The sequence below is a fragment of the Toxotes jaculatrix genome, chromosome 12, assembly GCF_017976425.1.
Source record: "Toxotes jaculatrix isolate fToxJac2 chromosome 12, fToxJac2.pri, whole genome shotgun sequence".
NCBI lineage: Eukaryota > Metazoa > Chordata > Actinopteri > Toxotidae > Toxotes > Toxotes jaculatrix.
Window position 1 is genome coordinate 9,799,017 of NC_054405.1, and position 111,311 is coordinate 9,910,327.

General features: G+C 40.0%; 1 protein-coding gene across 1 annotated transcript; it reads right to left on the minus strand.

Annotated features, from left to right (window-relative positions):
• Positions 1-28,890: 28,890 nt before the first annotated feature.
• On the minus strand, positions 28,891-111,020 carry sez6a (seizure related 6 homolog a). Its single transcript, XM_041051630.1, has 16 exons — positions 110,936-111,020; positions 65,909-66,682; positions 65,336-65,457; positions 54,224-54,416; positions 44,946-45,131; positions 43,873-44,041; positions 43,187-43,353; positions 42,893-43,087; positions 41,922-42,060; positions 32,685-32,881; positions 31,720-31,914; positions 30,454-30,645; positions 29,558-29,752; positions 29,337-29,375; positions 29,139-29,247; positions 28,891-29,050 (listed from the first exon to the last, which is right to left on the minus strand). The coding sequence occupies exons 1-16, from the start codon at positions 111,018-111,020 to the stop codon at positions 28,891-28,893; spliced, it is 3,117 nt and encodes a 1,038-aa protein (XP_040907564.1).
• Positions 111,021-111,311: the final 291 nt, after the last annotated feature.

Consider the following 111,311-nt stretch of genomic DNA (forward strand, 5'->3'; position numbering starts at 1 on the left):
ACAGTTTAGACTCAATTTCTGGCAGAGGATCACACCACCTGCACCTTCTCTGCTCTCTGCCAACTGACCTCAAAGCCTTCATATTTTCGAGAGCAGAGAAATGGAGCAGCTTAGTGTGACATTTGCGGCTCTCAGCATACAACACACAGTTACTGTCTTTGGACAGCCCATGCCTGACCGAATTAGCATAATGCAGGTAACAGAGAAAAACTGCAATGTAAAAACAGAGGGATTGGGTTTAAAGAAAACATTTCTTCCAGTCACATCTAATTACTGGCTTTTATCCACATGACAACAGCAAACAAAAGGTGAATATGATGCAGTTTAAAGGGTAAGAGAATGTACACTCTGCTAGACAGGTGGCTCCTCCTCATACAAAACACACAATACTACAACAGGAAAACCCATCAATGCAGGCTGACAGCCACAGAGAGAAGAGTAATCCATAGTGACCACCTCTTCACTGACCTGCCAGGTCATATCAGGGATTTTGTCTCATGCAAACACGCAGCTTCATCAGTCTAACACCTATGAATTGATATTACCGATGGTTTGAACTGGCCCTGTCATTTTTACAGCGGTGGTGACACAGAGGGAGTGGGGATAATTCTCCCAAATCATATCCCAAAGCCTCCCAGTGAGAGTAGTCTATATTAAGTTAATGTAAAAACTCTCATGTGTATAATCAATCCGATATTGTGAATAGAGAGAAACCAGCTCTGCTGATCATCGGTCTTTTCTGTTAGAACACTATCAAAAAAATGATCTTCGATTAGTCAGAGATGTAAGATGGTCATTTCATGCACAATGCTTGATGATCAAGAGCTGGTAAAATGATAGCAGCGAATGGTGGGGTTCAAGCAGTGTCACATTGTCCGCATGAGTGAGCGCGGCTGTGAGGAAGAGGAGACGCACAGAGAGGGAAACCTACCCCGTGCGAGGGGAGAGAGAGTGATCTGCCTGAGGGGCCGTTCAGTGAGAGGGCCCAAGGGACAGAGTGCCCACGGTCCTAGTGACGATGGTGATTGATGCAGGCACAATTCAGACACCCCAGACGCTACAGCAAATTAAAAGCCTATTTTGTAAAGTTGTAAAGGAGCTGAATGGCAGAGGGGAGTGATGAGCCACCCACCCCTCCCCATCCCCTCTGCTCTGTCACACCATCAACTTCTGTTTAGTTTCCTTGGTGTCATCAGTCCCTCAGGGAAGAGGGCTATTACAAGTCTTTCACGCTCACTCATACTGGATACACTGCTGATCCTGCCTGTGCACACAGTGGGAGTGTGTGCGAGTGTGTGGAAGGCGGGGTAAATATGGATCCATGCACAAAGGAGAGACTGTAAAGCTATCCATGAGTCAGTAGATGAAAGACAACAAGCAAATACTGATCTCGGTTTGAATATTTTTTAAGCTCTCCACTGACGAGTAAAAAGAGCAGTGCTGCCTCCCTCTTCTGTGCATTACTTCTTTTTTGTGCACATGATTTACAAATTGTTTATCCTTAAGTTTGACCTGGCTGACCTGAGGATGCACCCGTTGCTGAGCGTTTGTGTGTCCTGCCTGAGAGCAATGTGTGTGGGGACAGAAGATAGAGAGACAGTCTGTGTCCGGCTACAGGCAGAGCAGCCTTTGGGGAGGACGACTCACATGCCAGAGGTCAAACCAGTGTCAAGTGGGGAGTGAGCCCAGCTGAGCTGCCTTGGCCCACGCATTGTGCTCATCAAAGCAGCTGCTGTCAGTTATCAGGAGTGGCCAGGGGTGGGGGGCGCAGGCTGCGTTGATAGAAAGGAGCGTGCTTCTGTGTATGTTTTGGGTGGGGGGGGCTCAAGGGATGGGGGATTGTTGGAGCTATGGGGCATATGGTCCTCCTGCCTGAGGAAAAGGGGCTCTTTTCCACGCAACACATGCTAAGTCTCTCACAAGCAGGTCACCTGCCTCATATCTCAAGGCTGCTGAGCAGAAACATTTGAAATTGTTCTAAATTGTGTTCAGGTTTTATTTTTTTGCAACATTGTGAAATTACCAGTTTCTAGTAATAAAAATACCAAAAGAAAATAAAATTAAAATTAGATTATAGAAGAGATTCCTTTTAATCATTTATTTTAAAATTGGACTGATAGCAACAACTAATTTCTTACTCTATATATATATATATATATATATATATATATATATATATATATATATATATATATAGGGGGAGACAAATGAAAACAAAACAAAACAAAACAAATACAAAAAATATATTTTTGGTCCTACTGTTTGCTGTCTGATTTTTATCATCTCCTATGTGGCTGCTATAATCTCAGTCAGGGGTGATATGTTTCAGGCTGGAGTGTAGAGGCTTGAGGCGCTCAGACCTAGCAATCCTGGGTGAGGTTTAATCAGCACTACTGCAGTAGGGTCACGACTCTTGCTGGAATGGTTTGACGGACCTATAGCAGCTTATCACCTGCTCCCACTCTGCTCAGCCCATCCACTGAATACTGACAACAAGGACGGGGAGCCAACTGTATGAATCGATCTGCGCTTACACAGACATGTCCCGCTAAGAGGTCACCATGGCTGGTTAATATGTACACTGGCGAGTCAATACAAAAATATTAGCCAAACAGCTTAACAGAGCGGGAGAGAGGGGAACAGAGGCTGCATGCATGAAAGGATGGATGCATACATGTGTCAGACATCCCAGTCTGCTTCCCCCGGTGCATCTGTCAGTCTCTGATCTCTGAGTCGTATGCAAGCAGGGAGAAGCATAGATGCTGCATTAGAATAAGAGTGGACTGCAGGAGTGCCGTAGACAGACTGTGTCCTGATGCTGCCGCCCACTCTTGTCTTTTCAGCTGGGCCTTCTCATACTCACCCTTTTCATTCCAGCAGCTCTTTGGGACTCAGCTCGTCCCAATGCACTAAACAGATGGGCGTCTCACAAAGGGCCCGGCTTCTTGGCAAGCTGGTGTCCTACATGGCTGATTACACCTAAATACCAAACCCAGAACTGATACAGTGGCTCATGGTCACATTGCGCAATGGGGTTGCAGGGTAGACAGAAAAAAACAAAAACAAAAAAACAAAAACAAAGAAAGACAATGCAAAACCTGTTTGTATTTTTTTTTTTTTTTTTTTTTTTTGCAAAGATTCATAAATACTGTTACTGTTGCTCAAGAGATATGAGGGGTTTGGGAGTTGCTGGAAGACAAACAATATATCACACATGATTTACAAAGCAGAAGATACAACACACACAGAAATCAAATCATGTTTTATTTGCTTACAGAGCATTTTATTCTAACGGTGTAATCTTTACTTGAAATACTTTAGAGATATTGTGGATCACAGTTCTTTTCTGTGTTGAGGATACAGGAGTTTCACATCTTCCAGCCCTCACACCACAGTGCTGGTAACATGTATTGGATAAATACAGGTAAAATTACATTTTAGGTGCTTTTAGGAAGAAAAACATAGACATACAGAGTGACAGAGAACTCATAACAAAAGGAGACAAGCGTAAAGGACACTATTTCTTCCTGAGGTAGGGTAAATCCATTTAAACATTAGTATCAGGGCTGTTTCCTTGAGTTCAGAGAGCCCATGATCAAATCATCAGTCACTCAGTCAAAGCATCACGTAGTCACAAGTGAAATCATCTCTCCCGTCTTTGCACTAAAGTCATTCCACAGTTCTGCCGTCCTTATACCTGCCACATTATTTCATGGATTTAAAAAAGAATCCACACATTGTTAACTGATGTGAAAAAAGTTTATTTTGAATGCACCTGTTGGTTTAAGTTATTTATTTATTGGATACATTTCATATAAAAAACCATGGTGCATTGGCACAAACATACACACAAGTGCGTCTTCCACAACAGGGTGTGAACAGTGTCTCTTTCTCAAATCCACCGTCTCCCTGTCCTGATTTTATCCCCAGTATCTCTGATACAAGGGTTGTCAGTGTGTCTGTATGAGAGTGTGTGTGTGTGCACAAGCACGCTGGCGTGTCCAGGCTGCAACAAGTCCACCGAACCTGAACGACCACAGAGGTTTTTGCAGGAGGACAGTTTTCAGGCTGTGTATGTGCATGTAAGATAGACAGGAACAGAGGGAGGGGAGTGAGTACATGCCTGTAGCCAGACTATCCACATTTTTCATCAACATAAAAAGAAAAAAAAAACAAAAACAAACTGGGCTCCTTATCAGCAGCTGTGTCCTTTCCTTCTTCTCAGACTGCCCTCCCATCCCTGTCTGGCCTCCCAGATATGCTAATCGCTATGTAAGAATATCCTGTTGGATAATTACCATACATTACCCTGTGCTCATCTCCGGATTAATTCTTCATGTGCATAATCGCATTTAGGCTTCTTTTCTAGCCCGGTGTTAAAGGTGAGATGTGGGTAAATACAATTTATACCAGTGGAACATTATGGTATGGAATGTGTTACCTCCGGGATATTGTCTGCAGACGGAGATGGCTGAATGAAGAGGATTATCTCCTTAGTCATAAACTGCCCAGACAGCTGGATCTTAGAGAGTTGTACTACCACCACCAAAGGCGATATTCAGTGGCGGATATCTTGGCATTATCCTTTGTTATTTGATGGTTTTATATTTATTTGTATGTTCATGTGTTTGTCTTGATCTCTTACACTGTAGCTGTCAACACAAAATACCTAATTACAGCCTGAATTAAGCCTTTTTGTTTATTTTGCGTCTATTTCAGCAGGACATGTTTACAAATTGATTTGAATATTAAAATAGAAAATATTTGGCTTTTTTTTTTTCATTTTATTGTCACATGTGATTTAAGGATAGATCTATCAAACAACCAAAAACATGCAGGTCTAATAATCTTCCATTCTGAATTCTTCCATTTAGTAAACAAGGCAAGACCAGTACATGTTTCAGTATTATACCATTTAGCAATCTGAGATCTGACTCAGGTATCCAAATACGTGAGTCAAAATTTACCAAACCATATTTTACAAATCATTTCTAAAAAAATTAAATGTTTTCAAAAGTGGAACTTAAATTGTGTCTGTCTGGCAGACTGATCAATGCATTCTCGTCACATGATGCTCCAACTGGAACCATCCCTGTACTGATGGCCCCTCCCCTATTTTTATGTCTTATTTGAATATATTGAGTGGGCCATCTGTAAGCCATTTATCTACATCAAAAAACCGTTAGATCTGCCGTCTCCTCCCCTCTGGCTCTGCCTCCAGCCCAGTAGGCACATACAAATCAAAACAAACGTGCTTATGTTGCTGCAAGAAAGTAAATACACACATATACACACACAGAAAAACGACATGCCCAGGAAGCCTTGATGTGTTTCTTTTCATCACATTTTCCCATCCGTTCTTTCTCTAAGGAAAGAACAATCTTTTTTTTCTTTAACATTTTTACCACTCAGCTATTTCAGTTCTGCAGTAGGTTCTGTCTGACATTCGCCATTATCCTCATTCATGGACACAGGAAGCTGTTTTGATCCTCCTGACAACTGATGTCTACGTCTCTGTCTGCAGACCTTTCACCAGAGACCTGCTGTGGCAGTTGCACACATGACCCTTGCGAACAAACCATAAAAGCACTATTACAAGAGTAATGACCAAATTTAACAGTTTGCCTCAGCACACCTGGGTTCCCGACAAGGACCGTATATTTCCTTTGACAGTCCCAACATCTCTGCGGAGCTCAGCCAACCAGAACTTAACTGGCAGGGTCAATATCCCTGGAGAGAAAGAGGAGTACTTTAAAGACATAGTGTATTTGTGGGTTCTCATTTGTGGCTGCATAAAGGCCCAGAGGGCAGAGATGGGGACACCTAACAGAGCTCCCTGTTAATTCTTACAACTCTGGAATCAAAGGGTTGACAGTAGTATTAAACCGTGTCCAAGGGTAGATTTATTAGAAAAACTGGCCAGGTAAAGTGGATGGTTTCCTCACGCTTACATTTTCAGTGCTTTGGGAAATTAGAGCTGTGTAAGTCAGACCTTTGTGGATATTGCATTAGATGTGTAACATGTAAAAAAAAATAAGGAAAAAAAAGCCAGAATGGGGCAGTTTCATATAAAACCTTTCTTTTTTTTCAGGCAAAAGGAGCTGGATAATTGTCTGCTGACATCAGTGAGCAGCAGTTGCTTTAATAGTCAGCTGGGCCCAAGGCAGAGCCAGAGGTCTTCATTCAGCTCCTACAATGCTAATGTGCTAATCTGTTTTCTTCCAGCATGCCCTAAGGCTTTACACAGCATTATGGCCACAAAATAGTCTTTTCCTCAAATTAGTTAATTGGTCACACAACAGGGAGGGGCAGGGATGCTAAAATAATACAACATTCCATTCACTATAATATTAAAAAGATTCCTTTAAACTGTGTTTAAGCTTTAAACCAGAAAATGCCAACTACCATTATTTGAGGAAATGGGTACACCTTGTAAATATGATATACATCATAATATATAATTCATATCACATTTGGTCACCCTTGGAGCTGCCAGAGAGCCAAAGACAGCGGGACAGTGGGTGGTGAGAGTCAGGGGAGGGCACACAGAGAAATGTGCTAATGGACTGACACAGTAGAGCAGCTGATCACAGCTCTGAGCGTCTGCCAAGCTCAGTGCTTCCTGACTCTTGACTAAGACATATGCTCACAACAAAACATTTGTCAAACACAGCTCAGGCACTCTTATCGCTACAGTCTCCAGGCTCACACCCAGACACCCCCTGCACACCTCGCCCTGCCAACACCATGCCTATAGCTGGGGAATGGGAGAGGACAGCACCAGGATCTAATGCTGCTTTACTGATTTTGTAAAATATATTCTCTTCACTTTCAGAGTACTTTAATTTTCAACTACAATGGTCACTATTTACAGAAGTAAATAATTATATACTGTATATTCTAATCAAATAGTAGCTGCTGGTGATTGCAAAGAATGAAGCCCACTTTAACCTCACATAGAGTAACCAGTGAAATTTGACTTGGTAAGATTCACATATGATAAACAGTGAGGTGAGAATTATTCTGGATAATTCACAAAGTACATGGGGTCGCTGTGCTTTGAAAACCACATATCTCCAAAACATCAACTTTTATAATAATGTTTTCATCCTTGTGACAAAATCATTTATCAGATTATCCAATTTATTTTTTGATATCTTAAGAAGACGGAAAATCTTTTCAAGGAAAACTTAACCCTTAATGTTTATCTGAATCAAAAATTTAAATCAAAATCTTGATTTAAAGATTTGATGTACATGAATTTTTTTAGACAGTGATTCAGGAATAAACATGATCTCATTGTCTCATGTCAAGTATTTGCCCAAACAGCCTCTTCAATGCAGACGTTACATTTGTCATGTCAATAAAGCTATTTGCAGGCAATTGATCAGCTGCAACCTCGACACCCAGCAAAGCGGTGTGTGAGAAAGAGAGGGACCGGTAAAAGGAGTGAGAATCCCTGATTCTTCACATCTGACCTTAGATAATATCACAGGACCTGTGATCAGCTCTTCACACTGGCCTTGCTGCAGCACACCTATTGGTTCCTCTCCCTCTAGAGATAGTGAGAGATCAAAGAAGTCATGACACTGTACTTCCTCATCAGGAGTTGTCAGAGATCAGAATCAAAACCCTGGGGAGAAAGAAGGGTTTCTGTAGATAAACCAGTGTCTGAATATTGCAGGGCTAATAGCAGGGTAGATCCACTCTGGCATTTTCCCCAAGAACAGTAGTTCTGGGGACAATGCCCCTTTTTTTCTGCTCCTGCTCAAGCATGAGGCAGGTAATCAAACACATCACTGCTTCCTGCTTACCCAGAATGCTTCTGGGTGTCCCAACCACGGGAGTAAAAGGAAGACGTATCTGTCAGTTGAACAAAGCTTTCCTGTTTTTTGAAAAGAGGAGGGAAAATCAATGGCTATCTCCAGTTTGTGGAGGCACAATCAATTCTGTGTGGGCCTTATCCTCTCAATGGAGATGAGAGAACAATAAGAGACTATGGTCATTTCAGGGTCACAGCAGACTTTGGGAGATGATCTTTGGTTGAGGTGTTTGTGTTGGATCCCAAGTGTTGTGTTCTGTATTGATTTCTTCTTTATTCTCTGCGTCTAAAAGAATCTGGGCTCCTTCACGCAGAGAGGAGGCAAATCACCACTTCATGGCTTCTCAACTTTTGTATTATAGTGGTGTAGTGCATTAATAGTAGGGGCAGGTTTATAACAGGTAAGTTTACCCTACAGTATTCTCTCTTTTTAAGAGTAAACCAGAGTATATTTGGAGTATATGGAAGAGCATTCTAAAGTTTTAGAATAAATATATATATATATATAAATCAAAAATACTTGCAGCTGCTGCTACTACCACCATGACTACTACTACTACTACTACTACAAATAATAATGATGATAATAATAATAATATCAGGACAGGATCAGGCAGTACAGACAGTTTGATGTTGGCAAAGAAAATATTAATGGATAAATGAGGCATGGAAAAGGATTAATATTCAACAATGTATGTCATGATCATCACAAAGTACAAATCTCTCCTCCTATTCACCTAGGTGGAGTTTGTATGATATGAGATTTCCATTTTAATTTCTATCAATCCCCTAAAATTATTCCTAATTCTATTTCTCACCCAGAGGATTAAGCTGCTTTATTTCACTACATCTGTTGTTTACCTCTTGCGATTTGTTACACCTCTGCCTGCCTGTAACCAAAAACTGAAAAGACTGTTATTCATTCAATATCTCTTTTTGAACCCCAGATAATCCATGATTGGCATAGTATGATCCTCTAAAGCATTAGCGCTGTGTGAACAGAGCTTCAAAAATTATTAGTCTTATTCTTCATGTAAATCCATCTTTGTTGCAAAGCATTAAATAATACAATTGATGTGATTCTATTGATGTAAGTCAAACTTTCCTGGGTGGTGCAAGTACATTGACTGGTAATGCATCATATCACACAGGCATTTGCATCAGGCAGGTGGCTGTCAGGGCCCTGAATTCACCTCAGAGACCAGGAGCTGCTCTGAGATATGTAGCTACTACTGGTCCAATATCAGATATGACTAATGCGAGTACCACAGTTGAAAATTGTTTTTTATATCTGCGGCAGACGCATTATCTCGTTAACAGTGGCCAAGGCAAGTGTTGACAGATGTTAGCCTCTTATCACTTTTGTGTACTCCAACGGAAAGACATGTTTTCCATAAGGATGACAATGTAGCCCACTTTGGTCAAACCAAACAGCCCACCATCTTACACTAAAGATGATTACATCACAGGTGATGGTGCTCATTTTATGAATGGTCCCACACTTTCGAATGCAGGTTGTTTTCTTAAGTGGTGGTAAGCTCTGAAACCGAGTGGAGAATAAATCAACTTGTAGAAAGCATAGAGGGACGCAGTATAGTAAGATGAAAAATGAGAAGTGGGACCTTCTGTCAGTATTGGTGATGAATGGAAATGGACCTCTCTTGGATGACATTTCTCTGATCAGTCATGTTTTGTACAGTTGTGGCAAATTACTCCATCAGACGTTGCTAGCACCTGTCTGTCAGAACAAAGGGAAAGTCTGATGTCTCACAGACAGGTGAGTGACAAGGACGAGCTTGGGGACAAAACCAACCGGAGTCTGAGGTGCTAAAGGAAAGAGGAGAGAAAAAAAAAAGAGCGAAGGATGAGAAAAGCCAAGAACTCCTCTGTACATGCATTCCCCTGGGTGAAGCAGTATCAGTCAATCTGGGGCTAATTCATGTCAGAGTGTGTGTGCTATCTCCTTCAGAGGGCAGCAGAAGGTTGATAAAATTCAAGTGGAAATGAAGTTGGTTGCACAAGTGAACAGATGTAACGCCAGTGAGGAGAACAGAGCAGAGATGCTGATGCTACGACTATACATGTTATTCCTCTGATCTTGGACTAGATTCTGACCAGGTTTCTAACTTCCTGTGTATGTGGAAGGGTCCGATAAGTGTATATATATATATATATGCAATTGTTTGCAGATTCCAAACATAATCTCCCAGACTGACCTCCTTTTCAAAATACTTGCATCTATCTTTCATCACAAACACCCTATATTCCATTGTCTTCAATAACAGAATAAAAACTTTTTTTTTTTTTTAAAAGTTTGCATTTTTGAGGTGCAGAAAGGTTGAAGGAAATATGAAAAAATGTTATAAATGTGGTATACAATGAGAGTTAAACTGTTATGTTGTGTCAAAATGTTCTTAAAACCTTTGCTCTAGTTGATGTTGTACTCAAATAAGATAATTTTATGAAAAACTAAAAGTAGTCATCTGCATAAAAACAGAAATATTTGGTTTGTTAATAATCAAAAAGCCCTGTTTGAAATTCTAAAATTGTACTTAGACCAATGCAGAACTTGTTGAGATGATACATGAATGGAACAAAGTGTGATATTTATTATTGTCATATTGTATTTCAAATTTCTTTTAACAGACAAAACAAACAAAATAAATAAATGAACAATTCACTATATATTATATTTGTTGTATTAAATTCATTGTAGAAAGTAGCAAAATTCAGTAGCAATGCTCATGTGAAATGTCAGCGATTAAAGTAAGTTTTTTTTAAACATATAGTCTAAAATGTCTGTAATATATATTTTCATTTTTTTTTCTGACACTGAAAACACCCCCCCCAAAAATAAAGAGGCTAATTAGAAATTGTGAGAAAAGAGAGAGAGAGTGGAGGTGCATTGGGGTGGCAGTTAGAGGCAGGTGAGAAAATAAAGCAGATGGTGAGGTTGGGGCTCTGTGTCGAGTGCATAATGTGCCCTTGGGCCTGGGGAAGCAATGTCTAAATTAATATGATTTGTCCACCTTTGATATTTAAGAGGATTATACCTTATGTTCAAACACAAGGTTGTGAATAACCTAGGATGAAAAGTGACACACAGCAGAATAGAATTAGCGGCTCCTGAAAGACTTCTTCATTCATTGTTAACTTCTTGCCTAATCCTTATTAGGATGTACAGGTCTGAGGAAGCTGGTCCTGGCTGTGGGGACATGTGCCCCTATTGTGTGTCTGATGGTTAATCATGCTGTCATGGCAGGAGGAGGGGAAAGCAAATGGGAAGAGAATGAGGGATCACGAAAGTGCATAAAGGCCCCCTGCTCTTTATGGGTGTTACCCAGTCTGGCTGAGCTCTGATCCTCCTCTATGGCCTTTAAATATGAAGTGCAGAGACCAGGCACTGGCTCCCAGCATGTGCACATGAGGTATATCACATATGTCTTCACACACACAAACCTGTAAATTGCATGCAGGCCTGTTCAGGAAAAACAGCCAGTGCTTTAGGAACATCAGTAAAATTGGAAAAAAAAAAAAAAAAAGCTCCCCACTGCTTCATGTAGTGGATGTGGGAATCAGCTCCTTTTAATTTGGTTTAGACTGGCAGCTTATTTCAACTACATAGCTGGTAATTTGCAACATTTCAAAGACGAATAAACAGATTTGTTTTGGGTTTTTGTGTGATTAATGCAAAGGTTCTCACTCTCTCTGCATCATTGTGATTTTAGAATTTTGTAAATCTTAGTGTTAGTCCGTTCTTATACAAAAGTGTGAAAAGCGTTTCCTTCCCCCACTGATTTCTGTGACCTCTTTCTTGGCCTCTCAGCAGGGATCAACACCATGGAAACACAGTGAGGCAGTCCACCTCCTTTAAATGTTCAGAGTACAAGTGACTTATATCCACATTTCAATCATTTTCTTTTCTTTTTTTTTAATGATATTTTTGGTATTGTTTCTTTTCAGATTTTCCTGCTCAAGACAATTAATCCTCAGAGGGAAGTGTGACAAACTTTGACTCACTGCTTGGGTTTTGTGTAATTTATGTTGGATGTCATTACAAATCTTTCACCTGGCCAAGTTTTTTCATCATCATAACTGTGATTGTAGTTGAAAGAGGGAATAAACATTTCACCGAAAAAATGTAAACTGTCCTCAAGGAATACATGATTTTAAAGAAGGGAATTTATTGAGCATCAAATGTTTTTGCCTTTGTTGTGTTTGAAAGTCCGCTGATCGAGTCAGACATTCGTGTTTCTTTTTCTGTTGCTGTGACAGTGCATGTGGTCAATGCAAGACTGGAAATATCACATGGTTTCCCTTCCCAAGGTCCAATGACACTGATCCACCTGGAGTTTTTATCTGTGCATTGTATTGAAAAGACACAACTAACACTGAGAGCCCAGAGACTATTTAAACAATTTACCCTTGTAAACCAGAACCACTACTTCAATCTGAACTGAGTAAAAGGACTGCTGTAAATATTTTGATATTTTAAGTTTCTAGGATCATTTTCATCATTCTTGCTATGGTAATCTTTCCAGACTCTGAATAACATTTTTTGTTTTTTTGAGTGGGAAAAAAGACTGAGTGGGTGGATCCATGGGCCGATGGTCGTATTCCCTGATACATGACAGGTGTGTACAACTGTATGAACAGTGTCCATGTAAACAGTCTATGAATATGTGTGTCAGAGTCTCATGCATGCAGAGTACTTCAGGACATTTATTAACGTGCTGTATAATTTCAGAATCAACAGAAATTCATTTTCATCAAACATCTGCAATGTAATCCAGTGTGCCAAGCAATTACCTATACAGTCACATTAATGACTATGCAAAAGTAATTAGAGATATTTGTATAGTTTCCTGCTATCGCACATGTGTCAGTGCGATACACTAAAAACTAGAGCCCTGTCTTTGAACAGAACTGTGCATCATGTGTTCTCTTCTCAGATAAGAACCGAGTAACAGGAATGTTATGTGTTATTTGTATTCCTCAAGGTGTTCACCTTCCCCTCAACCCCCACTCTCCCAACCACCAACGTACTTCCATCAGATGCTACATTGCACCGGCCTGACCCCCACCAAGCACACTCACACAGACACTGTGGCAATACCATCATGCAAATGAAGTCATTGCCTTTGGGAGCCCACTGGTTTATCAGAAACATGCCTGCCAGAGCAGCTCAGTATTGTCCATTCACACCAGTGCACAGAGAGCGAGTGGGAGTCATATTCACAACCCAAAGGTCAACATCAATACTGATGCAAACAGAGCTGCATGCATAAAAAAAAAAAACTATTCAGGCTGTTGCTACCTGTTGTTGTTGTTGTTGTTGTGTTTTGTGGGTTCACTTTATAATTCTTAATAATGACGAGGGGACGTGATTTACATATCGAATCCTGCATGTGTTTGTTCTGTTTTAAAGAACAATTTAGGAATTCCCTTGCCACTTCCTGTTGTTCACAACTGACATTTCTCCATCACCAAACCAAAAATAAAAATGCCACTGGTGTTGGACGATAATACATAAGGGTAATATTACAATGAAAACCAAATATACTGGGAAAAAAAAAAAAAAAAATCAACGCATGATTATTTGTGAAATCGAATCCACTTCACTATCTGAACTATCCTAATATACCAAACAATACATGACAGTGACAGCAATGTACCCTCTTGCTTATTCTTATGTCTGCAGAGCTCACCATCAAAATGTAATTAAATTATGAACTGATAAACATCGGGCTCATCACGCTTGTTTGTTTATCTGTTATTAGAGGCAGAGAGCATTCACCCTGTCAATAAAAATCAGGGCTGACCCATGCGCCACACTCCTGTATTGTTATATCTGAGGCACATAAGGGTAGAAGATGAATTTATATTGTTGTTTTATAAATTGTTGAGGGTAGAAATGAACACATGACCAATAAAATGCGTGGTTTGCACGGAGAAAGCTGTAACAAATCGTCAACATAAACAGAACTGAACTGATTTGTAAAGGAATCTTACCAAAAAAAAAAAAAAAAAAAAATCAAGTCTTTTCCATTTATATGAACCAGCAGCTTCTATGCTGGACTTAAATTTCATGATAGTTAAAGTTCTCACTGATATTTCCTCAAGTTAAAATGCATAAAAGACAAATACAAATAAATAACAAACTCTTTCCCTTTTCCAGAAGGGTGAATGAGAGTTTAACCCTTAAGTCATTTTAAAAATAATCTTTTTCAATACTGTTGACATTGCTTTTGCAACAGTCCATTTTCCGGTTGCTGTGGCTTTTGTTCACTTGCTTGTGTGCTGCTTCTATCCGGAGTGATTTGCCCTGCTTTATGTTTACACACACAAAATTGGAGACGCATTATTCTTTGAGGGTGAAATTTGGTGCCAAGTCGAGCGACAATTCAGCCACATCTTTTCTTCCACAACCAGTACAAGTTATAATGACAGATACTGTTGTTCCCATTTAATATACTGTATTTCTAAAAATAAAAAAAAAAAAATGCCATAATTGTAGTAGTTAGAGCAAATTATGACACTTGTGGGTAAACGTTCTGTTAACTGCCATTAGAGGTGAGGAGGCTTTCTGCGAACTATAAAACAGCACAGAGAGCAGGTGGAGAGGCAACAGGCTTTAGCCTCCACAATCTGCCGTAATAACCCTTCCATTTACTAACAGCTCCCATTCTTCTGTGTGATTGAAGTACTTTGACAGTTTCAGCAGTTAGATGGTCCACTTATCTTCTTATGTGTATCAGAAACATCATTCATGCTTAAAGTTTGTTGTATGGTATTATAAATGCTTATAAAAGTGTTTTTTAAGGTCTGTTTTTATTCTCAAACAATCAGAAGTCATCACATTTGGTTGGTAAACTCCACGTTTCTCACTCTCCCAAAAAAAAACAAACCCGTATTTAATGTTTTCTGTTAGTAAGGCACAATTATTCTTCTTTTGAAATTGCCAAAAAAGAAGGACCAAAATAGTTTTTGAAATTTAACAAACAACCAATTCAGGTGAACACACACTCCGTGCACATGCGCTGTACAAAATCATAGAGGTGGATTTCTCCTTAATTAACAGTAAGAGCTCTTCATTTGAAGAGTCTCATATTTTTGTGGTCACTCCTCTCAGGTATGGCACAATTAGAACAATTACACCAGCAAAGTGGCACTCTGTCCTCAGAGGGAAAAAGAGTGTATCGTGATCCTGTGGCTGATTAATGAGTCCTCTACACACTACAGCCATAATGACAGTGGAGTGCGTGCCTCGCTGGGGTTATGAACTCTAGCCGGACCTCTGGTTCAGTGGTATTCATTAATCTGTTGATGTTCTCCGATGTGATAATGATCCACTTGCGTCTGCCACTGAAACCCCTCTTTTTAATCATCGTAAGAAATGAATGAAAATGTAGCTATGGAGAAAATATTCAAATGTACAAAGACTTGGTGACAGGGGAGTGGGTTTTTTTTTCCCTTACAAAATATTTCTCTGAAATGTTATATGAGATGTTGTGAGAGGAACAAGAAAAGATCACAACTGTGTGCGTCTTTTCTTGTTCATTACACATCTCGCCTGACTTGTTATGTATATGGGGTTTGGACTATTCCTTTTGTGTGCTTGTGCTTTGGTGTTTTTTTTCCCTCTGCCTCCTGTGGGAGGTTCCTTCTTTTTAGAGTGGAGAGGCGTGGTTTCCTGCTGGCTGGAGGTTGACACACCTGCACCTCATTTCCCATCACTCTTTTTAAGCCTGAGCAGGGCTTCACTTCAACGCTGGATTGTCTACCTTCAGTGGGAACCCTCTCGCTGCTGTGCAAACACTCTTCTTGTGTATTAATCTCGTGTTCGGCCCTAGTGACTCTCATTCTCTGTTCCCTGCTTCAGATACTCACCTGGGTACAGGATCACTCCTCCAGCCAGAATCCTGCCAGCCACGCCACTCAGCCTCCACTTTTCAAAACTAACCAGATTGCTTTTGGACTTACCTGGTGTTGATTGTTCTAATTAAATTTTACCTTGAGCTGCCATCAGCCTGTGTTCTGCTACTGGGTCCTCTTTACACTCAAACAAAACCTAACATGACTTCCCTTAGCGGCTATCAAAGTTTTCATTGTATCTGATTTGGATGTGAGACAAAAGGCAGCTGACAAAATTTCATGCACACATGCAACGTGCCTTGGCAGAGTTTGGCAGCTTATTGGAGGTGTGTGACAACTGGGAATGTGTTATGTGCTTAAAACAAATTACACTTGCATTGCACCACCCACCTTGTTGCAGCAAAAGACTTGATAATGGTGTATGAGGCTTTGATAATCTTTACAGGGTTGTGCTAGTTGAAAAAAGACAACTGTGCTTGTACTTGACCAAATTTCCAGTGATTGCCTTGATATGTAAAACACTGAATAAATGTCTTTTTCATTTTGACTTCTTCACTGATTGACTCATGACAGATTCCTATGTATTACTGTGCTGTGTTTTAAGGCTGGTCATTAGAGGGTGTGCTGCTGTTATTGGAGAAGCAAACATCTCCAGGTCTCAGAAACAGGATACAGTTCCTTTACTTGCCATGTTTCTGCTGCAGCTGTGATAATGCTCCCTGCTACAATGGAACAGTGGCAGAACCAGGATCTGGTATGCCCAAAGGCTCCGTTCTCCTCTTGTGGCAGTGTTCACAGCAAGATATCTAATAACTCTGCTAATTTCCAAACAAAAAAATAGCTTTTTTTTTATTCCAATTAGGTTCACTTGGAAAGTGCTGGTGACAGACCCTGTCTTATACAGTCTATGGTGACAGCTAGAGGAGTGTGGAGATCTGGGCTGTAAAACCAAAGGCCAAAAAGGCAGTTTGAGTGAGGGATCTTGGCAGATGCTCATGTTTTATCATTAGGGAAGTACAACCCTTTATCAAGAGCCTAGGCCACTGCAATTATCCCTCCAATCATTTATGTAGGCTCTATCTGTATGGGCCTCATACTTAATTCCCATATATATAGTTAAACTTGGCATCATTAGCAAGGCATGTCAGGAAGCTGGTCTGGCTCATCCTCTAGTCCACTGTTCTGCCCAGCTATGGTTTATGACCCCAAGTTAAATTAATTATCTCTGATTCAGTGTGAGCAACTAACAATCCATCCATCTATCCATCATCAATACCCATAACCAGCCACTGCAGGGTCACAGAGATCCCAGCTCACAGAAATATTTATGTACTTTAATGAAACATTTTTTTTAATAAAGAATCACATCCTTTCAATGGAAGTTTCCATCAGCTTTTTCCTTATACATCTTCAGCCTCAAATGAAACATAAAATGACTAATTATAGTATAATTTGAAAACGCATTTGCTGCTAAGTGATTAATCAAGAGACTTGTAAAATATAGTCCTGTACTGTAGTGCCTCCTGGTTAACATATTAAAGAACATGTTAAATTTTAATGTTTAATTATAAGAGGATCTCAAATGAAATATTCATGACTTTTAATGATTCAGGTGCTGGTTTTGATTCTTGTTTGTAGTGTATCTGTTGCTTCGCCAGCTGCCTTTGAAAAGCAACATTCTTAAATGACAATTACAGCTTTTAAGCCTAAATATTTGGAGCAACTGTAACTCATTATATAATATAATAATTCAAATCTGTCCTACAAATGTGTTTTTTCTTTCTTTCTTTTTTTTTTACTGTTAGATGATCTGCACCTCAAATAAGCCTCGGGACAGGTGCACACAGTGTGCAGTGTATGCTAATGGTTTAAATGTAGAGCACTTGACAAATTGATCTTGAACTTCAAACCAACAGTGGAGTTATTAATGTTTAAATACCTGCTCAGCTCGGTTAGAGTTAAAGTGATCTGTCCTCTTCTTTGTCCATTTCTGCTCCTCATCACCTGCTGTAACTCTCCTTTTTCCTGGTACACTGTATATCGACTTTGAGGTTTATGAGAGGGTTTTATCGACCTTCAAGATGTGTTACTGGATGAGAAAATGTACATTTCCTATCTTATTTTTTTATATACTGCCACTTTACTTGGGATTCTTGGTGTTTGCACCTGTAGCATTGTGTGAAACATAACCATTTCTTATATTAAAAACTGAATAAAAAAGTTCTTGTTCAGATTTTCTCCTATAAATTTCCTGATGGTCATGATTTTGTACAATAGCTTCAGCATAAATTATCTAGAAAATGGGATTGCTCAAGCTCTGCAGGCTCAGTGTTGTTTACTCATCTTACTATCTCATGCATCCATAAAGCAGAGTAGAGACAAATTTTACCAGCGTCCCACAAATTCCAAATCAGTATTGGTTGATAATGATTATGCATCACTGTGCTGCACTGAAATGCGTGAGAAGACACACTGAAATCAATAAGACCTGCGGATTCTTCCCCTCCATGGCAGAAAGGGGATCTATTATGGAGAAATCATGATTTATGTCAACTGTAGGAGGGATGTCAGGTTGAGCAAGGGATGGAGGTACGAGCCAATAATGATAAATGTCCTGTCCTCGTGCCCACCCAGCCCCCCTGTACACTCCTCTGTGACCAGAGGTGAAGCTCTTCAGCACTACTCTCCATCCGTCCACCATGTGATTCTCCTCAGCATTTGCACTACCACACATCTATTCAGGCTTATGGTTCCACTCTCTTTTTTCTTTTTTTTTTTGTCCTCATCAGATATAGTCCCCTGTTCTTCGCTCTTGTGCTGCCCATCTGTTGTTGTCTATTCCATGTGATCTGTCTATGTGGAGAGAAGTGCTCCTGCCCATGATGGATTCCAATGATCCGGCGCTTTAGGGAACAAGGAGCAAGGCAGTCACCTTTAAGCTGTGGCTGAGCAATCTGTCTCTGTCAGACATCCCCCATACATGCAACATGGGCCAGACAGTGAACAAGAGGAAGAGGAGGGAATGAGATGAGGAAGAGATATGGCCAAGATGGTGTATGGGAGAAGATCAAATGTAGTAGATGGAAATAAAAAAGTGAGTCGAGGACAAGAAGCAAAAACCCATTAATCTGGTTCCACGTCATTCAAATGACAACATTTGATTTATTCAGCTGATTATCAGTGACCAGTCTAAATATTTTGTGCAGCAGCAGTGACAGTGAGTGGAAAGAAAAATCTGAATTTATTTAAATCCGTGGGTTTGGCATTTCTGTCACTGTTAATGATTTAATTTTGTTTTAATTACTATTGAGTTGTGCATCAATAATATCTGCTACAAATGACAGGTTCATTCATAGCAGAAGCACACTGAAGTGGTCTTCAGTGAGAATTAGCATCAACATAAACGTGATGTTATCATTCATTAGCACACATTATCAATAGCAACGGGATTGATTTTCTTATGTGCCATTTAATATGTATTGATAATAATAATAATAATGCTCAGTGATCACCAGAACCACCCTGACCTGTGTTTGCGTGTTCTTTTCATTTGTGTTTCCTCCCACAGCCCAAAGCAGGTCAGGTAAGCCAGTAACTGACTGTAAGTGTGAATGAGTGATTGTCTATCTGTATTAGCCCTGTGATCGACCACCCAGCGTCTACTGTGATAGACCCCTCACCACCACCCCCTTATCCCTACAGATAGGAATAAGCAGGTAAAGTCGAAGAATGAATGAATGAACGGAAGTAATTTTGCATCTTAAAGCCAACACTGCTTGTGCTTCACCGAAGTGACTGGTCTGCACACATTCATCAGGTGTCTCTTGTGGATGTGCAGTAGGATCTCTTTTCACTGCATGGTAGCAGAAGGGCATGACGCACATAGTGTGTAACTGACACAGACAGATAGCAGTCAGATGTGATTAGTTCTTGCTCAGTAAGCAGTCCATCAGTGGCTTGGCCGACAGAAGGAAGCAGGGGAAAGATCGTAGGGGTTTGGCAACAGGGCAAACACAGACAGTCAACCTACATTATGTAACATTCACTGAAAAGTAGTTACGCTGATTTAGAAATTCAGGAAATAAATATAAAATTTCACCTTTCATTGTCCTGACATTTATACAGTTCAGTAATTCAGACATAATGAAATATTGCTACGGGGCCATGGCCAAACACAGCTGACATCTACTGTGCTTTATTTACATTTGGTCATTTACATGAGCACATTTTAACTTTTCAGAACCGTGTATTTACATTCAAAAATGCCCCCACCTGATTGTCTCCGTAACATGCTGAGATGCGTGAGTAAATAAGACAGCTCCTCTCACCCTGACTCAATGTTTGCTGTGTGGCACACAGATACCTCCCTGCTCTTAAGCTCCTGGCAAACAGGATTGTCTGATGCTAATTTATATATAGGATGGATAAACAATGACATCCCTGGAGCCCAGTGCACCTGCGTACTGTGTTGGTAATGTTGGTCCATAGGTGAATTAGCTGTTGCTAATGATGGGAAGTATGATAACAATTTTTTTTTTTGTTTTTTAATAAAAATAAAAAATAAATTAACTTTACTCAATTTGTCCATCTATACAATACAATTTTCAAAACTGAGAGACTTAATAAATATTTAACCATTAAAACAACTTTATGCTAACTGAACAATGAACCTTTATAGATTGCAGTTAGTAATTAGAGTTAATATCCTGTAAAGATTAGAGTTGTAAGGATTCACGTTTACTGGTGTGGACTGAACAATAGCAGAGGTACCGGTGCACAAACAGCTGACAAAATGTCTTTTCTGCGCAGGAACATGATCTAAATACTAATCAAACATCATTTACAGCTGGCTTTATTTGAGGCTCCTGAGAGACTGTCCCATCCTGCTTTTTCACCATGGTAACCAGGGATTCATTTCAGAGGTGTCATGCTGCATTACCATCTCACCGGCTCATCCACTCCCCTCCGCCCTCTGGCTCACTTGCTTTTGTCCCCCCTCTGTTCAGACCCCTCAGTCTCAAACCTGCCCAGCATCCTGCAAGGAAAACAACTCGTATCTTGCTCTAGCTCAGATAATATACCAGTGTGATCTCTCTGCCTTACACATACAAACGCAGACACACAGACACTTGCATGCGCACATGCAATGCATGCTGCATAGCGAGCGTAGACACACTTTTAGGCTATTTTCACACACTTGCTTAAGTGGTTATACATATCTAACAGTCACAGGACCTATTGAAATAGACCAACACGTGATCTTGATATATGAAGTGAATACTGCAGGGGTCATATCCCAAGTACCTGTAAAAGTCTGTCAGTGCATCACCTCTGCTCAAAGAATTGTATTATTTTCCTCTCATTCACCCATTCACACACCGATGGAAGCGAATTTCCATGCAGTGTGGTAAAGACTGACTGAGTGTCTTGCTCAAGGACACTTTGACATGTGAACAGGATGAGCTGGGGATTGAAGTACCGGTGATTTGAGGACAACCTACCCTATTTCCTGAGCCGCCCCTGTCAAGCTCACTAATACCTGGTTAAATCATCTGATGCTATTTGTCTTAGCTTATCAACCATCCTCCTTTCCGCCTCCATCATCATTCAGGCCTTTACCCAAATTTCTATGCATCCATTCATCCTCGCATTCATCCTCTCATTCCTTCCTACACTCAGTTTTGTGTACACCTCTCCCATCTCTCCTAAATGCTTCTGGTCTGTTTTCTGGGGCTAGGAAAGAGTTGACGCCTGAGAGACAGATTCACAACACTGAGTTATGTTCCTCATGAGCAGCCCAAGTCCAGCAACCTCCAGCTTTATTCATCCTCACAATCATTTATCTTATATCCATTCATCCTCATGACCTAAATGCTACTTTTACGTCATTAAACCTTAATCATCAAGTAGCAGATGTCTTTGTCAATAAACAAATCACTTCCACTTTACATGTAAAAGAGCAAGACGTGTTCCCTTTGCTGTTTCCCATTGGTCAAAGGTCATGTCTTGTCTTTGACTGAATGTGCTGTAGAGGAACAGGTAAATACGAACTATATTAGGAGCCATATCAAGCCAATTCTACTTTGAAACAGGGGAGCTCTGGTTTCAGTGCCGAAGTGGAGCTGTATGTAGATATTTCATAAGCTCAATAATCTGTGGAGGAACATTCAGGTCTCAAACAGTAATCTTCAACACCCTTTACCCATCCACACAAAAGTTTGTGAAAGACAGTGACAATCGTCTTGCCCTATGGCATAAAAAATACACTGCACAATTTCATTCTTCCATTTAGACAAACTCTGAAAGTGTTTTTAAGACAACTTGTCACTTTTCACAATATTTGTCTAGTGGGTCCTTCTCTCATAGGAGAATTTTTTTTTTCAAGAAGATAAAAAAGTAATTCAGTGTACAAGAGGTAAAAATGTATTTCCCTCTCTGTTGGAGATCAGCTGTGCCAGTAGTCGGTCTAGGGGTTGGAGACGGCAGCAAATTCAAGCAGCTCTTTGTTTAGATGAGTCCCAGTGATCAGAGTGCATTAAGGAATCCCTTATCCCCTATGTATGCTGGAGAGTGAGATTTGGCATCTTGCCACATCAAGCAACACCAGAGGCTTGCAGACGGTTCACCCTTTGTTTTGTGCAAAATGGTTTCCTGGGGCTGCGGTTAGTAATAACAAAGACAGTGAGCCCTGTCTGCATGTGTGATTATGACATGGCAGCCACTGCTTCATGGGTACTGTAACACATATAGCACAGTACAGTAGAAAATTGGAGAATTTTATGATTTGAAAACTGGCAGTGAAGGGATAAAGAAGAAGAAAATATCACTTTCAATCTTGTCTTTCAACCTTGAACGAATCTTACAATTAATTGCAATGTTGAAGCAGTAAAACTGCTCTCTTAAAAATACCTGTAACATAAATTCTCCCTCTCTGCATGTTTTCAGTAAAATTCAGATTACACCATGTAGTAAGTCTATGTGTCCACATTGGTCCCCAGTCAGTGTCTCAGTGTAACATGACTTCTTAATTAAAATTGCAAACATCCTTGTATGTGAATCTGATGAACATGTTTCTTGTAAACCTGGTGTATTTAGCATAAAAATAAAATAACACATTACACAAGGTTACACAAGCTTTGTAGGTTTAAAAACAAAGACAACAGTTGTCTGAAACATCTAGCACAAGTGCAGTATTTCTTATGGAGGTTATGGTGCACAGACAAGCCTTCTATAAAAAATGAAGAGCGGTGGCCCATATACTGCAGGTCTGTGTGAACAAAGGTCAGGCATGTGAGGGTCACAACCTCAATGGAGCAACCAACCCTGGCGGCAACCTTCATTTCTCCAGCACCAGGTGCTACCTTAAAGGTGAAACAGCTTTAAATTGTCCAGGTTCCATTACTGAGTTGATGTTTCTCCTGCTATACTGTCTTAATAATGGCATGTTAATCAGATTAATAGATTTTAGAGCTGTCTGTCAATTTCAGCTAAAAACACAGAAGTAAAAAGTGAAAAAAAAAGCCTCAGGGTGATCCGTCAAAGCCTTGGTTAATCTGATTAAACTACAAATGTAAGAGGAAATATTTCAATTTTTTTTTTGTAAGAAAGTGATAAAAGAAAACCACCTTACCTAATCTGTTATCTGGTTGGACGAGTGTAAAGAAATAGCATGTAAATCAAACACTTCATGTCTTTACTTGTTCGTCTAATACATATAATTTATTTAACTTTTAAATGATTAATTTAAGAAACTCATCTCTAATATTAAATGACAAACTACTGTATCCTCTTTCTCTAAATATGTTCACCCACATGTTTTACTGAGCATACAGTGATGCTAAATATTCCCAACTACTACGGCTAAATCCATACTGTACACAAGGCTCTTTGAATGGGTCATTACTTTAAACTATGCCTCGTAATAAGTATCCCGCAGCCCCATGGTAAACGTTCTGTATGCTCTGGGGCTGCCGACACAGACAGGGAGCTCTAATGGTCTGCTGTATTAGTGGGTTAATTGCCATGTCCTGGTCTCCATTGGATTGTGAGCCGGGACGTTTTAGCTTAATTGTGAGCCATCCGCAGCCCTGCCACCAGTGCATCGTGGGAGTATTAAGTGTTGGTGATGGTCTTCATGATGCACTTGAAGCACAGCTGACCCCTCATTGGCAAACTGACTTGGTAGTAGACTGCCACCTCCTGGCACCATAATATAGCAAACACCTCTTAGATGACAATGGAGCTGACACAGAGGACAGTCATGTTGAATGAATTTGTACAGAACTACCGTTTTGCCAACAGCTTTAATTTAGGTTCATCTCTTGCTGCCATGTTCAGTATATTCACTTGTACTCTTTGTACTCAGGCCAGTCAAACAAATGTATACACTCAACTTGTTTGCATTTGTGAGCTATAAGAAATATATGAAATAGAACTTTAATTAAACAATTTCAACAACATCCAAACTGTATAACACAATAAATGTGATTTTATATATTTGTCAGTTCTTTATATTGAAAAACAGAAATGTAATTTTCCACAATGACACCTGACAAACCTGTTATTATAGTAACCTCTCTGTTACCTCTCTGATGTTTTTTTCTAGACTTTATCAGAAACCATTTGTTTTAATTTGATGTTATTTATGTTACCAGATGTTTTTAATAATTATCAGTTGGTCCTAGTAGTAGCCAACTGAAAATAGAGTGATAAGATATTTGTATTTTGATTGGTTTCTGCATAAATTTGATGTCAGTTTGTTTTCATTTAATGCAGTTGGATTACATGCAGCCTTTCAGTTCATTAAACAGCTTTAAAAGTTTAATACTTTGTGAATCTCAGAAAATGGGTTTAAACCACAACAATTACAAGTCAGCCTTGAGACTGGGTAATAACACATAAGAAAACAACAATGGGAGCCATTAAGTGTTCTTAAATGACTTTCTCGTACAACTTTTTTTTTCCATTTGTGCTTTCTTGTGTTTTCTAATATTACAGTTGTGTAATTTGGTAATTTTTAATACCACTCCACTTAATGTGTGAAATGCAGAGAGAAAACTGAGACAGGAGTAGATCCCCAGGTGTTGTCCTCTTCCTAGACTGCACAGGAAATTTACATTTTAATGGCTCAAGCTGCTTGTCCCGCCCTCCCCCCCAACCCCCACCTCCCACCTCCCACACCAGAGTGAAAGCTCAGCTGAAATCGTGGGTGACTGCCCTCAAACGGCCAACTGAAACACACCAGCTCCCACATAAAAACAGACAGAAAAACAAAAGAAAAAAAAACTTGACATTGTCATAAAATCTTTTGGCTGGATGCACTTCATTTGCAATTGATCATTTTATTAGATATAATTTACGATAATGCAAAATATTTGCAAATTGTTCCTCCTTCCTTTTGATGGGCAAAGGAAATTTCAGTGTGAAATTTTTCTGTGTTGTGTGTGGAAGACTGAGCGTTGTGGAAATTAGCAGAAATTAGCAGGATAAAATATATAACATAATATACAAATATGAACTGAGTGAGAATTAACTCAGAACTTAAAACTTAACAATAGGAACTTTACTGCTCTTGGGTCTTGTAGTGAATTGCTAAAAATTGTTGTCATGCTGCCATCTAGTGGTACAACACTATATGTCAAATATTTTTGGTGCCCCAATCCTTGTTCATCAAAAATTTTCTTTATCTTTCATTGAAATATTAATGTGTTTTCTACACAGTGGTGCTTTGCTTTGCTTATCAAACACTGATTAAATACAAATGGTCCCAATGATATTGCCACTACTTCTAGTGCTTGAACAAGCCAAAAACTATCCTCCCAAGTATTTTAAAGGCTGCTGCAGTTAAACCTGGGATAGAAATCTCTGGTGTGAAATTACAAGAGATAGTTAATAAGCCTTTTCACAGCAAACATTTTGACTTTTCATAGTAGGAAAAGGACATGATGGATAATAATAATGACGGTTTTGCTCTGTTAAAGTTTCCCATCCATGACAGTGTAACAGTGAGCCAATACCAGAAATCTGAAAGTGAAGCAGCTGTGCCACTGTGTCCAATGTGTGCACGTAAAAATGTCATCTGTGAAAGAGGCCTATTTAAAGTATAGCAAATCCACAAGATCTCAAGTGAATGACAATATGAGGCTGATTATTAATCAAACAAATAACAATACTTCAAAACAACCATTTATTTTTATTATTAATCAGAAGGTTATAGATATTTGAAGGTGATTTGGTTTCCTGGTTGTGGCTGCACCAGCTGTGATGCTGAAAGAAAGATGTGTTAGAGTCTAAAGGCTATGCACAAAGAACATGAGATCTATCTACAAATTTAACACAAGCAGATGCACCACAACAGTGTGACATGAAATAAAAACCCATCTGTTACAGAAAGATTTATTTTATCATTTGTTGATTTGCCACACAGCAATCAATCTGATGTTTGACTCAGCAGTCTGCATCAGTAAGTTAAATCATGTAGTTTTGTTTTTAATTTTAATTTTTTATTTTGCTCTCACAGGATTTCTCTGGGTTTTATCTCGGGGTCTGCTCATGTTGAGGTGCAACCACATTTTGGAACATACACAAATGAGCTAGCTGCTACTTATTCTTTGAGGCAGACTTGACAGTGCGACATAAGAACAAAGTTATGCATAGCTGATGGGTCCCATACGAGAACATGAATCCTCTGAGGCTATATGCAGTTGGAACTGCTCATCAGCTAGTAGGAAAATATTCGGCATCATTTGGTATTGTTTCTTGAAGATAATCAGTATAATGGAAAAGACTGAGCACAGCTGGAGTGCTAAGAATAACAGGCCTACAAATATAAAGTAATAGTTAAAAATAACAGTTGAGTTGAAGATTTACAAACATTTTTCACATGTGATTTCTCAGGTTATAGTCAGTCGTGAGGCACTCATATTGGACAGGCAGTTTATTTACACACACACACACACACGAAAAAAGAAAGCAATAATGGCAAATTTTCCAAAGAATGTTGGGTAATGGGAAATTTGTATCCAACAGATCTCAACAATCAAAGCACAATTTCCCTTGATCTCTAACTGCTACTGGCTCAGGGCATCAAAACGTACTCAAAAACGTACAATCACCAACGGTCATCAGCAGTTTACTTTATAAAAATATCACCATGGTGTCCCACAGATTCACAGATCTGACCGTGGAAAGAAGGACATATTTACAGTGATCCACATGAACAGAAAAAAAATGGAAAGAAAACCATTTGGGAACTAAAAAGCTGGAGGAAAAAGATGAGCAGTGCAGAGAGGGTCCCAAAAGGCAAAGCTTGAGCAATTCTTGCTTTAAGGTCTCTAAACGGACACCTCTTAAATCTTTTTCATTTGTCCTGCAAAGACCAGATAAACAAATCAGTTAAAAAAAAAAAATGATGGTACAATTAATGAAGTGTATAAACATTTTAAATGCAGAGATTCTTATTTTCAATAACATTTGTGTGCATAGTACAACAAATACAATATAACTGAAAAAAGCAACTATTCGGTATGAACATGACAAAAACAGAAACAGTTCCATCATGAGAACAGATACAGTTGATGTTGGTACTTTATCATCTCTAAAATGTGGACAAATGATTAACAAACCTCCCATTACTCCTGCGCCACTATTATCTGTGCCTTTTGTGTGGTAATTTACAAAAAATGCTGTATGTACATTAACTGTAGTTTCAAAATATAGTCTTTTCCCCCAACAATTCTTTATCCCAATTATTCCTTATCTTTTCTACATTTATCTGTCGGTAGCTTCATTCACTGGATCAAACTCCAAAATCATATATAGCCTAAAGTAAGGTGCTGCAAAAGACACTACTAACAAAAATATGACCAGCAGGCATGTGTTACACTGATGTTACAAATACACACAAAATTGAAAGTACACCATCATTAGCTTTACTGAAATGTTTGTATGACAGATGATGGAGAGGAAAGTTGTGGCTTCAAAAAATAGTAAGTAGCTTCTTTTCATTTATTATTTGTCTGTTTTTTTTTTTTTGTTTGTTTTTTTTAAACCAAACATAATTTATATTTCTCTGCAGGTCACATGATTGCACCAACACTGTGTTTCAAAATCCTCACCAACCAGTGGTTCTGGTTGTCTGTAAATACAGAAATTTAAATTTAGATATCAAGTCTCAAGAAGAAAAAGCAGAACTGAATGACTGAATCTTCTGCAGAAAAATATGCCTACTAAGTGCTGATTGAAGCTCTGCAGTGAAACCAGATCAGAGTGGGTGGCAGGTTTAGGAGAGGTAGTCGAAAATATGTGGCTGAGAGGTCAGGGGACAGTGAGTGAGATGTGCTCTCAGCATCAGAAGGAGATCTCACCTCTTGGTTGTTCTGCAGTACAGCCAAAGTGGACAGACTGACTGGGTTTAGTATCTAGAATGAGTCTGCCAGTGCTGAAGGAGCATGGGGGGAAAAAAACAGATGAGAGGACGTGCCAGTACAATAGAAGACTTAGATCCATGTAGTCACTAGTCACACAGCAGCCTATGTCTATATTTTAATTGGGTCTACTTTTATGTTGTTTTAACATTTTAATGTTGTGGCTGATCGGTGTGTATTTCTGTGATCTATCAGTCATTTAGCACTTTAAGCAGTGGAAGATACAGCAAAAGCTTAAAACTACCGAATAGCTTTTTCAAAGTAAAAGCTTTTTCTGTGACTGGGTCATTCTATCTGACAAATTGGAGCCTGCTTTGATCAAATCACACCTTTGCTGGAGCTATTCATTTCAAATGAGTTACATCATGAATCAATAATACTGTTTACTTTTTAAATAAAACCACAGATTCATTTGTTCAGAGCAGTTTAGACTAGAAAATGTGCATTTACCCACCTGGTGTGAATGCAGCATGCAACATGATGCATGCGTATGACATGGGAAAGACACAGCATATCACAATGTGAATGTCATACTGTAAGGATAATGGGCTACTGGATGAAGTATGGAAATCCAGGATGCAAATGACCTCTGACCTCAGAGTAGGCTGAGGGAAAACCGTTCTTTCCATATATTTTTATGAGCAACATCATCAGCTAATGCCACCAGCTCTTACTGATGATTGACATGGTGAGGTAAGATGATGTGGAGGGTGCCCTCTGCTGGTGAAACATGAGATGATGACAGGGTGACAGCTGGATGGGAGAGGATCAGGACAGCACACTGGTGTTCTGTGAATCCACGTCTTGCATGCTCATGACATCTGTACTTACTCCACTCTCATATATAGGGTTGTCGAAAGCTGACTCTTCTGTCATGTTGTCGTACGGTGGCGAGGATGTTGGCATTCTGATAGACTTCCCCTGCAGCCTGAGAAAAGAGCAGAGAAATGCTGAACGTTCTGTAAATGCTCATCTGATCGCAAATGAAATAAATGACATTTTAAGTTACTGCTTACTTTGCAAAGTAGACATATATCCCAAGGACAACCACCAAGATGATTGCAGTTGGAATAAAAACTGCAAGGGCGATATTGGTTCCCTCCATGCCATAATCCCTATTAACAACTAGGAGGAAAAAAACCCCACAATGACAAGTATTACACCTGTGAAATATACACAAAAAAGGAATACACTGATACTACAGTGTGACTCACCATCTAGCCTGCGTTCGTTCACATACTGGGTTGAGGATGCTACAAAGACACAATTGCAGTTCAGTCAGTATTTGATAAATCTTTATAAATGTTTGCATTAACAAACAACAACCAAATCAACAGCACATTATATAGTCTGGGTTGCACTGCATTTCCAAATGTTGTGACAGTTGTTAAAAAAAAACCCATAAAGTTCACCACAGTGTGTGGCTGTAGTTTACCTCTGCAGGCAGGGGGAGTGCTATTCCACTGTGACGGGTGTCCAGGGATACAGTAGATGGTGGCCTCACCCTGCAGCTCGTAGCCTGAGTGGCAGGAGAAGGTCAGCATCTCTCCTGCTTGGTAAAAGGCCTTTTCAGAGCTCTGCACACTGGTGGAGGCAGCACCAGGGTTCCTGCACGGCTCGTACTTTTCAGCTGAGAAGAAAAACAATATCTTGTTTCACTAAAATATTCTTATGCATCTTTCTCAACAGTAGAAAAACTTGCACTCATGTGAACAAATATGAAGGCAACAAACACATTAACTGAGATATGAAAGGCGAGTTACACACTTGAAGTATGTTTTTGAACCACAGGGGCGTGATGTGGCCAAGGTTTATAATCAATAACATAATAAAAATGATAATAAAACCCTTTGAAATATGCATTAAATTAGATACGTCAAAACTGATCCATCACACAAAAAGGATTTAGAAGGATCTGACAAAACTAGACATAATGGAAAAAAAAAACTAAACTAAAAGACAGACATGCTTTCTAGGTTTGTTGTTGCAGGTTGTTGTTGTTGCATTGAAATACCAATGCATATATTCTTGCATATGCCTGGTAGCTTAAAGATGTTTGATTTAAGATCTTTGATTCAATAGTTTGATCATTTATCATTACTATGACCATATAACCTTTCTTACCCCCCCATTTCAAAAGTGTAATGGTATCATTTACACAGAATACATTTAACTGACTTACTTTGTGTTTTTGTCTGATTTTTACACAAGTAATTTTATTTCTACTTCAGTACAATTTCTTTCACATACCGGTACTTTTACTTTAAATCACATATGTTTAGCCCTCACACAGCATGGATGCTTGCATGCGCGTACATGAGTGTAACTTACGGACACACTTAGGCAGCCTCTCGCTCCACTTGGGACTGGCTGAATCTCGGTTGTAGCAGGTGAGGAGGCCGCTGCCAGACAGGATGTAGCCTTTATTACAGATAAACTGCACTGTTGACCCAACGGCGAAGCGGCTGCCTGTGATCACCTTACGACTGTGCTCCACGTTTCCAGGGTCCTGACATGTCATAACTGGTGAATCACAAAAACAAATGATGGGTATTTCTTGTTATTGCCATTCGTGGTGGAGTGAAGTGGAGTGATAAAAACATCTTTTCGAGAAAGGAAAATACGTTTTTTTTTTTCTATAGGTATTTATGCAGTATTGTTATACAATTACTTTAAGTAAATTCTTAATAGGTACTTCAAGGACCTGTATTAATACCACACTATTCACAGTATGGAATATGTAGCTAGTGTAGCCTCCAGTCTCATGGAGCAGCCTACAGAGATTTGGTAAATTCACTCTTTTCTATGTCACACATTTTCAACCCTGTAGTCTTCAGCTTCTATGACCCCCACTGACTCAAGTGACCACTTGAGGCCAATGATCAGACCTTGCTCCAGCTCCCTCTGGAGCCACAGCAGGCTTTATACAACTTCTCACATATGCAGTAGGTCTCTCCAAGGCAGACTTTGATGTATGGAGTTCCCCTTTAAGTTCAGCTAAGGAGGGTTATAGACCAAATCCAAGTTGCTTTAGCAAAACGAGTCACAATCTGACAGACACCACAAGCTTATTCAGCTGAAATGGCTTCTAATTGGCATCCAGCTGAAATATGACCTAACCTTGAGTCGGTGTTTACTATTGTGAATGGAATTTGGCCACATTAAATACATTTTCCTTTATCATCAATCTGTCTTTGCTGTCTTTTTATAAATTATGTGAATACTGTTTGTTTTCTATTCAAGTCACTGATCAGGCATTTCATTTTGTTCATTTCATTTCATCTGCAAATAGAAAAAAAATCTAATTTGTGGTCTGTCTTTGAAGAGTTTTCAAAATTTGCCTTCTGCTTTGACTCAGTTGATGCATGCACTGATGAGTGTTGATGACTACACAGGCTAAACATTTTATTATTCTGAAAAAACAGTGGCCATCAAACTCTGGAAATCGGCACATGTGCAGACACAGATCACTAACAGAATGATTATTTTATCACATACTCTAATCTGCTCAATACGAAGCCAAAGGAGTCAGTATATGACTGGTGAGGTCTTCCTCTCATTTGCTCTCCCCCTGTTGCTCTGTGGGCTTCCTCTCACCTTCCTCACATCTCGGCACATCACCGCTCCAAGTTAGATCCCACTGGCACATGAGGATCTCAGATCCTACAAGCTCATATCCAGGGTAGCACTGGTAGGTGATGACGGTGCCGTGGATTAGATCAGGGTGGGATGTGCTCTTCCAGCCATTGGCGATCTCCGGTAGCTCAGAGCACGTGTCGTTCCTCGGCACCTCTGTTAGTGTTTGACGTGGAGCCATTTGTGTTGGTAAAAGAGAGGAGAAATAGAATTGGAAATATTATAATTCTATTATATTAGAATTCCAAAAATTGTGAGTACAATGAGAAAAGACATTGGTACTAAGAGTACAGAAATAATTGAATGTTAATTTTCTTGTATAACAAATATTAAATTTTCATTCTTTCATACACATTCTTTATACAATCATGAGTTCCATTTGTAAAGGGACACACGATTAGGTTCCACGAGGAAATCCCAGCATTAATATGCAACAACTTCCTCTGCAGGGAATGAATACGACTGCAACACTGTCTGCTCTGAGAGCACTAAACAAAAGCAGTTTGGGAGACATGTAAACACAGGCTTGTGATGTTTGCTGGGAGGAACACAGCATGTGGTGTGGCACCAGTCAATCTGTGCCTCCCTAAATGCAGTATACATGGCCAAGAACACAAAGCATTGGGAAAAAAACAGCTGATGTTGAAGTGTGCCCCATTATTGTGTTTCTCTGTTTGGTATTATCTAATCCTATGCACCTGGGATAAGCCAGAAAACAGAGACAGAGGCACAGCGAGAGAAAAGAACAAATAAGACAGTTTTTTTCTAATTGGTAACCTGCTGAGTTCTAGGTATGAGAAACATTTATATTCCATGTTTATTGCCAGCATTTGGTTTCTTATCTGTCCTGCAAAGGGGAATTCAATCTAAACCAGAATCATAAATGTAATTCATGTAATTCTGAGAAAAAAAAAAAAAAGAATCACCAAAGAAGTGGACCACAAATCCATTGTTGTAGCCGTAGATGTTGGTGGCAGGGTCTGACTGAAACTGAATGGTGACATCAGCCGTGGACGTGTAGAGCTTGAAGTGTGGCCGCGTGCCACTGTATTGGCCGAGGATGTTGGCTGTGAGGTCATCGCCATCATAGAAGGTCAGCAGGTCATTCTTACCCACATGGAGACTTGGAATAAACAGAAAAAAAAACAAGTTGTTTTAATTTCTTCCTAATGATATGAATGAAGGTTTTCATGGAGAGTGCACATGTCCCACATGTCCCACATGTCCCACGTCTGTTATTATGTGGTGTATTTGCTGTGTATTTTGCTCAGAGCCATAAACAGTTAAGTGACTGGTCCACTCTTTGGCTGATGAAAGCAAAAGCTGATGACATAAGGCGATGTCAGCAGTACTTGGAAAATATTAATTCTGTTTATACTGGATTCATCTGACGTGAAGTAAACACTAAATAATTCATGATGTATGACTCTGCCCCCACATTGCTCTCGTGAATATGTATTAAAGACTATATGTGCAAATATAAGATCATAATATAATAATATCCCTTAGGTTGCAAGACCTACAAGCACACAAAAAAGAAAAAAACATGCATTATAATGTTTACATAAAATTTAATGTAAAGCAGCTAAGTGAGATGGCAGAATCTCTGCTGAAAATGATTAACTTAAGAATGAATTAACCTTTTCCATTTGGTGATTCATATGTCCTTGCCCTCTTTATAGAGCATCCGTAAAGTTTGACATTTATTCGCACACAGGGGATGGTGAATGGTGTAAAAAGTAATAAACCTCCGAACTTGTATTTCCCTGCTGATATAATAAGCAGGGGAAACTAGTTGCTCTTTATGTGCCTTAAGGCAGGCGTCAAAGTAGCTCTGCAGATTGGCTGTATGATTGTTTATATTCACAAGCCGTGCTGAAAAGAACTTAACGGTAATAATTAGCGCGGTGCTATTCTTCACACACGTCAAAGAGTAATGCTTTGCGGCTATGAATCACCTGTCCCTTGCATAAGCTCTCCACCTCTATTTTCATTTGCATGATGAAGCAACCGATTAAGTGCACAAACGATTTGAAAAAGCAGTATTTTGTCAGACGGTTAACAAATAATATTCTTTGTTTTTCTCTAAACGGCAAGTTGTGATGCCTGAAAAAAATCCCATTTCCAGCTTAGCTGTAGTTGTGATCACACCTTGTCCTAAAATTCTATGTTCTTGTCTTTTCCCCTGTATTCATTTCTCTTTATCAGTGATTTACTCAGTATCCATGCAAAAATATCCATGTTGTCCTGTTATCTAGTGCTGAGTTGTGATCTTTTTTTAAGACAGATGTTTGCAGATTTGCCTAATTAGTTCAGTGAAACTCAAGAAGTCAAAATATTAACTAAAAATAAGTGTGGGATCAGAGACAATGTACAATTCTCAGATTAAACTACTGCATGGAAATGAAACCCAGCAGGGTTTCATGTAGACTTCAGAAGGGAGGAAGAGAGAGCTGCACGCTCATAACGCTGATGCAATCTTTGTATTTCTAGATCTGTGAATCAAATCAAATTGTCTTTTCAGCAAACATGGGGTGGGGGAGGTGGGGGGGTGGGGGAGGTGGGGGGGTGGGGGAGGTGGGGAGGGGAGTTGCACAGCACCTGAGAGAAAATGTGGCACACAGGTGATTCAAATCGATGATGTCACAGGGCAATCAACACGAACGTAGAAACAGACTTCATAGATATGTCACACTTTCCCCCATGAAAGCCTTCAAACACCCATATGTCATCACTTTAGAGACAACAAACTCAAAATAGACAATCAAAGAGTAAAACCAGTAAGTAAAAATATGTGTGAAGGTCATAATTAAAAAGTCAGCAATAAGTCTGGAGAAGAATACAGAAATGCATCTCAGTACAATCTAATATTCGAAGTTAAATAAACAACAAAGACTTGTCATAAATAGCTTTTATGTTGGTCTGGTATGAAAATAAAAATGCACAGATCACAACAAAAAATTGCAAAGTAACAACATTTGGGTGCATGTACACACACACACACACCACACACATGTATAAATAAAGATGCTAAGTCTACAACACAGCACAGTAATGCATCCCCATTACAGTGCATCCAAGTAGCAAAAATAAATCTAATTTGCATAATGTTTAAAAGATGAGAAAAAAAAGTCAAGGATGTTTGCTACCATGGTCCCCTGAGTACAGAGGTTGTGATCCCACAAAGAAACAACAACATTATCTTCTGATGTCAAATTCTACTCTCCAGACATTTTACTTTGTGATTTTTACTCTCTGATTTTTCTATTTTGTGTTTGTCACTTCTTAAAATACCAACATATGGATGTTGGAGCGATGGCTTGCTTGATGAATAACCGCTCTAACAGCTTTATTTCTATGTTCACACTGATTGCTCTGTGAGCTCACTGATTTGTCTCACCTGTTTGACACACTATATAAGTCAGTGAGAGGGGCTTCTTCTCTTTTCTAGCTTTCTTCACTTCAAGAGAGCACTGTGTGCAGCAACATTAATGCACAGACTTAAACATGAAAAGCTTGCATAGGTGTTGAGTTTGAGACGCTCTCCTATTTATTTATTTATTTTCTTTTTTTCTGGCATTTTCACACTGACCATCCAAGTCCATGAGGCTAGAATGCCAAACATGAGATATGAATATGCACAGACTATCTACAGTTTTGGAGCTTTGTTGAAACAGAGTTGTAGCAGTCTGTGACGGGGCCTGCTTTATCTGTGACTGACAAGAGTTTTATGATGATGAAAGGGAACAAATGACCCGAGTCTGTTTACCTCTCTGCAATCTCTTCTTCGCAACCTCCCCCACAGAATTTCCATATTACTTCTGAGTCGAAACAAGCTGTAGTTAAAATCAAAGAAATGCACCCACTTCAGCTTCAATTACCCAGACTATAGGAACAAATCCCATCTATTTATATCAGCTCTCAGCATTAATGGAAAATTTATATAATTACACCCTGAAGATATATATATTCAAGTACAACTAGCCGGAGCTAGCAAGTTCCCGAGGGCAAAATTTTAACATAAAAACATCTGAATGACGTGATTCTGTCTGCTTATGCAATGTGTTAAAATTCTGGATAAAATGAAATATCAGCTTCTCTTGACAAGATGACGCCAGTTTCCATTTTCACACCACCACAACACTCCATGCATGTATAGACCAACAAAAAGGATGAAAAGCAACACAATACACACAGCTTTCACACTAAAAGCTCCTGTGTCCTTTGGTATATTTTTGTAACACCTTATTTGGTGCTTGCTCCATGATTAAGATGTACTCTGCCCACACACGGTGACCACATGAAGTGACAGACAATGAGAACTTTTATTAGACAAAGCAGTGGCATCTGGACTGCAGGTTCACAACCCTCTGCAGAACTGGACACAGTCTCATCTTCCATCTCGTCGTAATAAAACAGGGGTGTCCCTCAGTGAAGTCCACAGAGCAACACCAACAGCCAAATTGTTTGCGTCTTTTTCTATCTCCACATCTCACGCTTCACTTCTGTTCAAGCTCCATCCTCCACCTGCTGCTCATGTCAACAAGGCTGTCCACCTTATCACTGCACTGTATTTCACCTTATCTCCTGCCAAAGGTCTCCCTGCATTCAGACTACTTGAAGAAGGGACATGGCACTGTCAGTTGGCAATCTTTCCGTGTGGTTACCACCGGTCTCTGCACTTCATCGTCCTTTCGCTCCATACTGTACAGGTTCTGTACCTGCTCATTCCTTATCTCTTGCACAGCACATGGACATTTCTTGTTTTTTTTTTTTTTTCTTTCCACATGAGTCCAGTGCTTAATTTCACTACTTTTACTGGACCACATTCTACTCTTGTTCACATTGCTACATCTTATCAACACCATAAGCTCTATTCTTCAGCTCATTCCATTAATCTGGTAGGGTGACCTCAATAGCATTGCTGTTGATATTCATCCTTTCCTGGTGACGTTGAGTCTCTCTTTTTTTTTTTTTTTTTGTCATTTATGCCCAATATTTTGGTGACTTCATCCCTCAAACACCTGCAACATCAACACTAAACTCTGCTTTTCCCTTCTGATGTCCACCTAAACATTACAAGGTTTTTTGGCAAAATCTTCAATAGCTTTTCACCACAACACTGACTCCCACTGACCAAGAATTTTCGATTTTAGAGAGGGTGCAAGGCCAACACTGCAGCCATATCCAAAAAACATCAGACATCAGTCAACAGCAGCAGCAAATCATACGCTTTCCCATTTGACACAGTGTGCCCTCTTCTCCAGTCTGGGTTCCTAAATAATCTCCCTGGCCGCTCTAACTCATCACGAATGCTGCAGTCAACCTTGATTTTAGATTTTCCCACTGACCCCATCCGTTTGCTCCTCTGTCTGAAATGTATTCAAAACCCCGGTGACAACACGGAAGAGTGCCAAACTAACAGTGCCTTTAGTCCAGACTCGCCCAGCAGTCTGCACTGAGTCACTACAGGCCGCTCAGCTGCCTTCTATGTAGCAACCTGGCAATCACTTCACCCAAATGTCACGCCACCTGGCTCCTTTTTAAATGCTTTCCCCTCCAGTCAGGAAAGCAGTCACTCCCTGCCCTGCGTTGCACACTGACTAATATTCAACCCTGTTAGTTCACATTTCCTTTCATTAAATTTTAGAGGAACAGTTATTTGATTTAACATCTTCAACTGCATAAGACTTTTTAGAGATTTTCTGAAGACTTCTCTGCATACCAGTGGCATCAACTCATTCCTGAAGGGATGACAGCTGTGTTCTGTACAGGCCTCAAGGCATTTTGTCACCTTCACTGACCTGTCAAGTCTAAAGAACCCAGAAAATCTCCCACAGCTCTAACAGAATGGAAACTGCTTTCAGTGTCAAGTTTTCAACCTCCTCTGACATCTCATACATGCACACATTTAGCCTTTGAATGGCTCTGCTCAGTGGAAAAAAAAGTTCTGTTCATACAAAAATATCTATTTATTTTCCAGGCACTTGCATAACTCCAGACTTGCTGCTGTAATGCTCAGAGTCTCCACAAGAGGACTCTATAAACCCAATATGTCTAAAAAGCCTCTGATCATGCTCAGTAAACTGACACATACCACTGTGTGACAGACTTCCTCACTGCTTTGACTTGTGAAACATTTGTGGATATATGCTAAAATCCTTGTGAGCTATTTACCTTGCCGTGTTCCACAGGTGGGGATATCAGCTGTAACTCTTGTCTCCGGCTCTTGCTCGAGCCGTGCTCCATGCTAATTAGCAAAGAGCCAGCCCTCCTGTTTGGCCTAAATTAATTAATCAGTCCTCATTATGCACACCGCTCCTCTGTAATTGCCAGCACAGACACAGTGATGAATGATAATATAGAAAACATTCTCATTAATGTGGAAAAGTGTGTGCCCACCCTTATAATGAGACAGCTCTCATCCACAAGAGCCTTTTGCCACTTAAACATGCATAACACATAGACACCAAAAACAGCCTTTCACACAAATTACATGTTGACCGAGTCTTTAGGAGTGCTATTCTCAAGCTGAGCACACCAGACATGAGGGTAATGGTGGGGTCTGCAGGGATCAGACAGGCTGTGGGTTTTCTACTGCCATGAAGGCCATGCATGACCAACCTTGAGATAAACTGGAGCTGGCCACAGCACCATTAATTTACAGCGAGTGGCCTCATGTGGCTCAGATTAAAACAAACTTAAGGCTGGCGCAATTTAAAAAGAAATCTCTGAATGAAAATCACTTTACCTCCAAATCAAACTTGTTTACTGCTGCATGAAAAATCCCCTCTGATCTTTTTTTTTTTTTTTTTTTTTTTTTTTTTTTACCCTAGGTGCACTGGTTGACTTTCAACATCAGTCATTAATCACTAAGTCTTAAGCTCCAAAAAAAAAAGAAAAAAAAAACAGAGAGGAAAGCCGGGCCACACAAACCCTTGTGTGGTATTCAGACATTGTATTATTTGTATCCTCTGATGCTGTTATTTCCTTTTGATCTGTGGCTCATATTTGAGTGATGGCTCATATCTCAGTGCTTGAAAGCCTAAAAGATAAACAGTTTGGGGTATTATGTGTATTGTGACCATGCAGTGGCATACAAAACTGGGCCAGTACCGAAACACCCAGCCTTCCACCAAACCCTCTACTGACTATATGCCACCGATATGAGGGAAGTCTCTGGAAGTATGTAGTTCTTAATCAGTGTATTACTTAAATTAGGTAACTTTGTGTAATACTGTTAGTCAACAAATCTAAATTCAAATACAAGTCAGCAATGTAGAACCACAAAAAGGAAGTATAACCCCAACCCCCCCCCCCCCCCCCCCCCCCCCCCCCCCCCCCCCCAAAAAAAAATAATCTAGTTCTACAAAAGACTGCACTGCATATTATGTTTTTCATTATATACCACATTGCAAACATACATTATACATTTTTTTAATGTCTAATCTATCCATCTTTTTGAGTCATATTTACCTTATATGTAAAATGTTTCATTTTTGAAGAAACATTTTCTCAGCTGTTCACTTTCCTTTTACTTCTTACTTAAAAATATGCAGATTGTTGAAGTGCAAATACACATCACCTGTGTGGTAGAGGCTCCACATTAAAAAAAAAAAAAAAAAGGGGGGGGGTCAGTTGAAGAAAATGTGTTTAACTAGTTAGTGCGCAGGGGAACTAGGAAATACACCCCCCCCCCCCCCCCCCCACCTAAAAAGAGAACAAAAAAATCTGTCTGCACAGCACCCAGACCTCATAATTAAACCTTGAAATTTCATCAAACTTCAGAAATATATTTAATCATACAGCAAGGGTGAATTATGAATTATGAAAACCGGACTGAAGGGAGCAAAAGCCTGCACACATACATGACCAATAGCTAACAATAGCCTCTGTTTGAGATTTGTCCGTGACTTCTGTTTTTCTACAACTCAGGCAGTATTCCTGCTGGTTTAATTTTAACCTCTCTGTGCCCTCTTGTGTGCAAATGCTTCAGGCAATAACACAAATCACTTATGCTGTAGTTTTTTGTGCTCTCCATAGGATGCATGTTCATTGAAATATCCTGGGAATCACACAGACTAAGCAAAAACATAAATCCACATAAGATGAGCAAACATGCAAATTCTCATTCACATATTTGAATAGTTTTGTGTTTGATGAAACAAAGAAGTGTTTTTGTTTACACTTAAGAGCAATAACTTGGATGAAATGGCAAGGACATGTTACATGCGTGTGTGTGAGGGAGTGCGAGAGGGAGGGAAGTGAGGGGAGGTGGGGTAGGGAGTGAGGAGAGGGAGGGGGAGGGAGGAAGGGAGAGGGGATGAGGGGGAGGGGAGGGAGGGGGAGGGGGGAGTGAGAGGGGGAGTGAGAGTGAGAGTGAGGGGGAGGGGAGAGTGAGAGTGAGAGTGAGGGAGAGTGAGAGTGAGAGTGAGGGAGAGAGTGAGAGAGGGGGAGGGAGAGAGAGGGGGAGGGAGAGGGGGAGGGAGAGAGTGAGTGAGTGAGTGAGTGAGAGAGGGGGAGGGAGGGAGGGAGAGAAGTGAGTGAGTGAGTGAGAGAGGGGGAGGGAGTGAGGTGAGGGAGAGGGGGAGGGAGAGAGTGAGTGAGTGAGAGAGGTGGAGGGAGGGGAGGGAGAGAGTGAGTGAGAGAGGGGGAGTGAGAGAGTGAGAGAGGGAGGGGGAGGGATAGAGAGGGGGACTGAGAGAGGGGGAGTGAGAGAGTGAGAGAGGGAGTGAGAGAGGGAGTGAGTGAGAGAGTGAGTGAGAGAGTGAGAGAGGGGGGAGTGAGTGAGAGAGTGAGAGAGGGGGAGTGAGAGAGAGAGTGAGAGAGGGGGAGTGAGAGAGGGGGAGTGAGAGAAGGGGGACTGAGAGAGGGGGGAGGTGGAGAGAGTGAGAGAGGGAGTGAGAGAGGGAGTGAGTGAGAGAGTGAGAGAGGGAGTGAGTGAGAGAGTGAGAGAGGGGGGAGGTGTAAGTGAGAGAGTGAGAGAGGGAGTGAGAGAGAGAGTGAGAGAGGGGGAGTGAGAGAGTGAGAGAGAGAGTGAGAGAGTGGGGGAGTGAGTGAGAGATAGGGGAGAGTGAGAGGGAGGGGGTGAGAGAGAGTGACAGAGAGAGAGTGATGGAGGGCGACATTCATTTACAGTGAGAGTGATGTTGAAGGGGAAATTGAGGGAGTGGAGTGAGAGAGGGAGTGAGGGAGGGAGAGAGGGAGAGAGTGAGGGAGGGAGGGAGGGAGGGGAGGGGAGGGAGGGAGAGGGAGGAGAGGGAGAGAGGGAGAGTGAGGTGTGAGAGTGAGAGTGAGGTGTGAGAGTGAGAGAGAGTGTGTGAGTGTGATGGAGGGCGACATTCATTTACAGTGAGAGTGATGGTTGAAGGGGAAATGGAGGGAGTGAGGGAGGGAGTGAGGGAGGGAGGGAGTGAGGGAGGGAGTGAGGGAGGGAGTGAGGGAGGGAGAGAGGGAGTGAGTGAGAGTGCGAGTGAGAGTGCGAGTGAGAGTGCGAGTGAGAGTGCGAGTGAGAGTGCGAGAGAGAGTGCGAGAGAGAGTGCGAGAGAGAGTGCGAGAGAGAGTGCGAGAGAGAGTGCGAGAGAGTGCGAGAGAGTGCGAGAGAGTGCGAGAGAGTGCGAGAGAGTGCGAGAGAGTGCGAGAGAGTGTGAGAGAGTGTGAGTGTGATGGAGGGCGACATTCATTTACAGTGAGAGTGATGGTTGAAGGGGAAATTGTGTGCTTATATTTGTGTGTGCATGGGTCTGTTTCTTTTATATCTGTGTGCATGTGCATTGAGTGTGTGCTGAATTACAGTTGGGAAGGCTGAATAAGTGGCTCAGTAGTTCACTGCCAGAGCATATTCATTTCAAAGCCAACTCTGAGACACACACCAGGGAAGTGGGAGCAGGGAGGCTTACTGGCTAATCTGGTCAGAGAGTGAGCTGGAAGCTACACAGAATTCTTAATGTAGCGAATGGGGGGGAAAAAAAAAAATCTAATTAGTGGCTGCAACCACAGAAAGCCTTCCCCGTGTGCATGTCATAGAATGTCTATGTGACTGAGAGAAAAGATGAGAAAGAAAGCAAGAGCACGTGTGTTTGTGTCAGGAGATGGAGTGTTTAACATCTTGAGGTCAATCTGACCTCCTCCCTGACCCTCTCTGTGTGAATTTCCAGTCTTACACTTGGATATCAAGCATGATCCTCTTGTCCTCTTCCACATGGATACCCCAGATGCAGTCCTGCCCTTTGTCATAGGCCTCAGGCCAATTAGGAGACAACACCACACCAGCAGAGTCTGTGATCTCCCCGCTGCACACAGCTGCAACACACAAACACCTCAGGTTGATGCTGTGAAATATATAAATGCACTGTAACAGATTTCAAGACTCAGAAAATCAAGATCACAATAAATTTAATATGTAAATTAGAAAGCAAAGTAAATATCACATCATCACAATTTCTTATGTGCAGGTAAGTTAGTGACACACATGACCAAAAATACTGATATATGAACTACTATGTGACTTCATAGGATGGAACCGCAGTCTTAATGCTTAATAAAACCTTGACATGAAAACTGCATACTACCACTGAACCGCCTGGTGACCATGACCCACAAGAGCACAAATTAAATTTGCTCATATCTAGCTTTACTAGAGAGCTTTTCAATTTCACTGTGTGGCAGAATGACTATGCTCGACAACAAAGACTGGGAGTGAGGTCAGCCCGTCGTGTGTGTGTGTGTGTGTGGGAAGGGCTCAGGGGTGGAACACTGTTTAGTTTGGTGCATAGTCTTTGCAATGTGTCAGTGTTCATCTTTGGCCAACTATTGTATGTCTTTAATCTTAAGCACTTCTAAAATCTGCCCTGCAAATACAAAGTAAATCATTGTTACAGTTTTAAGAGGAAATTTATCATGGATCAGAGGAAAGCAGCTTAGGAAGATATAGTTAACTGCCAGTGGTATTTAATATTTGAATAAAAAGACTTCACTAACCCCCGCACTGATCAAGTAGACAATGAAAGCCTCGGGTCCTTAGGCCAGTCGTATCTGGCTCCAACTTCTTCTCCAGAGGAAGCATTTTTTTTTTTCTTTTTAAAAAGATTTAATGTTGCACTATTACTCAAGCAGATGAAATCAGTTGACTCACCCCTACAGGCTGGCTCAGTCTCATTCCACTGTGGGTTTTGTGCATCCACACACTCAATCACTACGGAGCCTTGCTCTAGTGTGTAGCCAGGGTCACATGAGAATTCAACAACTGCACCCACACTGTAAGTGGAGTCGCTGCTGCTGAAGTTGCCGTATTTCACGAAGGGCTCATAGCATGTACCTTTCGCAAAAGCTGTGGACACAAGAATTGTGTTAATGTATTGCATTTAAAAATAAGTGACAAGTACAGTGTACGGTTTGTATGTTGGCAAACTCTGCATAATCTACGTGCCTTCGTATCTGATGGCTGCACCAGTGGAAGTTACTGTCCCGTCTGTGGTGAACTCTATAAACAGGTAGCGTCCAGTACTGAGCACACCCTCATTGGGCAAATACTCTACCTCATAGGAGTCGTACACAGGGGGAGAGTCTATGTTGTTGCCATTCTTAATAAGCAGCCTAAAGAAAAAAAAAAGAACACACACACACACACAGAAGGAAGACAGATTAAAAGAGCCATAAGTGAGCCTTGAAAGGTAAAAGAAGCGTAAAGGAAGTTGCAATCTATCTGAGATCTGCTCACTGTTCCAATGGTGGCTGTAATAACTTTGTGATAACATTCTTCACCACTTGGTAATGAGGTGAATGGCCATGTGTGACGATAGCCATGTGGATCAGTGAAGAAAAATGTAATGCAATTGCCATTTCCTACCTCTCACTACCTTCTGTAGTCCCTTCAATTCATTCGCTTGATAGAACACTGTTAAAGGATTATAATGATAAAGGGTCCTTTCAAATCCATCTGTCACTCCCTTAAGATTTTGGTTATTTATAGCCTTTGAGAGTTTTAATGTTCTATCCACGAGCATACTGTTATTCAGAAATGAGTTTAAAGCCCCGGTACATTTATTAGCTGAAGACACAGACACAAAAGTGCACACACACTCTTACTCTTAATGTGATTTTAACATTATGCACCTGTCATCGTCTTCTGCCAGGGCCACCTTCTCAAAGTGAATGTGAAGCCGGTAGCCTTCAGGGACCTCCAGGACCCAGTGGCATGTCAGATTGTTGCTGTAGTTGCCAGGGAAACCAGGAGAGACAATACGTCCGTATGTAGCATTTTTTATCATTCCCCCACAGGATGCTATACAGGAAGAAAGAATAAGAGGAAGAAGACAAAGAGTTGGAGGGTAGGACTAGATGAGGGAAAAAGTAATGACACCAGCTACAGCAGGGGTTTTGGAGAAAAGTCCCTGTCTGAGCATAGATATGATCAATATCCAGTGGACTGTGGCTGGGCTACATTTGGCTGCTCACCTGGGTCTAAGAGTGTGTGACTGTGTGTGATGGACTTGTAAAGAGAACAGCATAACAGCAGCAGTAACACTATCAGTTCAGAGCAGCTGCAGGCAGGCACAGAGAAACGCTGGAACTGGCAGATGAGCCTTTACCAGCAGGAGAAGGATAGTCATGCAGCCCAGTTCTAATTAAGGCAGCAGGTCCAATGGCCTTGTTTTGCCCCGTCTCCAAAGAATAGCTCCCTGTGCTGCTAATCACATGCAAACACACTCATTTGGCCTGGGAGTGTAAGTAATCAACTCAGTAGGAGACAACCCGGTGAAAGCTTTCGTTAATCAAAATCACCTGTATTCTAGAGGAAAGCTGAAGAGAAAAAGGACTGCAAATATCTCCAGTTTTTGAGATGGTAGTATTTTGTACATCATTTCAATTTTGAAAAAATGTTTTTCCGATTTTTACATTTGCTCCATAACAATTTCAGAGTTTCTTGAAATATGTCTGTACAAATTTCACTACAAATGAGTTATAGAAGTCTGCCCACCAGTTGGTGTTAACTGCTGGAAGGAAAATGACGGAAAAAAAAACATAGCCAACATTCCTCAACCTCAAGGTATGAGGAAACCTACAGTTATAGAGCTTTAGTTTTGTATAATTACAATTTGAACTGTTCTGTCGCTACTTTGCCCTGAACTGTTTCCAGTATTAATGAGCGTGTGAACGTGGTCCGGCAATGAACCGGTTTGTCTTACCCATACACTGGGGCTCCTTTCCACTCCAGTAAGGTGTAGTTGCATTGCGACAGGTGAGCATTTTGGGGCCTTGCAACTTATAGCCGGTGAAACAGCGGAAGTAGGCTTCTCCTCCAGGATGGAGGTGTGTCACTGAAACTTCTCCACCAGCAGGCTCTTTAGGGAATGAACAACTCAGTACAAAGGCTACAGAGGAAAGAATTAGAGACAAAGAGAGAACACAAAGGAGAATATTTTTATTTTATTTTATTTTTTTAGTTTTGGCTATAACCACTCTTGTAATAACTAATTACATATAAGTAGCCTACACATCTGAAAATGAAATATGCTATACTGTGTGAATGTGCTCCTGTGGTTGTCTTAGTAATGACATTAAAGTATATTAATTGGGTGTTCCTCATGTCATGGCAAGGTCACATATCCTTATCCAATCCCCTTCCCCCTGAGCTGCCGCAAGGCTCAGTGTTGGGATCCTATCTCTTTGCAATATACACCACCTCCTTGGGTCTAATGATCCGTTCGCATGGCTTCTCATATCACTGCTACACAGACGACACCCAACTGTACCTGTCATTCCTGCCAGATGACCCCACGGTCTTGGAATAGATCGTGGCTTGTCTCTCAGAGATATTCACATGGATGAAGGAAAGCCACCTTCAACTAAACCTCTCTAAGACGGAACTCTTAGGCCTCCTAGCCAGTCAATCTCCCCATCACAATATCAACACCAAAACTGCCTCTATGTGAAGCAGATACCTGGGTGTCATGTTTGAGCAGCTATCCTTCTCTGACCATATTGCATCAGTCATCCAATTGTGCCTCTTTGCACAACACAACATAAGAAAGAACAGGCTTTACCTGAGTCAGTACGCGACTCGACTCTTGGTAAAGGTCATGGTTATCTTTTGCCTTGACTACTGCAGTGTCCTTCTAGCAAGCCTCCTTTCACACACAATGAAATCCCTATAGGTCCAGAATGTGGTGGCACATCTGGTTTTCAATCAGGCTAGAAGAGCGTATGTCACTCTGCTGCTCATGGACCTCCACTTGATACCCAAGACCAGCTGAATCAAATTCAGGTCACTAATGCTTTCTAACACAGTGACTTCTTGGTTTGCACCCATCTCAGTCATACAAGCTTATGCTCCTTCTCGGCCACTGTGTTTCCCCCAAGAATGTCTGACATTGCCATCCCCGCACACAAGGCAATCACAGTCCTGACTGTCCTCATTTGTGGTTCCCCGACAGTGGAACGAGCTATCAACTGTTATCAGACTAGGGGCATTCCTCTCTATCTTCAAGAATCTATGAGAGCATGTGCTCTCCTAACACCTCTAACACCCTGACATGCTTAACTAGCACTTACTGTGCACTTTCAGTGCACTTCTTTGCTTGATCTCCTTGCATTTTATCTTACTGAATAGTGCTTTGTACTCACCTCAAGGTCTCCTACTGTACTGACGCTTTAGTGTTGTCCCTCACTTGTAAGTCGCTTTGGATAAAAGTGTCTGCCAAATGAGTAAAGGTAATGCTTGTTGCTATGGTTTGTCCAATGTGTAACCTGTGATGCCCGTATTAGACACATAATTTCCCAGGACTCAATGTTTCATTAAGAACAAAAGTGCAATTCACATCAAAATGAGCAGACAACGATGCTAACTGGCTCCACAACATAATCCTCTGTGTCCTGCATTGTATATACCTGTGCTGTTTTGTTGCATTGTTGACCATTTTGTCTCTCCTCCAAACCATTGCTCAGCACCCCATATACATTTTTTTCCATTATTTGTGCAGATAAATCAGGTGTACACACACACACACACACACAGCTGCTTCATAACCAACCCTCAACTTTGTTTGTAAACACTTCAGCTCCTAATTAATTGCAGTTTACCAGTACATAAAATATGCAAATGTGCAAAGACATGTTTGCAGCAAAACAGTAATTAATATCACCGTATGGTTCGGTGTAAAGCCCCTGCAAATACTTTGTCAAATGGAAATGTTGCAGATCAGCTGAACATCATAATGGGTCTGTATTGTGATAGTTGATAGCTGGAAGAGAAATTGCCTCTGTAGTGGTTGTCAAAGAGTGGTGATTCCAGCAGGGTAAGATCAATGTTCCTGGACTTGCTTTGCATTGTTGTCCTGTCCCTGTTTTAAATAAATGGTGTAGGATAGGATGGAGTTCACATGGATAATGGAGTGAACTAACCAAGTCTGTAATAGAAGCTATTAAACAACCTTCTCTTCCTGTCTAATAACCACACTGTTCTACCTCATTAGTGTAGGCACTTTAATGACCAGACTAAAACTTTAAAACTTCTGGAAATGTGTGGACAACATAACAAGCAACATAATTGGACCCACTATGCAATAACAGTGTGATTGTGCAGCAGCAAAATAACAGAAACCTTTTGAAAGCTGCAACTTTACTCCAACTTTGCAAGTAGCATGTCGTGTTTCAGCTTAATGGAGTGCATGCAAAGCCTAAATAAGAGTTAACAGAAGAAGAAAACAACAAGGAAAAGGGCAACTGGAAGACCTGTCTGTATGGAAATCATATTTGCAGTCTTAAAAGCAATTATGATAATAATCGGGCATAGGCCATGTAGGGTAAACACCTTAATCTACTTATGTAAATATGATTAAGCTTATTTGATGTTTACAGAATTAAAATGTGGACTACTTTCAGCTGCATAGTTAAAAGGGTATTTGCTGTGAGCCTGTGAAAAGAAAAATCTCTTTTCTTACAGTCAGCTGTCATTGCTTGATTCTTATCCAATTGAACTGCATCATAAATCACTGCTAGATGCACTTCTATATGTATGAATCAATAAAGAAGAAATGGCAACATCTTATCAGCATTTCATGTTAATATTTGCTGAGGAAATTGAAAAGTCACAAAGCAATTGGGTCTATTTTTAGTTTGTTTATAGTATGCCTGACCCAATCTAAATTGTCCCCTTAAAGTAAACACCAACTCCAACATTTGTGAATAGATTGTGACACAGGTCCCTATATAAAAGAGCTAAAAGCCCATCCTCTTAACATCATAAGTTTAGAGCTGAAACTGCAACAGCATGTGGAAAGCAAAAGCTGACACCTGATGGACAGGCTCTTTGGTCCACCCATGTGAATACTCTATTTTTGAGTTCGGAGGTCTTTGCATGCACAGATGTTGAGCAAGTGGAGGTTAAACAGCACAGAAAGGATTGGAAACTCTGCAGCAAGTTGAATTTGAAGTGTTTTCATTCTAGCCAGCCATCTATAGATGAAAAGCAACACTTTACTGATGTTTCTTGTATTACCTTGAAGGTAAATTGGATATTCAAATATGTCATTCTATCAATCTTTGAATTTGAACTCAAGGGAAAATGGGCCTAAATGCATAATGGCCATAAAGGCTTGTGAAACTGCCCCCCATCGACCATGTTTTAATCTACTGACTTAGGTTTTTCTTTTATACAAGCCACTGGTTTCCACCATAATGAAACAGGCCTTTCTTTTGCAGTAAATCAGTGAGCCACAGGGACGAGGTACGCTGCCCTTGGGTCATCCATTCAATTCACAGTTTATCACTAGCTCCAATGAACCTAGTTATTACCATTATCATAGCAGCATTTACATCCCTATTGAGCATGCAGTGGGAGAGCCAGAGGCAAAAATTGCAGAGCCAATTCCTGAAGTATTAAATTACGTATACTGCCTCCATTCCAGTAGATGTGGTGCTGGGCCATAAAGTCTGATTGTTTTACCATTACAAATAATAGATCCACGGTGCAGGCAGCCAGGAAGATTAGCTGATGGTACTGTAGGGCCACAGGAAACAAATGTGGAGCATATGTCTTTAATTATTGTTTCCTTGTAGAGGAGAGGAAATGGTCACATTGGTGATGCAGGTAAACCCTGAGATTCATAAGAAGTTTGGACTGACATTTCAGATCAAATTTTAGACCAAAAATTCTATCTTCACTATTTAGGTGAGGCAGAGTATCACAGGCCAAAACAATGAGACACTGCTGACATAAATGCTGGAGTATGCTGTAACCTATTGTTACTTTGATTAAATATTCTGTTGAAAAGGATGTCCTGTAAAAGATTACAATGAGGAAAAACTAGCTGAAAACCTTGGGGATTTAAATGGCGCATTTTTTAAAGTTAGAAAGCTTGTCACAACCAATATGTAATGACAAGGCACCTGAACATGAGATAAATTTTTTTCTGTTATTTTTTTTTTCCAGTTTATTTCTGTCATTTCACAGTACTTGTTCACAATTCAGGAGGAACACATCCTGTCTTACTTTCATTCTTTTTCCTCCTCTCTTATCTGTGCACCAGCAATGGATTTTTCCTCATTTTATTGTTTCTGTTTATATTGCTTCCTGCCCTTTCTCACCTTTCTGATATTCAAGCATTTTGTGTCCTTATTTAAAATATGGAACCATGAAGATATATTTTGGATTCAATAATGAGTTGCAGTTTTTTCAGCCCTCTGTCAACAGCTGCTAAAGATCAACATTTGGAAATTATTTAAAGAGAGTCAACATTTCCTGAAAGAACATTTGGTGCACCTCCTGCATTCATTCACACACTTCTGCCATTAATGAGCCTTATTCTGCCATATGCACATTTTTCATTTGCCAGAGTACTTCCAATTGAGAATGCTGCTCTTCAACCAATAATGGACAAATATTGTTGACTAGACCACAATAGATGAGGTGAGGAAGCCAGTAATAGCAAGTTATCTGCGGTATTTAGAAAAACAAACAAAATGCATTTCAATTTAGGCCTAATTAACTGTTGCACTGTTATATTTCAAGTGTTGCCGGAATCCCTTCCGGTAGAGAGCTGGAATAGGATCAAACTTGGAAAGGTGAGGGCAGGAGATAATGAAATAGGGTGGCAGGAAACTGAACACAAATAATGAAAAGTAGGTTTGATTGTTATTATATTTAATGCCAGTATATGGGGAGAATATTATCTACTATGTCTTGCATCGACATTTAGAGAGTAAAATGTGTTTCCACAGAGAAAGATTCCTGCACTGATGACTAGTTATATCTAGTTATCTGTTGGTTTAGATGCACTGATATGACAGCAGTCCTGCAGTTAGCAGGTGACTTGTGGGAGAGTGTGACTGTCACTGTATCCAAGCCTCACATCCTGGCTGTGCACCAAAGCATTACCTTTTACAGAAAGATCAATAGTGTTGTCTCAGGGAAAGGGATCCAGTTGTAGAAAGCCAGACCAATGTTCTGCCATGATATGGCCTATTGATATTTATGTGGTTGGGTTAAAAACTCGATTTTAATGGTCATTTACTCAATAAAGTCTATTAAAGAGAAATAACTTTGTACTAGAGGCGGCATCTCATCAATGCTAGTGAGAAATTGTGGCAAATGGTGGATCACTGCCAGTGGCAGAGGCTCTCTGGCCACCTCACTTGTCAACTTGGCTTATTAGTTACAGAAAATCAATAATTTCTGTAAAACATCACTGCCGTTGGCAATGCCATAGAGTATGGGCTATATATTTCACAAAATCCTGAAATGACAATTCAAGCTAACCCATAGATGTTAAGAGATCAGATGTGATGATAACAATTATCTCATTAAGTGGAAAAGAGGGACTGTGGTTCATTTCCATCATAATTTAACTGCAATTTTAAAATGAGGCAATTCCTAATTAGGAGCAAAATGGGTCTTGGGTTGTCCACATCTGCATGAGCAGGGTTACATTTAATTATTCGTACCCACAATGCTCATGCATACAAATGATTTTCCTTTTGAACTAAATGGCAGTGTTCCTTGACCCCTCTGTCTAAAAAAAAAAGTCAGAATAGCTTTTACTGGTAGAATTAAACTTTTTGCCAAAACTCATATTGCAAATGTGAGTGCTATAATTAACCCATTGTTATGCTTTCGGTTTTAATGAAGTATCCTTTCAATAAACTTGCATGCATTGTAGCACAGTAGTTCAGTTTTAGGAGTTAAAATTGCAGCCAATCTTTGTTATGAAATAGCTAGTTTATAGGTTTTTATATTGCAGACCTGCATACAACCATAAATATTTGTATCAGTAATTAAAATGCTGTCAATGTACTTGCAGGGAGAATAGCTGCATGAATCTGTTCCAAAATGTTTAAAAGAATGTGTGCTAATTTCTATAATCTGCATTTCTTGATCCACACTCTTATTAATTTGAACCAGTAAACAGCTCTTTGTTGATGTCATCTGTATGTGTATTATGTGTATAGGTGTAACAGTGATAAATAAATAAATAAATACATACAATTATTTGTTGTAGTGTTCACTTTTTCGATTTATAAAGTTAAAGTTACAGATTGTAATTCTGATTTTTTTTTTTTTTAGTGAGCTGTGAAGAAGAAAAACCTGTATATGCTAAACTTATGAATAGTGTTTCACCAGTGAATAATACTGACTCTATGCATAATGGCTGTTTACACTCAGGATGCACTAATTCCTGTTTTTATGTTGTTAGCTCCACACATGAATTATTAAAAATATATTGTAGCTGCAGTGGCTGCCTGTGGACATTATTGTTAATTGGACAATGGAGACATTAATACTTTCTGTTCCAAATGTGAGTGTCTTGAGAAAAAGATAAGGGTGTACAAGGGAAGTGATGTGCCCCTCTTCAGTTCCACACACCGACGTTCCACTCTCTACATATAAACAGTAAAACACATCATGTTCCAAGCGTCAGGCTCACTGCTGCCCTTATAGAGGCATCCATCAGTCTGCCACCACAGGCAGAGCCAACGCTGCAGCAGATATTAATTACCCTGAGCTGAGAGCCATCTCTTCACCGTTCTGTCTCCTTCTCCACGCTTGTCCAATCACATATCTCACAGCCCATTATAAAGGACAAGGTGATACTCTGCTTACCAAGGGGAGGAACACAAATTGAAATATCTTCTGAGTTTCCAATATGTCCAGTCTTCAAGAAATCTGCTCATTGCCCTTTTTTTCCTCATTAGTGTAACTAAATTTGTCCCATCAACTTCCAAATCAAATTGGTCGTTTGGTGGGGCAACTAACTCCCCACTTTTAATCTTCTTTATTTTTTTTATACCCTTCTATTGCTGACAATTACAACACACAAAGTTGTTGAGATGAAAGTGTTTTTATATAAGGGTTTATGGAGTAGTAACAACTGATATCATGAAGTGCCCAGGAACATCTACTGTAGCATTAGACACGACAGGAAAGAACACGACATTATATAAATCTATATGGAGCTGGTCCATGTTAAGATGATTTCTGAGCGACCCAGGGACGTAATCCTAAAAGAACTGATACCCTAATTTGTTGATGGATATATTTTCATGCACACTGTTGTCCCTGCCCTGACTGAGTGTTTCTGGTTTTAAGCACATATTTGGGATATGATATGGAACATAAGAACATAAGAAACCTGATTTTGATGATTTTTATCATAATTTTGTTTTCAGAAACAACAACAAATTGTAGTCTGTCATTTCCTGTACCATGTTACAGTTATTACCAGTCTCGGACTTTCACTCATGGATGTCCTGACCACATTTTATGATGTCTTGATCAGCTCAGGACATCCTTAGTTTCACTTTATTATCATCCAAAGTGTTGATCATTACAACTTTTAGCATTACATATTTTCTTTAGATGATAAACAAGAATGTAACTGGTGCTGAGTACAAACATACCTAAATCTATGCAGAATACACTGGTTATACCTTCACAAAGTGGTGTGAGCAATTGCCACTTAGGTCATAAAATAAACAATATGGTGTCCCCACTGAGTCTGCCTGCAGACTATACTGAGTGTCAGGTGCGTGGTTCAGTGAGACCACTGGATTTCTTTAATGGTAAATGTGGCATGGATGGATAGATGAATTGGTCTTTTAAAAATACAAAAGAGTGTCCACATACATATATCAATAAATCTGGAAAATAATTTCCCATAAAATTATCCAGAAAAATATTTACTAAAATGCAAAGAGGAGAAGTGAAGGAGAAAAGTACACCTGACAGGGTAATATATTTCAGCTACTTGTCACCATCTGTCCTCATCTATGCATCACCCCGTATGATCCCTACTGACCCCTCGCTGTCATCATTCAGCCTGACCACACACTGATATTCACACATCCAACAGGGATGAGCTGATTTATCTCACGTCGGCTGCACTGTTTTGATGGTCGCTTTCATTTTCGAGCTGATGAAAGTGCCATAGTAATGTGGTGGAATGAATGTTTTGTCCACCAGCTTCCGCCATCAGCTCGAATCGATGGGGCATGTAATTGGTGGCCACTTTGTGTGATTGCTAAGATAAACAGACATTGTTGCGGACATGGAAGATCAATGTCACGCACAAAACAAGCGAGAGAGGGAGGAATTTATGGGGCCATCATACACACCAACAGCACACAGTAACTATTTCTACTGACAGGGTTTGCTGTTGCTGCTGCCTCACACTATTGTAGTCGCAATTTGATTGGATTTAATAATTTGTTTTGTGTAGTTTTAATCTCTGCAAAGGTCAATGGGATGAAGTGCTCACAAAACTATCTTGAATATGTAAATTTGAACAGCGAGCCATCTTGTCTCCTGCCAACTTCCAACCTACTTGGTAACTCAGCAGGGCGACTGTTGCCACACACTGTGCAGAGCATGTTAGTCTCTTCTGAGAACATCAGTAGTCTAAGAGGAGGAGAGAAATAATCCTATACACACCATGGGACATGTGACATCTAAATATAACTGTGGTCTCTGTACTGTACTTACAGGAAGCAAACCATTCAGTTTTTTTGGACTGAGTGCTGCCTAAGAATGAGACCTTGTTCCTACTTTTTTTTATGTAAAGTGTGCATGAGTACATTTACTCTACGCAGTAAGCAGTCAGTTCTTTGTATCGCCTCCTCATCCTGCTGGGCGATTGTGGCAACATGATAAGCACTGAAGCAGAAGAATCCCTGCTTGCATGCATTTCTGTAAATAAAGGTTGTCTCACAACCCAAAGTACCTTTTTGTTCTTTTGGCTGTTTTGACCAAATGCAACCACTGCTGAGAATAAATACAATGACTGATGAGAGCTGTCAGCCTAAAGAGGCTGGTTGAAGCTTGTTTTTTTTCGTATTTTTTTTTTTTGCCACTATGTCAATTATATTTAATGTTCATACAATTTCAAACCAATACTAAACTGAGGAGTTGTTGGACTGACACACACTGTGCTGTGAATAAGCTGACGGCACAGTTAGCATGGAACTGACTCACCTTGGTAATGCAGCAGGAGGAATCCGGAGTTGTGCTGTTGATCGCTACGATAACGGATGGAGATCTGGTTGCTCCAGCTGCGTAGTATGAGGCCCCTCATCAAGACTGACTCATTGGCAAGGATGAAAGGTTCCCGACCACCGGTATCCTCCACGGTCACCTGCTCTCCCTCCAGCACACTCACATTTAGCACCTAAATTGTAAAGAGACCATGCCATATGATCACACACAGGCTTTTATTGCTGCACCTCTTAGCATCATGTAAAATGTCATGCTAGCTAACGGTTCACTGACTGAGTTATGCTTTGCAAAGGTTCTTAAAGTAACACATTGCACAACAAATCAAAGGTAACAGTCAGTGCACTGTATTTTTAGCACTGTAAGAATGAGCATATTCATTTCTATCCACTCTTTGAAAAGGCCTTTGCTCAGTTGTCTACCAACACAGTTGCACAGGGATATGTTTGGTCATTTCTTTGTTAACCTTCTCCCAGACTGTAGACATGTTTTAGTGTAGTGCAATTGTATAATTCTGGGTCATTCAACTCTGGTTTGTTGCACGATTGACTCATCTCTTCTTTCTGTGCTCTCCTTCCGCCTGTAAGCTGCTCTGACAGAAATGCTTTATGTCTTCAACAGGTCTGAACAGCATCTGCAGCTAAATCTGGTAAAGGAACCTCAGGAGGATTGTGTGTAGTTAACTTGTCTGGATAATGGAGTGCTGACATATTTTGGAGCCACATCAGATTAATTCCCCACAGAACCATAAAAGAAGTATGTTAATTCAGTAGCAGGTCATATCTTAAAAATAAAAAAAGTTTTCACCTTCACTTGTTTTTGTAAGGTAGTATAGAATAGAATTAGTGACATTCATTAAATCTAAGTCCAAATCCTTTGAAAATTTTGAAACCAAATCATTGAATAGGCTTTGGAGGGTGTGTGTGTGTTTTTTAATTGCACTCAGTGGGATAATGAAGTTTTCAGTAAGTCTGTGAAACATGAAACTTTTGGAGCTAAGACTTAAGGAATGACATTCAAATAACTGAACAAGAAGCCAAATGTTTTGTACATTGATCTGTTCTAATTAATAACTGACTAGTGGAGTGGAAATAAAACAATATAAAACACAACAACAGGCCTAGTGAGTCTTGCAACCAGATCCAAAATGGACCCAGCTCCTGTCTTGAAAGGCAAGTGCACCATCAAAGCTAATTCGACCACATCCATTTTAGCCAGCAGTGTAATTCATGTTGTGCTCTGAAAGCTGATGCTGTCATAGGAAGTGGGCTCAGGTCTCAGGTATGCCATGAGGCAGAAAAAGGGTTGCCCTCCATAGGCCGCTGTCCCTGAGGTAATATGTGTGCCGGAGTGTTTGTGCAACAGCCTGGAAAAGCTGAAACAGTGGGCAGGAAGAGCACATTGCACAACAGTGGCAGCAAAATGAATTTGGTCACGTTGACTGTCACTCAGTCGAAGGGGAGCTGACAATGAGCACAGAGAGGCTAATGGACACTCTGAGTCGGAGCTTGGAGGTGACTTCTTCCAGAATGATCCACGAGGTCGGCCACTTGATTTGATTTTTATCACAACCGGAATTAAACACAGCAACACTCCGTAGGTTTTCAGACAAACTCAGAGTGCAGTCAAACAGCTGCTCAAATAATCAAACAGCATTTTGATTTTCCTATGATGCGTATGTGTGACAAAATAATTTCTCTGTTTTTCAAATACAAAAACTGCATATTGTCATTGCAGCTTAGTTATTTTAGTTGTTGTAGGAGCCTCAAACAGCAGTGTCACAGTGAGTAATAAAGGAACGTCACATGATTTTAGAATCCCTGTTTCTCAGTTTCTCAAGGGCAGCGGCAATGACAAAGCCTTAGGCAGAGTTCTGTTTTTTCCACTTCTGCCTTTTTGTCTCTGAGTTAATACGGAGGGCTTAGATGTTTTGCAAATCAGGTTACTTCGGGTACTTGCTCATTTTGTAACTTCATAATTCACACCATGGTACAGAACAGTAATTCTCCTTCAATTTAATGTTCATATTCATCTATTCAAAGAATAAGGAACTGTGATTTCACTAACCATGGGTTTAACTTGATTGTCTGACAAATGTAGACTGCGGAGACTCGACTCTAAATTACATCCATAATTGATTGTATAGTGATTGATTGTTAATTGTTTGCATTGCAGGCTTGCACAATGTCGACTAAACTTGAAACATTTTTAGAGAATAGGAATTTTAGAAAGATTTTGGACCTACAGCATGTAAAGTAAGGTTAAATATAGGTTCAAATTTTGGGGGGAATTTGGATCAAGTAAAAACAGATCTCAGACAATAATTTTCTGTCTCTCAACGATTTCAAATTATTTTCAAGTGATGTGTTTCTATGAGCTCCACCATTGTGTAAAACTGGTGATGGCTGATATTCCACTGTGGTTCATACATATTTTAGTCAACCATCTCTCCACAAAAACATCAGGGAGCAAAGTAAAATGCCATGCTCTCTAAAACTGTGTAACTGGTGTAAGGCTTGTGTAGTGCACCACAATGATTTTATGTAACGTTAAAGAACATCAAACATTACTTTTCTTTCATAACAAAGAAGTTACTCTTCCACTTGGACCAATGGAGAAACATGTGGCAAGTGAATGCATGCATAACAAGTTACTTAATAAGTTAGTGGTGGGTGTAGTAGTTGTTGTTGTTGTTGTTTTCATTGTCATTGTTTCATACTGCTGTTAGTGTTAACCTGAATGCAGTTTGCAGAAGAAAAAAAAAATGACACGGCCAACCGTGTCAGACAATCCAATGAAACACCACAAAGCATACCAGCTAACTACACGTTTTAAAACACCAGTGTTTAATGTCTATACAGTGAACACCTGATTGTGCAGGTATTTATGGTACTGGGCCTACCTTAGTTTGGGACGCGGCCTGCTATATTGCAACAGCTTATTATATTCATTGAGGTCAAACAGATTGTTGGTCTGTGACAACTTGGTTTACATTTACCAGGGAGGCTTGTGAAGGACAGGTGAGCAGATAGTGGACAGTGGAACATTTGGACTGATAGATAGTTTGGCCCCAGAGGGCCCTATCATCTGTCATCTACCCTGGGACCTGTCAGTGCAGCCAGCAACAGCTGTCTTGCCTCAATTATGAATCATTGGCCATGTCAGGAGACATCAGACTACCTTATCTTGTCCACTGCTGAGGCAAAATGCCCAGAGGGACTTCTTTCTCACTGTCTCTCCCTTCTCTTTCTTGCACACACGTGCATGCGTGTGGGTGCACATATGTATACACACATGCATGTTCCACTGGACTGTAATGAGAGCAGGCTTATTGTAACTCCTAGCTGGAATGTCTGCCTCAGCAGACACATTTGTGGGACTGTGGATTTGGCTGACCAAGCACACTTCTGCACCAACCACAACGTTATCAGAGGATGCCATCTATACAGTGTGTGGTTCCATGTGTGTGTTGAGAGAGGAAGGAATGTCTATTTAGTGTTTTTTTTTCTTTTCTTTTCTTTTCTTTTCTTTTCTTTTCTTTTCTTTTCTTTTCTTTTCTTTTTTTTCCAGTTTATGAAAGATGCTCTAAACAATGCAAGAGATGCAAGTCTTCCTCTGGGCAGGTGCTCTTTCAATTCAAGAATTCCTTCTTTTTTTTCTCCAACCACTGTTCCAATAAAAAAAAATTTCCTGAGTCCAATCAAAATAACAGGAAAGAGGGTCAACACTCTCCTCTAGTCACTGCCTTTTCAATCTAACCACTGTAATGAACAGACCATCCTGCAAACCCACAGTACAATTGACAGTCCTAAAACTGCATTTGGTACACAAAAGATGGAGGAAAAGCCATAGAAAAAAGCTTTCAAAGGATAACAGTATTTGCAGGATCGAATACCTTGATCTTGCTGTGCTTGCCTTGACCTGTTGTAGAACAGGGAGCTTCCAGTGTGCTTCAGTGTTAAACTATGCCAGTGAACAGTGAGCAGAGGTGAAGATCCATCTTATCACATCCAAACAGAAAGCAGCCTGGCATGGCGTTTAATCTGTGACTAGATTCACTGCTATCATATAGTTAGTACCACATATGAGATAAATTAAATAACTTTTATCACGCAATTAGAAAGTTACTCTTTACAAGGAAAAAATAATAATAATAATAATAATTTAAAAAAACTCCCCCCAAAAAATCTGATTTGGACAAGAAAAAAAAAAAAAAGATTTCTCCAGATGCTTTGAAATAAGCGATCTGTCAAATACATTTGACTTTTTACTCTTGGCGTGTAATTTTTATTCACTCATTTATTAATTTATCCATAAGTGCACGGAATGAGTTAACTATCCACAGAGACCGCTTCTCTGATAATTTACGGTTGAAAACATCTGGCGTTGCTGTGCAATGAACATTTACACTGACTCACAGGAGCCATTGCTGATGCAGAAATGAGCAGTATGTAATCAAAATGATCCCACTATACATGGAAATTAAATGACCCTGCTGCTGGGGGCAATAAATCAACAGCCATTGGACTCACCAGCTGCAGTGTCATCATTACTATGATAAAACCCACTGGCTTATATAGTGGAGCACACTGGTCGTGTGCCTACCTCATCTCCCCGTATCTAAGGCTCCCCATTTGAACAGTCCTGGTGCACCACATCCATTTGCTGTTTTTGTGTATCTCCTGATAAATTCATACAAAAAGAGAGGTCTTCCACTGCTCATTATATGAACGTTATCTTAATTGAACATTCACCTCTATATAAAGCAGCCAAGGCCATTTCTTGTTTGCCATGCTGTCTAAAACAATGGATCCTTACCAATCAGCAGTGGCTGAATGTTAATGAGAATTTGCTGGAGCCAGTGGATGAATACAATACTAAGTTGTTCACTGACGCTCACATCACATTGGCAGATTTTGTGCTCCTGACATCACCAAATGTCACCACCATATACTGACCAAATTCTCAAATATGATTTTTTTTTCCTTCCAGAAGCTTAGAGTAAAGTAGACATTAAGACCCTCTGCATTTGAAACACTTTTATGAGATGAGATTCTTGCTCTCTGATAAATCAGCTTCACTTTCTGAGGTGCCTCTCGGGCTTTGACATATCAGTTTATTTGCTGCAGTGGGCATTTTTGCATAGATTTAAATTCATGCATTGCTGATTACTCTTCACATTTTCTCGCGTGCATCTTTACTCTCCCATCCTCATCGTGACACTGAAAGAGTTGGAGAGAACATAGCCTCCTGCCAGACAGAGTCTCCTCCCTTTATGACAGCTAGCTGGGTGGAGGAGCAATTAGTGTCACCTGAAAGCATTTCTCTCAGGATGGCTAGGCCCCATGAAAACTCATCTCAGCAAAGCCCTGACACCCTAAAAAGCTCATCAAGATCAAACTGGCCTTCTTTATGTCCTGCCTTACTCCCCTAAGGCACGACATGATGAAGGCTTCCTTCTGCCTCATCTCAAGCTGATTAAAGGCAGCAAGCCTGTCTTGGCCCCCATTACTCAGTCAGGATCAGTTTCTCTGCGACATGTCTGCAACATGCTGTGTCATTTGTGCTGCTGGGGACCTGAGTCACATAATGGCAAAAAACATGTGCATTATTTATTTATTTATTTTTTAATATGCCACTTCAAGTATGTCAGATGTGAGGAGGAAGGATTACAGGCACCATTGCATTTTAAAGAGGAACTCTTGGTTTTCAGACAAAAGTACTGAGGCTTTCATTTTGGTGGAAACTTCATAACACTTCTTGTGGTTCTTGTGGTTTTTCAATCTGATGAGAGCACTAGCGGTCACTGAACACCAACACAACAAATTTAATTCCCTTCCTCATCAGCCACTCTTAGCCAGGGTCAATACCATCAGCATTTTGCTTCTTTTGTAAGAAATACTGAAATTAAAATGAGAGTGCAAGGATCAATACGGCAATTCAACCAGCACTGAGAGGAGGCTGTGTGTCAAGTATTGTTGCGGCTTATTAACATGACTATTGATTGGAGTCAGAGGAGCATGGTAGCAGAAGAAGCATCAAATACCAATCGTTAACCCTCTAGTTGGGGTTAGCTTTAAACACTTGGCATACTCTGTAACATCTCAATCCTTGAAGGGGGATTTCACTGATGATCCACCTCCACAGTGCTTTATCCTCACCTTAGGGGTAACACATTTAGCGTATGCAGCCTTGAGCTCATTAGTTGTTTGGTTAAGTTTTATTTTGGTTTGTTTGGAATCGTCTGAAACAATATGCACTCATTTGAGGATGAAAAACTTGGAAGCTATAATTTTCCCCTCTGAGACTCAGAGCCTTTGTTTGATATTTATAAGCTTTAATTAACGAAACAAAAGCTTTGTGTTCTCTTTCACTTGATGGATAGCTCTACATTTACTGTAAAACTCTAACTGTACAGGGATACTTTCAATTTTTTACCCTACCATCTTTATTACATTGTATGTTTGTATTTTACTGAAATCCTGCTTTACTTTTTCCAGTCATAAAAGGTGCTTTTTAGGAAATGCAAATGTATAGTAAGTGAAGCTACAGTCATGTTAACTTGTTCCTGTTTCCTTAGTTTTTTCACTGCAGGAACTGAAACTGATTGAGATAAGTCTGAAGAACTATAGAAATAAATAGAAAAACATATAAATGAGAGGTGGATGGAAATAAAAAAAATAGTACAAAAAACAGGAGGGTGAAAGAGTTTAAAAATGGATGATGGAAAAAAGAGATATAGTATTGATCTCACAATCCTTCTCTGCCATCTTCTTGAATGATGCTGCTTTAAATCTGTCAAAAAATAGAAACACTTCCCCAATCAGCTTTTGTGGCAGTGGAAGAAATTGGTCACATCTGGGCTCCTAACTCCTGAAATGTATCAACCATTCTCAGTCCTCCCCACACAATACCCTCTCTTTTAGCAGGAGTGCAGGATGTAGCCTCCGTGAAACGGAGCCGGGACAACCTGTGCAGAGCCTCAGGAGGGAACTCCTTGAGGTGCAGGCAGGTAGATCATTGAACAGACGAGACAGAGAAATCAGAGTGGGACAGATGGCCTGGAAAGAGCTGATAGCTAGCTAACCCACTGGATTTATTTGATCAAATAAAAAAAGCTCCAAAACAGATTTTAAGTACTTTAATGCCACAGACCAGTTCTGGAAAACCTCCATCTGTCCTCTACTGAAACCTTATTGCAAAAAATGAGTGTGGAGAAGAGGAGGAGATGGATATGAAGGACGGAAATAAAATGTGCTTAAGATATATCACCAGAAATTTCATTTCCACATCTATTTATACAGTGGAGAGTAGAGTTAACTTGGTATACCCACATGCAACTACTAAGACTTACACCCATGTTCAAAGGTCAATATCTCTGCAGTTATAATTAATGATACAGAATTGAGTGGATTGAGGCTTTTTTGACATGGTCAAACAACTAAATAAGTAAATAAAGATCATAAGAAAATAACAGTTTCTGTACCAGAAGCTGTATATACAAAATGTATTTATCTTTATTAATAATAACAAATCACACCCAAACCCATTTGAGTGAGTGGTTCTTTAAATTTTATATACCTCCAGTCTCAAGGACATGAAAACTGTGTGAAATGAACCCTGTAAAAAGCTTTTCTCTTGTAATACAGTAACCTGCTCTGGCTTTAAAGCTATACATCATTGCTAACCTTAATATAATAGCTGGGAATGTCAGGAAAAAAATCTATATTTTACATCTTAACTCATAACTGATCATTTCCATTTCAAATGTCCTACATGCATTTTACATATTTAGCTAATAATTACTGTGTGTGCTGAATTTATTTTTTATTTTATTTTATTTTATTTTATTTTATTTTAGTTTAGTTTTTTTTTTTTTGGGGGGGGGGGGGGGGGGTTATTATAGTATGAGTTTATTTCTGTGCTGAAAGTTGGCATTACATCAGCCTCCTAATATTTGTGCAATTATTCTGCAAATAAATCATAATGCAGCCAGAATCACCAGATGGGGCAATGCATTATATGCTGTTAGCTGTGGCAGAGAGGTTGAGCAGTCAGGCTGAGGGCAGTAAATTCTCCTGATACATTTTTCATCCTCCCTCTCCTGCAAACTGCCAGACGGCTGAAAGGAGTATGGACTAAATACAGAAAAGGTCTGATCTTGCTTATTTATTCCTCAATAATCTCTGTGATATTTTTGACTGCCCCGGTGGAAGTCAGAAGGGTCTGTGGATGCTGTAAATGATAAATGATAAATGCCTATTATGTTTTACTGAACCTTAGGTAGACTACACCAACATAAATATTTATCATACAGTCACTGCATCTGTCCTTCAGAGTTTTCCTCTCACCTAATTTCCCTCCTATGCCCTTGCAAACTGCTGGGCTGTCTACCATAATGATGACTCCCTTCCATAACGGAGGCTGGCTGCCAAAACAAGAACATGCACTTCAACCATAATGTCCCTCCTACGGCTCCTCTGCTCTGAAGTGTGGAGCATAAGCATTTTCCCAATGGTAATGTTCGGCACAGAAAATGGTATCAAAACCCAGCTGATCAAAGCAAATACTGAGACATACATTTGTGTGTCTAACAGATGCAGTGCCCCATAAAAAAAATAAATAAATAAAAATTCTATGGCCACAAATCAACAGTCCATAACAGTCCATATCTGTCAAAATCTGAACACAGGAGTAGCAGGACAAAGTCTGAGATTATTGTGTGATGACGATGAATAAGCTCATCAGAAAAATGGAAGCAATCAGTTTAGTTGTTACAAAAGTTGATTTCATCTCTAATTTCTTAGTTTATACTATGATGTCACTACAAAATTGTATATATAAAACATAATAAAATGTCTAAAATGTTTAATTGAACTACAATATTTGGTATTGAACAATAAAGCATTTTGGCATGATTTTTATGTGGACATCCAATGTGTTTGTGCTGTAATGCGTCCACCGTCAGTGCTTTTGTCATTTACCCAATTAACAAGTGCAGTGTTCATGATAAATAGAGAGAATAAAAAGAAAAATAATAAAGAAAATGCACCCGAGTGCTTATTACTAGGTGTACATGAAACATGCAAAGCCCATGGACTGGGCTACCATATGTGCAGATGCACATTATTATCATTACTTGTTCTCATATACCATCTCACAGAACAGTTATCCATTCCTCCCCAGTGTAAGCTAGTTCATGCTGTCATGGGCTTAATCTCTTTGCCTGTCTCATTTTTTCATCAGCAATATATGGAGGCTTCCAGGTGCATGACCCAGTGGTAGCCATAATGTCCCTGGTTCAAATCCTACTGGTGACCTTTGCAACATTTCACCTTTATCTTCTATTTATGTTTCCGATCACTCTCAAATGTCAAAAAATAAATAAATAAAATTTAAAAAATTTTAAATTTAAAAAGGATTACAAAGAGAATCTCAGGTTTTGAAATTGCAGCTACATTGCTGCAGCACACAGAATTAGAATTCCAGGTTTGTTCAGTGTGTGTGTTTACATGTGTTGGATAAGTCCTATCAAATAAGTATATCCCATTATGCAACAGCTAAATGTGTGTCTGTTTCTCCCTGCTTGTTCCAAGAATTGACCACAGGTGAGTGAGAAGGTTATAAACTGTAAAACTGTTGAGAACTAAATATCATCTAAGTTTAAAAACATTCAAAATAAGAGGTAAAAATTGTGCCACTTGCATAACATCTTCTGTGCACACTGATACTCCAGAAGCCTACTTTGTGATCTCCTTCATTCCTTTAAAAGCTTGAACCTGGATAGCCTCCAGGCAGATGAGTTTCACCCATCTCTGATGAGAAGGCATGACAAAGGCTTGACTTCAGTTTTATCATTCTATCTTCAGTCAGTTTATGTCTTCGCCAGGAACACAGACCATGGCTCCTCATTCTCCTCAGCTGTGCCAAGCAGTTGTCTGTATAGTTTGCCATCAGATCACTATCAGTTTAGCGGTGGGAGGGAGGGAGACAGTGGCCCCATCTGTTCACATGGTGGTGCTGAAACACATGGCTTCCTCCTGTTTCTTTATCAGGTCTGGTAGATGTGTGACACTAAAATGTCTATGTTTTCCCTTTATAGCCTTGCAAGTCTTTAAAGTCTCAAAAGAAATTTTCTGCCAAATGCAGAAGCTGTGGAAGTTTAAAGAGAACTCTCAAATGAAATGCATATATATATATATATGTGTGTGTGTGTGTGTGTGTGTGCATGTACAAGTGCAGGTAAGTGTGCCTGTGCTTATAAGTGGTTCAAGATTTACTTAAGTTACCCAGAGGAAGCTTTCAGGGAAAAACACACTCTCAAACATATACTCTGTCAAGACTTATCTTAGCCCTCCAGAGGCAGCAAGACAAAGCTCACACATTTTAAAGTCTCCAGTGGTAAATGAAGCATTTGAGGAATTGCAAATGCCAGAGAAGACACACACACACACACACACACACGCGCGCACGCGCGCGTGCGCGCGCACACTGACAGTTAATTTTTATAACCTTTTGTGAAAAGACTTACCAGGCAAACATTCAACCTGAGACAGACCCTGCATTTGTGCCCCCCCCCCACCCCCAAACCCAGCAGCTTACTGCCTATCTCCATCAACCCACACAAGAACAGCAAACACTGTGACAGCTAAAACTAAACCAAAATGTCAATGCTCCTCACTTGTTGAATGAAAGCCCTTTCTGTAGCATTGTTTTACTTTAAGAAGCGTTCCATAAAGCATCAGACAGTCGGTCTAGTCTCACTGCTTGCACTAGTGTCACTTCCAGAGCAGCTGTTACCACCTGCATGGCATCAAACAGCAAATTTAGCAGGTAGCTGAGAGAGATGAGCGTTTAGGAGCTAAGGAGTTAGATTTATCCTTATGATTTGGTGGAGACCAAAGCCAGAGCTGAAAGGAAACTGAAGACTGGACCTGTATTCTTTGGATGGTCAGAAACACAACTCTACACAACACTACAGCTAGTGTCTGCTGCCTGGAGGTGGCCAAAAACCAGCACTTTCTAAAAAGCTGTCTGCTTTAGTTTAAAAATTGCTAATAAGGGACAACATCATGGTGCACCTTTAGCACTGACCTGAACTTCGATTCCATATCCCAGGTAGACTGTAACTAAGTAGTTGCACTCCACTCCAGAGTCAAGTTGCTGTAGGATTTCGATGTTACCCTCAGGGTCAGTGAAATTCAGACCGCATGGCTCTGTGGGAGACAGTAAAAAGACAAGTGATTCCTTTTTTCCCCGGACCACTGATCTTTCTGACGGCCCACCTGTGTCTCTGTGGCCCTGTAACCCTCTAACTATCTCTGCAGATTTCCTCTCTGACACTGCTCATCTGGGCCGTCAGCTCTCTGTGGGCAGTGGAAAGGACAGACAGGACACATCAGGGAAAATCAGATTGTTTTTGACACATGAGAAACTCTGTTACCCCTGGTGGAGCGATGGATGGCTGTGTACAGCCTGGGAAATGAACAGCAGTGATACTGACGACCTGATGCTTAATTTTCTTGTCCTTTGTAATGGATGTGTTGAATCTTATGGGAAAGATACTCTCAATTTTGGATTTAAAGTGGGGATTTATTTATTTTAAAGTCACTTGAACATTTTGCCTCGCACATCTTTGAAAGTCAGGTCAAACATGACCATGCCTACCTGACGTTTGAGTGATGGTGATGGTGGTAGTTGTGATAATGGTTGTGGACGTTGGGGTTGTACCTTCTACTCGGGACACTTCAGTTAGGTTGGGGAGTGGATGATCAGGGCTGGTTTTGGATTTCAGTGGTGTTTCCTGGGTTTCCCCTTTCTCCATCCTCATTGAGACGGGTGCAAGGGTGGTGCCTAGGGGAAAAACACTCCCACTTTGAGGCTGACTTCTCTGCGAGGTTAAGGAAGCTACTGGGTTGTTTTCGCTGCTTGAACCTCTATTATTTGGAGTCACTTGAGTGGTGAGGGAGTCTGTTGTTGGTTCTACTTTGTCTGGCCCCCTGGTCTTCTCCTTAGAGGGCTTCTTTTGAGGCAGAGACATGGGTGGCCTCGGTGTTGTGTGAGAAAATGTGGTCAGTGGAGAGGTGGCAGCCGGAGTGGCAGTAGTGGCAATGTCAGAGAAGGCTGGGGCGTCCTCATGGGGCACCAGTTGAGTGGCGGGGTCTCCTGCATCCGGGGCAGACACGGAGCCTGGCATGGTGGGATATGCAGCCACAGAGCCATCCCTCCTAAAAAAGTGTTGGTCCCCCTGGAAGTCCCTTGTAAGTAGGTGCTCGTGAAGGAGCAGGCCCTTGAAGACAGGCTGGTGGTTGGGGATGTTCATTGGTGAGACAGTGGTAACCAGGTGGACTTCACTCTCTGTGTCCTGTGTTGGTGAGTGTGTGAAGAAGTCCCTGTCTTGGTCCAGTGTCCTCTTACTCATGCTGTTGCTTTCCTTTGGACCTGAGAGAAAATGAACAAAGATGGCATGGTTGTGTTAAGCAGACTGTTACAGTCCAGTGAAGTACAAAAGCAACATGCAGTAAACAAGAGCGGTGCATCTTTTTTGAAAGTTTCATTGTAGAAGCATCAGCTCTGGCAGCCTATAATCTACTAAAATTGTGCCTAATGAGCTGACAGGCTGTCCTCCTGCATAATTCTTCCACACATGTTTTGTAGCTATTTTAATCAGTTCATTATGCATGTTCATGTGTGCGTTTCCACATATGTGTGGCTTTGGGGGAAGCGTGGCAGCATAGTATAATTCTTTGCACTATGCACATCTATTATAGAAGCTCTAACAATAGCAAAGTAGTCTAGTGACTTGACATATAGAATGAAGGTCACTACAAGTACTGTACAGTACACATGGTACTAAATCATAATAGTGTCCCATGGATACAATTTATTGTGAAGTGCCCCTTCAGTGTTAAAATCAAAATATGTTTATTTTCAGAACTTGACATGCTATACTGTACATTTTAGTGAACTACCATGAAGGACACTCTTCTAAGTGTTCTGCAGATTACTACAGAGAGTGGTGAGTAGCAGCTGGTGAAAAGCTGGTTTATTATCAAAGACTAATTCCACAATCACACTCTGCAGGCTGTGAGATCTCAGAGCTGAATTACTTGCAGGATAAAAAAAAACGTTTAAAATAGTTTTTTTCTGAGGCCTCCTTCTATAGGCAAGTGTCCTTAATTCCTCTGTTTTGTTTTAAACTCACTAAAACACACAAACCATTCAAACACAGTGCAGGCATTGTTAAGTTCCAAAGGAAAAACACTAACTGAATTGTCAGCAAAACACAAATAAATAAATAAATGAATGACTGACTGGATGAATGAATGACTGGATGAATTAGTAGTTGGAAACCAACCCCATATGTCCAGATTTAGAAGATTAAAATACACAGGAATGATGACTCAAGTAAACATATGAGAACAGCATAAATGGTGTTCCTCTAACCATAAATCATATTACATCAGAACACTGCATAGGGAAAGAGTCTGAACTTCAACTGTAAAAGGGAATATATACAAAATTACTCTTTCCTTTTGGCCTTCTCTCACACTAATTTTTATTTTTCCAACATTTTATATCATGAATAATGTGATAAATTATTGCAAGTCACAGACGACACTTGCTGACACAAGCTTAAACATGAAACTTTTACATCACATTACATCACAAAAGATGTTCTCTGCAGTGACTTTAGCATTTTGACAAAGACACTGCTAATCCATTCAAAAGACAGACTGAGCTCCACTTTTAATGAAACAGCCATTTAAACACAGTTAGAGTTAGGTAATAAATTAGTCGTCAACCTCAGACAGATGCATGCATTTAATATTTGATTTAAACTGTAACTTTCAGAAATAATAAAGCAATACCACCTGTGGGAAGTAAGCAGCACAAACCTGGTTATTAAATGAAAGACCAGAAGGATTAACACTGCACATGTTCTCTACACCTGTCTTTGTCACATTCGTCTTGTGCCTCTAAAACTGTACAGGAAAAGAGCCACCTATTTCCCCTTATACAAGGCAGTGAATATTTGCTACAGGCAACCCACAGAAAGTGACTAGCCCAATATAAATTAAATATAAACAGTAGAATCTAGTAAAAATTAATTGTCAGCTCACTATGTTAAACATCAGCATAGCACAGGGGCCAATCGCTTCATGCAGTGTAAGTGTATTTTTGTAGCTAAAGGATTGTTCTGTGAGTGCAAGACTACCATATTTGCCCCATTATTTGCTATATTTTCCTCACATCAGTTGTTTGGGCAAAACTTGATGAATTGATTTATCATCCGCAAGGATGAACTTCTTTTAGTGGTTGTGAAAGTTATCCTGAAATGATGAAATGTTGTCCAGCTGGCTGCAAGTTAGCTTATCCATACTCAGATGACAACCAAGATTTTTCGCCTCATTTATGAACAGTGGAGTGTGGAAGGGGATTTTGTGAGGTTTTGAAATGCTTGTGCTGACTTGCTGTTTTTAAGGTATGCATTGGCAGGATTTCTTTCTGTTTTGTCAAGATAGAGGTGAAAATACAGTGTATTTTTCTGGGTAGCGTTGGACAAAATAATGAAACATCTATGGCAATCACTGTCATTTTCTGATGGTGAGATGAGCTGACTAAAAATATGACAGCTGACTGAATTCTTTCATGACAGCATCAATGCAGTCTCTCTTTTTGCATCTAATTTTTTGTACTTAAATGTTTCACCTTCTTCCAACATATCCATGTGCATCTTTACTCAGTGCAGCTGAACACTGCCTTTCAAATTTTCTACTTAAAGCTAGCAATATTATTAATATATAAAATAATTCTATGGTATCTAAGGTATAATTCTATTCCTCTGGTATCAGGGACCAAGACGTTAGCAGCAGATCCTTTATGTCCTGTAAGCTGTGAGGTGGGGCCTCCATGAATCTGACTTGTTTTTTCCAGCACCTCCTAGAGATACTCAATCAGATTGAGGTCTGGGGAATTTGGAGGCCAAGGCAACTCCTTAAACTCTCCTTTCAGGAGTGGTTTGAGGAACTTAACATTTTTTACAGTGTGGTGGAGTGCATTATAATACTGTAAGAGTCTTCTTGCATCACAGAATACCATTGCCATGAATGGGTGTCCTTGGTAACATCCACATGACTTCCAAGACCCAAGTGTTCCCAGCAGAAATAGATGGTAAATGGACTGCAATTATTCATTGCTTTTCTAGTCTTTTTGACCACAGAGTGCTTCCACTACAAACCACATTCACCCATACATTCATACACCACCTTTCTACATATGGAGCACTTTTCTATGACACACACTCACACACCAAGAACACATTGGTGACCCTTTAGGGATCAGTATCTCAACACTTTGATTAGGGGAGCTGGGCATCGAACCACTGATTTTCTGATTAGTGGACGACCTGCTCTGATTCCTGAACCACAACCACGCCATGGGCTACAATTTGTCCTACAATAGTTCTTTGGGATCGGACCACACAGGCCAACCTTCACTCCCCATGCATGTCAGTGAACCTTGGGCGTCCATGACCCTGTTGTTAGCTCACTGGAAGTCCTTCCTTGGACCACTTTTGGTTGGTGCTAAAAACTGGACACCAGGAACACTGCACAAGACCTGTCCTAGGAGAAGCTCTGCACCCAGTCATCTAGCCATCAGGTCATAGTTACTCCGATCCTCACACTTGCCCATTTTTCCTGCTTACAACACATCACCTTCAAGAACTGGCTGTTCACCTGCTGCCTAATATATCCCACCACTTGACAGGTGCCATTGTAATGGGATAATCAATGTTATTCACTTCACCTGTCAGCGGTTTTAATGTTGTGGCTGATCGGTGTATGTCTGCATGAAACAATGCTGCTTTGACACATTAATTAGCTTGCATTCTGGGTGACGGTTCATCTTAATGAGGCAGAGAAGCTGCCAGCACACTTTTCATGCTTATAGATGAAAGGATGCTGTTGACACAGGCCGCAAATGAGTGAGATATCATCATAGTGAGTGTTTCTATTAGCTACAGCGTTCCAAGAGGATGAAGCAGCCTCAGCTGGAGGTCAAAAGATGTAAGATTTTTGAGTGGTGTTAAGAGGTTGGTAATACTATATTTATGTACACGTAAAAGGTTAAGTAAAATACAGTAGCATGTCATGGCTGAAACATGTCATGACTGCTTTTCAAGGCAAATTTGTTTTGACATTTGCTTATAAATGGTTGTGCTTTGAAATTCCATGTCCATTTTTCCAGAAAAAAACACCTGTGTCTGAATAATATCATACATCTTCTGGCTAACAGTTCATGATGAGATTCATGGCCTACACCTGTTTAATCCCCATGATTATATTATGAAGCTTGCACAATCTACAATTGACTGGCTCATTTTGGCCCCAGCCTAATGATTACAAGTGCAGTTGCTTTGTTGCATGTCAATTTAGATTCTGGAATCTGCTTGCAAGGGGGCAAACGCTGGAAAATTATAGCAGGAAGCATACCTTTAGGCTTTAAATGTGAAATTGTGTCTGAATGAATGCAAGTCATTGTAATGTTTTGTTGATGCAGAGTAGTTTTACCAACATCCAGCTTGCTAATAAAAGTTTGATCAGGCTATTCAAGAGGAAGAGTAAACAATTTGGTCACAAAGCCTCTCCCAGCCTGACAGAATTGACACATGGTTTTACATTTTACTGGCAGCCGCGACAACACCACATTTATCTTTCCTGGTGACAGAAGCAATTCAAAGACCTTTTGATGTTCTAAGATGGAGGAGAAATATTTCCTTGTAGCCTTATTCTGTCACAACAAGAGCAGCCAAAGCTGCGCTATCAAGGCAAGCTAAGCATATTTGACATGTCTCACTACCAGAGAGAATAAAGAGAGTAAACGGAGGTCTTCATGAATGATTTAAGCATATAAGGCTGGTCCCCTCTTCATAACTAGAAAGTATAGAGGAATCTCAAACATACACATAATGTGTAGTAGAGATGGGGAATTATCCTTTTACCAAGATTATTGTTAGTGCTGTATCGAAGTGGTGACTAACCTCTGCCTCTTATTTTCTTATCTATGTCACCTTCTTTGTCTTTATCTGTGTTGGTCAGCTTTTGACCATCAAGTTGCTGCCCTTCAGTCAGAATATCGAGTGAATGTGGAGAGCGAGAATGGAGAACTGGGTTAAACCTGAGTTTCTCATACGCAGATCAATACAGGATCAATCTGTACAGGTTGGAGTCCTCACTGTGGTGATTACAAAGGAGCATGTACTGCTACCATACTGTTCTCACGTCTGAACCTTAACTGAATGTTTACAGTTAAAGTCTCAGAAAACTGAATTTTTAAATGGCATTTGTCAAGTATGAGTGTCATGTAAATCAATAAATGCAAAACAGAAAATAAAGTACGGCTTCTTTTTATGAGTCTCATCAAGGCAAAGTCTTGCAGCAGTCAAAACATCCTTAATGTGTAAGTCACTGATTACTTATCTTTTCTGTAAATTATGTGAATTGCCTTACGTCTCAGCTGCTGAAAATACTGACAACTGAAATAAGGAATCAGCTGTGAAACTCCATAAGCTCAGCGACATCTTGAAAATGCATCTGGGCTGGGGAAAATGGATTGCGGTCATCAGACAAATTGCAGAGTATGCAAAGCAAATAAGATGATTTCAGAATGTAAATTTGCAGAGCATGAGAGGGCTAACAGCAAATTTTGCTAATTATTTATAAAACATAGACATTGCCACAGGCTGCACCAGGGGTGGTAACAACTCCCAGTGGAATCTGATTGGCCACACCAGGTGCCTCCCCCTACCGAATTCTGAACATGGCAGACAATTAGTTTGTCATCGCTCATGTATATATAATGCAAATGTGTTTACCACGAAAACTCTGAGCAGTTTTTACAAAATTTGAACAAAATCTACCTGCATGTCAGGTTTCTTTTGTCAAACCAGGACAAATCTTTGGCACGTGTAACCTGCAACCCTTTCATTCTTTTGCTGTAGTAAAAAAATCAATTTCTTCTCTTAAATATCACCTGCATTTATTTGGTATTTTGCTAATTCTAACAAGCTGCTTTAACTGTAACACAAATGCTGACTTGAATTACTGTCAAGATGAAAAAATCTGATCCAATTTCTGACATAGAAACACAGACAGACCCTGTTCTCACCTGTTTGCATCTATAGTTAGAAAATCATGACTTACCATGACTTGGCAGCCAATTTAAATTTATTGTGCTTGAAGGACTCCAATCAGGTACAGATGTACTGTAAGATGTTGGCGTAACCAGTCTACTATAACAACAAAGTGATCTTGATGTGCTCTGTCAGGTTCACAGAATAGGTGCTATCACATTTAACCCTTCATGTTCTACCAAGTTGCATCACACCCCAGGCAACGGATAGAATGACAAAGAGATGTTAGCATCTGTGAAAGTTGTGTTGTGTATTGTGCTATAGTATTAGAGGTCATGAATGCCATGCTGTAGGCTAAGTGCAAGTGCAAGTTAATGTGAAGTCTAATGCAGCTTGTTACTCTGCAACTCAGTTAAATTTAATTTACAGCAGTAGAGCTAAAGTCAGATTCCATGCTGCACATTCAAGAGGTTATGTGTACAATTGCATTACATTACACAACACTGTAGCTGGTTAATCAGAGCTAGTTCATAAATTAAAGGTGGTAATTAACATGACACAATGAGATTACTGTTATCTTATTCTGAGCAGTGGCAGAAATACAATAAAAAACCATTTATTGTCCTTAGGGAAATTTAGTTAGTGAAATGTTTCTTCCATGAGCACATTCAGTAGAACACATTTAAGATATGCAAGGCTCTCAGAGGAAGTAAATTGACTTAAGAGGACGCAGTAGAGTAGGTTCTAAAGACATCTATTTTGTCCTTGTGCTCCATCACATCTAGCAACAATGTCACACCATCCTTGGTGCTAATTTTTAACATGTTTTAAAACTCTGGCTAAATGTGCGACCAACTTATAGTTACTGATGCAGAAAAATCAAACTCGACAGTGTAAAATTATCAGAACAAAGGTGGATGTTTTAGCAAAGCTAGTCTGGGTTGTCACATCCAGCTCCTGAGTCAGGTCCTGTTTGTCTGTGTGTTCCTCAATACCAGTTTAGTTAGTTTCCTGTTTTACTTCCTGTTTCACTTCCTGTCCTCCTGTGTTTCCCGCCTCAGTGATTACCTGTCCCGCCCCTAATGTGTTGCACCTGTGTCTTATTGTTTCCCCGCCTCCTAGTTTATTTAAGTCTTGGTCTCTCCTTTGTTCTCTGCCAGATCGTCTTTGTCTGTATAGTCAAGCGTTCCAGCATTAGTTCCTTGTGTTTCTCCCTGTGTGATTTGACCTGGTTTGTCTTCTTACGGTTTTTCCCTTTGCCTCACGAATTTGATACCTCTGCCTGATTTTGGACTCCCTTTCTGTGTACTGTTTGGATTAAAGACCTGCTCTTTGCCTCTCATTCCTGTGTACTCGAGTCGTGCATTTGAGTTCCCTTCAGAGCCCTCATCCCTTTTGTCATGGGTGACCTGAGGTCAAGCGCATGGAGAGTTTTCTTCTGGCAAGGACTAGTCTCATTCTGTAAAAAACTGTACAGAACACCCTGCCACATTAACAAATGTTCAAAAACGCGTGGTCCTACTAAATCTTAAAATCTTGGAGGATGAAGTAAGAGAATGAATGGGATGTTATGCCACGTCTCTACTGGGCAGCTCATTTGTTTTTCTCTAATGAAAGCATTTGCCAAGGCAAATATAGTTTGCACAGGGCTTAAAATTATAATGCATGTTTGCTGTTCTACAGCTCATCTTCACTGACCCGAATATAATTAAAGGTGTCCGGCCATCTTGATTATGTGTGACATTTACGGCAGAGTTAAAAGCTCATACTTCACTCTGATACTCCATGGCTCCACAACGATCTCTCAGTCTACACTGACTAAGATGACAGAGTGAGCAGTCATAGGGGAATCCTCCTCAAGATGGCAACAGACAGCCTCCTCTCATCAGTTGCATATCAATGGAGTCATCAGTGAACACTCAGTGCATGGATGGAGCGCTAATAAGATGGGACAAGCCACACTTGAGGCAGGCTGCTGATTGACATCAATCTCCTTATATCCAGGGGCTTTATTTCCTTATTATTACGGAGAGCCACCAGACAAGCAAATCAATAAGCAGCTTCCGCTGGGCTCAGATACGAGGCCTTCAGATCACTCTACATGACTCCTTCTGGGGTCCTCAGTGGAGGTTTGCGTTCATGAATTCATTTTAACACCTAAGGTGAAAATTTCCTGTTAGTGACATTAGCTGTGATTCCTGCAATATGTGCAGATTCTACAGCTGTTTGCATAAAGCAGTGAGGAAAGGCTATAGAAAACAATGGGGTGAAACTGATAAATGATTCCATTAGTCAACTTAATGAATTGATAATTTAATTTGTGGGTGTGACAGGTGCATGGAAGAGGGAGAAAAAAAAAAAACACAGCGGGAAGGAAATTAAATTATGTGAGCACAAGCTGGAAGAACAAGCCCCTCAAAACAAACACACAAAAAACAATAGGTCACAATTTCATCCCTCACACAGAAATTTACAGTCTAAAAGTAGAATAGTGCATCCATGACTGTCTAGAGATTCCAATTTCAAAGCATAAGATTTTCCTTTTACTCTCTGTCTGGTTTTTGAGTCGTGAGGATAACAGCATATTGAGATGAGACACACTCATATCCTCCATCTGACCTTTGACTTCATTGAGTGGAACCAAAAGTTTTCCCTTTCATTTATTATGACCTGTCTGTGTTCCGGTTCATTGAGCATTGTCCTTCAGACAGGCCTTAAACAAACTGTCTCTTAATGGTGCTGAGAAACTCATAAGACCTGACCTTTAAGCTGGAGCACAACAAAAACACAGTCACCCAGTGCCCGCTATTTGCATGAAATCTCCTGTAAAGTGCTGAAGCTGCAGAAGGTAAATAGGTCAAATCTAGACTCTGTGGTGAAGGGTCAAGTAGCTTAATTCAGTCATTTTGTTAGCTGAATCAGTTTGTGTTCCCTATGCCATAGTCATCCATATTTTGTCTTCTTCGCAAACATTTTTTGCTTCATCTTTTATGTTGTTGTTTTTCTTTCTACCGGAGAAATAAGGGATGAATGAGTGCACGTCTTGTTGTACAAATGCCTGGTATTAAAATTACATCATGTCTTTAATCATGGCAAAAATCTGTCTTATATAGAAGCCGGAACCTTGTTGTATTTCAATTTGCCAAGGTGCTGCATCCTAGAAAATACTGGGAGGAATGTCTCTTTTCACACTTCATTTCCTTCCATTAGAGCAATTTATCTTTTCATTTTCTTCTCATTTACTCCATGGTGGAGTCAATTAGAGAGCTGTGGCTGAAACAAGACCTACAACTTTACAAATCTGTGGTGGATTACTATATTGTGAGAAATTCTCTAAGTGTGTTTTATCAGTAGTAGAAGGATTAACAAGAAACATTTAATAACCTAAATTATTTTCTCTCGCAAAAGCTCTCTTTTGGCTGTGTCCAGTATTATATATCATAATCAAATCCTACACTGTTCAGTCTATAGAAGTAAACATATGTAATGTAAACTTAAGTACAGACATGTCATATTTTAAAGAGCATCCTCTGATGGTGCAGGTGGTCTCCTCCTGACAGCATGGACATTAGTGGTGAATTTACAAGCCCTCTTGATTGATGTCACGCTCTCTATCCCTTTTCAAAATAATTTCCCAACCTCCATAACAATTCCACCAGCTCGACGAAAACACTACTACCAACGCTGGGTGATTTTCAACCTTATCTATGTACTTGTCATAGACTGACATGCCTATGAACACCATCACAGTCATCAGTACTGTGTATCTCATAGGGAGGCTCTTGTTATACCACTGAATCAGTCACTGGCCATACGCGGAGGCATTTCAGCCTCATGAACGTCCCCATTTTCTTTACCACACAGCAGAGACCATCTGAAACTAGGAAAATAAAGTGCCAGCTATAGACATTGAGGAAATTTGTCTTTGCTCTTTTCCCCTGTATTGCTTTTGATAACAAATACAGTCCTCTTGTGTTCATGCTGTCAGTGGCTATTGCAAGCATGGCAATATTCGGCGAGGCCTTGGGGAAGAGGTTAAAAATCAGAGAGAGGTGGCACACTTCGCACTATTTTCACTGCTGTTTAAGTTGCCTTTTGTTGCAGCAGAATGGAAGAAAAAGAAGAAAAGCTCATTGAATTGTAACACAAACAGGCCTGTCTTTTAAAAAGAAAACAACAAAACAAAAAACATCAAGGTAATATTGACAATTTTTTTTGTTTCTGTAGAATAAATCCAGCAGCTCGCTTCCCTCTGGGCTGTGTCAACATCGCACTTCACAATTGTCCACATTATTCGTATTCTCTCGGCCAAACACTCAATCAAACTAGAAATCTGTTGCCTCAGTCTTACACTATGTGGGAGTCTTCTCCTGCAGAGTCACCTTCCTTTGAAAGAAGCCTCCTGGTATTCTCAGGAAAACAGACACTTCTCTCTCGCATATTTAAGTCCACACTTAAGACTCAGTACAACTTACTTTGTACCTTAGTTCTCACCTGAGCAGCTGCTCCATTTGTCTAGCCCTTTATAATCTGACATACAGAACCAGTCCTGTGATCTGTGTGCTGCCTGCTGTACTCACATATACAGTGCACACACACACACACACAGCAGAATAGCACACAGACGCACACTCCAGGCCCTGCTTTAACACAACTCTGTGGTTCCCTTGTATCGCAGCCATGCTCAGGTTTGACAACATACTGAATTGTCTCATTACTCCGTGGCATGTTGTTTTTGTCAATGACAAACCCAAAAGTGGACAAAGCAAGCCATTAAAATCAGTCACGCTGAGTCATGTTTCGAGTTGATATTAAGAACAGCGCTCTATGGTGCTTTTCCCTGAATGTCAGACTGAGCATTTGGTATGATATTTCAAATTTAGTGGTCTTAGGGTTCTGATCTCTTTCTTCAGGCCAGCGCTGCTCATTTCCACATGCTGCCATGAGGAATTTGTTAGAAAATCATGACATGAATATTATACTTTCATCAATAATTTCAGTATGGTTACTGGACTGTCAGACACAGGCTGTGCACGTTATGGTATGAGGGGAATCAGCTGTGAATTTTCTCTACAAAACAATTTTTTTTTTGTCCATTCTTTCATGGGAAAAAAAAACAAAACCTGGTCAGGAATGTCTATGGATGAGAGGGGGAAAACAGAGTTTAATAGCGCTGAAGAATAGAGAAGGAGTAGCAGCGATTATATTCAAGTGTGAACCTTAACCTTCTGGATTGGAAGGAGGTGGATGAGCAGACTTTCAGACAAAATTCCCTTTTTTGGCACTTACATCTGCCAGAGTCAGGGAAATGTGAACAGCACAAGTGTTTCATGTGCACTCTACTGAAGTAAGTATAATTGGTCAAAGGGGCCAGGGAAGAAGGGAACAGTCAAAAGGAGCAGAGACACAATGTGTTTAAATTGTTGTATGTTTTTAACTCACAACAGTTGAATCTCTTCTACGGAAAGACAGCCTCAAAGACCCACAATTAGGTTATCATTCTTCAAGGGAGATGTTATTTTCTTCCCTCTAAACATGACAGGCACATGCAAGAAAATTGCCTCTAAGTGGAGAGATGATATTCACCTAAACATAGAAAAGAGGCTAGAGTCGGTTGTTTCGCCTTTGATCAGAACTACAGTCTGATTTCTTACGCTGGGGCTTTCTACTTTAGCGCGTTCAGCCCTCTCGTTGATAGTTCAGTCCCAGTTGGAAACCTGTAGAAAGCATTTCATACTTTTGAACTTTTCCACTAGCCACTCTGTTGGGGTATTAGATTCAGACAGTAGTAATAACAGCTGTTGTAGTTATCAGTCCCTTTTTAACAACGAAAAACCTTTTCAAGCGTTTGAAAATTTAATGGATTGCAGTGCAACTCTTGTCGTCCTCTAACTGCATCAAATCCCCACAATTTTGAGAAAACGTTTTTCAAAGCAATCTTGAAACAAGATTCAGAATATAAAATACAAACAATAATAGGCTAAATCCAAGTGGTAGTGATGAGAGAGAGCGAGAAAGGCGAGCAAGAGAGAGAGATGTCTTCGAGCAGAAGAATTTTAATATGCTGGCTGCATGTAATGTTGAAATTAGTTTTATGCGTTTTGGCAGGGGGATGCCAGAGAGCACAGCCAGGTGAGGGCCTGTGAGTACACAAGTCTGAAAACATAAATGCTGTAAACCAAAACACAAGCTGCCTGTTGGGAGGTGAGGGGAAACAATATTAACACTGACAGTGATGGATGATGCTGCTTCCTGTAGAGGTCTGATAGATACAGGGCCCTTTAGAGCCAAGAAGCACCATGTTCTAGACTAAAAGGTGCCTTCCATATGTGTTTCACATACACAAGTAAAAACATGCATTCGTAAGTAATAGGTGTACAGTAGCATTGTGCTTTTGCATAAAGATAAATGGGTTTGTCTTTGCTTTTCACATTTATTTTTGCAAGCTCGACTCTTACTATAAAGGAAATGTTGGATATTCCTAAAAGTACATTCATATTGCACGGCACTGCTTGCATTGTCTCCAAACAGTTACTCTATGCTTACTGATATCCAATACAAATTTATAAACCACCATTGTTTCTGGCTTCTGAAAATCCTTAATGTAAATGAACAGCAATGTTTTATTGTTTCCCAACCCCTCCACCTCTTGCACCAAAAGCTTGAAACAGCCAATGTGCTTCTGTAACTTTTTATTTATTTATTTATTTAATTTGGTCAAAATATCAGATTACTGCACATAAAAATATGATTTACATTAAATATATAACCCGTTTTGTTTGAAACAGTCACATTTTGCTCACTGCAAGAAAACAAATCAGTGCAAAAGATGTGCCAAAAAGGCAACAGCACAGTGCAAATCATACTGTGTACAGTGCTCATTAATATTAGCTTTCCTTGGCTACTACTAATGTCAAAACAAGCAACTAGAGTTCAAACAGTAGATACAGATGAAGTATAGATTAGTTTACTGGCCACTCAGTGGAGAAAAAAAAAAAAAAAAAAAGAGCAGCCAAAACACAGATCAACAGCCCTCCTCTCTAAAAACAATGTGCTGTGTTATGTCTTTTTCTGCTACGCTCTGAAGCTAAAATTGATGTTTGTCTTCTTGCCGCAACAGTTCTACTTAACGTATCAACTTGTGGTAATTAAAGTTTAGAACAGTTCCCTTAAACTTCTGTGTTATCTGTGAAAACTGTTTTTACAGCATGGGGAAAGGTTAAAGAGAGACACGCTCTTGGCCGATCAAATAAAACATGAAATTGTCATTGATAATAAGAAGAGATATGATGTCTCTGCCAAGCTGTAAAGCAGAGGCAGAATAAAAAATACACAGAAATAGGGATAGAGCAGTGTACTCATATGATTCCATGTACTCTGCTCTGATCTTTTTTAAACTTCTCGCAGGAAAGGAGGGCCCTGCCTCACGGTGCGAGAGCGTGTTATTATGAAGTGCTGTAAATTACCACACCATGTAATTGGAGAACATCAGTAGAACCAATAAAGTTGAAGCACCGGCAGATGGTAAAAACAAAAGCCAGATGATGAACAAGTCTCTTGGCAAGCAGCTGTTATTCTTTGGAAACAAACTTTACATTAACACTGTCGACTCCGTGCGTACAAAACACCTATCAATGCACTAAAGTTGCAAAGTTGTTTTCCATTGGCATCTGAGTAATGAAAGAATCATCACAGTTTATAAACTTTTTTTTATTTTATTTATTTTTTTTCTGTGCTTTATAGCTTCACCAAAATTGGATTTCAAGGCTGGCTACCCTAAGAGGATCTACAAACACATGTGGTGCAAGAGCAAATCTGTGTGGAGGAGCGCAGTGAAAAAAGAAAAAGAGTGAAAATTAAAGTGGTTTAGCCTGAATGGATTTAAGGTCTTGCAAAGAGATTTTAGTGCCCAGTCATTCCTACTTCTCATACCACTGTTAATATACATTTTTAATGGTTTGTCTGTTTCAGCTCAGCAGAAACCTTGAAGCATTCATCAGGAGGTGTTTCACTCTCACCTTCTTTCATGCAGCTGAGCTTGTTGTGTGGGTGGCATTAAATTTTTGCATCATTAATCCGGTTCTATTAATTATAGATCCCGGCGAGCAACAACACTGCGTAACTGATGAACGTCTTTACTAACTACTAATACCATTACTATACTAAGAAACGAACACTGAGCGATAGTTTAGTTTTGTCGAACATAAAGTTTCAGTAAGCGTCTGAAGCCCCCCTCCCCCAAGACCTTTCAAATGTTGCAAGGTCGGAGGTAACCAGTGATCCAATAAGCATGATAAGCACGCACTCTTCATATATGATTTCACATTTCACACATGATTCATCACGTCTCTCCTCTCTATGCTGGCAGGTTTTCCCCCCTGCCTGTATCTATGGCCAGTTGCAAGGGGTAAAAACACTTTTACAAACCATAAATTCTTCTCTCTTGACATGTTTGGATGGTTTGGATGGTCTTCCCAGGTTAAAGCTGACTGAACCCTTTTACGTATTTGCATGCATTTCCATCCTGTCTCCTGAGGACACTTAACAATCATAACCAACAAAGGCTTATGTATTATATACATAATAATCCTTCAAGCCCCAGAAAATCTGATTTAAAAGCTTAAATATTAGAATAAAACTTTGAATATCAACAAATAAAATAAGCAACAACCTAGAGTTTGATTGTTTGTAAATCCTGATTGGTGCTTAGAGGTGCAGTGAGAATTACACAGGGAAAAAAACATAAAATACACAAATCTCTCATGTGGCATAGCCAAAACTGGTCTAACTTCGGCAGAAAACTTAATTTAAGACCGCGTCGTAGTGAGAATCTGATTGAGACAATGTCTTATTTGGTGACACCTGTGGTCACGCGTTGTGACAGCAACCGTGTTTTAACAATACACAAAGAAATCACATTATTTCAGATGAATGACTATTGCTGAAAAAATAACAGCTGTAATAGTATACAGGACTTACTGCAGGGTCTCAGCAGCGTCATGTAGCAGGTACCAAATTCACAAGCAGCTGAAGTCGCACCCTTTCCTGTTACAAAATGGGCAGCACCATGCTTATAATCAAAGTTGTGTATGCATTTTGATATAAATATACTGCATGTTATTGGAAATGTGAGGAACTGTGATTGATTGGGTGCCATGTGGACTAAAAGGAACAAAAAGAACCTGGAAGAGCATTGACCTGAGAGTGAGAGGCATCACATAACTGACAATGGTCTAACAATGAGGGAAATCTTCCCTCATTTGCCTCTCTCTGGCCTCATTGAAGGCTATTTAAACCCAGTTGAGATTCTAGCACAGCTCCTTTAAAGACAGCAGGTGGTCACAACACCCACGCCAGCACTAACCCTTGTGCCATCGCACGTGCAAGAGACAAACATCAAAGCTCATGCTCACATCTGCAGCTGTTTGTTTATTCCATAGCTATGCAGAAAGGTAGGAGATGAACAGCTATTGATCTTGATTTTAGCATGAGGGAAACATAAGTCGTCTTCAGCATAAACACACATACACACAGGTCCTCCTTTTAAATCCTGCACCATGGTTATCAGTGATGTGTTATCGTTATCAAAAAATAAAAAAAAAAGTACTGTCTTGTTAGGTGCATAAAAAGAGGATCTTTTTATGCCAAAGAAAACATTGTTCACTGCCATGTAATCTCTTTTTGTCCGATGGGTAGCCTTTCATGAATTTCATATCGTCTAGCATGCAAAGATCAGGTTTGTTGTGGTTCCTTTGGAGATTGTGAATCTGTCCACCAGGAGCTGTAAGTCAGACGGATAACATCTTTCAACGTTACTGTGTATGATGTTAGCTGCTCAAAATGTTCTGATGTTTGCTCTACCGTTCTCTCACTAGTGTTGTTTAATACTCCGCTGCAGTGCCACCATGTTGAGTTATACTCAAAATTGTGAAGGACTCCACCGAGTTTAAGCTCTGATTGATTTGACTGGAGAACAGCATCTCCTGGAAGTTCAGTTATATGACAAGGATTTAAAATGCATTTCAAACCTTAGTTTTCTCAAAGATTTGTTCACATTTGAAGTTTTACAGAAAAGTTTTACAGGCAGTGGCAAGAACTAAAAATCTTGATACGACTTCATGTCCATGTATAACAATAAAAAAAAAAAAAAAAATTATCAGCCCTGATCAGTATCCTCTGGCAGGTTTCACAAACATGACCCAAAAACTTCTCTCTTATCTGTTTTCAAAGTGATGAGGACTGACAGTAGCGGTATCATGCATGAAGCAGGGTGAATAATTCAATGTATTTTTTAGAAGGACAAAAGACTAGGAGAGTGTTACAACTTGTCAGCAAGAGATAAACTGGGCAAATGAATAAGAGATGAAGAAAATAAAAATGTGCGCTTGCTGATGTAGGTAACCCAGTGCTATCCACTTTTCTACAGCATCATTTTATATGTGTCTATCAGTTTATCCTTACTCTTTTTTTTTTAATAGATATCTTCCTGTATGTTTTTTCAGTTGAATATCAGAGCACACAGAAGCTCGGGCCAAGGCAGGGATTTCTAGTTCAAAAGGGCTTCTAGGTTAGAGAGGTGAAGAGATGTTTAATGGTGACTAACATTGGCTGCTAATGCCTTTGGCCACTATGTGACTCACTTTAGCTCCCATCAAAGTGAACTCTGACCAAGTGTGTCCAACGCGACAGCCGTGCACAGGGCTGAAGGGGCGTTACGCAGACAAGACAGGAGGGAAAGGGTACAGAGTGTAACTTAGGGAGAGGCCAGCAGGCAGGTTATGTTATGATTTGACAGTTTATGGTCAGTGCATTTATCACAAATGTCATCCCTCATCACTGCTAAGCTGTCCCACAAAGCCCATATATATAAAGTATACAGTCAAGGTCTGGATAAAGGCATGAGTGAACTGGGAATAGCTAGAGAGAGTTTTTAATTATATTTTTTGTTGTAGAAAAAGTGATAAAATGCATTCCAAGAGCTGTATAATTGCAAGCGATGAAATGCCAGAGGCAGGTGAATTATAAGACCATCTTCGGGAGGACTCTTATAACATGAGTCCTATTTCTCGTAGAGACAAGAGCCAGAATATTCTTGTGTGGCGACAATATTTTTGTGCATTCCATGAAGAAGAAAAGCTCATATGCCAAAACCCAATAATACTTTAAAAAAAAATATCCCATCTTTGTTGTTCAAATTCAGTGGTGATTTGTTTGGGAATGTGGCAACGTGTGAAAGGACAGAGACACAAAAAGTGAATGTGAATGGGCATGAATTCCGCAACTAACATAACCCATCAAAATTAAACTGCAAGTATTTTATTTCAGTATTTACATGTGTTTTCACCAACTTTGAAACTACTTTATTTAAGCAAGGACATTCATGAAATTAAAGAAAAAAAAGACATTATCAGCGTAGCATGGTACCTCTGTGTTCACAGCACAAGAATAGTAAACATGCAGATTTTTTTTTTTTTCAATCATCACTATACTGATTGTCTTAACTTCAGGGACGATTCACTGTCTGCACATCTCCAGCCATATGTTACTTCTCTGACCTTCGGATTTAAAAGGGCAAAAGAAATCACGATTTTTTCCATATTGGGCGTAGATGTTTTTCTCAATGCATAAATAGATTAAGTCAGATGTATTTGTGTAAGCAGATATTCTACTCTCTACAATTGCGGTGCGCTGGAGCCTTGTGGGAAACAGTACAGTACATGTTATTAACATCAAAATGCCAAGTGTAGAAATGAAAAGTTCAAATTGAAATTGAGATATCGACCATCTGAATAACTGAGTAACTACAGTTATGAAATGATCTCTGGCATGAAATGAAGTATATTAGTACATGAAGTACTAATTAATTGAGGAGTCATCTCAAAAGCTCAGCTGACGAAAGAGCTATTATCTTAAGAATCAAATCATCTCTGTCTTTGAATTTCTGATCGAATTCCACGGTGGAGCCGGCTCTTTCAGCTCCCAAGTGGCTCTTTAGATTGTTTTGTTGATTTAATTAATTTACTATCAACAATATTGTAAAAATATGCACAAAATTATTAATAATTAATTATTATTCATATATGTTCATTATATAAAGGAGAGAAAATGAAAAAAAAAAAAACACAGCTCTCAAACAGAAGCCGGCTCCAGTCGTTCACTTCAAAGAGCCAGCTCTAAGAGCTGTTTCATTCGCGACCAACACATCAATACTGATAAGTGACATTTTGGAATGAAACCCTTCAATTAGCTGTGATACCACTCAGTGGTTTGCCTTATTAATTTTCAGTGTAAGACAGTCTGAAGTTTGTTCCTGCATTTCATTTTTTATGCTGATTTGTACTTGATCATATGTATTTCAGGTCTCTCCTGCGATCTAAGAATTTTTCTGCCACATCTTATTTATGTGGAATATAATGAATGTCAAATTCAGGGACTGTATCCCTGAGCGTGTGTTTGTGATATGGAAATTTGCAGGCATTGAAATCCATGATAGTAAAACAAGTTAAAAGATTTGCTCACAAAATGCAATTTACTTTCCGGTAGATATGAAGGAAAACAATTAAAGTGCACATTTATCTGTACTGTACAGGACTGTAAACATGTACTGTCCTAAAGTAAATCTGGTAAATGTGTACATTTGCTGGTTAATCTGAGTGGAAAGCGGTTGTCACAGTAGTGCAAGGTTAAGCGGTTTGTAGCACGATGGAAAATAAAACCCTGGTCTAATCCTTTAAATCTTGGCAGATCTACCAGGACCGGGGAAAAACATTCCAGCCAGCATTACTGGAAACAGATACTATGTGATACACATTGTCTCTTTGTTAAATGTTTGATTAGTTCAGCCTCCAGTGAAAAGAGCTTTCCCATTTAGTCACCTGGTATTTGTCTCATGTTTAGCAGGAATGAAATAAAATGGACACATAACTGCAAACACCATGTACATCATCCCATTGCCATTGGTTAACTTGTTCTGTAGAAAAGGAAGAGAGTAAAATTTAATACTCAGTGTTTATTAGTTTACTTTGCAGTCAAGTGTAAAGCCAGTCTTCAAAAAAGAATGAGGTTGTTGAGGCACCAGCAACCCGTGACTTAAATACTTAAATAAGAGAGGGTCACTGTTTGGGGACTGTTACAGCATCAGTTGTCATCACTATAAAGCCAGCCAGCACCCTCACATCGCTCCAGCTACCTGTCCACTCCATCCTGTAGGGAGGTGAATAAGCAAGTGGTCCGACACATCAGTATGTCAGCGCTGCGAGCAATGCCAACCACAAGGTTAAAAGGACAGAAACCTTTATGTACGGCTGTTCACAGAGCAGGTATGCTAATTCTGATCCTGACTGAGCTTGAAAGTGTTGGGGGTTTTTTTTGTTTTTTTTTTTCATTTTGTATCAACATATCATCATAGTTTCATCGCTTCTCCTTGGAAATAAATAAATAAAATTAGGACTAAATCGGAAATTTAGGCTGACTTGGAGCCTGAGAGCATTAGACCTTGTCACCCTTATTTGAATATTCTGAACCCAAACACACACACACACACACACACACACACACACACACACACACACACACACACACACACACACACACACACACTCATACACACATTCTTCTGCCCCTAAGGCAATGTTTTGAGGTAGGTGTTTAACAAAAAAAGAAAAAGAAAATTAAAAAGGAACATGCAAATGACTGGTAGAATGAATGTAAATGAAATATTAATAAGCAAAAAAAAAAAGTGTTTACAGACAAAAAGTCTCTTCAGTTTCCGTGGTTATTCTGAATTATTTAAGTCTCATCATGAAGAATAAAGTAAAGGCTGATATTCAGGTATCTGCACCTATACATCTGAGATGTTTTTCCCTTATGGAAATCATTCTTGTAAAAAGTTGGGGGGGTTTTTTCCCCCATTGGAATTAATTAGCATCCCCTGGAGCTATTTGCTTTAGGAGTTTATGAATTTTTTGTGGCACTTTTCTAATCCAGACAACCAGCTGCTCACTCCACTAAACTCGGATTTCTTCAGTCGATGCCCTCTGCCATCCTGTACCCATCAAGCTTAGCATCAATACTGCTGATAGCTGACTCCCTGTATTGAGATCTGAGGATGAAGGACGTGTCGCACAGTACCAGAGTGATAATCAGCTACTTCTGAGAAGGTTCATCCCGGGAGCAGAAGCTCCGGGTGGGATGTTTAACATAAAAAAACAAGCATTCAATATTACAAATGATTTCTGTTGCTTAATGTTATATTATTTTACATTTAGGATTAGAATCGTAAACAAATCTTCAAATATATAACAGTTAAAAAAAAAGACTTGGGAGCTCACATCAATTAATTTACTACCAAATCCCATTTTATTGTAATTATTATTTATGAAACTGTGCAGCCAGGCAGCCTCATTTCCGCTCTTTCCCATGCTGCACAAGGAAATTCAGCAGCAGCCCTGACCTGCTGACTGGCCTGTAAAGTGCTCCTCTTATCAGCTTGGAATTTATGTCAGCACGTGTAGTGCAATGGCTACATTTACAGATAAAACCATCTATCTCTCTCAGTCTGATGGCTGAGGACAGAGAGAGTTTAGGTCATGTTGCTGTTATAGTAGAGAGATAACTGATGAAGCGATGACCCTTTGACGACACAGAGATTGGCAAAGACAGAGTTTTATAGCCCAGAAAAGGTCACGGAAGCCATAAACAAAATCAGGTGCCGACTGAGCGGGCAAGGTTGTTGATTAAAACTCCAGAATTTTGCTCATAACTCCGTGGAGAACTTATAAATGAGACATGGTCTCATCGACCAGTCGCACCATCAGTGTAACTCAGAGACAAAGGGCAGTTCAATAGGGTGATAGAGCAGATAAACAGCTGACATTTGAGGCAACAAGTGGCAAAAATAAAGCAAGAATGAAATAAAACAGACATGAACGATGGCACCGTTTCGTACCGTCTGATCGGCTGCACGGCTTGCAAAACAGGGTAGATTACTGTCATCAAAGATCTTTCAAAGTGAGCACTGCTGTGCCTCACTGAGTTGGCGACATTGCCTTCTGAAAGATTTAGATAAGAAGCTGATTGCTTTACAGCTTTTTTATTCTGTTATTTCTGTGACTGCTGTCATTCTTAAGACTTGCATAAAACCAGTCAGGATCAAATCCTAAGCAAACATCCTGACTTTAGACATAAATGTGTGACTAAAAGGAATATAACAAACACGTCTGAGCAGAGAGCTCACGTTCCCCATCCAGGAGTGTAGGGCAGCTAATGGATTTAATGTCGCAAACTGAGAGGTGAGAAAAACAGCAGAGAAAACACTTCCATCTAACGCCCCCTCATGAATATCATTTTGTTTACAATTAATACAGTGTTGTACTGTAATGTGCGTGCGAGAATAGAAATGACGGCAATGAATGTCAGGGTCTCACTGCAATTCTTTGTCAAATGTCCTGCATGAGTGTTAAATGTGTAGTTAATGACTTTATCAGATGAAAACACACTTTTTACCCCGAGATGACCATAATGATGACAGATTGATGGAGAACCATCCATAGATCAGGAAAGTGTCTCCATTACCGCAGTGCAATGAGTCACAAGTTTGGTTGTGAACGTTATGAATTATTAAGCTGTTTGTCAGACGTTGGCAACAGAATTTGCAATGACTGTGCCGACTGCTGATGCTGCAACAGGATGCACAATGGCATTTCATTCCGTCTGTGATTGAGTGCAATTGTCAAGCTATGAGCTATAGCGTCATGAAATACACGTTTATTGAGCCAGACAGCCAGTCTCAGACAGCAGAAGGCCACATGACTCAATCAAAGGAGAGCAATTCTCAACAAATCTGGATTAGATTAAGAAATGATTGACTAACTAAACAGATGAACCCACATGCATGTTTTTATATATAGCTCTCAATAATAAACATCATAACTTGTAAACCCTGAAGCAGAAGATTTTGGCTGCTGTGGTAGAATTGGTATAAGAGCTGAGTTTTAATACCAAATCAGTATGAGTCACTAGACTTTCTGTGTCTGTCATGTTGTGAATTTAAATATAGCTTACACAACCTTTATAACACATCAGTCATTCTCTGTCACCTTCATTACTTTGAATGGCCACAAATAACAGTAGAAATCTGATAATATTTTTCCCCCTTTCAGATAATACAGTACACCTGCAAAACCTGGGATAAGATTTAAAGCCACAAAAGTAGTTGGCTGTCGTGGGCAATCTCTGGTTTTATTTCTCGAAAAAGCCCCCCTTTGCTCTTTCCACTTATCATCTGCTTAAGTACGAAAAGAATACCGTTATCAGGCTTGAAATGTATTGTAATTGATTAAAACTACTGAGAGGGACAAAAGGACAAAAAGAGTGAGTAAGACAGACAAGACAGCGAGTGATGTTTGGAGGAGATGATGGCAGGAGAAACCCTGGCCATCCAGCAGAATTTTAATTACTGCAAGCAGCAGCAATTCTCGCAGACTAATCTCCTCCACAGTAGGATTTATAGGCATTACTGATGCTGACAAAGTGATCACTCAGGGAGAGATAAAACATTATAAAATAAAGCATGAAAATGGATATGAATAACACTTCCTCCTCAAGGCAAGGTTGTTTTAATGTTTGTTTCACTAAAAGGCATTGCTTATTAACAGATTGTTATGGTACATTTTGTAAAAAGTGTGTGTGTGTGTGTGTGTGTGTGTGTGTGTGTGTGTGTGTGTGTGTGTGTGTGTGTGTGTGTGTGTGTGTGTGTGTGTGTGGTTGGTTGGAAAGGCTAAATGAAAAATTTTGATTGAATTTCAAACACACTGCATTTCACTGGGCACTATTCATGAAGAATTTCTGTTCCAAACAAAAAGTGAATTCAAGTCCCTCACCAGAATTTCAGCACCACGAGCGTGAATTTCTTCAACAGCAAAGGTTAATGCCATTTTAAAGCCGGTAGTGAGTGGGAAGTAATAATAACGATTCTACACTAGCTGTGATTTCTAAGGCTTGGAGTTAGGACATCCCTTCACCCCTCCTTTCCTTTCCTCTTTCCCCTTCCCTGACATTTCTATTATTGAGAAAAAAGCTACTCTAGGATAGCATGCTACTGCTGCCTCACTACATCCGCTCCAACTTAATCCTCCTGGCATTTCACTAGCCTGCTCTCCTTCCTCACACACGCCAAACTATTTAATATTTAATCCACTTTGGATGAGATTACTGCGCTACGGGTTAGTTGAAAACTTTGGCAGGGGATGGCCTTATCAATGGTTATGATGCGTGGTAATTTTTCTTTTATTTCCCTTTGGCTATGAAATGGAACATCGGCTGATTGTGCTTGTTGAGTGTGAACCGGGATTGATGAGAGGTCTGAGACTGCAGAGAGAGTTCCTAATGAAAAAAATGAATCAAACATCTCTCCGAGATTGAGCCGGCGTCTCACTGTGTGGATTGCAAAGTCACACCACATCAGACTTGCTAAAGAAGATGATCACAGGCATTAATTGAATTGCGGTATACACACACGTACAGCGCAATATGCCCCGCCCCTGAACAACCGGAGCTATCACCTCAGTGGATATTGCCTTTAATTTCACAGCCCAAAGTCAATTTCACACCCTGCAATCTCCATATGTTTATCTACAGAAATTTAATTTCTGTTATTAGTGACAGTTCTTTTGGCCACATGCTCAAATGCTCATACACACATGCTATGAACAAGATACACACACACAGTCCCGGGCACAAACATACCCTGAACAAACACACATACACCCACGAGGTTTAAGTGTGAGCGCAAACATCTTGTATAAATTCAGAGTAAATTATATTCGTCCTGAATGTATTCATTCTAGCTGGTGTATGAATCTGCTGCCTGATATTAAAAATAACAATCTGAAAGAGGAGCGTTATTTCAGAAAGAAGACAGTGATGACTTTGCGTTGACAATCAGTTTTAAAAATGGTCTTATGAGCAGCAAAAGGATACCGTGGCTTTGTGTTGAGCAGTTACGTGGGTGGGTGTAACATACGGCAGAGCTGATACAGCAGAGCACATAACTTCTAGTATTTTCCTCTAAAGGAGAGCTGATGGGCTGAAGCACAACTCTCAAGGTATGATTAATGCTTCGAGTAAAGCTTTCCACATATCTACATTGTTGAGATGTTCCCTTTAATTTCCCAGACTAGCTGTTTGTCTACAGGGAGCCTTGCTGCCAGTCTCACAGATGGGGGAGGATGGGGCTCATTACTGGAAAAATCAGGATATATTCTTGTGTGATCAAAATAAAAGCAAGGGGCCCCTCTGGAGGCTTGTCTGGCTAAGAATAGAAACAAAAACATCAACTCACAAATCTTGTGAACTAAACGTAGTGATGGAAATCCAATAGAACTGGTTTCAAAGCCTTCCACAGTTAACCATCCTATTGTGTCTACCACTGTGGTAGCTGCAGCAAACCTGAAACTTTCCAGTAATATAGACAAAGACAGAGTAATGTTTTCTGTCAACACAAAGCCCTGAGTTATTTTCTTTAAACTTTATTTAATTGATATCATGTGTCAGTATACCAATTTGCACCCATCCAAGTACCTTTAGCAAACATGAAATTAAACAATAAATTCACTGAGATTTTTTTCCTAAAGGCAGAAAAAAAAAATTGCACTGATACCCTGCTTGATTCACAGCACTCGCAAGCAGTTTTACGGAATGAATCTTGACTTCATATGATTTATTTTCACACTCTAAATCCAGATTACTATTTCAGTTTATTACCAGAACCGATACAGGTACGTTCATGTTTATGTAAGGACTGCTGGCACAGGAGGTTTCTGTTTACTTTGCCTCGCACTCCCCACAGTCCCAAAGTTATCAAGTAGGTTAAAGTGAAGAATTTGTGCAAAGTAAGGGGATGCTATTCACCTGGATGCTTTAAAGTTTTTTGTTTTGTTTTGTTTTGTTTTTTTGTCATGGTACCGTGCTTGAGTCACCCCCCGTTTCCTTGATGGAAGCTCACTAGTGGCTGCAGTGATGTGTAATATGGATAGACTGATCTTGGGTGTAGAAAGATAATTAGGTGTTAAGCCTGTCTGGCTATGCTTTCAGCATACAGGGCATACAGTACTCTTGAGGTTGTTTACTAGTTACACTTTTCGTACGTGGTTCAGGAAACATAACAACAAGTCTCAATGTGGAATCGGGAACCTGTAGGAGAGGGATTAGATGTGTCGGCAACCGGCCTATGTGATTATTGGGAAACTGCGTGAGAGCTCACCACACCAGCATGAAGAATGAGATTTGTAATGTAGAGATGCGGACTCAATATGACAACACGAAATGTGGGAATGCCCACTGGCCTGGTTCCCCGAGCTTACATATGATAAGCTGCAAATATCTTGTCTTGAGCCGCCAAGTTGGTGTGTAACACAGCCTCATCTGGCCAGGGCAGTGTACTATGACATTTCACCCCCCTGCCAAGAAGATCCTTCTTCTATCTTCTCTCTCCAAAGCCCCCGTGGCCCCTGAGAGCACCGTCAGCATGAGGCAGTCAGCTGAGGCTGATTGAATTAACTGACACAAAATGGATTCTACTTGCTCAACCTGCTGGACAGATGAATGCATCACTGACAGACTTTGAATCCAGGCAATCTGAGCGTGTGTCTGATATGAGCTTTCGCCAGGATATAGTAGCTCAGACAGCCATTAGGATAAACACATTCTCAGTGCTACATCAAATACAACTGGGATGACTGGAAAAGATAACAACCCTCAACCCTGAGTTCTCCGAGGCTCAGAGAAAGCGTTCTTGTTTCTGCACTGCATCAAAGGCATGGTTGAATGTTTGACGTAGATTTATTTGTTTCCTAGCAATGGGGCAGTGGTAGTCTAAGGTTAAAAAGGCAGGCTTGTGACTGGAGGTTGCTTGGAAAGTCTGGGTGGTGGAAATTAATGAGAAACGCTTTCCTGTGTTTGCAGCAGGCAGCCCTCAAGCATGAGTGAACACAATTCCATGAATTGCATATAATCCTCCTTTCCCCACAACGTTTGCCCCAAGGATGTAAATGAATGTGAGCTATAAGTCAACATACCAGGTAGAATAAAATGTAAACTTCCTGTGAAATTCACAACAACAACATCAACCATTAGTGCCATAAATATGATCCTGGGGTGCCCTGAATGGAGCTGTACTATGATCAAAATACTCAGGAGCACTAATGGATGTTCAGACTGGTGTTGTTGTTCCATTTGGCATACTCAAGGCCACAGGGCAAAGCACACATACAGTTTTAGGGTTGCTCAAAGCAGGAAGTCCTTTTTTCAGTTTCCTGGTTGTACTGTGGCATGTGCATATGCAAATAAAATTCCCATTTGATAAAGGAAAAAAAAAAAGATTTTGGGACCTTTTTCATGAGAAGTTTTTGTGAGATTATGTGTGTAAAAATAAGCAAATAAAGACACTACTGTAGGGAAGAATTAATCCTTCAATGAACCCTTTAAAGGATAGAGTAGTTTGTTCTTTAACAAAAATCACTTGTCCTTCTCTAAATTTAAGGCTGTCTCCTCCACAATGAGACATTTAGAGAAGAAACCCACAATTGGAACAATCCTGGAGGATGGGCGTAGGTTCATCCTCAGGGATTGACTCATTGATTCCCTTCAGCCCTCAAGTCTGGCTTTGAGAGCCACTGGGCAGGTTTCAAGGGCTTTCATTATCGACGCGTACATGTAAAGCTGTTCACTGCTGCCTCAAGCTGTCTGCAGAAGAACCCTAAATTGAGCTCTGCGGCGAGGATGATGGATAGTCTTGTCCAGGATACAGATGGCTCCTGCAGGGGGTCCGGCTCCCCTTTGGGACGAGTCAGCTGGGCTGAGGACCACATGTTGACAGCCAGAATCTCTTTGCAGTGTAACATAAGCCACAGCAGAGCCATCTATAACAGCTTGGAGACCACGCACGTCTCTGAGATGTTGCACTGCTACCACACGATCAATAAAGCAGCCGAGCGTAACACTAACAGCTCCAACATGCATGTTATCCAGTCTTGACTGTGCATGGTCATGTGTGATGGGTGGTGTGTTTCCCCTCTGGGAACTATTATCCCGACATAACCTCCTGCTGTGTAATAATTATACTACTGTTACCTAATTATGAAATAGGTTTTAGGAAACATCTCTATAAAGTGTGTTATAATTAGTAAATAAAAAATCCCACACACCATGTATATGTGTCTGTGATGATGAAGAATTTCAGAGGAGGGCTCAGCTGAATGTGCTGCCGCACCTTCACAGCGCAGGGCGACAACATAAATAAAACTGAGTGAGCACAGGTTTAGTGGTGCAGTAGAACAGGAAGATCTGCGCTGTATGTTACTTTGACTGAGAGAGCAGGAGGGTAGTGGGTGATGGAGTGCACTTGTGTGAGCGAGGGCTCCAGGGTCACATGTCTTTGTGTCCTGCCCTTAGAATAGGCCTTGCCCTACTGTTACTGCTGGCCCTGGCTCTCCCGTTGGTACAGGTATGGCTAATCACAGACTGTTGCATTGGGTCCACGCAGTCAGCCCTGAATAAAACATGGAGCGAAAAATTTAATCAAGAGAGGGCATCTGCGGCTGTCTCATGCTGCTGGTACTAACACTCCAGCTATTCACCACGTGTCCTCATACTAATGACAAGCCTAAAAGGAGGCAGAGGGCAACCTCTTTTCATAATCAAAGTGTTTTTATTCATGACATGTCTATTAATTAGTTTGGAATAGTCGGCACCATGTGCTCAGGAGAATTTAAATTGGCTGAAGAGGATTTGCCCTTTCTCTGTTGAGCCAATGATTTCTTGGCAAGTCTTTATAACCAGGGAGGGACAAAGAGGGGGAGAGGAAGAGACAAGGAGATAGAAAGGGTGTCTGTGTGTGTCTGTGTGTCTCTGTCTGTCTGTCTTTCTCCCTGTCTGTCTGCTTCTCTTTCTCTCTCACTTTCTCTCTGTGTGAGTGACTCACAGAGCCTATAAATCACAGGGGGCAACAAAACTGAAACTGTAAGTGCTGTTTGCCTTGTTACGGTGTATCTAATATCTATATTAGTACAAAGTGCACATGAATACATTTAAATCCAGTTCCATCCCTCCAATTAATGTCCGTACAGTGCTTGATTTGACACCTCATTTAAAAAAGGCATCTTAGGAATCAAATGCATTATAAAAACATTAGATAAGCTTCAGAAAACAATATCGACATGCACATTTTCCCAAAGAAAGGCAGAGATTGTGAAGGAATATCCACGATTTGATTTCTTCAAGTGGATTAAGGAGAGAAAAAACTGTACTACACCAATAAATAACTAGTATCGTTTAACAGGGAACGACACCTACGTCTTGAGAGACAGCTTCATGACATACCTTATTGTTGGATTGGGTGATATCCTTTTAAATTTGTGCACCAGTGGCTCTCGTGTATTATTCCACTGTAGCAACTCGTAAGACTTAGATAATTAAATGTCTTCTCTCATGGCTTAATCTCTATCCTCTGTGTCTCACCTCCACAGAAAAGAAGCTATTAATGTTTGTTCATGTCTCCTGTCATTAAAGCTGTACTTCAACTTCTGTCACAGTACAACCTGGCACAATAGAGTTTGTTATCTGCTTTCATTTAAATTATGAATCAATAACAGTATCCAATTCAAAACCAAAATAAAGGAGCCTCATAAACAAACCTGTCTGCAATTAACAAATAGGCGTGTGGTATTGACACTTGTCAAGACATAATCAGCAGTGATGTTTTAGTCATGGTGAAGGATGGAACAGGAGGCAAATTGTTTGCTAATTCTCATTTCATACTCCCAATGTGAAATCAGCCAGGCACACAGAGCACCGGTTCCTTTACATGCACAATGGTCTGGCTTGCTGTGTAACACCAAATTATCTTTCCCTTGGCTTAATTATTCATTAGGCAAACATAATTAATTTAAGAAGCTTCTCTCACAGGAAGTGTTTCAAATAAAGGCCAGAAGGACAGCTTTCTGCTTAATCATTAGCTGAACACAGAACACAGCCAAGAACCTGCAAGGGTCTAAATGTTTTATTGAATATAATCTTAATTTGCGCCAACAATTTTTACGGCACTGAAAAGTTGGGGTGGCCCTGTGGAAAAATGCACTGCAGCGTTTTTATTGGTTCAGCTGATCCAGCTAGAAATACCTTCAAATTTTAGCTCTTACAACATGCTTTAATGTCAGAGTGTGTAATTTAACTTTCACGCTAATATGAGCAAGGAACGAAACCATTGCACAAATTCTCAGATGATTTAAAAGGCAGCGGCAACATTTTCAAGTCCTTACTTGCATACATCATTTAGCAGGCCCTATTTTGTCTCAAGGTGTCAGAGGGGGCCTGGGTGCTTGTGTGATGGAAAGGATGTGAGACCCAGACAGAAGGATTTTCTTCTGTGCGGCTCTTCTCAGTCAATCCATCTCCCACCCCACATATTTACCAGAAAACCACCCTAATTAGACACACTGAGTACACAGGCACACACGCACAAACTTTGCCCTCTCATCTCCTCCTTTATCTCCCCTTCCTTCGCTCAATCTTCCCGACTCTAACGGAAGCGTCTTAGAGAGGAGGCACAGGCTTTGATCTATCTTCTCCGTGATTCTGAGCTTTCAGATCAAGGGGCGGTTTGTCTTCAAGCTCACCACATCCTCAGATGGCCCAAGACAAAGAGCAAACATACTGAAGTGCCTTTCCAGATCCATTTGCCTAATGGCAGAACTGTCTGGTAGTGTGTGCGTGTGTGTGTGTGTGTGTGTGTTTGTGCATTGACCCTTTTCTGTTGCATCCCCCTGTGCCACTCCATTCCACCAATTATTGCAGACTCCTTTTTGTGCTAGATCATTATTATTATTATTATAATTCCACTCTATTTTTCAGTCTTGATGAAATGTCTAAATTGAACGACTGAGGCTTCCGTGCTGCTTTTGCCATTGTCTGAATTCACCCTATTTCAAGTAAAGTTTCTTCGTGGGATTAGTCTCTGCAAGCAAACTATCCTCCCTCATATTACCATGGAAACAACAAGATTTTTTTTCTCCCTGGGGATCTATTAAAACACTTCTATTCTGAGGATCTATTCATGAGTCAATGAAAAGCGTGAATATGACACCTCCGTGCTACTTATGCCAGTGTGTCTCCTGGTCAATAATTTTAGTTTAAACGCTCCAAACCAAGCCATAACCAAGGAGAGATGGGTTGTTTTGGTCATAATGTATTCTTGAGAAAGAACACTTCAGCCTTAAAAGTTTTTCTCAGCTGCATTTGAGTACTATTTTTTCAGTTAGGCACTTCTATATGCATTATAGTTTTAGTTCTTTAGCATCTCCATGCAGCCATTTTGTTATTGTTATTGCTGTTGTTGTTCTCTACCATGTCTTACTCATTTTTAAAATAATTTTATATCCCTCGCAAAAAATAAATATCAGAAAAAAAGACAAAATATAAAAATATTATTCTATTTAAATTAATGTTCTCACCAATCAGTTAATAAATTACAGCTCAGTCTGATATTGAACGATCATTCATTTTCATATATTGTCTTGTGTTTGAATATGATTGAACTGGCATCAAAATTAGTGTGTTACCATATTTCGTCATGTAGGAGATGGGACATGTTACTCTGAGATAAAGTCAATGGAAAAAAGTCCGCACAAACTGTGTCTAATGTCTTCCTTCTAAAAAGGTCATGACAGCACATAACTTTGCTGAAACTTGGTTATAAATTTAAAAAAAAAATGTACTTTCATTTTTGACCTACAGTACACAATATGTTGCATTAGCCATGATGATTGCTGCAAAGGTTTTGTTTTTCTGAGCACACATACGTTGAGACAATCATTTAGAATTGTTTCAGAAAACAGTGAAACAATCTAATCTCTAGTGGCATGAAAAGCCAGATGAGTTGGGAGGGGGGGCATTTGCAAACCTTTTGAATCTGTTTGAACTTGTGCCTTCAAATGTGTCCTCGTATTTGCCTTCATGATCAGTTTGGACAGACTGGATTGTGCTGTGAAATGAAATGTGAGCTCACAAATCCCATTGGCTTATAGGGTGACAAATCCAGTTGGCTAGAAACCTTTCTCTTATCCCTACTTTCATTTACAGTTCAGCGCAGTAAATATGAAAAAATAAAAAGTCCATAGTTAACGTTGTTAGAGTGTAAAAGGTTAAAAATGGCAAAGAGCACCCTCACAAATGGCATGGGATACTGATACAGACAGAGCACATCCAGACAATAAAAGGAAAGGCTGCAGAATAAAATGACTCCAAAATCACAGCAGACGTTTAATCCAATTTCCTTGGCAGTTGGAGCTGTGTAAAAATCACATAGTGGTTTGTCCCCTGTAAAAGCCATAGGGATGGCTACGTGCCAACCAAATAGGCAATCCTGAAGCACTGAAGGCATAATTGATCAACAATCTAACAAGAGAAAGACAGATTCAAAGAGAACGTACTGCAGCAAAAAGAACAGAGGCAGAAATCAACATGACCAAGTAGAAACAGGACGGACTGTGAGCATTGGAGCAGTCGTATTCAATTTTTAATTTAACCTGTGTATTCTTCTCTTGGCTGAGATTTAAAGGTTAAATACCTTGTAGAGGATCATTCAAGTGATCACATTTTTTTTTCCCTGATTTTTTTCCTCATGTTTGTGTAGTGTTTTGGAATGAAATCCCTCAATATCTTGTCTAAAATTATAATTCTGGCTTAGACAAAATGATAGCTATGGAAAATATCTCAGACGCAGACATGGATCAGATAAAGCTCTGTGGAAGTGAGACCATGTTTTATCTCTTTTCTTTTTCTTCTATGCTTCTAAAACATTAAATACACCATAGGCTGACTTACACAATTTAAACTTTGTTTCTGGGAGCTGTCTCCTTCTTTCTGTCTCTGCATTACCTTTCATCACTACCTCAAATGTGCATCCACACACGGAGCCGGGTCTCCTGGAGCTGGGCCAGAGAGTGTCCCTACAGCCCCTCAGCAGAAACAGCTTTGTCAAACTCAGTTAGCCGCCTCCGAAGGGAAACACCTCTTTCCACAGTAATACTCCAACTATTCACATCATGCCCCTGCCTCTGCCTCAGCCACCTCATCAATCCACACAGCAACAAAGGTAAACAGCCTCGCACCTTCCAAACAGAGGTTCGTGCTGCTTTGTTGACAGTGTATGTGCAAACCGCCTGCACAGAGGGTGAACGACTCACAGGATAGACTGAGCTTCATTTACAGAAGGTAATTGCACTGGAGCCAAGTGGTGCACTTTTGTGATGAGATTTTTCACAGCTTCGCTAAAACCTTGTCTAGATCTGTTCGCTGGCCGGATGAAGCTACTTTGACAGGGACGTATAAGAAGTTCAGCCAAACACAAATACGTCACCTTCAAGCGGAAACGGTCACTGCCATTGACAGCTCTCCTTAGTTTGTATATCTAGGCATAAAATGAGATGACACTTAAGATGTTCTGAATGAGAACACTCATGAATATTAACATTTTAAGGGTTATTGTTTTGAGAAAGGTTGGGTTCTGCATGCTCTCCTTTTAGACAAAATGGTTAATCTAATGTTTTTCCCCATATAAATCAAAGGATTGAAGAGGAAGTGATTCCCCACTACTTTGCCATAATTCCTCCCTTTTCCTCTATAGCTCTGCTCTTACTTTTGCCTCCTCCTTGTCAAATCATTTCTAACCTGCTACCTTAGTTGAGCCGAGGCACAATTCTTACCATGAAAACACAAGATGTACCCTCACAGCTGTGATCTCATTGAGGATGTTCTACTCGTCTCAATGAAATCTGCAACTTTAATGCTATACTATGTACATGTTCCTCAGTCTTTCTCTGAATAAAGTGTGGGGGGAAAAAAAGAGAAACACAGCTTTGAAAACAAGCAATGCCAAAAAAAAAAAAAAAAATCGCCGTCACCCAGTGTGCAGAGATAATAAGAGACAGGCACTGTAGACTGGAGAGTCTAACCAAGTCATTATTTCAACAGCTGTCCTCACACGTTTTGAATTCAGATTTATTCCTTTTGTCCTGATGAAAAACTCAGGATGTAGCGGAACATTTCATGCACAATACAGCAATAGAAATGGAGAAAACTCAAGAAGCATGTGAGTGGTTGGTAGCAGCATGGACGCTTGTTCAAAAAAAAATAAAATGCCCCCCGGATGATCTTTCACTGAATATTTTCTCTCCTTTTCCCAAGACTGCCAGCTGATAAACATCTGGGTTTTTTGTTCCTGCGGAACAGGCTCCACCAAAGGAAACCAAGAGACGTGTTTATGATGCTACTCATGTTGATAGTGAAGAAAAAAAACACAGGAGGCCAGCTCAGAGCTCATCTGCTAAAAAAAAAAAAGAAACAAGGATAAATCTGAGATGTTATTTTTTTGGGGGGGGGGTTCTCTTCACTGCCACTTAAAACTAATAATGATTACAATACACACTATTAAGGGCAGGTACTTGGAGTTTCTCACGGCAAGGGAATTATGGTATCTAAGTATTGTGTATTTCTGACAAATGCAAGGATGGAGATGAAATGGAGGATAGGGAGAAAATTATACATTCTTTGGTGGCGCACAGACCAGCATGCCACAATGGTAAGGTTTGTTGACTCACAGCTAGTAGGATCTGGTTTGTTTCCTTGTGCAGATTCTCTCCTAAAGTATGTATACTGGGATAGATTGAGATATGCTTTTGTTATACACTTGCCCTGTTGCAGTAAAGACACCAACCCAAAAATGATGACATGTCCCCTCCAACTGTAATACCGTAATAATCCATTATGACAACGGTCAGACTAAAGCAGTTAAGATTTCTACACGTGTTTCTACTAAGATTGTTGGATTGGTACTGTTTTGCTATGTATACTGCTGTATATGTAGCTGAAAACTAAAGTAAAGCAGCAGGTGATTTACTGTTAATGAATTACATGTGAGCTGAAACCACTTTATTACTTATCATGGGCATAATCGCATTAACATAACATCGTGGTGTTTGTTTGATGTTATTTGGATTAAAGTAAATTTAGCAGTAATTTACCATTGATGGTTGACCTTTCTCACATATCCACTAAAGGAATGATGTCAACATTTTAATGTTTTATCCTCAAGAGAATCACATTGGTAAATATTAAGGATGATTATAATATATTATAAAATGATTTGGCCTATTCACATTCAGTTTCTTCCCAAGGACCTCAGTTTACCATGGACTTACTGGGTAAAAGGCCCTGTCCAGACGAAAGAAAAATCATCCCCTACTGTCAGAAGTCATTTTCTCTGTTTGCCTTTATAATTCGATCATAATCCTGTAAAGTACACAGAGCCAAACTTTGTGGACTGAATTTGTGCTCCTCCCCAAAAGCTTCAGAGCTACATTTAAAAACTGATCTCCCAGTTAATTCAGGAGTCAAACAAGGATTTTTAAATGTTATACATAACAGTAATGGCACATATACATTTACATCTTAATAACAATAACGTACAACAGTGAACTATAAAAGAAGGCACTATTATGACAGCATAACATATTTGAAGTAAAGAGTATGTTCAGTATATTTTCTGTACTTTATGTTTGATCTTTCAGTAATGTTTTGAAGTCAGAGGCAGTCACAAAACCTTTTATTTAGTTAAAGGCAGAAAGAAGGGTGATTACTGATATAAGTGAAGTGTAATGCTTGAGTAATATTCTACTTAGTTCATTTAAATGTATCATGCTCTGTGAATACATAGGTCTACAGGCTTCAAATCAACCAATAACAATTAGAAGGCAACCAAGAGGAGCGGCTTAACAATATGTATGCACACACACACACACGCATATAAATGCACATCTATTTCCAGGCTAACATGGTGCTCTCACATTTACAGATAAAATGCAGAACCATAAGCTAAAGTTAAATGGAAGAGATTAACATTTTAAAGTCTACCAGACCTTTTCAAAGAAAAAAAAAAACTCCCACAGTACGAATGGCATCAGGATGGTGTGTAACTAATTCCAATTTGCTGTTAACAATAACAAGCTCGTGATGCATTTTAGAAACCTGTCAAAGGTTATATTTGTTGAACTCCTCTCTCAGGCAAGGATATGTGAATTACTCCTAATATTGAAAACACAATTTACGCTCTTCCACACAATGGCAGGGCCAAATAACATCATTTTGCGCTTGTAAAGATAAATTCAGAGAAGTGAAAGGGAATAAATGAAAATGAAAGATCCTTCAGACCAATCGCTCAGTGTCTCTGTCTTTCCTTTTTGATGCAGGGTGGTTGAATCATGAAAAACACGTTCAGGTGCAGGCTTCTTCATTCTCAGCTGTGTCCTTAAAGGATAAACATATTGACAGACAACTCCAGAGACAAGGACACAGAGATTATAACAAGAGTCTCCACCAGTGCTGGTGGCTCTGGGGCTGTACTTAGACACAGCAATGCTTTGCACTAAATGGTATCGTCGGCATGGAAACATTCTCACATTGACAATGCCAACATGATGATGTTCTCTGTCTTAGTTTAATTTCTTAGCGTGCTAACATTTCCTAATTAGTTCAATCACGAAGTGCAGCTCAGGCTGAAATGTCTTTACTTTTGCTGACCTGGTGATTGTACAAGATGAAAAATCAAAGGTTGTTAATGTCTGTGCCTAATTTAATTTTAATCCATCTAATAGCTGTCAAGACATTTCACTCAAAACCACAAATTGCAATCTCTTAGTGACACTAGAGGACAAGTTGGTGGACTGCCAAAGTCATTAAGACTAATCCTCTGGACACAATGGATATCTTTGCCAAATACCAATTAATTAATACCAGTTAATTATAATCATCCCCCAAAAATCTGCAGGTTTCATCTATTGGGAACCACAAATGTCTGTACAGAATTCCATCCAACACTTGTTAAAGGTATTTCAGATGTCAACCTTTGTTTATGTTACAAAGTGAAACGTGAAAGGAGAAGAAACATAAAGCGCTATTAAGCGACATGATTGAACCATGTTCCTGTCAAAGGCATTGTGTGGGTCACAAAGCTTTCCCTCTATGAATAGGAAGCTACTAAACATTGCTTCTATCTATTTCACACACAATCTACAAGAAATGCCAGAAATGCACAGCCCAGCTTTTACCACTAAAAGCTATAGTCCGGCAATCAATGGCGTGGTCTAACAGAACTCCAGCTGTTCCCTGCTAAGTAGTCCATTCTTACAGGCGAGTGTCGTTTTTAAAGGCTGCTCACTGCTCTGACAGATGAGAACGGCCACAATGAGCCGGCTCTCCATCACCAGGAGAGAAGCAGAGGCAGAGGACTGCCTTATAACTGACAGACAATTGCCTGACCACCCGGCAGTTGCTTGGACTGACAATGTTCGATATTTTGAAGATGACGGTCGATGTTAGAACCTCTAAATTATACACAAGGTCCTCTGGGACATCACTTCAATACATCTCACTACAGAGAATGAGGCTCGCAGTCACATCGCGGCCCTCTGCTCTGTGTCTGTATTGTCTGGACTGAAGACATCAGCTGTACAAAATGCTTGGGAAAGGATGTATGCCTGTGATACGCTGCTTCATTTTATTCAGTGCCTTAAAACCAGGGATGTAATTTCCACTGCAAGAATTCAGTGTTTTTGGTGATCTTACGATGTTTGTGATAGGTAGTACTGGTAATTAAAATCATACATCACTGGAAATGAAATCAAGATGTGTGTGAAAGCACAGAGGAGTGAAAAGCAGAGAGGCTGCAACCATAAATGCAATCATTTCCCCCAACACACTTTCTTTGCTTGTGTTTGTCTTTGGCTATTTTCAATTACTCGTGGAGCTACTATCCTCTTCCTTGATCTATCCACAACATTGTTATCTTTCTCTGCTACTTATAATATGTTTACTCATCCTGATGAATTCAATTACATCTTTTCAGAGGAAATTACTGTGGGGGTGGCTCAGCCTGCCAGAGGTCAGCACTAACTGTGAATACTAAAACTACTCCCCCCAAACACATTACACAGCCTATTACCTGCTGCTTTTCCACACAGAACTCTCCAAACCTACATAAGCCTTTCCACTGCCACAGATGAAATGCTTTCTAGATGGGATCTGGCGTGGAGAAGAGGGGAAGAGAGCTGGAGCTGTCCCCAGGCCTAATCGTTTCAGAGAGCCATCCCCACTGCAGCCGCAAAACACGCCAGTGCTGATTAGGGAGGTGTGTACACGGCCAGGCAGAGCGTGAAAGGTGCGGAAAGGAGGCTTGGCCTGGGGGAGGCTAGCCATGCCGATTCTTTTTTTCTTTTTCTTTTTTTCAGTGGACGACTGGTAGGATCGATAAGGCGCAAGGGCAAAGGCAAAGCAGGTAGGAAGTAAGCCAGCGACGTACTGCCTTGACAAAGTGGGAGACATTGCTTCATTAAGGGTTTTGCTAGAGGGGTACTCCTCACTGGGAATAAATTAAATGTGGATGCCGTACCACCACCACCACCAATTGGTCAAACATAGTTTCTGAGTCCATTGCCCTCACTGCTGGATGCCGTACGAGATGGTCCTCCGCTCTGAGAGGGAGATGTCACAAGTGGAGCAGCTCAGAGTGCCCAATCCAGAGGAAATTGCTCTTCTCTGCTGAGGATATATGTTGACAATTTCATCGTAAACCTGTTACTTTAAATCTCTGAAGAGATTGTTGTGTCAAAACAAAAAAAACAAAAACAGGCTGTTGGAGAAACTTCTCACATAATTATCTAAATAGAAGCATCCATTTCAGGTCTATCCAAACTGTCAAACTGATTAAACAAACAGAACAGGAAATGCTTTCAAAAAAAGAAGAAAGGCTGTTTCTTTTCTCTGCATTGTTATACTTATTTTTACTGCTTTACTGTACAGTGTAGTACTATGTACTGTTTTATTTTTCTTTTATATGTGTATGTGTGTAAATATATATATATTTGATAAGAATGTAGGCTAAATTCTCCAAAAGTAAATGTACAAAGGCAAATTATGCTATGTTGTTAGACTTAAAAGTCATTATATATTGTTGTTATGTTGCTGTATTCTCTCTGTATATCTGTGTGTTAACTGTAACTTCTATGTGCAGGAATTAAAAAGTGACTTTGGCCAGGTGCTTTAATATTCTGGTTCTGGTTCTGTTGCTTAATTGCTCGATGGCCGAGTAGCCAGCACTGTAAATAACATAGGGGTACATGGTTTGATCGTGGGTGTGAAGTCAGTGATGTTATTTTAATTTTTGAAAAGATTATATGTAGAAATTTATTAAATTAGAGAAGGATGCAGACTTCAAAACATGCTCAAGTTATTAAAATGCAGGAAACGTAAAACACAAGAAGTCTCTCGTACTCTTCATACCACATGTGTGAATGCCCCAATTTTTAAAGATGATGCTGCTTTTTGACCATATTGTACAAATATGGGGGAAAAAAATAACAGTGTTAAAATCACTTCACATTTTCCACATCTGAATTTTAACCTTAAACTGTAGCCTACTTCAGGAATTAGACAAAGTACTGCCTGATTTATTGGAAACACCGGGGTTTGTTTTCTATAGGGTAAAACCAGCTGTTGGAGAACCAATCCCAGCAAAACAGTGATGAAATCCAAAAAGATCCTTGCAAAAATATTCAATTTCCTCCGACAAATAAAGCCCCACACTTTTGAGGAAGAAAATATACGAGGCAACGACTCAAATTAGGATGCACAGAACATTTCCACAGAGCGAGAGAGGCATTTGCACATGAAGAGTTGAAAATGAGTCGCATTCAGCCAAGCTGTGAGCTCCACCTAGGAGGCAGTGAAAGAGACCAAGACAGGCACAGAGAGGGGCTGAGGCAGGCAGGCGCCAAGCCTTGAAGAGGGGCATTCTGGTATAATGACTCTCATTTACCATTGACAGGCCTTGGGAAAGTTAAACTAATTATGACAGCACACAGATGCTGAATAGCCCTTGATGAAGTTAATCACTGGCAATCCAACAAACAGGTGTTGAATGATTTCTGTTACCTCCCCTAGAATTATAGGATGTTCGGATTTTTCTAGCGCACCATGATCCTGGGAAATTTCGTGAACACTTGTAAATATGCACAACACTTTCAGCTCTTGAAAACAGAAAACTAGCTGTGTGACCTCTGAGGTTAGCAAGACAAGGCGAGAGATTTACCATTGAGTTGGATGAGCACGCACAAAGTGCTGGTTTGAAACATGAAATGAGCTCCAATTCCACTGCAGTGGTAACAGGTGTCAATACAAAGACATACTCACGGAAATGTTACGTCACCCTTTCTGTGAGTGCAGTATCTCAGTCGCTGTCGGGGCTGCAGATTCAGTGTGTTCCTCTTCCAATAGAAATCTTACATCAGTGCCAACACAACACAATGGTGTGTTCGAATTTGTTTTGATCTCATCATTTTAGGGTCACAGACTTAAACAGAGTAAGAAAAATGTTTCTGTTTCCATGTGAACCAGCTGCTAAATCATTGTTTGATTCAATCTAAACTGGAACATTGTAAAGTGATGGTTATTATTCATCACATATTGTCAATCTACTGATGTCTCATCCAATGAGAGTCAATACAAATAATCTCATGACCTTAAACAACAAATACCTAAAGAGAGACTTGTTGTTGACATACAAATCACAGACTTCCAACTATAACACACTCTTCAATCCTAAATAGTGGCATTTCAGGGAGAGCTCTGTCAAACCAGGAGGAGATCATAACTTAAATTAATGAGCTTTCAGATACATAAAACATCTCTTTCTTCAACTCTCGGATCACTACAGATCGCTGTTAACAGGCGGAGATAATGTGCAAGCATAAAAATAATAGGCATGGCTGAATGTCATTAGATTGTTTAAAACTTCAAGTGCCTCGCTAGGGCCAACGAAGACGCTCCACACTGAATGGATGCATGATTAGATCTGTCAGGTTTTTATTAGACGTGGTAATTTGAATATTTTTATAAAGTTCAATTATTAACAAGCTGATTTGTTGGGAATGAATGAGTAACAGCTGTGAAAAAAAAAAGACTTTTTAAGTAAATGTAGGTTCAGTAACCTGACTTTTTAAAGTAGTTAGGCAGCTGGGAGGAAGACTTTTACAGTGTATGCTCGTACAATATTTCTAACATAGAATCTGACTTGACAGAGTACTGTAAAAGTAACAGCTACTTCTCATAACACGCTTTACATAGAGTATCAAATATGTATTTGATTGATACGGCTTATGACAAGTTCAAGCTGTTGCCCTCTGGTTGTCTGTGCAAGTTAATGTTTATAAAAAGTTCTGTCACTTTGTCCCTCAGAGATTATGCACTGAGATAATTAAAGGCCCATAGCGTTCTCACACACTGCTGAGTACGACTTGTTGCAACTTGGAAATCGCATCCTCGAAAAGTTGCTGGTGGCTGTGCATGTGCAAGGGTGCCTCCATGACTCACACAATGTCATAGTCCATAAATAATGTCAAGTTATGTTTTTGTCTTGTGTCTGTTGTCTCGTGATTTCCACTTTTATTTTCAAATCTTATCTCCTCTTATTTCAGGTTGCTTGCCCTTCCTTCATGTTTCCCGCTAGTCTGATTGTCTTCCCCGCCCTGATTGTTTCCACCTGTTTCCCATTACCTTGTGTCTATATATTGTCTGCGGCTCCCTTTGTTCTGTGCCAGTTTGTCTTGTCTCTCGTCAAGTGAACTGGTGTTATTTCTCTCGTCTTAGCTCATCTAGTTAGGTTTTGTATTATTTTGTGTTTTGTTCCTTTGTTCTTTTACTGCGCCTTTGCTGCCTTGCCTGTTGTGGTCTTTTGGTTTAGTTTGTTAGTTTTTCTCCAGTGATTTTGTGTTTTCCTCGTTTTGGGTGATCCTAGGTTCATCTTTTGTATTTTTGTTTCCTTGCCTTTTTCCCCATTTGGGTGATTCTAATTTGTTACTTTGTTTTGTTGTGTTTTGTTAAAAACTTTAGTTTTTGATCCGGCTTCCTGGAGTCGTGCTTTTGGGCTCAGTCTTTTGCTCAGTAGTGACACACGACACATGCCATACATCAATTCACAAAAAAAGAAAAAAAAATCAGTCAATTTAATTCTAGTGAACACTGTTTAATATTAATGAAGGTTTTCAATTTGTTTATTTTATGATGTGAGACAAACAAGCTGCTGTTCAATTAAAAGCCAAACAAAGTTTTAATATATGATTTCTATGGGGCCACAAACCACCTGACTTAGAAATGTAGATATAAGGAAACCATGCAAACTCCCCTTAGAACAACTGAGTCACTATGACATTTCTGCCAAATGTAAGTGAAGGCTGGAGGACAAGCTAAATGAAAGTGGCTCATGAAAAGCTTGGGAGAGATTTAGGGGTTGTCCATTTTATTTTTCTTGTTGTTTTTGCAGTTAAACTTGTACATAAAGAGCTGAGAGGTTCTGAGCAGACTTTTAATGACCATCCTTCTGGTTTTTCTCTTTCTCCCCAAATGACCTCCTCTTATAAATTAAGAAAAAATAAAGGGATTGAAGGCTCAATCAATCCATTTGAAAAGCCAAATTATTTGTCATGACCATCGACTTTGTGCTTATATGTGATTATTTTTTATAACTTAATCAGTGGGTGCTTATTCTTTTAATGCTTACATTTCCTTTTGTCATTTCAAGGACTTGCTGTCTGTTTGATGCTAATGTTTTCACTACCTTGATCCCAGATGACCATATAAGTATGAAAGAAATATGACTCTAAAACTGTAGTCTAAGGCGCACACGGTTTTCTGTAAGACATAAAAAGTCTTTAATCCATCTGCTTGAGCTTTTTTTTCTAACTTTGAAAAGGCATAAAATGTTAGAAGCCAAAATAATCTCATATTAACTCACAAAACAAGAAAGAAAATTAAACCAGTTGAGACACTGTAATGTTTTAGCTGTTGATATCTACATTTAGTGAGTGAAAAATTAATGAAGCTGTCCTGGCTACTACAGTGAGAACACACAGTACAGGGTATTGTTTGGAAAAGAAAAAAAAAAAACCTTAAGCTGCACCTCACACACAAAAATACATAATTAGCTATTAGAAATAAGTGTTTTATGAGTCACTATTGATGTACTGTCAACTCTCAAGTGTGAAAACCTGAATAACAAAAGTAGCCTGATCTTGCACTGCAAATAGCAAATGTAAGGAACAATGCAATATGAATGGAAAGTACAAACCAGTCAGTTGCTTGTGCTTTTAATGACTCTATGGAACTATGATTCTAACGAAAATGATTAACTGACACTTTTCTTTTCACAACAATTTGCTCACCACACACGTTAAAATAAGGGTAGATTTTGCAAAATATCTCTGCTCCTGTCCTCATGACAGTGAGATAGATGGGTGTTTGTATTCCCTGCTAGGTAAAAGACAGAAGCGAGTTCACAACAACAGGCTGTGCCACAGATGAGAAATTAGGACCTCCTCTAAACCTAAACTGCGCTCGCTCCCATGCGCGTACGCACGTTCAAAACTTCTGACTATGGCAAAACATCAAAACCATGAGAATTAAAAATTGAAATGGCCCACCTTGGAGAATTTACAAAGAGATGAACATTTGCTGGCTAAGCAACAGCAGAGAATTCTCTAATGGAAGCTGTTAAATTTTATTTTGCTCTAAAAATAGTGCACTGTGCACTTTTTTTTTCTCCCCCTCTCCCAAGAGTCCTGAGCTGTGAGCGAACTGTGCAGGTGTGTTCTTGGGATATGTGTAATTGTGACTCTGAAAACACTCAAAAAAAAAATAAAAAAAATCACACATCTTCACATATTTTACTACTAAGCACTAGTTTATGGTGTTCCACTGCTGAGCGTGTCTTTACTCAAAGATGTTGATTAAACGTTTAAACAATATAAAATGTCAGGAGGGTGCTAGGTTATACCACAAATAACCAGATTTACACTTTAATTACGTAAGGTTCTGAAACTCTGTGTGGAAGCAATGCATCACCTTTCCTCCACTAGATATTCAATCAGCAGATGTTTGGTTAGTGTAAAATATTGTTTCCGGCACTGGTCCAGAATTGCATCCTGGTTTTGGATGGGCTGAGATGTAGCCTAATGACTGAAACAGCCCAGGCAATAGGAATTCATTTTCACAGTTATTGCATTGTTTAGTAGTCATTTGGTTCTCATAAATGTGCTCATTTTCAACGTGAAACACAAGGCGTTCATAAAAGGTTTCATCAGAAGGGGATGCGGAAAGGCATTCAATCTACTGGCAGTTATTTGACCTCGTGCCAAAGGAATATGTTGCGATATTGTGTCTTACAAGGAACTAGTGCGTTCTCTGTCCTGTTTATTGAAAAAACTATCAAAAGGTGCAAATTCTTATTTTTATTATACATTTAATACTTAATTCTGCTCTATTAATCAAATACAGATATACATATTCATTTATTAAGCCTTTGCTGTGACTGCATTGCACATTGCTACATTGCATGATATTTTATTCACCTTATTTCAGCCACTGCTCATGCCCAGCATGGACAAACTGTATCTGAGTGCACTACCTCTAATAAGCGATGTACTGTACATTACAAAAAATTAAAAAAAAAAAAAAGACGGTGATAGTAAAACTATGTAGACAAGTTTAAACACAGAGAGCATAGTTATGATGTTGAAGAGATGGGCGGACGCACAATAGAGAAATAATTAGGACAAGGCCACTGTGCATGGATCCGTTGCCGCTTCCCACAAGCACTCAACTGTGTCAAACAGCTTGGTCAATAATCTTCAGCAATTCCTGAGGATTAGAGTCTTATTACAGAGCACCGTCTGTCACACAGACCTCAGTGCCCAAGTAAGTCACTTCCTGACTGTTTACTCTGGGTTTCAACAAATAAATAAAAAAAAAAAATTTCACTGCAAAACTGACACACATTGAGCTGAATATAGTTTTTAAAAAATATGTTTAGTTTAGACATCTTGTTAAGTTTTGTTTTGCCACAGGGGTTGTTTTCAGTCTATGTCTGTGGCCAAATATGTGTGTATTTGTGAGTGTGTCTGTGTCTGTGTGGACGTGCACTTAGAGCAATCTGAAGAGGTTCTGTGAGTTGTGATCGACAGTAAACCGTTATATAAACACATTTTAATCAGCCATACTCTGTGTGCCTGTGTGGAACCGCTTGGGAAAGGATTTTCATTATTTCTTACGTGCTTCTGGTTTGATATTTGCGTTATCTCTGCAGTTAAAGAGGAAAACAGAAGTTTAAAATGTGTGCAGATGATTAATAGAAGTATCTGCGTGGTCTACAACTTTTAAACCAGCAATATTGCCTCTTTATACCTTCGATATTGTAAGATTTTGACGATCAGACTGTAAACTTAACATTAATTTATAAGCACTCCATTTTGTTCAAACGGCAACACACATACATTTGTAGATCTGAGAGTCGTGAACCCGGTGTCATTGCCCAGCACTCAGCTCTGCCGTCGCTTTGTATAGTTTGACAGAAGGAAGTACACGGAACAATCCCCAAGTACGTGCAAGACCCAAGTTCTTACCTTGCCCATGCGTTTTGGCCACGGCAGCAGCAAGAACCAAAACCGCGAAGAGGGTCTTTAATTGATAGTCTTGTCTTATACACATGTCTACTAAAGTCGAGGTCGCTCTTCGCGTAGCTACAGAACACGTCCTTGTGTTAGGAGGGAGAAGAAAGAAAAAAAAAAGATTACTTCCAGGGCTTAAAAAGAAAAAACAAGCAAAGCGAAAATCTTAACGTCTGCGAAACGCAAACAGAGCCGCGCGGGTTGCTGTCGCACGTCCTCTTTATGAGAGAGGAGTGAAAGGAGTCGAGAATAATCAAGTGAAATGCGGAGGTCCTCTTTTGAATTCGGACGATCAGTGAGCGGATTCCTGGCTGTGTGAGCTGTCGGCACA

What these genes read in the sequence shown, in the direction of transcription:
- sez6a (XM_041051630.1), bottom strand. Translation starts at nt 111,020, where the DNA reads ATGTGTATAAGACAAGACTATCAATTAAAGACCCTCTTCGCGGTTTTG. An exon ending in GATATGGAATCGAAGTTCAG is followed by an intron (nt 54,417 to 65,335) that starts GTCAGTGCTAAA and finishes TTTACAATTTAG; the next exon opens with GTGCTAAATGTGAGTGTGCT. An exon ending in AAAGGAGCCCCAGTGTATGG is followed by an intron (nt 44,042 to 44,945) that starts GTAAGACAAACC and finishes CTTCCTGTATAG; the next exon opens with CATCCTGTGGGGGAATGATA.